This window comes from Vanacampus margaritifer, chromosome 1 (assembly GCF_051991255.1).
Source record: "Vanacampus margaritifer isolate UIUO_Vmar chromosome 1, RoL_Vmar_1.0, whole genome shotgun sequence".
In the NCBI taxonomy this organism is placed as follows: domain Eukaryota; kingdom Metazoa; phylum Chordata; class Actinopteri; order Syngnathiformes; family Syngnathidae; genus Vanacampus; species Vanacampus margaritifer.
This window is the reverse complement of record NC_135432.1, coordinates 36074602-36206098: the sequence shown is the minus strand read 5'-3', so window position 1 is coordinate 36206098 and position 131497 is coordinate 36074602. Positions and strand designations below refer to the sequence as shown.

The 131497-nt window shown below is 42.1% G+C and overlaps 2 protein-coding genes across 6 annotated transcripts in view; both read right to left on the bottom strand.

Annotated features, from left to right (window-relative positions):
* Nucleotides 1-18484: 18484 nt before the first annotated feature.
* On the bottom strand, nucleotides 18485-88025 carry nrp2a (neuropilin 2a). Of its 4 annotated transcripts, none has more exons than XM_077551537.1 (18): nucleotides 87375-88025; nucleotides 78137-78314; nucleotides 68042-68223; nucleotides 57382-57612; nucleotides 56169-56324; nucleotides 55636-55805; nucleotides 54319-54474; nucleotides 47513-47657; nucleotides 43424-43599; nucleotides 42991-43170; nucleotides 42759-42903; nucleotides 35306-35380; nucleotides 35122-35226; nucleotides 32049-32314; nucleotides 31023-31119; nucleotides 29787-29819; nucleotides 21167-21232; nucleotides 18485-21097 (listed from the first exon to the last, which is right to left on the bottom strand). In XM_077551537.1, the coding sequence occupies exons 1-18, from the start codon at nucleotides 87448-87450 to the stop codon at nucleotides 20793-20795; spliced, it is 2742 nt and encodes a 913-aa protein (XP_077407663.1). In that variant the 5' UTR covers nucleotides 87451-88025; the 3' UTR covers nucleotides 18485-20792. The 4 variants fall into 4 exon arrangements, with proteins under 4 accessions (XP_077407663.1, XP_077407669.1, XP_077407679.1 ...); XM_077551543.1 differs by having other exon boundaries at nucleotides 21167-21229; XM_077551547.1 differs by lacking the exons at nucleotides 18485-21097; nucleotides 21167-21232 and adding an exon at nucleotides 26497-27128.
* A 41986-nt stretch (nucleotides 88026-130011) lies between these two features.
* pard3ba (par-3 family cell polarity regulator beta a) overlaps nucleotides 130012-131497 on the bottom strand; it is a 68603-nt gene continuing 67117 nt past the window's right edge. For both annotated transcript variants that reach the window (XM_077551524.1, XM_077551518.1), the window contains one exon: nucleotides 130012-130871. In XM_077551524.1, the coding sequence (XP_077407650.1) occupies nucleotides 130514-130871 (358 nt within the window). In that variant the 3' untranslated portion in view covers nucleotides 130012-130513. The remainder of the gene's footprint in view (nucleotides 130872-131497) is intronic.

The window sequence follows — 131497 nt, the reverse complement described above, 5'->3', positions numbered from 1 at the left end:
ACATCAATGAAAGTCCCCCTCTCCGGTTGGAATAGCTGTAGAGTAAAAAGGAATGATCCTTGACTACAAATCTTGAAATTAATTATTTGTTCCCCATTAGTTCCTTATCGCTACTAAATCATCACAGCGTGTAATGAAATTCAAACAATATTGGCTGAAAACAAGATTTGTGAAATGAAACACAAGTAATGACTGCGATATTGCCATGTGGCCATTAGATGGAGCTAAATACAAATGTATGGTTGGTATCTAAGAATAAGTCAATCACGCGATCGCCCACACAACCGCACAGCCAGGTGCCGAAAAAAGATTTACATAAGTATAGTAGGCTATTGCTGCAACAGGATCGATGGCACATTATATAAATGCAGTTTCACACAGATAGAAACGGCATCTAGAGGGAAAAGAGGATTTGCAGTTTCCCTGTAATTTAAAACCCAAGTTTTCTGTACAAAAAAAAAAGCTGCTTGAAAAGCCAGCTGTCTTTGTCCTTTGAATGGGGATTAATGAAAGGCTCAGAAGTAAGTGAGTCTATACCTGCATATGAAAGGAAGGAAATAAAGAGGATCATCTTTTCCTGATGGGAGAGTGCAAAGGATTTGAGAAGCGCACACGCACGCACGCCCCCCACACGCACGCGCGCACGCATGCACACACACACACACACACACACAAAGTGTAAAATCTTACCATTTAGACTAAAGCCATCACAATGGCCACACAGAGCTGTTAATTTGCTACATTGCCACAGTCCTTTTGTGTGAGTGGAAATGGTCCTTATGTCCACCGTCTGCTTGTCACCCCACTCTTTTGTCCTGCTGAAGATGTGATGGCCTGCCCATCACAGCCTTCATCTTCCGCTCCTTTTGTGAGCCTTTCTGACTTCAGCACACACGCTTACTTGAATCTCACACATGAGCGAGGTGGGTTAATTCCTACTTTTTCTCTCAATCCCCCTATCGCTTCCCTTGTGGCCGAGCGGCACATATGGATTGTGACAGGCTGGGATGAGGTGAATGTGGACGGCAATCTAATCCTGTGATTTAGCCAGAAAAGAATATCAGTGGTGTTGGGAATGCTGCTTCCAATCTCATTAGCCACAAGGGAGATCAATAAAGCTTTCAGTTACGTTAGATTGTAGTACTCATGCTAGAAGCTTTGTGGAGTCAGTCCTTGTCATAAACTCAGTGGCAAGGAACTTTTGCAACTTCTAATACTCAGTCATGATCAATCTATTGTGTGGCTCAAGCTGCACAAGCATGAGAAATCGAAGGCTATGTTAGTCAGGGGAATTATATGCATGTTTTTCCCTCTGTGAGGTTAAAAGGGACACATGTAAATTTTACTTTTTGTCATGGTGTGTGCTTTTAAGTTTTCGTTTTTATTCTAGAGAGAAACACAACATTTTTGTTTTGGTCTTAGTTTGGTTTCTTATCGGGTGTTTTTTGTTTCTGTGTCTCATGTTCGTGCCCCCCCCCCCCCCCTGTTTGATTGTAATGCCCTTTTCTCCACCTGGTCATATCAGTTCTGCTTCCTTAATATCAGCCAATCAGCTCCCTCCGGCCATTTGTGTCTTGTCATGGTGTGCTTTGTTGTCTCATAAGGCTGTTCGTATTTACAGTAGGCTCCCAGTTTTCACTCACTCAGTCTCTGGTCATTGTCACCGGTCCTCTGTGGAGGTGAGTCTGTCCCAGTATTCCTGCCTTGCAAGGATGTGTGCCTTTTATGATAAATGTCATGAGAACAAATTTTTGGCTAAATAGCTACCACCATAATGGCCATCAATCCCACATGAGTAGGGACCCAAACAAAAAAAGCAGTTATTTGACCCCAATTTTTGAGTCAGTAACATTAATTAAACGCCAGAACAAACTAATGTTCTTCTTCTTGTTTTACTCGCCGTTTTCGTATGCTCAAGTGCACTACACCAGTGGTCACCAACCCTTTTTTTCTGCCGGTTCAATGTCTGCCCGATATTTTGCCGGAAAAAAACTGGAATAATACACACAAGATCCATTTCAAGGCACTATCAAGTAGAAACAGTTTAGTGTATCCATCCATTTTCCGAACCGCCTACCCTCTCGAGGGTTGCGAGCACACAGGAGCCTATCCCAGCTGTCAATAGGTGGGAGGCGGGGTACACCCTGAACTGGTCGCCAGCCAATCGCAGACAGTGTAGTGTATGGCATGAAAATGATTTGTCTTTATGAAACACACACAATCTGTTTGTGCAAGTAGAATTCACTTATGATGCCAGGGTTGCGCCTTCGTTACTTATGGTAACAAAAGCTGGACTTGCCTTTGACTAAGCAATATATTGGGACATAGTGGCCCTCAAAATAGGTTAAAGTGGGACAAAATTGTGTATTTTGACGAAAGCATGTCAAAGATATGTTAGTTAGACACCAGGTTATTGTTTTAAATTGTGACCAAAAAATGCACAATACATAATGTATATCCCTCTGTTGAAGAATGTAAGCTTTTAAAGTAAGACATACATCTCCTCTGAGTCCATCTTATAACTTATTCAAGACATCAAGGCACTGTGCTGTATTCTTGATTCAAAGAGTAAAAACCCTCTACAGATCAGCGCACGTGTAATGAATGGGTTGCTTTTATTTTCAGAGACTTGAGACCTTGGCAGCATGTGGGGTCAACCACACTCACCGTAACAGATGTTTGCACTCTACTTAGAAAAACGTTACCCTTTGCCTCCTAAGTTTGACAATGTACTGTATTTCTGAGTTTCTGGGGCTGAACTTTGCCATCTCGGCATCCCCAAGAATAGTTTACGTGTGTTTCCCCCCCCCCCCCCCCCCTTCAGTGCTGCTGCCACCACATTGGGTAAGACCTGCTCTTGAAAAACACCAAAGTCTAACCTCTGCTGTGACTGACCTGCAACCTCACCACAGGCCTCTGTGTGGACTGACAGATCCATGAAGAGGATGTGGTACCTGACAAATGACCAGTAAGTGTGTGCACAAAAGATGACATCACAGGACACGTGTAGGGAATCTGCCACAAATGCACAGTGGGAGGATGGGATATGTTTGATCCAATGCACCACACGTAAAAGGCATTGCTGTACATTACTCACCCCCCAAGTAGAATCAGAAAGAGATGGTGGCTCACAGCAGGTACAGTGCCAGGCTAAGAGGTGTCACTTTTAAAAGAGTATGTCTTTGCTTAGGTGATGGATAGTGTTTTGTTTTGCATTCCATAGCGGGTCATCCATCAAAGCCTTGCAAATGTGCGTTGTGTCTCTGTGTGTGTGTGTGAGACTACATGCACTGATTGCATTCCGGTAGTGGTGTGGCTGTAGATCAGGGGTGGGCAAACTTGGTCCTCGAGGGTCCTGCAGGTTTTGGAGGCTTTCCTCTTCCAACACAAGCTGATTCCAATCAACAGGAACATTATCAGGCTTATGCAGAGCTTGCTGATAGTGATGAGTTGCTCAGTGATCAGCTGCGTTGGAGAATGGAAACATCCGAAAAGAGCTGGTGGGGCTTTAAGTGTACGTAGCTGCATCAGGAGATGAGGAGTCTCCCTGGTGAACAATTATTTATTTGTTTGGGAGTCAAGGAATACCAGAACCATCCTCATTTCTGATGAGCTGATGTTCTCTAATGTGTTGAAAACTGTTGTGTTTTTTTTTTGTTTTAGCAACGGCCCAGTTAACATTTTCTTTAACACTTGGCCTCATCCTGGTTAGGGTCACATGTGAGTTGCGGGGTGCACCCTGGGCTGGTCAGTAGCCTTCACAATCAGATCAACACCATATATTTAGGGTTATATAGAGTACCCCAAGAAAGCCATGCTGAGAACCAAGCTTGGAGACACTAGCAGGAGAAATTTATACATAATTAGGAGAACTCAGTACACAGTAGTACAAAGGCCACATACTGTATACTGTACAGGTGCATTTCAATTAATTATAATCATGAAAAAATATCTCAGTAGTTCAATTAAAAAAGGAACAATGCATATTATTAAACTCATCAAACAGAAAAATACTTTTTCAGATTTGACTTCTGTTAATTTGGATGATTTCTTTTGTAATATTCTAATGTCTACCAATGGTCAATACAGTTTTTTTTTGTTCTATATGATCAAAACTCTGTAATCGTAAAAATCCAAAAATAAATAAATAAAAGAAAGTAATAAAATATTTCAGTGTGTGGTGAATCTTTCTAATGGGTTACACTTTTTCAGTAGAACCACTAGGGCCCTATTTATATGCCCAGCGCAAGTCTGGGCACGAGTAGAGTTTTCTTTGTTTTGGTACTTTACTAGACTAATGCATATAGAAGAGGGTATTTGTGTCATTCATCATTGTGTGAGGAAACACAACAGACTCCTAGCCAATCGAAGACTCCGGATCTCAGCTCATCTATTTCCTAGCTACATGGCGGAAGGACTCGCTGGAGTGCATGCAGCAGATCGGGGTGCACAAAGTGCGCACTTGCGGATGATGTAAAGTTGGCCGCTGTGGACGGGCTGCGTTCAGACTGCAGGCAAATCGGATTCCTCCTCAAATCAGATTTTTAGGGCTGTCCAGACTGTTTTTAGCAAGTGTCCAAATCCGATCTGGCCCTGTTCAGACTGAGCCACATTATTGACTCATCTGACGCCCAGCGCGTGTAGTGTTTGATTGGTTTGGTTAGTGCCAGTGCCAAAGCCTGAATATAAGGTCTCCTTTGCATTTGGTTGTCACCTCTCTTTATCACATTCACATTGTGAATGATCCAGGAGTTAATCACACCAGCATTGGTCATACCATCAAACACGCACAACCCAATCTCAGTTTTCCTTCCACAGCCATAGTGAGCATACATCTGGTCAGAAGTATCGACACCTCCCTTTGGATGCAAATTTCAAATGCTTGAGGCTTGCCAGTGGCTCCTATTGTTGGTTGACATGTGGCAAGATTGCCTGATTTTATATACTAATACTATCACCGGGTGAAATCCACCCGAATCGTACTTCACTCTTTTTCACTATTGCCGGGTGAAAATCACCCGAAAGCATGCCTGTATGAAAAAGTGGGCTTTGGGGTAGGGAAACACCTTCAAAGATGTCAAAAAGAAAGGTGAAGCTACCCAGGAACCCATGACACAAAAATGCAACATATTGAAAATCATGTAAATACTTTTGCTCGGGTGAAAATCACCCGGCGATAGTGCTCTAGGGTTACAAAGCAGTTTTCTTTAATTTTTCTTGATTTTCTTTATTAATTTTTTTAACGACCATATGTCTATGGCTACGACCGGGCACTATTTTGCTATTTCCGGTTGCGCATGACAGGAGCCAACGTGGCAGTGGAACCGTCAAGGTGAGTGACTGCCGAGCATGCGAGGAAACAGCTGGGCAGCGAACCGATTGGATATTGACAGCGCGGGCGCATTGGTTTTGCACGCATAGAGTGACATCAGGTCAGTCAAATCCGTTTCAAGTGTTTCGAGCTGATCAGACTGAGACGCATCCTGTCCAAATCGGATATGAAACTACCTCCCGCATGTGGTTTCAATCCGTCCCGCAAAAATCGGATTTCAAGTGCTTTGTGACTGTTCAGACTACAAAAGAGCCATCCACATTCAATCTGGATGGGCTAAAAATCGGATTTGGGCTGCCAGTCTGAACAAGGCCTTGGAGATTGCCTTCCAACACCCATATTTGTGCCCCAAGTTGTCAGATGGCTGCTATTAAAAATATTTTTAAGATGGTAATGATAATAATTAATTCAATGAATTGATTTCTAGCAATGATTCAGCGGGATTGTCCCACACTGTTGTTGTCACGTTTAGGTTCTGTGGGGTTGGGTTTTTGTTTTATTTTTAGTGTTTTGTCTGTGTTCAGTGTTTTGTTTTGTTTTCCTTGTCTTTCCCCTCCTCTCGTTATGTGTAACCACGTCCGCCTGTGTGTCTTTCCTTCCCCTGTGTGCCCTCAGCCGCTCTTGTCTTCCCCAGGTGTGTCTTGTCAAGTAATTAGCAGAGGTGTATTTAGTTTGTGGGGTTTGTCCGTCATGTGTGGAAGTTTGTGTATAAGTCTTTGTCACAGCCGAGACGTCTTCGTCATAGCCAAACCACCATTGTCACAGCCAAACTGTTGTCACCACAGCCAAGTCATAGCCACTCCACAGCAAGTCAAGTCAAGGCAAATCAGGTCCTATCACGTCACGCTTGTTCCAGTCATGGCGACCAGTCTAGTCCCGTCCCGTCCAGTCATGGCGACCAGTCCAGTCCTGTCCTGTCCAGTCATGGTGACCAGTCCAGTGAATCTTGTCCAGTCATGGTGACCAGTCCATTCGTGTCCTGTTCAGTCATGGTGACCAGTCCAGTCCCGTCTCGTCCAGTCATGGATGTCTGCTCACCCTTTTCCCTGTTGTTTCATTAAAGTACCACGCGTTGCACTTGATTCCTGCCTTATTTTCCTGCATTTGGGTTCGCCATCCCTCAACCACCCACATCCATCATGGCAGTTGTCATATGTCTTGATTAAAGAAATACAATGACATGCACCACACACGTTCACGGAGCTCATGCACATCTTTTAAAGCTGAGCACATGGGCACCTGATAAAGAAGACAGAGCCCCTGGAATTAATTTGGTTTCCCTCATGATTCAAATGTATTCAGATGCACCTGTTATTGGATAAAGTTTTACACTGCACACTAATTTTACGCCTACTTTATTTGCCGCATCATGCGTAAAGTTCGCTAGCATGCTACAGCCATGCCAATGCTTCAGGTTGTTACCATAACAACTTAAGGTGAACATGTTGCATAGGCGGGGGTGGCAGATCTCCCGCAGTTACTGCAAAACAAGTACATAAGCAGGTGCACACGTGCACGAGAGACACACACATCCTCTATAATTTACAACCACACAGCATCCATCCACCCACGCACTCATATGCCTACACTTGTTATTTTTCCTCCCCAGGTGTGTTTGGAGGTTTCGGCAGGTGGTGCACGCTCCCCTGCGTCCATCCTCCGAGAGGTTTTGCATTTACAAATAATCCCATGATGACGCCAAGTCAAAACAGTTGCAACAAAATAAAGACAGGATATTGATTTGACATTTGCCAGAGGGTGTTCACAGTATCTGTTGCCATTCTTCCTGTTTTATAACGTTGAGTGTGGCCTTGGTCATGGGAGGAAGGCCTTTTGTGTGGCTTGCTTATTCGACCATGATGTGTTTATATTGACTTTCTTCATACGCCCCAGTGGCCTGGTACTGTTATGTCTCGGGGGACGCAAACTGTATCTTGAGAAGAACTGATAAGCAAAACGAGCAAGCCCCTTCACTTCTTGTTACTAAGCAGCGGGACTGTTTCACTACCATACCATTTGTTTTCTTACTTGCATGCACCTTTTCCTCTTTGATTCACTTTGTGTGTAGTCTGAGTGCTCAAGCTTGTGTTAAGGTGGTGGTTGTTGTGAGTGGCACCCAAAAGGTATCTGCAGAGACATGAGGGATAAACGTTTAAAAATAGGAACTGCTCTTTCCCGTTTCCTGCGTAATAATATCCAGAAAGGTGCGGTGAGATGATTTTTAGCTGATGCTCAACACAGCAGCATGGGGCTTTAAATCTACTTTCTAGTTTTTTCACCATGGCACCATCACAAAAGGGCGTCACCCACCACATTACAGCAGCACACATACACAGGCATAAAATATTAGCTGTGCCATTAACAGCCACCCACTCACACCAAGAACATCAGGGATCTTATCCCACACATGCCAACACCTCATCTCCCAGCTCCCTCACTACTCATAGCTTACGAACCGTTTATGATCACACCAGGAATGAAGAGTCAATAGGAATCAGCAAACAAAAGTGACATCATTTCAGAGCAGGAAAGAATACTGGCGGTGCGAGTCCTGCGGCCGCCATCGGATCCACCTCAGGCGGTGCAATCCCTGCAGCCTGCCGCTGTCCCTTGGGGAGGGGGGACTGTAACGTTTCGGTTCTGTGGGGTTGAGTTTTTGTTTGTTTTGTTTGGGTGTTCATGTTCTTTGTTGTCTGAGGGTTCAGTGTTCTGTTTTGTTTTGTGATCCTTGTCTTTCCCCTCGCCTCATTATGTGCAACCACGTGTGCCTGTGTGTCTTCCCTTCTCCTGTGTGTCAACCTATCAGTGCCCTCAGCCGCTTGTGTCTTCCCCAGGTGTGACTTGTCAAGTAATTAGCAGAGGTGTATTTAGTTTGTGGGCTAGTTTGTTCAGTCAGTGTGGGAGCATTGGCTACGTTATGTGTGGGAGTTCATGTGCCAAGTCGTCTTCGTCACAGCCAAGTCGTCTTCGTCACAGCCAAGTCGTCTTCATCAAAGCCACAGCCACAGCCATCCATCGTCACAGCCACAGCTAAGCCATTAACCCAGCCAAGTCATAGCCACTCCACAGCATGTCAAGGCAAATCAGGTCCTGTCATGTCACGGTCATTCCAGTCATTGCGACCAGTCTAGTCACATCCTGCATCTGGGTCCGCCATCCCTCAATTACTCATGTCCCTCATGACAAATACATGCTTAAAGTGTTGCAGATGGAATGGGAGGATAAGCTTGAAACAGCCAAAAAAGCAGCAATGGAGCAGCTAAAAAAATCTAGAAGAACATGAGGACAGTAAGAAACAATTGAACAAGTACGAAACGTCAAGTATGACACCATACAGACAGAAAAGGGTCAAAGGTCCGCAATACAAGACAAGAATATTGAAGTCCAAAGCAACATGTATGGAACAGCCAAAATGTTCTGATGCCCGAGAAAAAGTAAGGGGCAAAAGTACAACAGACACACAGAGTTAAGCGACAAAAAAGGAACAGTCTTACGACGGCAAAATGATATTACGGAGTTTCTAGTAAAGCAACAGAGTCTCACCAGTTTGCCACCACAGATCATTACTGTCTTCAAAGGAGATCCAATGGAATACAATCCCTTTATGTCATAATTTCATCATGGAGTGGAGGCAAAGACAGTGGACGACAGAGATCGTGTCCTAACTTGGTCCTTGAGGGCCGGAGTCCTGCATGTTTAGGATGTTTCCCTTCTCCAACACACCTGAAGCTTATTAGCATGCTCTGCATAAGCCTGATAACAATCCTGTTCATTGGAAACAGGTTAGACCAGGGAAACATCCAAAACCTGCAGGACTCAGGCCCTCAAGGACAGAGTTCGGACACCACTGGTTTATACTATTTTAGAGCAGGGAAACATCCAAAACCTGCAGGACTCAGGCCCTCAAAGACCGAGTTTGGACACCACTGGTTTATACTATTTGGAGCCATACAACGGCGGAAAACCCAAATGGAACCAGCACAAGGATACCGTGAAGCAAGAAGCTACTGGAGGAACAGTACGGTGACCCTTACAAGGTTGCTCGAGCATAGCAAAGCTTTGAACTGGCCGTCTATGAAGATGGAAGATGGTGAAGCTCTACATGGATTTGTTCTTTCTCATCACCTGCCTCAACGCCATGAAAGACGTGAACCACCTGGAGCAGTTGAATAGTGTCAAAAACATATCAGCCATCCTCCACAAATTCCCTTACCAGCTGAGAACAGAGTGGAGAAAGATTGTCGTTTGGATCAGACAAGATGGAGGAAGTCCCACTTTCGAAGATTTGGTCAGGTACACCAACTTTGAGGCTCTGGCTGTGGTTGATCCAGAAAATGGTGATGTTAAAGAAAATCCTAAATGTCAGTCCAAGTCTTAGTTGAGCCACTCAACTGAAAAGAGACATGGCAAAGCCATTTTCACAACGAATGCTACACTAATAAACAATCACTTTACAGTTACGAAGGCGGAAATAAAGACAGTATAACAAACAGTGCTTTTGTAAAACCTTGTCTCTTCTGCCAAGGTGATCATATAATGGAACAATGCAAGAAATTGAGTAAATCCCTCCACAAAGACAAGTTAGAGTTTCTCCGGAAAAAGGGACTCTGCTTTAGTTGCCTCAAACAAGGTCACAAGAGCAAGTTCTGTCACAAAAAAAAAAAGACGTGTAGTATGTTCACAGACTCATCCAAGGGTGTTGCATGTGGAGGACAAAGACAAGCCTGTTCCAGAAGAAAAACTGCCATCTGTGCACAGCAACTACATGGAACCAGCTGATGAAAGCAGGGTTGACAACATGGCTGGCGACACCATCCTTGCCATTGTTCCTGGCCAAGTATAGGCCAAGAAAGGCAACAAAGTGATGTGTCATACACATTCCTAGACAGAGGCAGCACAGCGACCTTTTGCACAGGTAAGCTAATGGATGACCTCAGGTTACAAGGCAGACAACTAGATATCCTTCTAACAACCGGGATAAAGTACAATAGATGCTCGTAAGTCAGGACTGCACACTCCACTAACAGCACTGTATAGTTAACTATACTTTCACTATAAGGTAAGCAACAAAAAGTATTTCATTGCATAGTGTGAACTTTATTTCTGCAGTGGACATGACAATAAATTTCCTTTATTGATTCTTTAATTGATTCCTTACCTTGTCCCTTTATGATAATGTGGTCATTGCTATGCAGTTGCTATGTGCCTATATTAGTCTCTCTTTGTCTAGCCACTCTTATAGGCCTTTATTGTGCCATATAGAATTGTGCATTTTCTTAGTGAGCACTTTTGTCAGTAAAACGAGGTTTGCTAACCGAGGTTTCTCTCAGCATGTTGAGGATTTCAATGTCTACTCTTCAATGCAAATGTTTTCTTTGAGGCCATCTAAATCCAGTTTTGTTCTCTGAAGTTACTTTGTATTTTGGTATATGAAGACTCTTTGCCGTGTCTCTTCCGTGTCTTGTTGCCGTTTTTTTGATTGATTTGGTTGTCAAATCATCACTTCATCAGGAACGGGTTAGCAATTGACCTAAAACTAGTCACTAGCAACTGTGTGAATGCTACAAACCATAAAAAATGTATATATTTATTAGGGGTGTGCCAAAAAATCAATTCTCATAAGAATCGCGATTCTCATTTAGTACGATTCAGAATCGATTTTAAATGTCCCAAAATTAATTTTATTTAAATTATTTTATACTGTCTTGCCTTTGTCTTTGTGGTTCCACGCGGGCTAATATACTGTTAAGTTGTAGCGACATTAGAGAGTAGAAGAAAAAAGTCATGATCAAGTTATTCCAATAAAAGTTTTTTTTTTCTTGGAGCCGTTCTTTTGAGTGATTAAAGTGCCGCGAGTAGCGCGCTAATTAGCATTAGCGAGTCAGACTGGAGTAGATCATTACAATTCCTTGCACATCTATAGATTGAAGCAAAAATCATTGTCAATCAAATTATTTTGAAGCAAAAATCGTTCTTAATTGAAAATCAATTCTGAATCGAATTGCAGGCCCAAAAATCTGAATCGAATGGAATCGTGAGACATTCAAAGATTCCCACCCCTAATATTTATTGTAATTATTCTCCTGGTAATCGGTATGCAAAATTCAGGATGTTTTTGCCGCTGTGTGTAAATGATAGATCTTTTCGTCACAAAATGTTGTTGCAATCTACTGGCCTTCCAGGCTACTTTTCCATTTTCAGTTCTTTTCTGCATCTTGACGTCATCTGTACATGCAGAAAAAGTTTTGAATTGTTCAATTTTTGTACCTGGAGAAAAGCCACATGTGCAATGGAAGAACATACAAACTCCACACATGAGGGCCTGAGCATAGATTCAAACGTCAACTGTGAAGGAGATGTGCTAACCCCCCAATTCACCATGCTGCATGCAATGATGCATTAACGAGCATTATACTCCCCATTTTCACAAGTTATTCTGTTGCATCTCTTTGCATTCCCATTGGCAATATTTCTAATGGAATGTCACTTTTTATTTAAATAAAATATCAAGGATGTTGCACTTATGCCAGAAATGGGGTTTTAATGATGAGCACAACTATTTCTTTGCTTCTTTCACGTTATTTGCCCCAGATGTATTTTTGACAGCCCCTTTGTCAGGGTTAACTCATTACCTCTACCAACTCATTTGTTTTGGGGTGATACATACATCATAAGGAAATTAGGTAAGCAAAAAAACCTGCAAAACTGTTGCAAAAAAGCCACAACAGGAGTAGGATGTAACGTGAGAGGTGTTCCACCAACCCTGCCAGCAACTTTTCTGACACAAATCGGGCAGGATTAGTGGGCACTCTGCAAATCTGCTGTATATAATACAACTAAACAAAAGGTTTTCGTACATGGTCTCAGAAGAAGTTCATTTCCTCTGTGTTGGTTTGGCCTAGTTTAGATCTATGAGTTTAACTTCATAATTTCCTCCATGTATTTGTTTTGAGAGGGAGGATCCTCTGGTGGTGTGCTGATAATAATGGAACAGATGCAGGAAAGTGACGGTCTGTCTTGTGCTTGTACAAGACCCTGGCAACGCACACGCATGTGCATACACACAAACACACATTCTATATACACTGACCCACATACTGTAGGTGCTTTGAACCACTGGCAGACCCAACAAGATTATCTGGGCCCCCTTCCCAGCAAGACCACTGGGACGGGTGGGTGGGTGTGCTGTGATGTGTGCGCGAAACGTATTTGGTAACTGAAGTGTCAGTCTCTGCATGTGTTTATGCATTGCTGCTGCAGTTTGTGACAGCGCGTTGGATGCTGTTGAAAGACGCGGCAAGGTTTCGTCTCCAGGTGGTTCTGTTCTTCTGACTTCAGACTCTCTTTGAGGACGCATGAAGGAAAAAACCGAGGAGTTATGCTCTCTGAAATTTCTCCAGAAAGGAGGCGTTCTCTGTCATTAATATTCATAACTCTCTATGCTATTTGCTGGGGTTAAATGCAGTTGATTTGTAGCCATCTATCCATTTTCTATAGTGCTCTTCCTCTTTACACTGTAAAAAAACTGTAATATGACAGAATTTTACTTTTCATTTAAAATTTTTTTCCTGTATTTTAAAAATATGTAATTTACAAAAATAAACTCTGTTTTTAAATGTCAAATGTAAAATAACATGAAATCACTGTAACTGTAAAAACTAGAGCTGTCAAACGATTGCATTTTTAAATCATATTAATCACATCTTACAATTTTGATTAATCACGATTAATCACTTAATAAAAAAGGCTTTTTTATCAATATTTTTCCCCCCGCAAACATTTTTTGATCCACTGCACACGCTCATCCTCCTCTTTTTCTAATCAATGAATTACAGTGGAACCTCGGAGTTTGAACGTCTCGGAACTCGTACAAATCGGACTTCAACCAAAAAATTGGAGTAAAAAATGCCTCGGAGTTTGAACTCATTTTCGGAGTTCGAACACCCCAGTAAAGCAAGCTAAGCCTAACGTACCTTGAAAACCTTGGAGCCGAGAGAAGTCGAGCGAACCCGAGCAATGCCGAATGCTCACGTTGCGGTAGTTGAGAAGATGTACTGCTCATTTCCAGTCAGATTGTGAATACTTCGAGAGGTGCTCCATACTCGCGAGTGCATTTTGATTTTTCCACGACAATTTTCTTCACCATGGGCCCAAAGAAAGACAACAATGCCAGTGGCAGCAAAGAAAAACATACAGTGCTACGAACCACAGAGGAATTAGGAAGGAGATCATCGCGCACTTGTAACTACCGTGACTACTTCTGTAAATACTGGCACGAGGACCCCCCTTAGCTGTTCAACAATGTACCTGACGTTAAACAACGCACGAAAGGACCGCTTAGTAGTCTAACAATATGCTCAATGTAAAATACACAAAATCAGGGTTTAAAGCAAGCATTAACATAGCATTTATCATCCACTGATGCCATCACACCACAGCAAAAAAGGTAAGGTATCTTTTGTTGTTTAAATATTGTACATGGTGTAAATGTAAAAAACATAAATAGAAATTAAAATTTTCTGTTTTGGGAGCTTGGGAACGGATTAATTGCATTTACATTATTACCTATGGGAAAAAATGTTTCGGAGGTTGAACAATTCGGACTTTGAACACTTCGCAGGCACGAATTATGTTCAAACACCAAGTTACTACTGTACTTGCATAATTTAAAATGGGGAAAAAATGACCCCAATATTTTGACATGAACAAATATTCTGAATGTCATACACAAACATTTATTTAATGCTTTACTTTAATGCATGTAATTATGTTTATTGTTCAAACAACCTGTGCTACCTGAAACAAAGCCATCTGCTGTCACGCTAAAGGATCATCTGTGATCAGAATTATTTGTACAATTAATCTGCATTAATTCATAATTAATGCGATATTTTTTGTGATTAATTAATCAGTTAATGTTTTAACTTTGACAGCACTAGTAAAAACACAATATTTCTGTTCTTTAAAAAAACAACAACCAAAAACTCCATTAGAAATACATATATTGATTGTTAAACTACGTTCACAAATGTATTGTAATTTCACAAATATTTGTCTGTTATTTAATCGAATAAAATATAAAATTCAACTTTAAAAGCCTAAAAAATGAAAATAAAACCATTTATATTTGCTGCGAAATTAACATTAAAAACCCCCTTAATTTTACCATAATTTCTTGGTGAATTGACAAAAAAAAATTCTAAATGAAAATAACTACAACCTTTGTAATGTCCTAGATGGTAGCATTCATTCTATTAACATTTATTTTTAAAGGACATCTAATGAGATAAATGTAAAGGGGAAAGCTTAAGAGGGTGAATAATACGCAAAAGCAAACAAAAAGTGTACTTTAACTCTTTGCCAAGCGTTTTCAGAAAAGGGATGCCGTGGGTGCCAGCTGATTTAAGCATTTTGACTGATCTTTCAAGGTCCACAGAAAATTTTGTGTTTGGACTATGGAAACACACATACTACCAAATGAAAGATTGAACTCTCATCTTTCATCAGAAAAAACAGTTTGTTTCTACCTTATTCCGTTTTTCAGTAATCAACAATAGAAAATGGTTAGTTTCACCCAAATGCTCTGTTTTGAAACAAAGTACGGAGAAATCAAGCTTTTTGTGAAACGATATTATTTCATGCACTCTAGTTAATTTGACACATTTTTTTCCAATGCATGATGCCACAAACACCTAAACAGTGCTTTACTTCTGTAAAACACTACCACTAACAATGAAAAAGCAAAATACGTTTATTTACATTCAACAGTGTAACAATTTGACAAAACAATTTGGCAAACTATTTACAAATTTCTGCAACCGTGGTACTATTTACAATTGTGTGGATGTTTCAACTACAGTTTTTCTTTTTGTAACACTCCCCTGCGTGCAAGGGGACGCAGCAGGATTTGCACAACAGATTAGTTTCACTGCGATTTCCCCTTCGCGTGCAGACGCTACACTTTCTTGACGGCTTTTTTTTTCCGGGGAATAGCAAGTATATACTGCAGTGTGTGTTTGGCCATGTTGCCATCAGGTCTACTCTCAGGATCCATCTTATCCACTGCATTCATGGTGGCATCGTAGTCCAAAACCAGTGTCTTCTCCGTGATCAGACTGTACCCACTCCTCCGATGAATATGCATTGGACTCGGGGCACTCTTCGTCGTCCGATTGAACGTCCGCCTGAGCAGAAGTGCTCGGTTGTGCTCCGCGTTTTCCGGCGTTAGCATCGCTAGCCGGTGAGGCTTTATGACGTGATCATAGCCGCCGCGTCAACGCTTCCAACTTCGGCGTCAACCTCGGAGTCACCATCATCATCATCGTCGTCATCAATGTGCTCTTTAGCATTGATCGATGCTTTTCGTCTTTGAAAAAAATGCTCAAGCGTGAGCTGCTTGCAACCGGTCGCCATTTTCGCTTCCTCAGTCATTCTCACCTCAACAGTCTAGCTCCACCTCACGTCTTCTACTGACGCCTACCCAATCTTGTCCAAAGAGAGTCATCACTGCCATCTAGTGCCCAAAAATAGTCATTATACTAACTACATCTACTTGATACTTTCAGCACAGCTGGTCCACCCGTTTCCCCCCAAAAAACAAAAAAAATTTGTGAACGTCTTTTAACGTCTTTGGCAGTCCTCCGTAGGATTTTACTAAATGTTATTAAACATTTTTGGCAGCCTAAGAGTTAATTATGGAAAAAGCTGTTTTTACAAGAGTAATTTTTCGATTTTTCTTTTTTTTTACGAGAAAGTTATTTTTTGTTATTTCACAGTATTTTCCTGGCACCCCAGCTGCTGGAAGATTACAGTTTAAATTTTTTTATTTTTTATTTAATTTTATTATTATTTTATTTTTTTACAGTGTAGTAGGTTGCAGGTTAGCTGGAGCTTATGCCAGCTGACTTTGGTGAGTGGGCCACATTTTAGACTACACTGTAAAAAAATATGTAAAATCTACAGTAAAAAATTACAGCATTTTCTTGTTTTTAAATTTTACAGTATTTAACTGTATACAGCAATGCATTATAGTTAAAACAACGTGCATTATGGGGGAAAACAAAGTACAGTAATTTGCTGTATGTTTTACAGCAACTATGTTTTGGCAAGTATATACGTGGATTAAAGATAAATACTGTAAAGATTGTGGGATTTTGGCGGGTATCTCTATAGGAGAAGAAGCAAATAGAGGACCCTGTTTTGTCACCGGAGCAAGACAAGAGTAATATTCTGCATCGTCTTCACATTGCATTTCTCCGATAAACAGGCAACATTACAGCTAACATCCATTTATGCACTCGGAACGAGGATTGATTTGATTTGGATGACTGGTTAGCACGTCCGCCTCCCAGTGCTGAGGGCGTGAGATCGAGTCCGGGCTTCGGCCTTCCTGGGTGAGGTTCGCATGTTCTCCCCGTGCCTGTGTGGGTTTTCTCCAGGTGCTCCGGTCTAATCCCACATTCCAAAGCATTCAGTAAGATTACAGTGAATTGCTGTAAAAGTAAATACAGAAAGTAACTGTGATTTATATACTGTAAATACGTGTTAAAAAAATAAAAAGAGTAATGTACTGAGATTTTACAATAATTAACTTTTTTGCCAGTTATTTCCTGTCAATTCGTTACAGTGTAGTTGCTTCACACTCACATTCACACCTATGGACAATTTTGCATGCAAGCATCTTAACATGCACGTTTTTCGGAAACGGTGGTGGTGAGGGGTGGGGGCTGCAGTAAAAACACATACAAGCATGGGAAGAACAATACAATTCCACAGAGGGCCTGAGCTGCATGAGATTCAGACTTGGGACCACTACATTGTGAGACATGCATACTGTGAGTCCATCGTGCTGCCTTCTATTGTATCCATACACACTGCATACTAGTGTTTGTTGAACTGTAATGACCTGCTCCTATATCTTGATTATTTCAGATTACCTCCAAAATAATTGGCTGTGCGTTCCAGTCACTTCCTGTAGCGCAACCCTGAAATCGGTTCCCTCTGCAATCTGGCCTATCACTTTACGTGGCGCCAGGGTTTTTTCTTTTGAAGGCTTCAGAGGTGAAAAACTCTCTGATCTGGTGAAGGCAAGAAAAAGGCCCTGCAGTTTACATTTTGATAAAAAGAAAAAAAGAAAATGTGCAATTTGGCTTACACACAAACAAGAAAATAAAGTTAAGTTAGATTTGCTTGAGAAAACAAGAGGTGGTATGGAACAATGACAATCTGGCCACTCGGGTAATTTCCCGTTTGTGTGATATGGTGGCTGTTCTGCCGGGATCAATCAAACTCATGAGCAGATGGCGTTACACTCCTCCAGTGTGGACTGGTGAGGGTTTGCGTTGTATTCAGAGGCAGTAATTGGCCTGCTGTGTCGCGTCACAGACCGGAGCCCGCTAACTGCCACCACTGCTGCAAGGCGTCAACACATGCACCTTCAGCTTTCGCACACCTCTGACAGGCAACCCTGTGCTACTATTCCATACTTACTGAGTGGTTACATGTTGTCATAGTTAATAAGCTATGACGTCTGCATGTTTGACAGTGAATAAAAAACACATTTCAGGAGTGTGAAGTAGCTAAATAATGCAGAGCTAATTTGAGCCCGCTCATTTAATGGTTCGTCACAACTGCACGGGCTCCTCCCAAAAGTCTCGGGCAAATAATCTTCGGCTGCATTACAGGCATCCACAAAGAAATGGCACAGAAGCTTTGACAGTCTGCGGCTGTGTTTGCTAACAAGCTTTACTTTTAGGTGAGGAACGACTGTGTGGATAAATGGAACCGTGTGTGGGAGACTTTGCACACTGTAGAAAAGAGAACGCGAGTAATTGCAAGGTATATTTTTGTGTGTGTGTGGTTGGGGGTAGGGGCTGGTTGGGCGGCTGAGGCTGAGATGCCACGCACTTCAAAGCTTTGATGTAGGCGCTCTAAATGGGGGCCACCAGAGGTCCAGACTAATGGGAGTTCATGGGGAGATTAGAGGCCCAGTGTGGCAGGCAGTCAACACAAAATAACATCTTTGTATGTGACAGCATAAGTTTGTGAGCAATTATTGTGTTTTTTTGCAATTAAAAGTAAAAGTTTGTTTTGAAAAGTCTACAGAGAAGTCAAGTTAGATGGTGAGAAAAAATGATGCTGGCTTGTTATCTATTACGGTATAAATCTTTTATTAAATAATCATAACAATAAACAAAACAATTATAAAAAGAGCATTTCTGTACAAAGACCCCTTTAAAACAACAAGAACAACAACAAGAACAACAACAGCAGCAGCAGCAGTCCAAGCAGTGCAAGAGGACGTCTCGTTCTCAATGTTTGGCCCTCCTCAGTCAAAGGGGGTGCTGTCATGGTCACTCTCAGTGTCATGCGACTGTCTGGAACTGGATCCAAAGGCAAGCTGGATCCCCGAGGCTCCAAGGCACTTTGAAGAGAGTCAGTGGGGTCCAGAGATGTGGGCCTCAGAGGAGAGGTCTTGTTTGTGTGCGTGTGTGTATGATTGAGATGAAATATTGAGTGTGCGTAAAACATGGACTTCATGGTAGGTGTGTTTCTTCATAACGTCACCAGGCTCAAATATATACCTCAGGGATCAGGGATACCTTATTTTTTTTTGCGAGTGTTATGTTCCGAAAACTGCAGCAAAAAGTGAAAATACTAAAATACCAGACCCTATTTTTCATAAATACATGTAAGTAAAGGTAATTACCATGAGTGAATATGCAAAACTTGATGAGAAATCAACTGTGCAATACAATGAAAATAAAGATCTACGACATTGGGACGCAGCACTGATATATTACTACGACACATTTGTGGCATTAATATGAATTAGTATGCTCAATTAACACCATACTTACTGTTGATCTTTTTCAGAATTTTATAGTTATGGCCTACACGTGTTTTTCCCACACAAGCAGTTCATACTACTGCATCAGTATTACACTATGGTGTTCTAACTTACTTTACAAAATAATTACCTTGTCTGTCATAAGAATGGGGCAGCAAACCATTTTCAGCGCTTCAGAAGGATGACACTCAATAAGAACAATTTGTGGTAGGCTGTGGGTGCCGCTATATTTCAGAGGAACGTGTTGCAATTACAAATCCGTGAAGACTAAACTGCAATATAGTGGGGGATTACTGTGGCAGCCTTCGTTCTTAGTTTTGTGTGTGTGTGTGTGTCAGAGTGACCTTTGTTCTTTGCAGATGTATATGTACAAGCCAATCGTGTCGGTGTTCTGTTGTGAGATTTATAATGTAGCATCACAGCACAATCAATATTTTCTCTCCCAATCGCCATCTTGAGACTTAGTCCATTCGTGTATGGGGTGTATTCAAAACAACTGCCCAACTTGCTTTGTGACAGCTGACAATAGCTAAAAAAATGTAATAAAGTTGAATGAGGTTTGTGCAGTGAATGTTTTTGATCGCGGTGGGATAGGTCCTTCAAATCATGGCTTCTCTGGTCCAAAGCGGGATACGCTCTCACCTTGGTGTCTCCTCAGTATGCTTGCTCAACATTTCCAGTTTAAGGCTTGATGTGTGTCCATTGGCAACCTCAAGATGAGAACTTTCTGGCTGCATGTTCACTTCTTGTCTTTGGCAGTGCTCGGTCAGTGTTGCGTCACTGGCGGCCTAGCTCTGCTTCGCCTTGTTTCTCTTTCCTCCACAGTCGTCAGTTCCTGCCCTCGGCGGCAATCCATAGGTTGCACTCAGCAAAACTCCTTGACCTTTCTCCATTAAGTACAAAGAAAACATGACCTTCAGTCTGCAACGACTATAACTCTCCCTGTCATTAAAAAAACACACCACCGCACTAACCTTCACGCCCCCACTTTCAGTGCCTCGTCCCCTACTTATCAGCTAATTGGCCATGGGCCAGAACAGAAACATTAAACAGAAAGAGAGTGAGTGTAGAAATATAAAGTTGACGCACGTCAGTGACTAAAAATACCACAGCAAAGGCATGCCCAGTGAGGAGCAGAGTCCACAATGGAACAAAAAGTCAACAGGCCAGACAGAAGAGCTGAGCTGCAGGCCAACATGTTCACACGTTTGAGCCAAAAATGATGCTTGCTAAGCACGTTCCTAACCTACCACCTTTCCAACACAATATTTTGTATGTGCACTTTCAAAACTAGAACTCTTACAAATCTATGATGATCATTTAGAAACAGTTGTCTTTTGGTGGGGCGGGACTCTAAAGTTGATATGTGTAGATATTTCCATGTCCGAGGCCTTGGAATGGAGCAATCCATCGTGCACACCTCAGGGGTTTTCACATTGTAACTTTCACCACAAAATAATGGACTGTGCCATTGTTTCCAAACAGGAAAAGGAGAGCTCACTTGAACTTGCCCATGTGTCCAGGGATCTGTCTCTGACACTAAAGTGAAGCTAGGAGCAAATGAAGAAAATAGTGAGAGGTTTTCGCAAAACTGATACGCTCGTTTCCTCCTCACGCCTCGGTGCAGCAGCGCTGCTGGTTGAGTTTGACCTTGTGCTTGAGTCCGTCGTACAGTTCAAAGTTGTAGTTCTCCAGTGTGGTGGAGGAGCGTGAGGACAGGCCGCTGTAGGAGCAGGTGCAGTAAAGGAGGAGGCCCGCACACACGGCCCCCAGTAGGACCCCTAGGGAACTCATGACAATGATGGTGACCAGAATGGGGTCCAACGTGTACAGCCACGAGTTGTCCTTCTCTGAGGCTGGAATCACTGGAGGTTCCAACGACGGAGATGCTGTGTTCCATTCTGGAAACTGCAAACCTAGGACAGCACCAAAGTGTGTCAATTGGGAATTTTGTACATCTGAAGAAAAGAGACTTATTTGCTTACCTCCACCCAGTGGTGCCCTGCCTCCGTCCAACCGCACATCTCCAAACTGATTGGGTGTCTTGACTGCTAGAGAGAAGCACAAAACATGTGTTGCCTTTACACTGATCCAGACACATTTTAATACACACAAAAGTAATTAAACCCTTCGTTTCCCCTGAATCTTATTTTATTTGACCAATTTAAAGGGACAATGTGTAGAATTTAGTTCCATCTAGTGGTGAACTAACAGAATGCAACAACCTAAGTTCGAAGCGAGTGCATTTTGAAGCACGTGCACTACGATGCCACAGAGAGATCACACTTGGCAAGCCTACCACCAATTACTACATTTGCAAAGATCTTCTCCTTCGGGTGCCCGTAAGCAGAAATTATTATTTTTTTTTTTGGGGAGCTCAGTATCATTGATTCTGCAGCCTTGCTGAGTCAGCATGTCATCGTTGTGAGCAGAAAGTTGCTAGCGAAACATACCAGCTGTAAGGCGCACCGTTGTCATATAATTAGCAATGACTAGACCTAAGATTATATATATTTTTAAAAGTTATGTTAATGTGATAGAACATATTATTTTTGCATATTATTGAAATTAACTCATTTGCTCCCAAAAAAGTATAAAAACATTCTATTTTAATATTTCCATGGTCCCCAAAACGTATTTATATGTTTTTTTTAATGCTACAGCATTCAGAAGGCTTTAATGCAGCCTCTGACCTGAAGAGATCGCTTAAAGCAATGGTAGTTATTACAAAAACGGCCAGCAGGTGGCAGCAGAGTATAAGAGATCAACCAGCGCCATGTTGCAACAAGCTATTTTTCCAAATATTTTCAACAGGTTTGTGAATAATGATGAAACTTAGCTATATTCTAATGCTAATTGCTGAAAAACTGAAACAGATACAGAAACAAATATACCTTTGTTTTCCTGATGAAAGAAGAGACTCTAATCTTTCTTTTGGTAGGTTCTATGTTTTTATAGCAATAGCACACAGTATTCTGTGGGCCTTGCAAAATCAGTCAAAATCCAGTAAAACTGCCGGGAGTGAAGGGGGTTGCTTCAGTGAAAATGTCTGGGAATGAATGAATTAATAGTAGGTTTTTAAAATTAATGAACATTGAATAATTACAAAATCTACACATTGTCTCTTTAAAGACTTAAAGTGGGGTACACACGTTTCAATAATCAAGCTTTATTTGAGTATTTTCCTCTCTTCTGATCAAAGTCAGCAAACGCTTGATTGTCACATCTCTCAGGTTAATTATCCTGCAGTGTGCGGTGCTTTATTAGTGATTTTTCCGCCAACATCTGCTAGGAAAATTTGGGGCTTATAATCATAAATCTTAAACCTGTTCACCATTTATGATCGCAAATCCATGTGTCAACACCAAAGTCTGCTGAGCCCCATTGTGACATAAAATAGAACTCCAATTAAGAAGCGACTTGCTTGTGCTGAGGGTTTGTATAACGTGTCAAACAAGTCATTCAGAATAACAGAAATGTAGTTACCAGATAAATTAAGACAGTCAAGGTAACCCAAGACCTTAATAAGTTCTCTCAGAAATGGATGGATAGTTTGGTGTGGAAGAACTTGAGAGCCCTGACCTCAACCTCACCAAACAGCTTTGGAAATTGAATAAAGTAAGACAGAGATGTTGAGCCACCATCAGTGACCTCTGGCCTCGTAAATGTTCTTCTTTACAAATAAAGAAAAATCCCCACAAACAGACTCCAACATCATGTAGAATGTTTTCCCAGTAGAGTGGAAGCTGTTGTAGTTGCAAGGGAGGAACAACTGCCATTTTCTTTTCTTCAATTTTCACTTTGTGCATATGTAATGCCACGAGGACATTTGTCCACGCGGACTGTAAATATTGTTTCACAGTACAAAAAATGCAGTCGTACAATGTTTACACAAATGCAATGACAGGCAGCTCTTGAAATTGTAGAAAAATATGACTTTATTAATTAGAGAAAGATCATTATGATACATTGCTGTCAAAAACACAGTCAAGGTGTAGCATAGTGATGTTATAAGACCGTTCATTCTGCGTGAATAAAGATGCAAATTTGTCATCAGATAACAAAGCTTCCTTTGAAAACAATCAAAACGATTACGCTTAAGAGGTGCGTATAAAGTGAGTGAAGACTTTTTGTGAAAGTGTGTGTGTATTGTGTACTCTCTGCGGTTGGCAGGCGTACAGGAATGGGAGTAACTGCTTGGCAAGGCACACGTCTCGATCTGAAGGGCTGCGATGGCCAATAGCGTTATTACAAATGTTTCCAGGGCAACTGAACTTGGCAGGCTACAGAGTGGTGCAAGTAGAGGGAGGGAAAAGTGCATTGCATAGCCTTAATAAATGTTATCTGTCCATTAACTAATTACAAGTATTGGAGGCTTGAAGCGAAAAAGTGTCAAGCCAGGTGTCCAGTCCCTCCCCCTCCTGATTTAAAAGCACAGCATCAGCCAAAACCACTCTGGAGACAAAAGTGCAGTGACTAAAAGTGCATCCTGCAGAGTGGCATGTGAGCTGCAATTCCATTTTAAAAGAAACATTGCATCATTTTGTAGCCTCACTTCCAAGTAATTACAGTATATGCAAATGCTAAGAGACAAGCCTGCACACTTATACATAAAATTGTTCTTTGCATTCTTTTCTGTTTTAACCGCAGGTATTAGCTCGGTAGGTTCAAACACAGTTATTAAGAAGAAAAAGTGGTTCAGGAAAAGAGTATATTGGTTAAGTAAGTATTATTAAGTTGTTTTTTTCTGCAAGAGAATCAAAGATGAGATTGTGGGTGGAAAACAAAACAAAAAGCAAAACAGTAACGTAGGTTTATGTGATGTCATCCTCATGGTGGTCATTATAGCCACTGTAAGGCATATTTTTATGGTATTTGAGTAAAGCTTTAAAAAGAACCCCGTAGAAACAACATACGATCCGGAGAGTCACCCTCACCCACGCCGTGCTCTCGTCTGTCACCATGTATTCAAGAGTTTTGATCGTCCCAGTAGGAACGCTACAGAGGCTTAGCTTGCTTTCTTTATACGCGTTTCACATTGCTCGGCAGAGAGCAAGCTGCCATTCTACGTCACTATGCACAGAATGCGTTGCGACGTAAATAACAATGGCGGCGTACGCCCAAATAAAGTTTCTACAAAATGTATTGAACTGGAAATGATTTTTGTAAAATGAATCTCATAGTTATGTTAGTAACCACCAAATAAATAATATAGACTATAGAGCAAACTAGTCATTACAATCGGAGTTCCTTTTAATATACAGAAGTGTGGAACTGCCAATGGGGACTAAACCTTTTTGAATGGCAAACTCATTCGGCCAGATTTGAAAATACGTTCAAAGGTGATTGTAGGCTAAATAATAAAAACATAGCATGTTGTTCGATAATGCCACTGGGTATAAGAGTTGTGAATTGCCTAGTACCTGGCGATTCAATTCGTATCACGATTCATAGGTCACGATTCGATTTGATACCGATTAATCTCGATACAAATCTATAAAATGATTATTGCGATTTTTTTAAAACTCAAATTTAGAAAACACTAATCAGTAAACTTGTACATGTACACTGTAAGATTTGTATGAAAATGTTTTAATTGATCTGAAAATTCAGGCATATAACTGGTTGCAGTCTCATGTTTGAACAGTAGGACGTTTTGTTGAATATTCCCACCAAAAAATTATGTTTAAAAATCGATTCGGCCACATATCGAATCGATTCGAAAATTGCGCTCTGTAATATCGCAAAAGTATTTAGTATTTAGGGTATGATACACAGTAAATTTCAAAGAGTCAATTTTACTCTAAAAAAAGACTATATTCAGTCCCACTGTAAATAGAGTAAATTTTTACACTAGGATGAGAGTAAAATAATAAAAACAAAAAAAAGAAAGGAAAAAAGAAAAACGCTCAAGGGTTAAGGAATGAGCCCACAACCTTCAGCATGGAAGACAGCCACTGTAGCACTTGAACTATGCTAGAGTTTTTGCTAGCTAACATATTGCTGATGTGTCCCAAAGGAGACCAAAAATGAGCTACAAGGATTCCACCTGACACCTGCGATATACTGACACCAAGTAGGAGTGGCATGGGTCAGTGGTTAGGGTTGCAGGTCTCCCAGCCTGAGGTTCTGTGATTGTTCCTCAACTGTTGAGATTTTTGGTGAATATTTTACTCTCTTCCGAGTATTGAAGGGATACTTGACTCATTGGGCATTTTCAGCAGTAAAAAGTTAATATATTGTCCAGAAATAATTTGGTAACTTCATTATTTTTCATTTACAATTAATACCTTTAAATACTAATGTTTCCACTTGCTGTCAACGGAAGATGACATCACCTGTGCTGACGACCAATCATGGCTCAGTTTACTGACCAACCCAGAAAACAGGTCAGCCATGATTGATCATTACCTACTTCCTCAGCACAGGTGATGTCATCTTCAGTCGACAGCAAGTGGAAAAATGTGGCAACTTTTCATTGCTGCAAATGGCTCAACAAGTCAAGTTTGCTCTGTTTAGACTGGGACCGAATATAGTCTTTTTCAGAGTAAAATTTACTCTACAAAATTTACCGGTACTGTGTACGTTTGCACATATTTGCAATCTCGTTGGAACAAGTTGGCAGTCAAAAATGTTTACTCCACAGTTGCAGTTCTGCACTTCCGTATTAATATGCTGTAATGTAATCCTGTAATTACCATTGGGAGACAGCATATCTCAGCATTCATATATAGAAATATTCTGGGACTCATAAGTTCTACTTTCCTGTTAAACACTGCCAATAAAAAAAAAGAATATCATCAATGCTTCATGTTGCTGTTGCTTTTCATGGTGCCTTGGCTCAATCTTGAAATTAAATATGCCGCAATACACAGCAGCTGATTTGATGGCACTCTTGGATTGGTAGGCGCAAATATCAAGAGAGGGATGATGGTAGACAGCTGTGTCTATTTACAAGCCAGCACACATTCCCACTGAAAACACCCATAACTTAAATCGGCTCCTTGCGGCTTTCATCCAGGCGGCTCTAAAGATGCGGAGAGAACAACGCAAGTGGGTGGTGCGATGCGTAAAATGGGAGAGGAGAGACGTGCTTTATTATGAAAGACGAGCTTAAAAACTGAGCACTGATGATGACTGCATCCATCACTGATTGACGCCCCACCAGCAGCATTTCTTAATTGTGCACATGCTTGTTTGGAAATGATAATGGATCCCCTCCATCCCTCCCACTGCCACCACTACAACAGGCCAAAGTCCAAGCAAGAGCAGAGTTCATTTCTCCAGCCAGATTCATTCTTGTGTCTCAGATGTCTGGTTTTAGCTGGTGGTTTGGCAGCTCTGGCTGGCTAAACCCAGCCCACAAGTCTGTGTAGAAGTCAATGCTGGGGGAGTTCCAAGAGGATGGTCGGGGCTTTCTGTAGATAAATAAGTCATCCAGTCCTCCACTGCAGCCCTGCCATCAGGATCAGCGGGTCACAGTGTGACAGGTGTCAATACCAAACTCCTCAATGAGACGACGAGGGAAAAAAAGCAACCAAAGCGACATCCATTCGTGAGTACACCAATTTGTTTTTGTACACTTGCATCCTCAGCCGTGCAGCTGTCACCTGATGAGTTTGAGTGATTTGTGACACCGACGTCAAACGCTCGAGCCAATCGGCTCATTTCAGCAGAGAGTGCGGTGTCGGTCTCGGCTGTCCAACCTCACTGTCAGCACTGGCTCCACCCCTGGGGCGGCCATACTGGAGGACCAATTAGAGTACTGGAAGCACTGCGAGGAGCTGTGATAGGCCACCGACTGTTGGCTCTTCTGGGTGGCTAGGTGTCGTCTGCAGCAACAAAGAGCTCTGACCAAGATGGCCACAGCCAGGACGAGGAGGGTGGCCCCAACAGCCATAATGTAATACCAGTGGATGGGGAAGGGAGGCACGGGAATACCTCCCCCTGGTGGAGAGATACAGAATAATTGGCCGACAGGAAGAGAGAGGAGTGGCGCTACAGTTTCTGAAATTCTCAATTTTCGATCCCAAAAAGGAGGCGTGCACCTGAGCATGCACAAGCATGCCGAGTGAAAAAAAATGGCCAAAGAAATATTCAAATGCATCCATGTGCATAAATGCATCTTTGGGTTGGGGGGGGACACATTTTCACACCAAGACCATCAATTTGAAATCAGCCCAATGGAAATGCACATATTCACAATGACATGACTTGGTGTGAAAGCAAGTTGAAATAATTATTGAAAAGCACCCGCACACTTTTTCTTCTTGTTAGGCCCTTCAACTACATCACCATGCAAGACTCACAAGACACCACATGGGAATCAAGTGCTGCCAGAGTTCGCTGGATTTGTTATTAAACTGGCTTGACTTGGCAGATCGGTTTCAAGCTCATGTTATTCTGCTTTCTCACTTTGCCTTTCTTCTCATGCATCAGCCTCCAGGCCAGTCCTCTCCTCCACGAGCCAAAAGCTTTTCACAATGTTGCCCCTGGATTGAACCCCTTCTCCATTTATTGAGAAGAACTAACCTAAGCGCTTTCCAAGAAGTCTCTACTCCAAGTTTTCACCGACATCTACAATCCAGGGACTAAAGAAATTAATTTCTCAAGCATGATCCAAATCTGACTCTGAGAACTTCAAAGGGCTGCAGAGCAACAGTGAACTTGGAGGAGAGAAGCATAGCTGTTTTTTAACGACAGAAGGTGTTGCTGCATGCCGCCGATGCTGCTGCTTCAGACTGTGCACATTCATTAGGTGAGTTGCGGAGCGGAGGGACGCTCGGGCTTGCTGTGTGTATACGTGGCCATATTATTGTGTGAGATGCTGTGAAAAAAAAAAGGCGTAGGAGAGCACGGGTGGGCATACGTGATATTTGCAGTGACAGCAACCACCCAGCTCTTATCTTATTGGAGGACATTATGAGATGCCAGAGCACAAACATCAATCTCGTAGCGTCCCGCAGGATGCTCTAAATATTTTTCATGAGGCAGACAGTTATTTAAAACCCGTCAGGCTGGCTCTCTGAGCCACAAACCGAGATCATGAAAAAGATTTCCTCATATCTGACTGCCTGAGGTGTGCTTGATTTCACTTGCCTTTCACGCAACATTTGCACTTATGCAAAGAATCGTCCTGTTTCCACTGGGACACAATAAATTGGTGGGTACTTCCGCCAATCGTCGATTCCCGTCAAAGACAATGCCCGCTTTTCGGCGAGTGCACAATGACGCAAAGCCACGAAAAAAATACACTGAATGACTGAGCACCGACTGAAGCAGGTTTATGTCTGTTGATTGGGGTAAGGACCAGGGTTATTATAGTTTTGGAATTTTCATTTTCATTTTAGTTTTTATTTTGTTTTGAGTTTTGTTTTTTAAATTTAGTTAGTTTTAATTAGTTTTCAGGGTGGTTCTGTTTTAGTGTTTAATTTTAGGTTAGTTTTAGTTAGTTCCAATATTAATTTTCGTTGTATTTTGTAAAAATGTATATTACATATGTGCAATATTTAATAAACACAATGGTAAAATGAAAAGAAAATAATGCATTTCTTACCTAGTGCTGCATTTCGGCTAAATTAGATGAAAAAGTAGGCAATCCGAGCCATTGGAGTCAAAAGTCAAGCATACAAAATTGTCGCCTAGGAGTGACGTCATCTGAAGATGCTTTTCTATTGGCTGCTGCTAGATGACGTCACTTCTGTGCGACACACTTTCAAATGTCCTTAATTCCAGTTAATATCAAAATAAATATACAAAATCATCCCTAAAGGTTCATGTGTTAAATGAATTACCAAAAACTAAAATTAAGGACATTTCTCACTATAATTACAATTAATTTGCTAGTTTCAGTTAGTTTTGGTTTAAAAAAAAATCATTTTCGTTTTTATTTTATTTTGTTAACAAATTTGTTTTTTTTAATTTTAGTTTTCGTTAACTAAAATAATCTTCTCATTCTGTGTATTTTTGCGAGGCTTCGCATCATGAAGCATTCGCTGAAAATGCAGCGAAAGGTGGCAATCGTTACTGACGGGAATTGATGATTGACGATTGACGGAAGTGCCCACCTCTGATGAATTACCAAAATCTTTTTCTGTTAATCAACATATTCTGGCATTCATTAGTTGGGTGTTTAGTATTTGTTTGGTGATATCTACATGCCGCTTGCACTTTAAAAACAGTTGGGTCAAAAATAACCCAACTATGGGTAAAAAAATATATCGATCCACTACTTGGGTCAATTTGACCCAACTTTGAGTCAAGAAATGGGTCTTTTTGTGTAAAACAACTCATAAACGTTGGTCAGATGCTTTACATGGGTCAAAAAATTGGGTTATTTTGTATAAAACAACCCAGAAAGGGCCAATTTGACCCATAAAGTGCATCGGTCCATTTTCACTTCATAATTGGGTTACTTTTGACCCAACTGTCTTCAAAGTGTGTATTCATTCTGAAACCCTTGCAGTGTAGTTGGTCATGTGATAGTTTGTGCAGCTTATATTGTCATCGAGACATGTTGGTGCCGCCAAGCGAAAACCCACAGCCTGGTGCATACTAACAAGCAGAAGCAGCAAGGCCAGAAAGTAAGTGACATCATACACTCACCTGTCATATCTGGAGAGAAGGCATTGATGGGTTCTGTGAGGACAGTCCGAAAACATGGGTGACGAGGAGGGAGCGAGAGAGTGAGAAAGAGAGAGGGAGAGAACTGTTAGGTAACTTTACACATGACATGAAAAGCGCGGCAAATGTCAAATAAATGTCACAAGACTACCAAAGCCCTCCTGAGGAAATTTAAGTTAATTCCGGAGACAGCTCACATGAATTATGGCCTTTACTGGGCTCCACTGTGAGAATGCAATTTGTGTTCGCTGGCAACAGAATGCATCTCAAGATGTTTATCAGAGTCCAGTTCAACTGTTTGGGAAGCCACAGAGCAGAGCCTTCACTTTGATTGCAGGGAATGCAAACACAAAGATGTGCTGCCTGTGTATAGGGAAAGGGAAAAACGCCTTGTGGCAGAAACGCCAACAGTGTATTCTGAGAAATACCGTACTGTGTTGGATGATAAGCAGCATCCCAGCACGCTGTGGGCGTGGCCAAGGAGCCAAGCTTGGCTGTCATTTTTTGCTTTCTTGACTGCTGAGCCGTTTAGACTCTCGATAGACACACTCCATGACTGATGCAACTTCTCGCACATTTGTCCGCACTGGCTGGTCTGGCTCAAAAGCACCACGGATGTCAGGCAGAAACCGGTGGCAGGTTTCTAACGGCGCACCTCCAGCTTGGTCTGTGATCTGCTTAAGACCATCTCCAAAGCCCCGACTCAGGCCAGATTAAGGAGGCTGCCTTGGCTTTCGGCTCGCGCCAGCCGCTCCGCCGTTTACTTTGAAAACAGCCTGTCGAGTAATTCCCTTTGACGGCTCGGGAAAAGCTCTGTTTACAAATACGACCGGCTTGTGCGCATAAGAGATAGACGGAGGAGAGAAAGAGAAGAATAGAAATCTAATGAAACATAGATTAGCATCGCGGGGGCCCACAGGGCATTTATGGCCTACTTTTCCTATTCTTCTTTTTTTCTGGAGGAGTTTATACAGTGCCCCTCCTTCGCTCGCTTCGCCTCTTTCATCTATGTACTAGGTGGTGTTTTGGAATAAAACGTCTCTCTAAAGCTGGATGTGGAGGAATGTCGGGGGTGTTTATCACGTCGCATGCAATACTGATGCTTTTAAGAGGTGCAAGTGGAGAGGATGGTGACGGTGACAGAGGGCGGCTGGGTCAAATAAAGAACAAAAAAAGTACATCTCGTCCCTCTCTTGTGTGTGGGCTTGTGCCACTTACGTGTACACTCCTCCAGCGGCGTGCTGGAGCTCATGTGGATGTTGTCAATCCAGACATGTCCTCTCGTGCCGTGCGCAAAGAAGCCCTCCATCACAACCTAAGCAGCAGGAAGAAGAAAGAGGCACGGAAGGAACAGAGGAAGCATGGGAGGGGAGAACGAAGGCAACACAAGGGACAAGAAGGAGGAAGAGACGGGATGAAAACTTAATAGAGTGCTTGCGATTTCAAAGCAACAACTTCATACTTGAAATCATCTTCCCCCTCGCTTGCAAGCAATTTACTCTTTTATGAGAACATCAGTGTGATGGCTGTAAAAAATGCAACTCTAAACAATCATGCAACCCAAAGAGACAGCGTGGCTTCTTTTCGGGTGACTATTATTTATCTTGCCTGCATGTGAAGCTTCCACAGAGCCAGTGAGTTCATCACTAAGCTGGTAGGGATGTAACGATAATTGCAATATCGTGTTATGGCAATATTAAAATTGCTACAATATTGTCGGCGTCATGTCAACGATATTAAAAGCAGCACATCTGTTAAAAGGGTAAGGTTGTATTCCATTTGTGCAGTTCTAGCACCCTCTAGGGGTTAGTTTATTAGTGTAGTTTAATTTTAATTAGGTATGTTTTGGCCACTGAGGTCATACCTGCAAATATTTTTCAACATCTCCATAGAAAACAAAACAAACAAAAAACATTACTTTACTACATCAGCTGAACACAACATTGTGAACTACATAGACCATGATACTCATTGATAGGAGAACATGACAATGACATGGCCAAGCCTATTTCTCCATCACTGCTGCTATTATGTAAAAAAACACAATATTGTACTTTTTCCCCCTGCTAATAACAGCTTTTATTGTTATTATTATTATTATTATTATTATTATTATTATTTTGGCATTATCATGAGTTTTTACACGTGATAATTATCACATATCGTGATAATTATTGTATTGCAAGTTTCATACTGTCATATTTATCGTATCATGATGTTTGGATATCCTTGCATCCCTACTACCTGGAAGTTTTTAGGTGAGCGAGGCAGGATAGTGCGGCCCTCCTTCCAGACTGGGCCCTGGTCATCTTTTAGAGTCCACAGGAGGGTCTCCTCATTGTGGGTGTCTCGCAGCAAGACCCTGAGGTGCCCCTCGGCCTCCCCCCACATTTGGTAGGAAAAGAGAAGGCACACTGGCCCGGTGTCGGCCGGCACCACGGGGCTGAGGAGGCGAGCTCGCTGCTGCTCTGTCTTTGGACTGGCTTCGATATACAGATGACTGTTGAGCTCTGAAGAAGAAGCAGCACCACGAGAGATCATTTGTTATTTCCATATTAAATGTGGGTGTGTTTGTGCAAAATACATGAGCAGTGAATATCATAGTGCAGAGAATTTACTGAAAAATTACTGTAAAACAAATCATAACTGTATCAGCCAAATCTGTGTTCCCAGTAGTGCGCTAAATAAAATGTTTTTTATTTTTATTTCTATTTAACACCAAGTAATCTAAACACGATATTTGGATTAATATTGTGTTTATGGAATATAAATTAAGAAGCAAAATCCAGCCGTTTTTAATCATCTGAGCGAGGTGGCCATTTTTCCACTTGCCGCCAACTGAAAATGACATTACAGTTGCTCAGGTAACAGGTAATGTCTCAGCTTACCAATATCAAGACCAAACTCAGAAAACAGGTGAGCCGTGATTGGTTGTTACCTGAGCCCTGTGCAAAATTGACGTCATCTTCAGTTGACAGCAAGAAACAAAATGGCCGGCCTTTGAATGCCCATAAAAATGGCTGTATTTTCCTGCTTAATTTGCATTCCACAAATGTAATATTAATTTGAATACTGTGTTTAGACTAGTGAGGCTGCATAGAACATATCATTAAAAAAAAAATGTGGGAGGTTGACTTCTGTTTTGAGGTAAATGGTAAATGAATGTAGCACAAGCACACTATGTGTGTGTTCATGGCTGCAGAGACACAATTATCATCAATCATCCATGTGGAAAAAGAAAGCCCCAGTAATTCATCCTTATTCTCACAAAAAACGACACACACTTTGAACACAATCGCAGACAAGAGCAAAGTCATCCGTTACTTACAGGAACGACATCATCAGTGAACAATAGTTACTAGGGGTGTGCCCAAAAAATCGATTCTCATAAGAATCGCAATTCTCATTTAGTACGATTCAGAATCGATTTTAAATGTCCCCAAATCGATTTTATTTAAATTATTTTATACTGTCTTGCCTTTGTCTGTGTGTGCCTTCATTTGGAGCGTTGTTTATGTTGTACCCGGTTTGGCCACTGAGGGGCAGTGTGGTTCCACGCGGTCTAATACACTGTTAAGTTGTAGCCACATTAGAGAGTAGAGGGAAAAAGTCACCATCAAGTTATTCCAATAAATAAATAAAAAATCAGTGTGGAATCGTTCTTTTGAGTAATAAAAGTGCTGCGAGTAACGCGCTAATTAGCATTAGCGAGTCAAACTGGAATAGATCATTACAATTCCTTGCACATCTATAGATTGAAGCAAAAATCATTGTCAATCAAATCATTTTGAATAAAACAATTGTTCTTAATCGAAAATCGATTCTGAATGGAATCGCAGACCCAAAAATCGGAATTGAATCGAATCGTGAGACATTCAAAGATTCCCACCCTTAATACTTACTTCCCTCCAAACAAGACACAAATAAACACACAAAAAAATAGGCCCCGTGAGACCTCCCTTCTGACGACAGAGCACAAACATCCCCCCCAAAAAAACGAAAGGACAATTGCTTTTCATTTGAGCAGGTTATGATTTAAACTACGTAAAAGTCCAACAAATGTGGGGGCCCTCAATTTGCTACGTCATTGAAAGTGTTTACCTTGCAAATTGCATGCACCTTTTCATTCATTCATTCTATTCTATTCTAATGAGCTAAATAATGTTCATCATTGTGTCTTATTCAGAGCAAGTTCATATGAGGAGAAGATGTTTTGCGGATAATGAGAGAAACAACACATCAACCGTAATTCGACAGTGGTGACATAATGATCCTGTACTATCCTGGCTGGGATTTTGGACCTTTGACACCAGCGAGGAATTCAAAGGCTATGTGGTGCCTGTGGACGGCTGGAAATGATTCCTTATGCACGTAAGCCCCAACTTGAACTAATCCAAGGAGAAGCCTTGAATGCTGCGTTGAAAGACGTCACTTTGAAGCACCTTGTCAGAGACAGCACGGCGCTCGATATAGGTCACACCGGAGCAAAATGTCCTCGCTTTGCTTTGAGGTCGGACGAACATGATACAGGTACCATCCGGTGTTTGACAAATATGTTTAATTTGCACCAGATGGGAATAATGAAATATTTCACAAAGACAGTGAATTTTAAAATAAGGTTTGGCTAACCATCTCTTACACTTCATATAGAAAGCAATGAACACATAAAGAAAACAAACACATAAGCCTTCTATGACATTTAATATCATGCCAAAAGTAGCACTTTTGATCCACTGATATACAGGAAAAAACGGGATATTTTCTTTCTAGATGTCGGAAGATAGGAAGAAAAGGCTGCCTTTGAATAATAGACTGCTTCTCTTTGGAATCTCCTCTTTCCTCCAATTGCTGCTGAATCACATGCTAGTGTGTGTGTATGTTTCTGACACAAAGCAGTCTGTCTGGCACACATTTCTAAAATTAGCTGATTTCAATTGAAGGAATTATCTTGGTCACATTGAAAAATGAACTCAGGCAAGTTGAATGAGGAAGAAAAAGACTCCATTAAATTGAACATATCTTGTCTAGACTCAGTGATATGCTCAACTTTAATACATTTCTGCTTGTGCAGTTTTCTGTGACCAAATTGGAACTTTGCCTAAAGTTCACACATAAACACTGTAGTAAATAGAAACCTTGGGAGTGCTAACAGTCGCCCATTCTAATTGTGAGCTGCTAAGCCGCATCATGTTTGCTTGGTATCCTTGAGCCCAATTCCCCTGTAGACCATTTGTCCATCAAAAGCTCACTATATGGAGCAACCATCATCTCTTTGACAGCTGAGCAGGCAGAGGTGCTGACTGATGAGGGTACTCACCATGACTGTGCAAAGACCAGAGAAGGGGGGCGCTGGGGTCGTGCGTCCACCCACACAAACTGTTCTCAAAGTCACACACGCCGTCTGCCGGCGAGGGGGTGGCAGCTGTGGAGTCGAGAGGAGAACAACCGTGAGAGCCAGCAAGCAGTGTGCCCCATTTCTCTCTACCACAGTTTGCTGCTACCTGTGGTGGATGCAACGACGGTGGTGGTCTGAGCAGGGAGTGTGGGCGTGGCCGTGTCTGCTGGCGTGGTGATTTCTGCAGGAACAATAGGGTCATCAAATGTTATAGTTCACAAATCATATGAAGCGAACCAATTGAAAAAAATGCAAAGTGTGGCAGTGCCGCAGTCTAACCCTCACTCTAAATCAGCTGGGATAGACTCCAGCTTTTAGAATAATGTTACATTTTGGATAATGAAGCTATCACATTTTGGATAATTAAGGTGCTTTGCATTCTTGCCAACTAACACATGATAAGTTACCACTCTCATGCCAGCGACCAGCTAAAGTCCACCAACCGCCACGCTTGAAGCGTACTAATGCACCCCTGAGTGCTAGTTTCAACACATAAACCCAAAGTGAGAAAATGACAATTGAGAATATTACAGTGGGCTGTGTGTCAGATTATTTCTTGGCTGAGAGCAGACACTTCTCGGTGTCTGTGCTGGTTGCCTGGCAACTGGTCCTGGCAAAGCACTTGTGTGGCACAAATAGCAAATGAAAATTTTTGGCGGTGTGTGTGGGGGGGGGGGGGGGGGTCATTGCAATGTAAAGCGTACATCACCCCGCTCCCCCCAATGCTTTCTATTGAAGATCAGCTCATTTGACAGCAAGAGAAGATGCTTTAAGGCCATCAGTTAACGTTTTTGAGTTCTCATCCTACTGATCCAGGCACGGAGAATGCTATGCCATGTTGTGTCTGCGTGATTTTATAGCTGTGTGACCTTATAGCTCAATGAACAACACATAACTTATGAACTAGGGCTGGGTTTAAAAAATTTAATAATCAATATTGAATCGATTTTCCTTTTCGAACCTGGTATTGAAACGCTTATTTTAATATCTCTTTTTCTTATAAAATCCTAAGAACATTTTCTTTGTATCTTACTGTTTTTTTTTTTAATTTACTGTTCACGTGAATTTAAAAGTACTTTCTTAAATTTATGAAAGACCTGACATTATGCACTTTAAGATAATTAATAATGTCTCAATTTATATTTACAGTTATTAAATTAGAATTAGAAAAAATATTTACATCTCACCCTTGCTGAAATGATTATAACGTGTTACTTTCATTAATAAACTAAATCATTTAACCAGTTACTGCCTCTGCAAAATTTAATTTGGAATTTAATGTTTGTGGAATTTTTATCATGTTTGCTCCCAAAAGTTCTATTGCCATGGTCCCTTAAACGTTTTTTTTTGTTTAATGTTTTATGTTATTTTTTTAGCATACAGAAGGCTTTAATGCAGCCTCTGACCTTAAAGCAATGGTCGTTATTACAAAAAACGGCTAGCAGGTGGCAGCAGAGTATAAGAGATCAACAAGGGCCATGTTGCAACCAACTGTTTTACCCAGTGTTTTAAACAGATTTGTGATTAATGATGAAACTTAACTATATTCTAATGCTAATAGCTGCAAAACAGATACAAATATACTTTTTTCTCTGATGAAAGAAGAGACTCTGATCTTTCTTTTGGTAGATACCATGTTTTTATAGCATTAGAACACAATATTAAGTGGGCCTTGCAAAATCAGTCAAAATCCAGTAAAACAGCCGGGAATAAAGGGGGTTGCTTCAGTGAAAATGTCTGGGAGTGAATGAGTTGAGAAGAATTGATGTTTCATAATTAATCAATATCGGATTGAATTGAAGTGAATGGAATCGAATGGCAAAAGTCAAAATCGAATTAATCTGAACTCTTGTGAATCAAAATTGAATCGATTGAGGAAATTAGAATCAATACCCAGTTCTCATTATGGACATCATTAAGCAAATTGTTTCACATCCATTCAAACAAACATACTTTACAAATATGTCTCCAATCTACTCAGTAGAACACACCACGTGTGCAATGCACATGTGCTGAGCAAGCTGTGGGCAGAATGTGAAGTTGGGTCAAGATGGCAAGTGTATGTGGATGTTGGGGTGAGGCCAATGATTCAACGTTGTCATGTGACTTGAAGCCAGGAGCGGTTTCCAACCTCAGTTTCTTATTGTTAACAGTCAGTACGTTCATAACAATATTTCCATTTGCAGACTTACTGACCACAAAATTAGCCACAGATCCGGTACAGTTGCATACAAATGTGCCTGTAGGAAAGTATAAATTCTCACTTATCTCAGAGGTATTAATTTAACAGTAAGTTTATTATGACGATTCTCTCCAGTTGCAGCTGTACCTAATGTAGTGTTGCTTAACACCAATTAGAAGCATCCTACTGATGACGCTCCTCTTTCTGAATGACTCGTGACATCCTTTAAATGCCATGAAAGGCACTGAGGGGAGCAAACACAGTGTGACAATTGGTCTACTTAAAGGAACTTCCCGTGAAAGGAACTGTGACCAATCCCCAACTGCCGAGAAGGCTGACATAAAAGCGCTGTCGCAGCTGGCGAAAGCTCCTGACATTAATGCTGCATTTATGCCCCGTCCGTTATGCCAGTCATTAGCCACCTAATGGGATGCTTATCTGTCAGCATGCTGAGACGTTACAGCAGGACGCTTTCCAAATCAAGAATTTCCTTGCGTCTCTTGTGCTGTCGTTTGCTGTTTTGAATCAAGTCTAACTACTTGGTCTCTCAGGTTTTGGGCTAAGACCTTGGAGTGTACCAAATGCCTAATTGTAACCTTCTTCCTGGCGAGTAAACACACACACATGTGTCAAAGCGCCCAGAAGACACAGTCTTGTAGTCCATTAAAATTCTCTCCAGCTCCTGAGAGCACAGTGCTTTCAAAGGTCACAGTGTAAATGTGTTGACCTTTCCCGGGTGACAGGAGTGTCATGGGCAATGGGAATAAGACTGACTTGTGTGATTGTGTGCGTGTGGATGTTTACGTGCAAAGAACGTGCCTGACCTGCCTAGTTCACCCTGAGCTAGCTGTTCGCATACCATCTATGTGCAATGACGTGCCTGCTACAGTTGCAGGTTATGATGCAAGCCATCATCATGCATGGGATGAGATCATGAGACATTAACATTTGGATACGGATTCAAAGTGGACTTTGAATGACCAATAGAGATCCTGACGTCACGTGACTTTCTCTGAACACGGCCATCTCTCCGGCAGGAAAGTATTGCCGCAGTGTTAATGGGCTACAAGGGCGTGGAGGGCGAAAACTAGCGTTTATCCGTCAACTTTCTGCCCAAGAGCATTGACAGTCACTTTGATGAAAAGTACATGACACACATGCGCGTGGTGGACATGTTGGATTGCCGATGAAGTGTCAGGAGGGTTTTTTTTTTTTCAACTTGGGGACGCTGCTAATGTGGAATTACCTTCTCTCTTACACCGTTGAGTGCTTTCAAATCTGATCGTTCAAAGACTTTACAAGTTTGTAGTATCCGGATTTATTTCCCCTTTATGTGTGCTCAAAATGGCATCCAAGTTGGTAGTTTGACGCAAGTCTTGGCAGTGTTATTTATGTACGTTAGCAACTTAGCAGCTGCTAAATCAGCCACGGCCGCCGTCATTTATACCATAGAAAGTCTTCTTTATGGTGTTGGTCAGTTATAAAATTCAACTTTGTAATATCTATGAAACCGTAGCAGCACAAATGAATGAAACTGATTATTTCCCCCACATTTTGCATGTGGTAACAGTTAGCATCTGCTGATTTAGCCACCATGTACAAAGTTCAACATTGGCTACGCATTGGTTTCTCTTTTGGTAGCCTGGAGAATGCTCAATCCTTTTTTTGTGTGCCTGATCTCGTTGTGGCAGCTGGTCCACAACAGCTGCCAATCATTGTTAAAGTGTGGCGTTTGCCGTTGACTCAAAGTGGCAGACACGTTTTCTATCATGCCAAAATGGTTGCGCTAATAACGGCCATTTTGGGACGCATGACGTCAACGTCAGAATCTCTATTGGTGTACCTGCTCATCAGTAAACAACTGCAAGACTAAGTCTGTTCTCATGAGATCTAGAATGGTATTTTGTCCGAAAATTAATTAACTATAATTAGCATAACATAGAGGAAAAAAAGCTTCGTTTTAATCAGTGAGTGTTAAGAAAATATTTTAATACTGATGTCACTGTGGGCCATTGTGTTGCTATGGTCCTGTATTTGTTACTCGTAGGTCCTGTATTTGGGTCCTGTATTTGCCACTGTTATTTTTTTCATACAAGTCTTTATTCTGTCATATCGAATTGAGCATGGTTCCAGCTGGAGTTGACACTTTTGTTAGTACGATGAAGTTTCTCTGCATCCAGCCCACTCACGCAAGGTCATTAGACAAGGTTTCTCCATCAAGTATTTTCTTTGAGGCCATCTGAATCCAGCCCTGCTCTCTGTTGTTACTTTGTATTTATTTTTTGGGTTTATAAGTACTATAACTTGCCTTTCTGGTCTGCTTTTGGGTCCAAATTCCACACCTCACTTGGCAAATATGCCCAAATACAAACTCCACTGCTTTGAATGATAAATACAATTTTGGTGGCATAAAACTGGATTTGAAGCATATTTGTTGAGTGCTGTGCAACGACTGTTTCTTGTCACTGGAAAACATTTCCATTCAAATAAAATACAGCATTTGCTATTAAATTGTCATGGGACGATTAAAAGGAACACCTTTTTCTACCATCCCAAATTGTGTATGTTGTGATGCTGTGGCACCAGATGTGTAATTTTCAGACGAGCACGTTTGAACAATGCAATCTTCCTCTCAGACTGAAATCATCCTCATGCATTTTGCATTTTTGGAGGGAGTACATTTGCAAAAGCAGTGATGTGTGCGTGTGTGTGTGTGTGCGTGCGTGTGCACAAGAGAGATATGTAGAGGATGAGATGGGGAGGATGAGAGAAAAGACTAAAAACATTATGAACCCACGCACAGGGCCTCAAGGGGCAAAGAAGTGCAACCATATGTTGGGATGGTGAGGCGGATTTTATTCTACTCTTCTGTCACAGCTTCTACTTCAAACTGCACCAGGAATCAGGCACCAGGTTAAAAAATATGAAATGCAAAGCAGAACCTGAGAGGACATAACTGAGGGCAGAAGCGAATAATATATGCACTACATCAGTGGTCCTGCTGAGCTGGGAACAAAGTGTGACCCTCAACATTAAACACATGGTACATTCCACCTTACTTATAAATTTGGGTGATGATCTTTCTGTGCTGAACACGTCAAGCACAATAAAAAAAATAAAAAAAGTCACCCATGCAAGTTGAATGGGGCATGATGTCATGTGTGTGTTTGTGTTGATGTCTCTCAGTGGTTTGCTTGATGTGACTGTTGTACGTCTGTGACATGCTTGGCTGTGCTACACGGCATCAGTCATCCTGTTCAGGCTCAGAGGGAGTGGCAAACAGTGAAAGTCCATATGTGTCCTTGTGCAAGGAGATGTATGAGCATGTATCGGTGTGTGTGTGTGTATGTGTGTGTGCCACACACATCTGGAAAACAGACTATGCTGAAAGTTGTCTCTGGGGATGCATTCCTGTAAGACAAACCCTGTCCACTCCCTCCTGGTACTAACACATGCTTCTGGAAGCTTGCAGAGAAGTCATATTTTCCAGGTAAAATAATTTCAAAACATATCAGGCTGAAACACTTTTCTAATCTGCGATGGTTGTGTGTCTTTCTTCCTCTGACAAACTCACGCCAGCCTCACTATTCTCGGAAGCACCTTCTCGTAGGTCCATTTTTTGTTCAGATGGTCTTTGTGTATTGCATGTAGTCATTCATTTTGTTAGATAGTGTTATTTATTGAAAATTATAAATACTTTTTTTGTAAAATAAAGAATTACATCTACATTTAACATTCTAATAAAATAATTGGTTGATTCAATAAAATTTAATTATTAAAGGATAATAAAAAATTTGCATGATTTGCAAAAACTGTTTGACTTTTATTGTCATGATCTGTTTTTTTCCCTGTTTTGAATGGATTTAGTTTTGTCATGTTTTCAATGTGTCCATTTTTCCATGTCTTATCTGTCTCATTAAGGTTGTGCGTCTCATCAGCCCTTTTCCATGTGTCAACCAATTAGCTCCCTCAGCCACCTGTGTCTTGTCCAGGTGTTCCACGTTGTCGCGTTAAGTTTACTTTTATTTATTCTGCATTTGAGGAAGATGAGTAGTCGGACCTTTCTGACCTCCAACCAGGAAAAGTGCTCTGGAACGCCTCTTTGAAGAAGTCTGAAAAAAAAATACTGCGACTTCACCGACCGACTTCAATCTGACGTAACTCGGCAATGGTGACTGCCATGGAGACACAGACCGTGAATGGCAGAACATAATTTACATGATGCTTATGTCGTTATTTATTATGACATTAATTTGGTTATTCGAAGTAAGTAACTTCACATAACAAAACGTGATTTGTTCTGACTGCCTGAACCAGAACAACAAACAATTGATCGGAATCAGCCATCTTTATTGTTTACAATCACCTCGAACGCATTGAGGATAGAACTGTGACAATCCGAGTGGGGGAAAAAAATCCCCTCCTTCCTCGAATGCAGCATTAGTTCACTGTTGTTTTCAAGATGGCAAACGCCCAGTCAGATTGAATTGATTTCGAAGCTGAAGAGATATTGTACGTTTTGCTTCTACGCCGATAAAGAAGACGACTAAGGGCTGCTTTTCATGAATATCCTCCAGGAGAGCCTCTAAAATATACTCGCAGTGTGGCGCCAATATCGAGTGCGTGCGCAGTGGCGCCTGTGCCGTTCATCGCCGGAGAGAGAGGTAGTTGAAATGCGCAAATGTCGCGGTGCTGCTCGGCGGGGTTGTGGCAGAGAGGGGCACTACAGTACAATACTGTACCATAATGTATGATGTGGCATGCACTTAAATATGAACTTGCATGCAAAATACAGTTTTTATGGACATTAGTCAGCCTTTGTTTTTTATCTGCGAATGTTCATTTAACTCGGATGTTCGTAACTAGAGGACTACCTGTATAGTATTTTTGATAATTCCACGCTCCTTGCTTCCCTTTTTTTTTTTGCAATCGGAAAATAAATCATTCTTGAGATCCTCCTGACCTGCCTTCCTGCTTCCCCGCACTTGGGTCTCCACCGTGCAAAACCATGACATATTCCATCCATCCATTTTCTTGGCCGCTTTTCCTCACAAGGGTCGCGGGGGTGCTGGAGCCTATCCCAGCTGGCTTCGGGCAGTAGGTGGGGTACACCCTGAACTGGTTGCCAGCCAATCGCAGGGCACACAGAGACGAACAACCACACTCACATTCATACCTAGGGACAATTTGGAGTGTTCAATTAACCTGCCATGCATGTTTTTGGAATGTGGGAGGAAACCGGAGTACCCGGTGAAAACCCACGCAAGCACGGGGAGAACATGCAAACTCCACCCAGGAAGGCCGAAGCCCGTACTCGACCATGACATATTTCACATCCAAATTCAAATTAAAGTTATACCACCACTGAATCTCCTACCTGGAAGGTCACAGCCCAGTATTTCCACTCTCATCCCAATTCCTGCTGGAGACCACCTTTCAGGGTACAGTCGTACGTACTGGGCCACCGTCTCCTCAAAATGACGCAGCTCTGGGGTGTCATAGTGTGTGTTACCCTCAAAAATCTGAAAGAAATAACCACACACACAATCTACAAAGTGGAACCTCCAACAAACACACAACATGTACTGTATCCTGTTCTCTCTACCGACCTTAGGCTGGCTGGTCTTTCGGTCCATGATGAAATTCCATTCTTTTCCATTCAGGCTATATGCAACTTTGTACTTGCGGGCAAAAGCCCGGTTCTCTGTGGTTCCTCCACTTGCTGCATCTCCCCCCCTTGCTCCCTGGGTGATGACTCCACGCACTGTTTTGGGCACACCCAGGTCCACCTGGAACCAATCAACGATGGGGAAACAAAAATGCTTTGATGGTTCTCCAGGAGCTTGTATAATTATCTCTACCAAGGAGCTTATGTGTTTGTTTGCTAGTGAATTGCTTAACCAATACCCATGGAAACTTTTTTGGTGAGATTAATCATGGGCCGGTGAGAAATCTATTAATTTTTTTTTAGTCAGATAACGTGTCACTTTTTTTCAATTTGTTGTACAATTTGGTGCTATATGTTGCTCAATCTTATCCTACCTGAAGCCACTCCTCCCCAGCAAGGGGTTGTGAAGGTGCGGGGAACCAGCCAGAGCGGCTGGCCACTAAGCGGGCGGTGCTGGGGTTCCACATCATGTCCCTGCTGGAGGAGGCCGAGATCTGGTTGTCAGGCAGCAGGCCAGACAGCAGGCCTTGTAGTCTGGAGCACGGAGCGTCTGTGGCAATTGAGCAGAACGGGCCAACATTATTTTCATTTTCACCTCAGGAGGGTGGATGGACACGCCTGAGTCATTGACCTGACACGTACACTCATGCTGTTACGCAAATTCCCACCTGGGAGCTGTTAAGCTTCACCACATCGTAGCACTACTGGCTACTCAGCACTATGGAGTTAAAACGGGAGCAAAGTTCTAAGAGAGTCCCAAAGGAATAGAAATGCATCTACACTTAAAAAACATTTAGTGTTTATCAGTGGGATGAACATGTGTTTATGCTGCTGCATTTCTTTGCTTAGCATTCACGCAAACATCTCACTGTATTTCAAATATGTTATTTAGGATCCCATCACTCCTCTCCATTAGTGTTATTTTTTTTATCAGACATTAAGTTAGTCTCAATTTTAGTCCAGTTTCAATCACGCTTGTTAGTTTCTATCATAGTTAGTCGACCTCATCCCGTTTTTTAATTGGTCAACTTTTAGTTGACTATAAATCTAGCATTTTAGACTTTATTTTAGTCCAAGAAATCATAATGTTATTTGTCCAGTTTTGTAGTTAACAAAAATTGTCAACGTTTTAGTAGGACAATTATTTTACCCCTGTATATTTTTTTGTCATCAGATAATGCTAACTATTCCACATAACATTTTCTTTCATCTTTTTGATGAAAAACAACTTCACACACAATTACAGTATATCAATAAGTGGCTGCAATGGCTCCATGCTATGAGCTAGTAAATTAGCTAACATTAGCTAGCAGTCAGAATAACATTATTGTTGGAACGTAAATAGCCGTTGGATTAATGTTACGGTATAACTATCATTTAGTTTTTTTTGTGTTTTTTTTAAACTTTCACCTTGAATCCACCCCCTGTCTGTCCCATGTGTTTGTGCATGTTGCACTAGCTAGCTGCAGATTTGAAAGGGGGTTTGTCACTGTGTGTCACATGACAGTGTCACAGTGACAGATTAGCACAAGACAGGATTTTACAAAAGCATATCATTTCCGTCTCGTCTTTGTTCATGAACTAAAATGTCAGTGGATTTTAGTTCAGTTTTTAAGTGAAGTACATTTTTGTTAGTAGACAAAAATGCATACTGATTTAGTCCCAGTTATTGTTTATTAATGAGGGTTTTAGTCTAGTTTAGTCCAGTCTGGTTTTTGTCTGGTGAAAAATGTATGTTGATGAAAATACGTTTGTTTATTTTTTTTTTAATGAAATGAACCCATTTAATCCCAATTTTTTCTCAGACATATAAAAATCAAAATCAGGTGTCATTGATAGCTCTTTCAAGTAGTCAATACTACTACTACCACCACTACTACTAATAAAAATAATAATAAAAATAATAATATAGGCACATAGGTGAAAATGTATGTTTTTGTTGTATGCTGGGATAAGTTGAGGAAGCCATCTTCTTCTCAAGGTGCAACCAGGAAGTAAAAAGCTCTGGTCATGTGATAATTGATAATATATATTGATAATATTCCAAACATGTGCACATGCATACATTTCATACAAACCATATTCTGACAATACTGTATATACTGACTTTTTTTTTTTTTTTAAAGATTACACAGTAACCTTTTTAGAGCCCTGTAAATTAAATAATTTTTGTCTATCACAATCGTGCCCGGTGGGTTGAAATGTTAATACTCCTCTCCATTCACACACACAGAAACACATACACACATGCACTGAATAAAACCCCGTAGGAATAAAACTCATTCAGATATTGGCACTGGAAGTTGCTGCATTGGAACAAGAAATGAGGATAAAGGGGCACGGGGATGATGGCTTGGGGATTTTAGGATGACACTCCGGCAGTCACAAACGGCAGCAGAGAGAAGGCAAGAGTGAGGCGACCAACGAGGAGGGAGGAGGAAGAGGAGGAGAGACAGAAAGCGAGAAAGGGCCGGAGGAAGGGAGAAGTTAGCTGTGCTGACAGTTTAAGAGAACGCAGATCAAAGTTTCATGCTGTTATGTCACTGCAAAGGATGAAGGAATAAATCATTTAGTTAAGGCATGGGGATTTTATACGCTTGTGTGTGTACATTTCAAAGGGTGTGCCGCTACATTTAGGAACTATCAGCGTGGGGATGTACCTGGTTTGTGACATTAATAGTTACTTCGCTCACAGTGCTTAGCAGCTGAAGTGGATCACAGTGTGCCATGTACGGACGCGGAGGCAACCATGAAAGATTGATCGCTACTCATTCCCCGATCGGCTACGCTCACGAAGCAAAGAAGACACATTAAAAAAAAGTCTAAAACCATGAGAGGGAAGACGGGCGACGTCTGGAAGGGGAGCGTGAGCTCAGAGAGATTGTGGGAAAGGCAAATGACTCAAATGAAGACTCTGGAAGGAAGAATAGAGTAACACTTTCCTATCATTAGCCTGAGGCGAGCTATGTTTAAAATATAGCACAGGGAGTGTGAGACAGTCTAAATGTGTGCGAGGCTTCCTGCTTTTTCTGGTTCGGGGATCTCTTTTTTGTTTAAGTTCAGCTTATATTTAGCTACATTTTCTTTTTCAAGGTAAGACAGAACATGGAAATGGAAATAACATCATTTTGAGCATAACTTTCATACAATAATAAGAGTGATGGGCGAGTACCAAAACCAGGTATCTGAATCAGTCCCGATACCAGCCTCATTTTAAGGTATCGGCACTCGCAAAAATAGAAAAATTGCCATCAATTTCATACAATTTTAAGGGAAAATGTTATATTAGGATATGATCTGTTATTGTTTTTGAGGGGGAAATTCTAAGTACAGTACTAGCGGTATCAGTATTTGGTATTGGTATCGGTAACTACTCAATAATTGAGTATTCGTACTGGAATCGGTCTGAAAAAAGTGGTATCGAACATCCCTAAAATAAATTATTTTCTTGCTGGCAGGATACAGTGATCACCTAACTTCACCAACAGCTCTTGTTTTCTTGTGATTTATTTGTACAAAACAGGACAGAGCAATGCTCATAAAGGGGGCCCGTGGTCCAAGATAGTTGATGGTTATGATGAGGAAATACTTAATAATACCTCATTTAAATTAGTGTTAACTTATTAATTAATCACAAAAAACTATCGCATTAATCATGTATTAACACAGATTAATCACACTATTAATTTTGACCGGTTTTAAACTTTAAAAGCATTTAATAAATGTTTGCGTATGACATTCAGAATATTTGTTCATGTCAAAATATTGGGCTCAACCACCCCCCCCCCCCCATTTTGAATTATGCAAGTAATTAACGGATTAGAAAAAGAGGAGGATCAAAAAATGTTGAAAACATCCTCATAACATTAACTGTAGAAAGAATTAACACATAACAGGTGCTCTTCAAATTTGGAGGGCAAAAAATGTTGATAAAAAGTATTTTTAATTAATTGATTAATCATGATTGATGAAAATTCTAAGATGTGATTAATCTGAATAAAAAACATAATTGTTTGACAACTCTCATTTAAATATGAATGCACATCTTCACTTGACCCCCTTCCAGACACCCACCCACATGAATGAAGGTAAGGAACAGTTTGTTTGTTTTTTGGTCACTGTTTTTCCATTCAATTATTTTTTAAATCCATGTCCAGACACATCTTTACTGTAGTTTTATAATTTTACTAAGCATAGGTTACAGATAGAGACTACGGAATGTTTCGACTTATGTATGTGGCCTCCTAGTAAGTGCTGTAAAATGTCACCCTGTAGTGCTTTGCCAAAGTCAAAATGTTATTAAAAGTGAAAAATAATTACTGGAGTGTCCTACTTTAGCTAAACGATGCTAGGTTACGTCATTTTGTGTTGTGTGATAACATGTTATGTCATGTCATGCATCTTTGTTCATTGCGCTGACTCAGCAAAGACAACAATAGAACCGTATGTTGTCTTCTACACACCTGTAATCTGGCATCCATAGAGCTCAAAGCGCAGGGCGATGCCGTTACGCCACGTCTGTGGTCGGATACGCACAAACCGGGCCAAGACGGGCTGCGGTACGCGATTGAGCACCACCTCGGCTGGGTCCGTGTTGGCGTGGAAAACCTGCGTAGAAAGGCAAAGACTATCATCAGCAGGTTGCTTGCTGTCGAATGTGCTAACCCTTATGCGGGTTTGTCTTATCTGTCATTTCCTCACACTTCAACGCACACTGAACGGCTTTGCTTGGCTTCACACACACAAACATACACACACACACAGAGACAGGCCAACACAGCGGAGACAACCCAAACATGGATCCGATGTCAGCAGCCCAGCTGTCATTGTGTTTTGAGGTCAAAGGTTTGGCTCTAGGAGGCTGGGAAAGCGAGAGGATAGATGAGGGTTTATGATCTTAGGGACGCACTCTCACACACACACAAGCTCCTACACACCTCTCTGTGGTGCCTGTGAGAGAGACATGACCTGACAAGACTAAACATGATTGGCCATTAAGCACAGGAAGTGTTCCCAGGTGGGCAGGATGTGAGGATATGAGGTATCTAACCCATCCCAAAGCATCAACATTCCCTTCCTCCCATTGGGTCTTTTGTGGCAGGGCGGGCCTGCAGGGGTGACAGGGCAAACGTAGCCCGCATGCTCGGGTTACTTCCTGTTTTGGGGTAAAAAAGAGTCCTGGGATGCTCAAGGGGGCATTTCATGGTGGCTTTCATTGACAGACACCAATCTTCCTTTTAGAGGACCACTTCCTCTTTCCTATGGCACATCCTCTCGGTGCATCTGTGCATTTCTCACAACTAATTGAAAACACACACGAGGAAGTTTAGCTGAAAGACAGTTCAGTGTCATTCACTTCATTATGTTCTGGCCAAGCTTCATAATGGAGAACGATGGAAAGATGATTGCAATGATCAAAAGATTAAATGTATTCATTCAGAAAAGCACAAAATAAAACGTGTCAAAAGTAGTGCATTCATTTTGAGTGAATTTAAAGTTTCTTAAACATCACACATTCGCAGTGCAGCAGACACATCCACGTCAAAATTTTGCAGTAATAAATTTAATAATAATGCATATATTAGTGGAGACTAGGGTCGAGTTGTATTTTACAATTTTAAAAATGTACAGAATTTCACAAGTTACTTCATGTTAAAGATTACATAGCTCTTAATATGATTTAAATAAAAAAAAAAACTCACAGAGCTGTCATCAACATCTTACAAATGCAATTATGCCATCTAGTGGCACAAAAACGACCTCAACACAAATCAATATCACACTCGTTTTTTACAGTATAGTACATCTGTTTAATTTTAACAAAATTCTTGTGAAATTACTGTATCAAAGACTAAAAGATGCAGCCATATTTATATTAGTTTAACATCTTTTCCCACTTTTGTTAACAAGTTTATGATAACTTAGAAAAAAATATTTTATTGTACATTTAGAACAGATATAAAATTTGCGATTAATTGTGAGTTAACTATTGAAGTCATGCGATTAACTACAATAAAAATTTTTAATTGCCTGACACCTCTAAAAAAAGAGTTAAAGTGCCTGAAAATACTTGCAATGTTGGTGGAAAGTGACCCATTTACAATATTCTTGTCTGGCATATGCCTCACAGAGTGACATATGACAGGACTTCAAAACCTTACTCTAGGGTTTTATTTGATTTCGGGCATGGCCTGATTTAATCAAGTAGCGCTGACGATGGTTTTACAAACCAGTCAGTGTTTGAACAGAAAAGTGGGCTATCTGTGCTGTGTCTGCTGCTGGATGGATGACCGGCAACCGTCGTGTTTACCTAAGAGGCCAAACAGTGGATGTGAGCTCTTATGGGGGTTATGCAAACACCCACACACGCTTACACAAAGGCAACGTCTTTGCTGCTCCCAGATATTTGGAACAAAGCGTTGTGAGTGGAAAAGCAAGAAAAACTAAAAACAGCAACAGGGATGGGACGTGTCTGTCCTAGGGTGTGGAGTGTGTTGAGTGGCAATTGTAAATTGCATGTTCAACATTTATGATCAGAAATGCTAATATGTGAGTGGTCAACACCGAGTCGCGAGTGTAGACTGCTAATAAGGAAGCAAAGTGAAGGTATAGAGAAAGCAACAAGAAATGCTTGTAGCATATGCAGATATATGGAGTATTTAATTTGTCTCACAAGTTGCTCACGGTAGTTATGTGTGTATGTGTGCTGTGTCGATTAACTAAACACGCAGAGATTTCTCCTTGCTAAAGTTTATTTTTTTCAAACAAGATGTTAAAATGTTTTATTTGTGCGCTGCATTTATATTGATGAGACAAAAGAACACAGTAAGTGAGGAGGCATTGGAGGAGCAAGTGGGAATCAAAGCACAATAAGCAGCTTCTTCACTGGGACAGGAAATAAACTATTAGAGCATTAAATGGCAAATTAGCTAGAATTTCCATTAATATGAATCATGAGAAAGTTTCATGATTTAGAAATTAAAATGAGATAGCAGACATGTGAGTACAAAAGGATCCAAAAGGTCTCCCATAACTAAATGACCACCTGTGGGATTTTCTTGCCCTTCCATAATGGCTATGACTCAAAATATTAGCATGGGCTAGCTAAATGACCCAGTAAGACAAATGATCTCTCAAGAGGTGAGAGCAGAGATGCCAACCTCGGAAAAGAAGAGGAGACAGGGGAGACACAAAGACAATGGCGGTTCAGTTTCCTCCACTTCCTCCTGCCTTTTGTCGCAGCGCCCGACCCCATCGCTTCAAAGGTTAAAGGCCGTTGCCTCCGGGAAGCAGATGGTTGCTCATTGACTAACTTGTTGATGGCGGTTTCACTTTTAAATGAAGCTGCATCAGAGACAGAAAACTTTCATTTAAACCGCTTTGCTCTAATCTGCCTGACGACTGGGGTGCGGTTCCCGCTTCTGCCACATGCAGGAGAGGTGAGTTGAATAATTAAAGCCGCCATGTTGTGTCTCCTGGCGTAGAAGGTCATGAAAATATAACGAAGCGCCGCTCGTTGTGGAAAGCTCAGCATACGCATGCGACGGCCAGACTGGGTGTGGACCATGACTATTTAACTATTGATGACCTTTGTGGAAAACAAGGTCACGGTGGAAGGTGTGTGTGTGAGTATTATGCTACAGCCTCTGAAGATCGACTGCTTTGGGCCAGCAAACACAAAGTGCACCACAAAACAGACATCTTTTCACCGAATGTTGTCAGCGCTGTAGAAAATGCTGTGTTTCCGCACATCACAGCTCAATTCATTTACCATTCCAGCATTCCTCTCACTTGTGAGTCCGTTTGGCGTGTGCAGTCTTAGCAGTGTGGAGCTGAGTACACCGCAGAGACGTAGCGAGCTCTGCACAAGACATTATCCAACTGATATTTCATTCATTTGTGTTTTTCCGCCATCTTTCTTTGTCAATACAGTCCTCACAGGTCCCCTCACAGCTCCCTTCTGCCCCCATTTGTTTCCTCTTTCTCAGCCTGTGAAGCCATGACCTCCACTCCTCTCCCTTCCTGGTTCTTGCTATGAAGATGTTGACAGCAGGAACTGGTTCCAGCTGGCCGATTGCTGCTCTGGGCTCTGAGATGGACTGTGTGCATATTGTAACAGTATGTTAACGTATTGTATGTGTGCGAGAGAGAGCTATACGTGGGCTAACATCTCATCAAAGAATGAGATGCATGTGTGAATGGGTGTGATTTGAAATCAAGATGTCACATGGCTGTCAGTTGGACAATGTATTGCAACAAAGAACGTCATAAAACACAGGCTGATGGATGCACTTGCACACGGATAAGCACTTTTCTCCAGTCAACATCTTTAACGGTCAACCCTTTACAATAATATGTTGCAGTCCCACTAGTCAAACATTAGAGGCGTGAATTTTCTAGTACCTGGCGAGTCGATCCATATCACTATTCATACTCTCTAAAGACAGTTTAAAAAATAACCCAACTACGGGTAAAAAATGGACCGATCCTCTACTTTAAATCAAGAAATTGTCTTTTAGTGTTAAACAACTCATAAATATTGGTCCGATCCTTTACTTGGGTCAAAAAATTGGGTCATTTTGTATAAAACAATGCAGAAAGTTGGGTCACATTGACCCAGAAGATGGATCGGTCCATTTTTTGATCTATAATTGGGTTACTTTTGACCCAACTTTTTCAATACTGATTAATCCTGAAACAAATCTATAAGTCGATTACTGTGAATTGTTTTTACTCAAATTTAAAAAATACTAATAAGTAAACTTGTACATGTACACTGTAAGATTTGTATGAAAGTGTATTATTTATTTATTTGAAACGTCAAGCTTATAACTGTGAGCCACTATTGAACAAACAGGTTGCAATCAGTTTCAGGTTTGAACAGCACTGAAATGAAATATTAAGGCTTAGTTTACAAAAGTCACATGACCAAAAAGAGAAAACAGGTGAGCCGTGAACAAATGTGATGTCATTTTCCGTCAACAGGAAGTGGCAAAATGGCCGCCCCCTAGCCTGGATAATAATTATTAGATTTAGTCTAACACATAAAACACACAACATTATTGTGAAGAAATGTTTTGGGTCGACTACCGCTTTAAAAATAAAAGTCCATAAAGTTGTAGTTGAAGTTGTAGACGCACGCTCGCACAAACACACACACATTATAATAAGGCATTATACTTGTGCACACTTGTGCAAGCCTTCAAAGCCACAATATGCTCTTGAGCGCTGTGTTAAATGACAATTACAGAAGTAAAATCCTTGTCATTACAGGACCCCCTGACGGAAAATGAGCTTCAACCACTTAAGAGCTGTTTGGGGGGCTTAGAATGGCTAACCGGGAGTTTGTACTGCGTGGACGATGGATTAGCAGTCACAGTAGATTTGACTGTGGCCCACGGGGACCGCGGGTGGAGCCTGACTGGCAAAGAGAGTGAAAAGTCCTGCTTCAGTCAGATCATTGTTGTTTGCCAAATTTAGACTAAAGCCATTTGTTTCATTTGGAAAGTCGCACCTAATAAAAAATGATTAGGTCATTTTGAGATGAGGTGAGCAAAAGCTCAGATTACAAAGAGGCCGGCATCATATCTGTCTCCAGACAGGGTGACAAGCCAGAGGTTATTAAAGGCGGTGTGCGTTGAGGGCTTCTAACAAACTGCACAGATGTTGCTTCTTTTTAAGTTTCACTGGGTAATCTCCACATCCGATACCCCCCACCGGTCCCACCCAAACTAATCAGTGGCCAGCGCAGAAGGGGTCTACTTTGTTAAATGTGGAAGTGTGTGCGTGTGTCTGTGGATTAACCCTTCCACAGAGCAACCATCCCCCTCACCACTCTCCATTTTCCTACTAAAAATCCATGGTGACCTCAACCCAGATATGAGGAATTGAGACCAATGCGAATTGACAACAACATCCTGCAGTAAACATACATTCATACATAAACTTGTGTGTCTGCGAGTGTGGAAATGGTCGAAAGATTGCAGATAACACACCCAGAAGGGCACACAGAGGACTCCATTGTACTTGTTTGTCAGCTTCACCTCCTTTCTTGCTATCTACAACTCTTCCATCACCTCTTTTTTGCCACATGACCAATGTCATGATCTGAGTACAAGTTCTAGGAATGTTTCCACCAAGAATTACATTTCAGTTTAACACAGTAGGCAGTTGTTTTGCCTTTCAACTGTCAAACGGTTTGATTTGTACTTTTACTACGATACTGCGGATTGTTGATAGGTCAGCAGAGAATCATCACTTATAATTAATATCTCAATAAATTACACTATTCTAAGATAATATATTAGGGCCACGTTTAATTTTTAGGGGGGAGGGTAAAACTCGCAAATTTGCCACTTTATGAAGTCACAAATTTGCGATTTTATAAAGTGGCGAATTTGCAAGAAAAAAACTCAGGAAGTTACGACAAATACACATAGTGTAGCCATAGTTTAATGTGAGGATTCGTTGGTGGTAATGGGACACTGTTTATAAAAATGAAAAGGCAGGATGGAGACAGATTCATTCTTAATTGAATCTTTACACATCATACACAGCAGCTAGAACGACAACACTTCCTGATCCCCTAACAGCTGACTAACACTAACCAATCAGAAGTAAGCATACTTTAGTTAAATGCAAGTGAATGACAGAGACCAGCAGATTCGACACATCAACTTAGCTACTTGTACAAAAAAAAAGCATGAATATGTTAATAATATTTCTGTAAACATAAATGTACAACTAAATATGCATTTTAACAAATTAACTTAAATACTTGATCCTCAGGGTGTGGAACTTTGCAAAGTGAGGTGTCTTTGTCACTGGCAGTACCCAACGCTTCAAAGTGCGAATGCTTAACAAGATATGATTAAAGCCATTACTATCTCCTTATCTAAGAAACCCGACTGAAAGTGAAAACATCCGAGTAGTACGCTATGTGTATTTCTGCGTGTATTTCTCATAAAAGAGTTTTTTTTCTTGGAAATCTGCTACTTATATATAACGTCGCAAATTTGCCACTTTATAAAGTTGCAAATTTATGAGTTTATTTCTTTATAAAGTCACAAATTTGTGACTTTATAAAGTGGCAAATTTTCAAGTTTTTTTCTCGGAATATTGCCCCCACTCGCAAACAAAATATATTTGTACGTTGCTCTAATACATCATCGTACTATTCTGTTTCCCACAAAAACAAAGTATTTTGTAATGAACAACCAGGGAAACGAAAACACATATACACTACATAGGCCTATGAACATTCATGTACCTTGTGGTTCTTGCCATGCCGATAGATCATCCAGTCCTCCCCGTTGGTGCTGACCTCCAGCTTGAAGGTAGTGACATAGTAAGACTTTTGTGTCTCCTTGGAAATGGCCCCCTGAGTGGCAATGCCCGTCAACACCTTCAGGAAGTGGAGGTCAACCTTGAAAAAGAGGCAAAGGGAACATTAAATTTAAAATATGTGTTATGTTTTCTTAATAGAGAAATGATAGATAGGAGAGGAGCAACCACAAAGCATCGAGTGCATTTATAATGCACAGGATTGACGCAGATAACCAAGACAACCAGCCGCTGCTTCTATTTGTCATGTAGACAGCTGAGGATCGTCAGTACGCAGGAAACCGAGGTGGCGCTTGCGTCTAGGCATTGTCATGTGTAAATGAAGAAGAACGTTGGATGCTAAGATCAATGGTGTAACATGAATGGGATCCTCTGAAACACCTTCATCCATCACCGTGCTCTCGCCTGCATGTGTGCATATATATAAATATCAATATACAGTGTAGAAATAGGAGCACTAGCTTATCATCAGTTCCTTCTGTGCACATTTCTATACCGTCACTGCTGCTTAGTGCATCTTTGTCAACAAAACACAATAGTGTTTTCATTGTCTGGTTTTGTTCCTGAGCAAGCAGTATTAGCAAAACAAAAACAAGTTGTGTTTTTCAGTTAATAATGCATGAGTCTTAACTCATTTCAGTTCTAAATATTGCCGTAGTCCCAAAAACGTATTTATAAGTTTTTAATTTTATTTTTATTTTTTTTATGCCAGAGCATATAGAAGGCTTTGATGCAGCCTTTGACCTGAAGAGGTTGCTTAAAGCAATGGTAGGTATTTAAAAAAATGGCCAGCAGGTGGCAGCAGAGTATAAGAGATCAACCAGGGACATATTGCAACAAGCTCTTTTCCCCCAGAGTTTTCAACAGGTTTGTGAATAATGAGGAAACTAAGCTATATTCTAATGCTAATTACTGCAAAACGGAAACAGATACAAATATACTCTTTTCTGATGAAAGAAGAGACTGTAATCTTTTTTTTGGTAGGTTCCATGTTTTTATAGCAATAGAACATAATATTCTGTGGGTCTTAAAAAATCAGTCAAAATCCAGTAGAACAGCCAGGAGAGAAGGGGGTTGCTTCAGTGAAAATGGCTGTGAGTGAATGAATTGATAACCAAATTCTGACATTTGTAGGAGGTGCTTGTGTATGACGATGAGCAATTTGGTACGTAAGTATGCTGTGTGTCCAAACACAGTATTCTGGACAAAAGAATTGTGGACATGGAAAGGTGGCTTGTCAGACCTGGATGTACTCTTTGTTGCTGTCCTCTGAGGGCGTCCAGGCGTTGTCGTGGTTGTTGAGGCGAGCCTGGCGCGGCAACCAGCGGTTGTCGTAGAAGCTTGTGGAGGCGCTGATCTGGTCGTCACTGATCTTCCCCGACTCCATGCCGAGTGCCATGCTACAGTGAAACGCTGACAGATGGGAAAAAATAGGAATTCAGTTGTCATGGGAGTTTGAAGCGAATGGATGACAGGAAGACATAGCAGATTATAAAGACGGAAGACGTGAGTGTAAAGCCACAGAGAAAATGGGCAAATAGTCAATTGAGGTGGTGTCAATTTTAAATATTTAAATTGTCAGGAAAAAAAATCTTCTCAAACAGGTGAACTGAATTGCATTACGTGGGCAAGCTTCAAAGAGAGTGAGGTGTAAAAAGAAAAATGAGTGTGGGAAGATGGTACAGAAATAGAGATTTAATAAGAGCAGGTAAACATACCAGCCAAGCACAAAACAAACACGCCCCCCAGAGATATAGGGAGACATCCGACACTCACACTCGCTGACTTCTTTCTGTGTCATGTTGTATCGGGCAGAGAAGCCATCTTTGGCCACTGCCATGTCTGTGTGAAAGGAGAGGGACAGCAGGCCAGAGGACGACTGAATCTCTGGAGGGATCTTTGTACCGCAGTACCGCCCGATCAGTGGTGACACTGCAGATCAACAAATAAGGTTAGTCAGCAAGTTAGGACCTTTCATTGATTTTTCAAAGAACACTGGACTTTTTATTTTGTTGAAGATGTTTTTGGTGCATTGGGGATATACGGCAGAAGAAATCAACTTTTATGCTGCTAAGCGATGGCTAATTCTAGAGTTACTCCTGATTCCCTTCTTTCCCCTCTCCATGCCTCCGTCCATCTGTGCATCTTAGCCGGACCCCAGCAGGGGGACTGGAATCCCCGCCTTAATGCAAGCTGCTCTGGGATCATCCGTATGCGCGCGCACGCTGGAACAGTGAGGATTAACGTAGTCTTGAGACTTGCTCGCTTGCCAGACGCCAAATTCTTCACCCTTACCTCTTGTCTGCCAAAACCCTTTCACGCCTGAGGACGAGGCTCACTCCAAGTGGGCTACGGTTTAATTTCCTCCTAATTCTCCTTCTTTCAATGTCTGCGGCTACCAGAGCTCCCAAATTCAAGGCTATAAGCAATTGAAAAATTAAATCCATGTGGATCCTTTTTTAGAAACCAAATATGGAATTATTGGAGCAAAGCAGTCCTCTGCCCCAACTTTTCTATAAATAAAAGGGAAGAGAAATGGAGGGAGGTGAGGTGCATAAACGCCATTTAGTTACACTAATGTGGTTTTCAGCAGCAATTACTCTTTGGTGGTGACCATCAAAGTGCTTTATAACAACTGTTTTTGCTTTGCCATTTCCTGACATTCAGCACCTCACATTGGAGCCAAATAAGAATCCCAACTCACTTACATCTGGGGAGGAAGGAAACAGAAGGTGATAAGGAATAGGAAGGCGCTGATAAAGGCTGTTCATATAAGCGGGGCATGAGAAAGGGCTGCACTTTCGGGGTGTCGAAGCACTTTCGGATGCCAGTGTGAAATAATGTTTCCTATATGTAACCCAAATGAATTGAAGGCAAGGCTGCACATCAAAGTGAGCGCTTCCTGACGGAATGTCCATGTGGAAATGGCGTGAGTCATGCGTTTGCAGCGTGGAAATGAATTTGAATGTTCGCCTGTGCGTGCACTTACCTTGCGGCAAGCCGTCCCACACGTCCAACCAGTCGTATTTGCAGTCACCCTCTCCCACCAACAGCGGGTCATTCTCCAGGTCAAAGGTGAGGAAGGTGAGGCTGATTTCCATGTGGGCCGGAGCAATGATCATGTAGGAGCACTCCAGATTGTGCGGGTATTTGTCAGGGAAGCCCGGTGACTCGATCATGCCGGAGCTACTGGTGAAATTGCGGAAGCAGAATTCTGACCCTGAGATGAGACAAAGATGAGAAGAAACCGTCTGTCATAAAAGAACATACAGATCAGACACGAGCAATGGATCAAACCGGAGAAACATCTGACTTGCAGATTAAGTTCTTCACTGACATCTTACAGTGTGTCCAATGTTAGTTCTGACATGAAGACAACCCGCCACCCCAGCAAGCCTGCCAATCATGAGCGCTTTGACACAGCACCATGCTGCTTCCAGCAACTTTTGCGTCCTAAAAAACAATCTCATTGCTTCAAGATGTGTAGAAAGATCTGTTACTCATTCCAGGCCTTAAAAGCTTCCAAGCAAATGAGTTTTTTATAGGAGGTAATTTGACACGCTTCGTTTTTTGAGGACTTCAGATGTGCTTCTGACTTTTGAACTTTTGCATACATTCCAAATAAATGTTCTCAAATACTCCCTATACTCTCTCTCCCTCTCGCCGAGGCTCGCCCTTTTCTCATGAAGTCAAACATACCACAGACCTTGCGTAATGGCTCTAAGTGAGCCCTTTGCGGCAGCTCCTCATTAGCGATGCAGATTTATGCAGCCTGGGCCACTGTGTGGCTCACCTTGAGCGTCTGCAGCTGCACCAATCCTGCCATCTACCCATCGACCTCTCCACTGTGTGTAGACGTGCACCTATAATGTGTTGATTCACGAGCCTCTGCTATATTCACCTTTATTGTCATCTTTTTTCAACACAGATAATTTGGTTGCATTACATGTCTTATGCTTCTTTCTACACAATTCAGTGAATTTGACTCTACTTTTTAGAGTGGGACCAAATATACTTAGTTTTAGAGTAGGCTGAAATTTACACAAGGAAGAGAGTAAAACAAAAAACAAAAAAACAAAAATGAAAGTCACTCAAGGGTTGAGGAACAAACTCACAATCTGCAGCCTGGGAGACTGCCACATTACCACCCGAGCTATGCCCCTGTTTGTTTTGGAGTTGGGAAGTTCATGAAATCAGCTGCAGCTGACACGAACGATAAACTAACAGAACGCAGGAGCTGCGTGGCTCAGGGAGTAGATTGGCCATCTCCCAAGCTGAAGGTCATGAGTTTGTTCCTCCACCCTTGAGTCACTTTTATTTTGTATTTTTTCCCAATTCTTTATTTCTTCCAAGTGTAAATATTACTCTAAAACCGAGTCTATTTGGTCCCACTCTAAATAGAGTCAAATTTACTCTACAGAATTTACTGTGTATGCTAAAAGTGGTGAAGTTGTTTTTTTTAAATTGTATTTTAGAAAGTTCTGCATAAAAGAGGAGAGGTTCCTGACCAAAGAGTTAACAGCCACATCAAAATGTATAAAAGCAGCATCAGGAGCTCAGACATGTTAATAGCAAATTCCTGCAGCAGAATTCCAACAAGGCACCAGTCTTTAGCAGGCAGACCTATAAAAGTGGCGGTGTGGGCTGGCTGTTCCCCCTCTGCTCCCGTCTGCACTTGATAATGGCAGAGGACCCACCTTATTTAGCCCAGGGACAAGTGAGCAACTTCAGCAGACCAACACCATATTTCTGCATTTGTGTATTTTATATTAGCCTTGTGTTCCGAGTCGGGGCGGATTTCGCCCGCTCAGATGTTTTGTTCCTTTCTTATGCAGGTCACGTCCCTGTCATGGCGTTTTTTTTTTTAATTTGTTCAGTCAGCAAGCCAACTGGGTCATGTGTATGTCAATCACACAGTTGTCATAGCAATTCAGCAATTCATATGACAAACCATTTAAAAAGAGCATTTAACTTTTGAATTCCTTTACCTTTACAGTCACATTTGCACTCTCATTCCCATCCGCAGCTGAGCGCTAACAAGCGTTTTTTCATCATACCGGAACTAGGACTACTTCCTGCTTCTGTGTCTAAAGATCATGGGAAATGTAGTCCGACTAGCAACGCAAGCGGAGCCTTTCTGGTGGCATTTTCGCAATGTTACAATACGGGCTTTTCCACCGCCGGAACTTTTGGAGAACTTTTAAATTTACTTTGGTAAAATTCAGTTTGCACGTTTTTCCACCACCAACAATTTCCCGGGTTAATTAAATTCCCCAGGGGGCATCCGAGTACTATCTCAGCAGCAGGGTCTTGCTGAGCCAGGCTGGAACTTTAAGGGGCGGGCTGCACTGACCAAGACTGATTGGTTGGTCAAATTTGTGTGTGTTATTTTTACATCGGCCGGGTCTCATCAACTCATACGTCATCAAACTCATTTGAATAAATTACCAAGAACTCTAAGACGCTGATGAAGCACAATTGCAAATTCCCTGCGGAACCTTTACAACCAAGAACTCCCTTTACACCCAGAACTCAAAGATCCTGGGCTTGTTGGTGGAAAAGCAGCTATAGTGGGCTCGCTGCAAGGTAAATGGCACAGCCAGCTTCCAGTAGAAGCCGGGACAGAGCAAAAAGGTTTGATTATGGTGAGTGCATTGATTGTTTAGTGCTGTTGAACTGTCAACCAAGATAGCATTTAGCATTAGCTAGACCAATAACTCAACCACCGATCACCAGATTGTCTTGCAATTAAATTTGTTATGAATAGCCCCTGGTGAGAATTTATTGTGATTATCAGCGAAATTGTCGCGTCTCGGTTTTTAATTTGAAAAATCTGGTCATCCAGATTAAATGCCATTTTCCAAGCCGTTCCTGATGTCACGAATCATACATTGCAGTATCTAAACCCTGTAAGTCATCTACATTCAAGCCAGGCCAGAATGCCCCACCTGCCATGTTACATACATGCATACACACAGTATATTAAAAGTCCTCCATCCATCTTCTATATGGGGTCAGTTTGTTGGGGCACCAGTTGAAGCAGACAAACTCCGACTTCCCACTTCCCTTTGTTCAGCTCCTACCTCGACTCTAGCTCCTCCTGCATGACTGAGCTTCTTACCCTCTCTCAAAAAGAATGCCCAGACCCTTTTAGGTGGCTTGTATCTGTGATCTTGTATTTCGGGCACTACCCACAGTTCGTGAACATATATTGACCAGCTTCATTACGATAACTCAATGATTTTTTAATCTGAAGTTTCCTTCGCTCCAAAATCCCTGAACAGACCTTATCAGAGACACAAAAGGCATCGATACACCAATCCGACGTCGGACATCAGAAAGCATCCGGGCGTTGGCATCCGCCATCTGATTAATGTATAAATCACCGTTGTAACGTTGGATCCAGCTGGGTAGCGTCTGGGGGATGTTTTGGCAGATTCGACATGTCGAATTGCCATTATGACATTTCATCACTCTGTTTGGCAGTTAGCTAGCGAATCAGCACATCAGGCAAGAACAGGACGTGACAAAGTCTTTCTTACAATATCACCACCCTTCACATGATTTGGATGTCAAGAAGAGAAGATGAATTCATCACCTTATGATATATCAGGCACACAGTGCATTCTGAGTAAATTTGACTCTAAATTGAGTCTATTTTGTTTAAATAGAGTAATACACTCGGAAGAGAGTAAACAAAAACTCACTCAAGGGTTGCGGAACAAACCCACAACTTCAGGTTGGGAGATAGCCAATCTACTCCCTGAGTTGCGCAGCTCCTGCTGTGTGTTAGAATAGCGCTCGTGGCAGCTGCAATCTTCATAAATCCAAGTCCAAAAGGTCTCCTCTTGGATATAAGCAAACAGCAGGAGTGGCATAGCTCAGGTGGTAGTGTGGCAATCTCCCAAGCTGAAGGTCGTGCGTTCGTTCCTCAACCTTTGAGTGACTTTTATTTTATTTTTTTCAATTCTTTATTTTACTCTCTTCCAACTGTAAATTTGACTCTAAAGCTGAGTCTATTTGGTCACACTCCAAATAAAGTAAAATATACACTACAGAATTTACTGTGTAGGATTTACTTTTACAGTAATCAAAACTCTGTAGTGCCTGAGGATGTGCTTCGCGTGGGAATACATCGTGAGTATGCATTGTTTACGTTTTTATAACTTGCCCCCGGAAGAGCTTTCCGGTTGCCTTTTTCTAACAATGAGAACTAGTGACAACCAACGCCAATGGTAAGGAGGGGGATTAGTTCCCACGCATGCGCAGAATGTACTTAATAATTGCCGTTGGTGCCTGTATGTGGTGGTGTGTACTTCCATAATTTTCCCTACGTGACTTGCCGACAGCCAGGCCGACGCCACAAAGGGGGATGCCTCTGTAGTAAGAACACACCCTCATTCTTAATATGGGTGACGACCACTTGAGGGTGCCAATTTAGAGACACTGTCCTTGATGTTTATTGACAAATAGACAAACTAGCGTTCATACTTACGCTCAGAATTTAGATTCTTCAAATAACAAAGGCCTGAGCTGAGATCTGAACCCAGCACCTCAGAACTGTGCTGCAAACGTGTTCCCCATAAGTCCACCGTGCTGCCTGTATGCTGGTAATGATCAGCAAGTGGGAAGCGATACCTACAACAAGAGAAGTGCATGCACATGTTTGCAACCTTCTCATGTGTGAGTCACGTTATGTGAGTGTCTTTGCTTGTTCTTCCGTTTTATTAACATCTTTGGGTTTCTTCCTTGCCACTGGCATTTTTTTTTGTCTCTTGGCATGTGTGTTATGTGAGGTGAGTGCGTGAGACCTAGTAACACAGTAGCCTTGTTTCTTACTGGGTCACAAATCAGCAGTCTGGAGTGGCGAAAAACTTCAATATGAGCACAGCTTGACTCCATGTCTCCAAGCACAGAGCTCCACTGTGTTTGCGTTTTCCAGACGGTGTGCACCAACTGGTCACTGTGCATGCGCCACACACAGTGCAAGGGTGTCTTCTTTATTTGGCATGCTTGTGAAGCAGTAACGTATGCATGAGTGCCTCCTTTTCGTTAGTGGTCGTTAGTTCACGGTGTGTGAGCACGCCAAAAACAAGTCTCGGAAACTCCCTCCATCACCTCCTGCGCACGTGTTCCATCAATTCAAGCTCCTGCTTGGCGTGAGCTGTCATTGGTCAAAAGCGGCGCACGGGCAAAGGAGAGGGGTCACACCGTACGCCAGTATGAATTTGAAATTGGGCAAGAAGCTGAGTTGCTGGGTAAAACCCATCCAAGTTTTTCATGAGTGCCCCCTGATTCACCTCCCATCCTGTCTTGTTTTTTCACTCGTGATGTGCAGTCTGCACTCTCTCCATCTTGTCTGCTGTCTGGTGTCTCGCCGCTTTAGCGCACAGTTCCCGTAGAGGATTCACCTACGCTCTCACCTCACTGTCTTATATCTTGTGTAACTACATCCACCTGCTTGCCTGACACATGTCAACTACCGAGACACACATATCTCACCCTTCCTGAGCTACGAGAGTTCATTGAAGAAAATCTCTCCTAAGGCGTTCGTGCTTTCTAAATGTGGGCGGGGCAAGATTTGTGAATGAGTGTAAAATCCACAAATAATAAAAAAGCACAACATGAAAAAACACAAAGAAAAAAAAACATTCTTGCCATGTCAAAGGTTAACATGTTCAGGCCTATTGAGACGGTGTGCGTGCGTGCCAATCGAGTGGCAACATATTATGCAGATGCTGATCATACCTCATTATTTCAGTTTGACCAGACTTAAACAGTGTTTATTTATTTAATTGTGGGAATGCTGAAAAGCATCCACTTTTCCATCTAAATGAATAGAGGGTACTTTCAGATAACACTTTTCCATATAAATTTGCTTCAAAAATGTATGCCTCCAGGGTTCATGTGTTCTTTTTATTCATTTATCTTTCAACTCCAATTAATACTTTGTGATTTTCACATAATTTATCTTTCAATTCACTTCATAAGCATTCATATTAGCATTCATCTTTCAGCATTCCTACGCAATTTCTGCAGAAATTGCACTTAATCTAGTTTAGCTTATTGTTTCTTGGAGGGCGACTACAGATGATGATGAAGTAAAGCATTTGATTCAGTCAGGCATACATGTACTGTTGCAACACCGCACTGTTGTCAGACGGGGTCAACGTCCAATCAATGTGACGGCATCAGAAATACATACAGTGTACACACACAATGTGTGACTGGCGCCCAGGCGAATGGGGGCTTTCCAGCCTGTGGCTGCACTCCCGCCGAGACTACACATGTCACGTAGCGGTTAGCAATGATCACAGAAGGGACCTCGTGCCCTAGAGTGCTCCCCGCCTTGCCTTCAACTCAGGATTGGCTGTGACGTGGCTCCACAATACCACTCTGGTAGCGGGGCTTCGCGGAACCAGGAAAAGCGGTAAACTGGTAAGTCTGCCTCCAGTAGCCGTGGTAACAGCACCAATTGCACGTGAGGATGGATGACGAATGGATGGGGGCGTTGGGGGAGGGGTTAGTCTACGATGAAGAAAGGGTTAAGCACGCACCAGTGAGAGTAAAGTAGGCCACAACATTATGGGCATGGGGCTTGGGGTGAGGGGGCGGAGCGTGCACTTTCACTGTATAGCATTTAGGTTAAGGCATACATTGGGATTGCGAGTCTGTGTTTGGGTGGCACACTTTCAGCGATTATGGAGTATTCTGTCATGGTGGATGTGGAGTCAATCAGGGATTCCTACATGGAAATGATGAGCATGCATGCAGGCACACAAGAATATACTCACGTCCACACACACACACACACACACACATGCATGCACATGTTGACACAAACAACCCAACACTCCATGGAGTAGTTACACTCATCGCTTATGTAACAAGGTTGAATGGGCCAAACAACAACAAGTCAGTTGTCTTGCTGAACTCTCTCTCTCTCTCTCTCTCTCTCTCTCTCTCTCTCTCTCTCACACACACACACACACACACACACACACACACACACACACACACACATGCATGCACACACACACACACATGCAATCCCCCAAACAAGATGACCAGTGTCTGGCCCTTGGAAGCAATGTGTCGGGGTCAGCCTGAGCTCTGAGCTGTGCTGTCTGGATGTCAACACACGCACACAAGCACGCACGTCTCACAACACATGTAATTGTGTACTGACATCTTGATCTGTAGAAAGACACGCCCGTTAACAACACTTACACATCAAAGAGCCTGAAAAGTGTTTACAAAGGAGGAAAACATTTGGCTCAAATAGATCACTAGCTATTACGTGTTCGAAAAAGGTAGAGACCATACAGCCTTAATGTTACACTGTAATCACCTGAAGAGCGAAAGTAATTTAAATGCAATTACTTTCTCTCTGGTGAATAAACATTTGTTCATTGAATTGGGAAGTGGTGTGTATGTGTGTGTGTGTTTGTTGCCTGACAAACGCCTATGACGAAAGTGCAGCAAAACACAGGTCTTATTATTGGCATCATCACCATCATCATCACCATCATCATCACCATCATCATCACCATCATCATCATCAACATCATCATCAACATCATCATCATCACCACCACCATCATCATCATCACTATCAATATCATCATCATCATTATCATCATCATCACCATCATTATCATCATCATCATCATCTCTATCATCATCATCTCCATCAATATCATCATCATCTTCACCATCATCATCAACACTATCATCATCATCGTCACCATCATCATCATCACCACCACCATCATCATCATCATCACCATCATTATCATCATCGTCATCAACATCATCATGGTCACCACCATCATCGTCATCACCATCATCATCATCAATAACATCATTATCATCATCATCATCATTATCGTCACCATCATCATCATCACCATCATCATCATCATCATCACCACCATCATCGACACCATTATTATCATCGTCATCATCATCGTCACCACCATCATCACCACCATCATCATCATCACCATCACCATCACCACCATCAATAACATCATCATCATCATCACCATCACCACCATCAATAACATCATCATCATCATCACCACCACCACTATCATCATCATCATCATTGTCACCATCATCATCATCATCACCATCATAATTATCATCATCATTATCATTATCACGATCAATATCATTATCATCATCATCATCAATAACATCACCATCACCATTTATCGTATTGCCTGTCAGTTTGACTGCTCGTCATCTCTGTTGTCATGCATTTATCGCTTTCCGCCCACACACTGAGCCACGTATCATACTAAGTGGAAGCACCCACTTGAGCAGCAATCCGACACCTACGTGTGCTCACAGTGTCACACATCTGCTGAAGATGCCACAATCTTGTTAAAACCATGGAAATATGATGTATTTATGTGTAAAGCTGGATTTACACTGCAGGTCCAAGAGCACATTTCCACTTTAATGCCAATTTCCACTGTACATTTCAAGTCACAGATATCTCACACGGCTTGCGTTTACGCCAACGAACCACAAGAAAGTACGCGCATGTAAAGACGCCTTTGCGCATGGAAAATTCCACAAGCATACACAGAAGAAAACAACAATACACAAACATTACAAACATGAAACTTAGTGTCATGTAGTTGGTCTGGGCTGACTTGATAACATGAGGATAAATTCCATAAACAATTATTTTGCCTATTTCATTTCCAATACAGCTCTCATCAACCATATTTAGTGTAGTTTTAATTTGATATGCTTTCATGGTAGAGTTACAGCTGGTAATTTTTCATATGGATATTAGTGATTGGTGTAATCCAGTTATCGCATTAATGGTGTACACGTGATTAGTGTGTTTATGTTGTACTTGCAGTGACAGACACAGTATTGATTTATCTCCACCTTTGGAAGAGGCCTGATTCCGATCTGATTCCATGGATTTTCCCCCCCAGTTTTTTTTCTATTAACGATGCTATGACGCTTATTGCAATTGTGCCATCTGAAAGCAAAAACATCGAAATTGTTACTTGAACCATGCAGTGCAAATCCAGCCTTCGGGCCGATGCACGCTGAGCAATATGGCACAACTCCACTCTGGCAGTGTTCAGGGTTCTCAAGTCTTGGCCACTCGTTTTGCAGCGATCCAAAATTTGAATTGCAGCTGCATGATGTCGCAAATTATAGCCAATCAAAATGGATGGAAGCTTTCACACAGGCAAAACTTAATAGTTCTGTACCTCTGCCCTGAAGGTAGTGGCTAGAAATACAAGACATTGTGTTTTACAACAATACTTAACCATTTTTATGATTCCATATCACTGGCGTCAGGCTGAAACCTCATGAGTCACAATTTGGCAAATTTCTTATTTTTCAAAAATCTGCACTTTTCGTCAGTGTCATTTTTACAAATTATTGATCACTCTAAAGTGTTTAAAATGGCTTGTTTTCTTTTATGATGCAATATTAATGGTTGAAAAAAACATGGCGTTTTTGGGGTCTCCTGAAAAGTGACGATTTTGGAGGTCCAAGGTTTTGGCCCGATGCCAGCAATATCTAGGCTACCTGATAAAAAAATATATGCGAGCGACATACGTACCACCTCAGTTACATTGAAATGGATTGGAACAAGCCCCGCCTTTCAATATATACCCATTTTTTTAAATTTTGGCAGTGTATAGTATCAATAAACTCTACGTACAGTAGTATTTGCACTCAGTTACGTTACAAGACTGCCGGTGACCAAAGTAGCATTGCCAACATCAAGCTCACCGACACTCTCCTCAGAAGATTAAAACATGTAAGAGGTGACAACTAAATTCTGCATTTTGAAGTTTGTGCCAGCTGCTTTAATCCTGAGATGCTTTTAAAATTCATGCTCCCTTTCAGGGAGGAGATATTTGGCTCAAATGGAGCCACCTAAAACGTTGTAAAGTCAAATCAGCCCACTTGAACATAAATCCTTCAACTGCCTCAAGGCCACCTGACCATTTCATCTCCTCGCGTACACGCGCGCACACTTTCAAACTGCACTTCGCCTTCTGCACTTCAGCAGCCTTCACAAAATTCCATTTAGGCTCCCGCTCGTCCCCATCAATCTCCTCGCCTCAGCCTTTACCCATAAACCTTTGACCTGAGATCCGGCTCCAAGAGGCCGCCATCACTCCTCCCACTGCTGACGCCCATCTCCTCATCGCCCAAGAGGAAACAGATTTCGCTTCGATTAACCAACCATTCCTTACATAGTTTTAAGCAGCTTAAGGTCGTGAATAAAAGCTGACTTTTCACACTTGTGTTTCATTTGCTTGGCCGCTTCATTTGATTTCAATTTCTGGGAGTTCTGGGGAGCATAGTGTTGACCGAGACTTGGTTCTAGGCCATTAACCCGGAGCAAAGAACATGAGTGGACTACATAAAATCATTAAAGGAAGTTTTTGTGTCAAGACTTTCAGGCAGTGAGATAAATGAGGTACAAGTGCGCATGGTGTGTATGATTGCACTCCTTTGGTGGAGTTTAACCTGCAACATGATTTAATAAATATAAACGAATTTTATTGGTCCCACTCTAACAGGAGCCAGTATCAGTGTCACTTGAAATGGACTTTTCAAGGCATCCATTACATGAATGACAGCAGCCTCCTCACCTGTTTTAAAGATTTCGTAGCGCAGAGAGAAGCCAGCCCCTTGGTGAGCGTAGTCCGACACAAATCGTATCTGGAGGGAAGGACCCGAGGATATGATTGGCGCCGGGGCGATGTTGCTGCAGTGCCGACCCAAGACGTCTGCATTTTCCGAAGTCCCGTCTCGGATTTCAATGAAGTCGTACCTGATTTGAAAAAAAAAAGGGGTGGGGGACAGGAGCGCTTAAACTTTTTCCTGACCAGGGACAAAACAGATTATGATGATGGGAAGGAGATGAGAAAGCATTAAAGTACAGGCAAACAAACAAGCTATTGAGTTATGTAATAAACAGTGCTGAACACAAAAAAAGGCAGAGACAAAGCATTAAGGACATCCATGCCATGATACAAGTAAACATATCAGCCAAGTAGGCATCAGCTGCTTCAGATGAGCCACCTTCATTTAATCTTCAAGCCACACGAGACAAGCCTGGAAACCCCCCGACTTTGGACCATGGAGAAAAACAAGTATGATTGCATTCTGAGGACATGATTTCCTTTTCACCCACGGAACTGTTGAAGATTACATAAAATTATTTTTGGAACACTTTGATCGCACCTTTGTTTATTGTATGCTTAAGTATGTCTGGCTGGGATAGTCAGAAACTTCACGTAACTATTGTCTTAAATTAAACCTGCAGCTTTTGTTATTGGTACATTTTCACCACCTGTTGCTTTGGCATGCGGCTAAAAGTCTTCAAAGTTGTTTTAATGGTGAGAGTTTATTTTACCCAGGAGAGAGGGGGGGGGGGGGGTATTTTACTAAATGCCAGTTTACTGCCTGAGGGAAGTGATGCATGTTGCGTAATTCATTAAATGGGTGGTGGTTGGGGGTGCTTTGGAGAGAAAATAGCATTATCGGCACACGGGATTAAGCAAAGAGAAAATTAGGATAAACAAGTGTAAAGACGCTTCACATGCTTGGGTTCACAGTTCACCGTGATCCTTGACCCGCCAGCTGACCCACAATATAATATAAGCAAATTCTTTGAGGTCAAAACTGAGCCCACCTGGTCCTTCCCAAATTAGTTAGCTCTTTTGGCCTGTGTCTATCATTGCATAAACACAATTAGACACACACACACACAAAGATGTTACCCCCTTTTGGACACCCAGATGCGGTCACATGAGTTCATGTTTGACTTTGCTAATATCACACAGGCCAGTCAGAGGCATGTTGATGAGTCAGGGTTCCACATTTTCTTTTGTTTGAACATTCAAATGGAGAACAAAGACAGCAGAGGAACAAACATGAAAAAGAAAGTGTGGTCGTATTGCAAAAGCATCAAGATAAATAACAAATACATTTACAAATGCAACATCCATGCAATCCATCCATCCACCCATCTATCTATCTATCTATCTATCTATCTATCTATCTATCTATCTATCTATCTATCTATCTATCTATCTATCTATCTATCTATCTATCTATCTATATATATATCTATCTATCAATCTATCATCATTCATCCATCCATCATCCACCCATCCATTCACCCATCCATCCACCCAACTACCCATCAACCTTCCATCCATCCATCCATCCATCATCCACCCATCTATCTATCATCCATCTACCCACCCCTCCATCCATCCATCTACCCATCATCCATACATCCATCCACCCACCTATCCATCCATCCATCCATCCACCCATCCATCATCCATTCATCCATCCATCGTCCACCCATCCATCCATCCACCCATCATCCATACACCCACCCACCCATCTGTCTACCCATCATCCATCCATTCATCCATCCATCCATCATCCATCTACCCATCATCCATCATCCACCCATCATCCATCCATCCATCTACCCATCATCCATCCACCCATCCTCCATCCATCAATACATTTACAAATGCAGCATCCATGCAATCCATCCATCCACCCATCTATCTATCTATCTATCTATCTATCTATCTATCTATCTATGTATGTATGTATCTATCTATCTATCTATCTATCTATCTATCTATCTATATATCTATCTATCTATCTATCTATCTATCTATCTATCTATCTATCTATCTATCTATCTATCTATCATTCATCCATCCATCATCCACCCATCCATTCACCCATCCATCCACCCAACTACCCATCAACCTTCCATCCATCCATCCATCATCCACCCATCTATCTATGATCCATCTACCCACCCCTCCATCCATCCATCTACCCATCATCCATACATCCATCCACCCACCTATCCATCCATCCATCCACCCATCCATCATCCATTCATCCATTCATCCATCCATCATCCACCCATCCATCCATCCACCCATCATCCATACACCCACCCACCCATATGTCTACCCATCATCCATCCATTCATCCATCCATCCATCTACCCATCATCCATCATCCACCCATCATCCATCCATCCATCTACCCATCATCCATCCACACATCCTCCATGCATCCACCCATCATCCATCCTTCCATCCACCCATCATCCATCCTTCCATCCATCCATTCATCCATCCATCCATCCAGCCACCCACTTGCTTTAATTTTGTAAACCTTGCCAGATTAAAAAAAAAAAAGCAAGCCGACAAAGGAAAATCCTCACAACTGCTGAGGTGGTGTAAGTATGAGTAATAACCTTGTATTTCTGCTTCCGCACTCAATACCACATTTATCTCAATGGGCTCACTTGATGATGCCGCCAAATACAACCGGAGTGCTGTTTTTTCACTGATCACAGGTGTAAATTCTGCTCTTTTCATATTAATTTTGTGTACAGTATGGCAGACAGCTCCAGTCCATCAAGGTTACGTCTTAATTTTGTGATTAAAGTCACATTTCAATGAAAAGAGAACTGAGCCTGAAATTTTGGCTACGTATCATTGATGGAAAACCTGAAATTAGAGAGGAGACGCATATAATCTGGTAACACCGAGAATGAATGGTTGCAGTCGTACTGTATGTTAGTGCAAAACACACTCTTGGGGAAAACACACATGCACATACAAAGGCATGAGAGTGCTCATGTTCACAGCAGCATTTTGCCAACAGTGAGGATAAAAGGCCTGTGAAGAATCTGAGGGCCTAATTAGGTTTTAATTGATTTTGGAGTGGGTCTCTATGTTTGTTTCGCACTTCCCCTCCCTCTGTCTCACGCTCTCCTGTCGTGGATTAGCGTCAGTGAGTGAGTGTTCCTCAGATGTGATTATTGACCGGTGCGCTCAGCCTCTGATGAATACATGCATGAGCTTCTGACACGTCTACGGCGCACACTTGAACGCATTCCAGGGCCCATAATGCATTCCTCTTAAGAACCAAGCACGGGTCCAAAAGCACCGCCTCTGTCTCGCTCAGTCAACTCCCCAGTCTTTTGTCTTTCAGGCAGAATACACAGAAAATCGGGCAGTGTTAAATTTCCAGTGTTCGATCAAATATGCAGTAAGCAGTGTCATTTAACATTGGTAGGATAACAAGTTACCCTGTCAGAGTAAATTTTCCCTAGTCTTGGGGTAGATGTTGGGTGTAACCTGAATAGCACTACCTTGAGTGTTAAATTGACCACACCCTCATTTCTTCCAGCGTGCTGTAGACATTTCAATGTCGATATTCAGTTGTTGCTGTCAGGGTGGCATGGCTCAGTGGTAGAGTGGGCATCTTGCAACCCTGAGAGTTCAATCCCATACCAGTGTGACTATGTAAAAACGCCCTTGAGCAAGGTACTGAACCACCAATTAATAGTCAAAAGGAAAAGCGCTTTGAGCGCCTTTTGATGGGGAAACATGCTATATTTGAAGTATCACTCACTAGATTTAAGTGTAATTTGAGTTATATTTTTAACACTGATACTAGTGTAGAGTATTTTCAACACTACTCCGTGTTTAGCAGTGTAGATTTTTAACACTATACAGAGCTGGAGTAACACTGGTTAAGTGTAAAAAAAACAACAAAAGTATAAGATTTACACTCATTGGTTTGGACACATCTAAACAATTTTGTAGTGTTAGATTTAACACTCTCAGTGTCAATCTAACACTGATGATTTTGCTGTGTATGCGTGAGCCTGCTCAGAACGCAATGATTGTGTGGGGTGCAGCTAAAAGCCCATTGAAGATGAGCAGATACTGGGTGGCTTTTCCTCTCATAGCTATAACTCCACCTTGCCCCCATAACAACTAATTGCCTTTCACACCTTGGGCTGTTTGTTGGTGTCCAGAGACTTCTCCTGCAGTATGCACCTCACATCATAGACGGTGGTGGCTTCAAGGGCACAAGTGCAGGAAATGTTCATTTTCTTCCTCTATGGATTGAAAATGGCTGGCCATGTTGTTTTTGATCACATTTCATCCTGAAGACATCATTTGTTGCAGTTGCTCGTGTTTATTCAGTTCAGCTTGAGCTGCTCGTGAGTGTCAGTAAATACAACTTTGCAGACACTTGAGTTGCCTCCACTTCATTGTGTACCTTCCCTTGTTCTCCCAAACCGAACAAATGGGAACACAATCTGCTAACAATCAGGGAGCTGTCATCTTTTTTTTTTCTTTTTTTGCTTCTGCCTTCAACAAGAAGGAATTAAATAGTGGGAGGGGGAGTGTGTACAGTACAAAGACACATACACACACACTCCTCCCCGCCCCTCTAATAAACCATAAGTGCCTCTGAAATATTAACAAGATGCTGGGAGCGAAATCCCAACAGAACCCGGGGGCCTGCCATCTTCAATACAGCCCAAAACCAAACAGCTCTCTTCCTCCTCATGTCCTCACGTCTCAGCTCACCATCACCTCGGCCATTACGGATGGAGACATCACAACTTAGGTCAGGAAGTTTTGACTCTAAACTTAGAGTGGGAAAATGAAGCTATGGTGTGGACTATCAGCAAATCTGCTGCAATTAATTGATTATATCTTTGATTGTCTCAGTCAGGAAACGTCAACATCGTAGACAACAGGTACCGTAACCCTGTCTTTAACACCAGTCTGATATTGATATTCCACAACAAGTCTCTTTGGTGACTCATGTGTCTCTCCTGTGTGTGTCAAGACACTTGTCCCCCTCATTGTATTTTTCCTGGCGTTGTTACATCCATCCGTTAGCTATCATCTATTGACTGCCCATTACAAGCAGAATACAGACATTGATCCACCGGGAAGGTGAAATCATGCGTGCACACGCACGCACGCACGCACGCACGCACACACACACACGGTTAACATCCATCATCAACTGTTTACACCTCAGGCTAAATGTAGCAGCAAATTGGCCAATTTAATTCCACAAAAGGCGGAAGAAAGGGAATAAATACAGTTTTGTGTGTGTGTGTTGTGATTCCGGAAGCTCCCATGTTTTATTCAGGTGAGAAAAAATAACCCCACCCCCACCCCCCTCTGGCGGGGGAGAAAGAGGAGGCAGCAATGCGAGGAGAGGCAGCTCAAGAAAAGGAACAAGTGGGAGGCGGAGCCTGCAAGAAGCAGCCCTCGGCTGCTCCTGGTGCATCTTGGGGCGCGACGATGGCAGATTGCATTAGAGGTATGGGCCTGATATTTCATCTAGCCTTTATTACATTTAGTTCACATCAATCGGCTGGCAGCTAGGAGGAAAGAGCTTTTTGGCATGCGGCCGGACTCCCTGTGAGATGAAATCCTGAATTAAAGTGCCACCTCAGACAGGGAACGCTTCGATACGGCTGCAGATTTGATTGCTGCAGCATTGTGGCAGCTCGGGTGCGCTCGGTAGGCCGAGTGCCGACAGTTTGAACCCGCTGAGGGAAACTCGCCAGCGGGGATGTTAGCTGGAGAGATTCTTGCCAGCTGACCAAGCACTTTTGCGGTGTTTGCAGTTTGCAGTGCGTGCATGAAAAGTGAGACCAGATTTTCAAAATTAAAAACCGGAACACTACAATTTGACTGAAAATCAAGTATAGAATAAATTATCACTAGGAACTACTTAAAACAAATTAAATTGTTAGTCAATCTGGTGGTGGTTGTGTTATTAAATGCTACCTTGGTTGACAGTTCAACAGCGCTAAACAAGACAAAGCACTTTTTTGCTCGGTCTCAGCAGATTTTGGAAGCTGGCTGTGTCGTTTAACTCCCGTCCCCACATTGTAACATTGGAAATGCGCCAACAGAAAGGCTCAGCTCTCATTCGTAAGTAAGTTCGTAAATAGTTGGGTTTCCATCCAATTGTTTAGAATTTTTTAAGTTAATTTAATAAAAATGTGCAAAACAAACATGCAACATGCGCCCGTTTCCATCTCTTCTTCTTTTGCGAATATTTGAGGAGACTCTGCAGCAGTAGGTGGCGGTATACACTATAGAGATGTGATACACAAGTACTTTGAAAGAAGAAGAACAGGATGCGACTGCGCTGTGCGATGACATTGTATGAGTTTTTTTTTGTAATTCTTAAACAAAAACGTAGCGTCTCTTTGCTGTTTTCCATCTAAAATTGCATTAATATATGACTTTTTGGCGAATTTTGGGCCCTTTTTCGAATTTTTAGCATTTCCATTCAGTTTTAATTTCGCATTTCTTGACAATTTGAATAAAAAAACCACTAATAAGTATCTGCAGCATCAGGCTAGTAGCACTACATTTTAGGGGTGAACCGATCTCAATTTTCCAGCTGATCACCGATCCCCGATCTTTTAAAAAGTCTGACCTACCGATCCCAATTTTTGCTGATCCCAATTTTTTTCACAACAAGCAGCATACACTTTCGGTGTTCCAATCTAGTTTTATTGGAAAACATTGAAAAATATCTGTGAAATAATACAAAAGGGTTGTTTTAACTGCACATGAAGTAGTTCTCTCAAATAAAAATGAAAAACCTGTTAGTCATTTCACCAGAAGAGGACAGTGGCTGACTTTTGCAGACCTTTAAGGAGGGAGTTGGGATCGGTGGAAAAGATCGGTTTATTTGTATGAGATCGGCCAATCATCAATCCCCCACATTTAAGGAAATCAGGCCCGATAAATCGGCCGGTCGACGAGACGGTACACTCCTACTACATTTCCCATGATTCTTAGACACGAAAGCAGGAAGAGGTTCTAGTTCCAGTATGACAAAAACATGAGATGCCACATGTGGATAAGAATGAGAACGCAAGTGTGAATGTGAATGTGAATAGGAAGAAATTCAACAGTTCAATTTGTTTGAATTGATTTCTTGTATGAATCACTATGACAACTGTGTGACTGAAACAAACAAACAAAAAAACGTGACGCCAAGATGGGACCTGTGTAAAAGCCCGACAAAACAATGGGGTTTGCGCAATCCACCGGGACTTTAGGACACAAGGCTCAAAATGGAGACAGTGCTGCTTAAATCGGGCCATCTAGTTACCCTATGCATGCATTCGGAAGTACATTCACTGCGAGCAAATTCAAGTGTAGCTTGCATAGCTGTGCGCGTTTTAGGTAAATGACAGCTTCGGTGCTATCTGTAATCCCAGCTGTCACACAGATTTCTTGGGGCCCCAATGAGACAGGGGAGCCTTTAGCTTCTGCACCCCTCCAGCGGCTGCCCACCCCCTTAACCTCAAAGAAGAGCATAAAAATATGCACAAATCTACTCCTCTGCTCACTGGCACTGCTGTGCCTAATCACGCCGGTAAAGAGAGGAAGCTACCCATGACGGTGCTTGCGGGGGCGTACATACACCAAAAGGGTAGAGAGCATAAGAAGAGATTTTTATTGTTCATAAAAATAGATGCTGGTATAATATGTTAACTCTAACGACGGATGGAGGGAGCAGCAACTCTGACTAAAATCACATGCTTGCAGACTTACTCACAGGCTCGCACCGTTCGCCACCCACGCTCGCATGCAAACACGTCCAGAGAGAAGGGAGACTGAGTGGGTGTGTGTCAGAGGGGAGGCCAAGGCCTCCGTCCCTTCAGGCAAGCGTACAGGATAGAACCTTCACCACCACCACCCCCACCATAAAATTTTGTGGTGAAGATGCAACATTTTATGTTTCTCATCGTCCTCTTTGCCTTCTCTCACACTCAAATCTAACTGAGTTGCTCAACAATAGTTTCGCTAATGTGCCGGGCTGTGGTCGGGAAATCCATTGTGCTACTTTTTCCCCTGGGTTCACAACATGAGGCTAAAAAAAATCTGACATCATAAAACTGTATGACATGGCTGCTTGTGGATGTTTATTAGCTACAGTTTGCAGAGAAATGCGGAATGAGTGGAAAAGGACATTCAATTGTGTCTGTTTATGATATTGAGGCGCAGGGTGAACGATATGTCTATACACAACTGTAACTGGTAAAAAAAAAAAATCATATAGAGGGAGAGGAAAACCTGACATTACCATCCGTGATGCTGAAAAGTCTTTAATTAACTACAATGTTTTATTTGATCAAAATATTGGGTGATCACAATCTAAATTTCAAGGAGCCTTGTGGAGTTTGTCACTTTTTTTTTTCTTTTTTCTTTTTACTTGTTTTATTTGATCAAAATATTGGGTGATCACAATCTAAATTTAAAGGAGCCTTGTGGAGTTTGTCACTTTTTTTTTTCTTTTTTCTTTTTACTTGTGACTGCCACCTTTGGCCTAAACCGTAACTGCAGCCTCCGTGTCGTATTTTCGCCCCTAAAACTCCAAGATAAGATAATAGGCGCAGTCGGAGTAAAAAAGTCAGGACTCTTTGTACTCATTTAGGCATTGGTGGAGCATGCATGATGTAGAAAAATCTTTAATATTACCTTTTTGAACTGCACAATGCAGCTTTAAAATGTTTTTTATTTGCAATTAAATTTTTCAAGGAAAGAAAATTTGAGATGGCACACACTTAACTTTCAATTTACATTAATGTGCAGCAGCATATTTTTCAAATAGGCAAAAAAAAAAAGAAGTTTGCATTTGCTTCTGTGGTTTAACAAAATAAAAGGTTCCAAAAACTGCTAACTTGCTACATCTTGTGTATTGTTTTGACTGAAAAGTAGAGCTGTCAAACGATAAATTTTCTTTATCAGATTAATCACATTTTAGAATTTTGATTAATCCAGATTATTCGCTTAATAAAAAAGGCTTTTTTATCAACATTTTCCCCACGCCAAATTTGAAGAGCACCACATAGCTATGTGTTCATTCTTTTGACATTTAATGTTATGAGGACATCTTCAAAAAAAATTGATTCACTGCATACGCTCATCCTCCTCTTTTTCTAATCAGTTAACGACTTGCATAATTTAAAATGGAAAAAAATGACCCCAATATTTTGACATGAACAAATATTCTAAATGTGATACGCAAACATTTATTAAATGCTTTACTTTAATGCACGTAAATTTTGTTTATTGCTAAAACACAAACGTAGCCATCCACGGTCACGCTAATGGATAATCTATGGTCAAAATTAATAGTGCGATTAATTGATTAATGCGATAATTTTTTGATTAATTAATCAATTAACGCTTTAACTTTGACAGCACTACTTAAAAGTGACTTTGCAATATTGAAGTTTTGAAAGCAGATTAAACTGAGGAGAAGTGTTTTTGCTCTCATCCAGGAACAAACAGATGATTTGTATTATTTGACTGAATCCCATCCAAACAGCTGGACTTTATTCTCTGCTTCTTGTCCTTCCCTCCCCTGCTTGCCTTCTCTCTGACACCCCCCAGTAAACTTTAATCATTTCTTCCATCGGTTTTGTCTAGATTTAAAATAATTCCTTCCATTCAGCCTTTACTATTGTGACCCGCATTCCTCATCTGTTCCAACCACTGAACTAAGGCGGTTATGAACAGCTGATGTGCCCCCGAGCAAAGAACTCTAGCCGGTAATTGCCCCCGGAGAAACGCTGAAGAGGCCAAGATGTTTGCGGTTGAGCTTGGGCCGCATCCACCCCCTTAAAGGCGCGCAATGCTGTTTGTGCGCAATTCTCTCAATAACAAAACCACAGTCCACTTAATGGCCTGCATCTTACACAGAGCTTGTAAGTACAATTAAAGTTGCCTTTGCTACTGACCAGAATGTTGGGATCAAACCATCCAGACCCGCTGACAGCAAATTACAATATGTGAAAAAATAAAGTGTAAACATGCTCGCCAGCCTCCCTGTCTTACTTGCAATCCAGCCTCTCGATCTCAAAGTGCGGGTTGAAGTTGAGGACAATGCGCTGCGAAGGCTCCGGCGCCGTGATGACCCACTGGCAGCTCTGGTGAGGCGGGTACTCCAGGGGGTATCCGGGGGAAGTGATGTAACCGGCCTCGCTGGCATCAAAGATACCCCGACACTCGCTCGCTGCCAAAAGAAGACACAGTGGCAACATTGAAAAACGGATTCCAAACAATCGTAACTTGTATAACGTGCGGTGGCTGATCAACCATGGACCGAGCAGCTGGATAGCAAAAATTAAGGAACTGGAAGTCCACTATGGAGGACCAAAACTGCCAAAATTCAGAATAAATAAATGATTATAAGTGAAAAGAAAAACGGATAAAAAATATATATATAATTTGAAAATTAAATCCAAAAAATAAATATAAATGGAAATAAAAACAACAAATGTGAGGACAAGCGGTTAAGAAAATGGATAGATGGATGGACGTAAAGTGAAAATTGAAATGGATATAAAAAAAATATAACTCGAAAATTAAATCCCCAAAAATAAATCTAAAAAGAAATAAAAACAACTATATATATATATATATATATATATATATATATATATATATATATATATATATATATATATACATTTGTATTTAATTTTTGAATGATATTTTTTATATAAGTTTTTATTGTCATTTTTAGTCATTTATTTATTTATTCAATATTATATATAATATAATTTATTTATTTTCAGGACAAAATGTTATTCAAATGGGGGGGCAGTCCTAAGCATGTCTTGGGCTGGACTCTGCTGTTGCAAACTACCTTTCATTGGTGAGCAGCTCGGCGAACAAGGAAGTCTCGCTGGCTTGCATTGGAGAGCTCCAGCAATAGACGACTATCTTTTCCACTGTCACCTCGACTTGTCGAGCAACTCAAGTGGCATGTTGAAAGGCAGTTTGCAACGGCGGAGTCCAACCCAAGACACACTTAGGAATGCCCCCTCATTTTAACAACATTTCGTCCTGGCAGTATGGACTAAAAGGGCCAAAATTCTAAATAAATAAATGAATAAATAAATTACTAAAAGTTAAAATAAAAATGACTATAAAAAATATAATAAAAAAATTAAATACAAATGTATTTATTTATGTATGTATGTATGTATATATATATATATATATTAGGGGTGTTAAAAAAATGGATTCGGCAATATATTGCAATATTACAGCGCGCAATTCTCAAATAGATTCCATATGCTGCCGAATCGATTTTTAAACATCAATTTTTTATGGGAATATTCAACAAAACGTCTTACTTAGGGTTAGGATTCACACATTAAGCATGGAAGAATATTATATTAATGGAACATTAAGCCTTAATATTTTATTTCAGTGCTGTTCAGAGATGAAACAGACTGCAACCTGTTTGTTAAATGCAGTGGATCATTTATAAGCCTGCATTTGCAGATAAATAAATACATTTTCATACAAATCTTACAGTGTATATGTACAAGTTTACTGATTAGTATTTTCTAAATTTGAGTTAAAAAAAATCGCAATCGATTTATAGATTCCTATCGGGATTAATCGTTAACGAATCGAATCGTGACCTATGAATCGTGATACGAATCGAATCGCCAGGTATATATGTATTTTTTGGGATTTAATTTTCGCGCTGTAGCCTATCCCAGCTGGCTTCGGGCAGTAGGCGGAGTACACCCTGAATTGGTTGTTCACTTTATTTATTTATTTAGTCATTTATGTATTTTTAATTTTGGCAGTTTTGGTCCTCCATAGGTCCAGGTACAGGCCTACTTCATTAAAAATGGCGCTACAACGCGTCATGATGAGCGTACATGTCCACGTCGTCAAATACATTGATGGCCAAAACGAAAAAATGCTGCATTGGCACCACAAAAACAAGGAGGCGCCACCCTGTGGCGCGGTGACACACTATGGATTATTACAAACCGTTGATTAGGAAGATACTATTACAGTATAGGAGAGCAATTTCTCTGTGTCCTTTGCGTGAAGGGATTATAAACGCTATACTCATCATCTTGTTTCTTCTCTATAAAGATGTAGTGCAACAGATGAACAGTAAAACAAAGAAAGCAATTTAGGCCGTCAGTTTGGAGGAAATTGGAAAAACTTCACCACTGTGGATCCTCTAATAAAACAATACGACATCATCACACACATTTGCTGTTCTCTCTCTCACACACATACACACACTCACTCAGCCCTTTCCACACCCAGGCTCTTATCGCCCCGTTCCCCCTTGGGGAGCGTTCTCCAACTCTAATTGTTGCGCCAGCAAGCCAATCTGCAAACATTAGAACACATTCTCCGATCCTATCACGCTCTCCCAGGAACAATAGCCTGCCAATGGCATCACTCGGTAGGCTTAGGCAGGAAGTGACACGCAGACGGCCTGTCTAGCGGGGCTCTTGGGTGGGTGGTCACCCCAACTCTGTAATGAGAAACTAACAACAAAGCTGGCTTTTCTCTTCTCAGCCACACGCAGGACGCAGCTCTTTTGCTGTCTTATCTCCCCAAAACACATCAACACACATACAGTACAAAAGAAACATGTATAGAGTTATTCCACGTGTGCGCACAGCCCAAGGAATCTTGTGTACAATGCATCTTTTATTACTTTTGCCTTGCCATAGATTTGCAGACTTTATTAGTTTTGAATGGAGCCAGGCTGAGCTAGGCCTTCTCCATGACAACATGGCTGTAGGTCTGGCTTACTGTATACCTTTGTATAGCTTCTAAGGTTCTAAACATTTGATATGCAAATGGTGTGGTCTCGAATGTAAAACAATACTTTGACTGGCATGTATTGGCTAAACAAGAGAAACTAATCTCTATATTCTTTGTTGACAATTAGCGAACTGTGGCTCTTCTTGACATAAATGGGTTGATATTCTTGCATGTTTCTTTTTTAAATGGTGAAAACAACAATAAAGGAAGTGAAAAAAGGTGCGCCACAGGCTTGAAGTGTAATAGACCCTTCAAGCTTTGACATTTCCACCTCCTATTGTGCTTAAAAGGCACACTTAAGATTCTTTGACATTTGAAAGCGCTGCAATGACTTCCTTTGAGGAGAGACGCCCACGTGTACTATTGTGCACGTCTTCCTGGCACAGAAGCCTTTTGGGAAAGCTGCCCAGCAAGTAGCTCTCAGTCGCCGATGATTGGAAGGTTGAAAGATGAACACAGAAATGCACGTACCCATGTGCAAACACTCATTTAAACTAGGGCTGGGTATCGAGTCTAATTTCATCAATCGATTCGATTTTGATTTACAAGAGTTCAGTTCGATTTGATTACGATTTTTTCCCGATTCGATTCACTTCAATTCAATCCGCTTCACAAAACAGGTGAGATGTGATTGGTTGTTGCCTGAGCCCTGAGCAACTGTGATGTCATCTTCAGTCGACAGCAAGTGGCAAAATGACCACCCCCTGAGATTGATTAAAAAAAAGTCTGGATTTTGCTTCATGACTCATATTCCAAAAATGTAATATCAATCGGAATGCCATGTTTAGACTAGTGAGGTCACATATAACATATAATTGTCAAGAAATGTTTAAGGTCGACTTCCACTTTAAAATATCAAGGACATGGTGAAAACTCCACAAACATTAAATCCAAAATTGAATTTTGCGGAAGCAGTAACTGGTCAAATGATTTAGTTTACTAATGAAAGTAACACGTGTTATGACCAACATTGGCATAAGCAAGGAAGATATGAAAATATTTTCATCATTCTAAATCAATAATTGTAAATATAAATTAAAAAGATTCTGAACTGTCTTAATGTGCAATAAGTCAGATCTTTCATAAATGTAAGAAAATACTTTTAAATTTATGTGAACAGTAAATTTCATGAAAAAAAGTAAGATTTTTTTTTAATGGCTATATTTTCTTATGAATTTATGGGAAAAAAGAGATATTAAAGTAATCGATTCAAGTTTTATGAATTGATATCAGGCTCAAAAAGGGAAATCGATTCGATATCGATTTTTTTTTAAAACCCAGCCCTAATTTAAAGATGTGCAGGAGCTCTCCATAGATTACGGCGGGCTACACAATTGCTGATTTTTAACATATTAAATTATGTTTAAAATGTGAGAGACCCCAAATGTGGTGAGGAAAATATCGACATGCTTGGCATGTGCTGTACAGCGTAGTGCCACAGGGCATCCAGACAGTCGAAAAATAGAAAAAAGAAGAAAAAGTAGGAGAATAATCTGCACCTGTTAGCTTTTCTTGTAACTACCTTGTGGTTGCAAGATCTTCTCCTTGTTATTTACATTGTGATGAATGAATGATGAGACACGTTATACAAACACTCAACACAACAAGTTGCTCCTCTAAAAGTGTCAGGTTGCAAACGCGGAGTCTGTGGCTTGGTGTTACCAACACACATCAGGATTTGTGAACAGAAATAACGAACAGCTTGATCAAAATATCACTCTTAGCACACCTCACACCTCAGGACAATCACTCAGCATCGTTTTTAGACACATCTGTCACATCTGTCAGGCCTTTACTGACTTTGATAGCACAGGACGCAAAATGCTCCAATTGCGGCCCGATTTTCAGTATGTGTGTGTTAAGCCATGCCGGGAGCCTTTTGCAACATTGACACTTTCTTCCTTGGCTGCCTATTTAAGCCACAGGGAAGGAGGCAGGAAGGGAGACTGCACTACAGATAAAAGATGGATTGAGGCAAAAAAACGCAGGGAGATTGATCAGAAGGTAGGGAGAAGATGAAAGGAAGCAATTTAGGATTATAAAAGAGAAAAAACAATGAGAAGAGTGAAGAAATGCTGCCAACCAAGTCACACGCGAGAAGTCATCGTGTGTTTGTGTGCAAATCATCTTCATTAGTTACTAAATTACATTTCTGTTTAGTTATGTCACTTGTGGGCATTACAAAGACTCTCAGTCATTTCCTGGACTTGTCTCATAATACCATGAACGTGATTTGGCAAATGTTGAGCACGGGTCTGTCCTCAATTAAGTGGCCTTCCCTGTTTACAGTGCACAAGGGTGGCTGTGTCTCATTTGCATGAATTCATATGCACCAAACTTTCTACACGCATACATTTAATTTAGGGATGGGCGAGTACCGATACCAGGTATCGGTATCAGGCCAATACCAGGCACATTTCATAGTATCGGTACTCGTGGCGGATATCGATACTGGTATCGGCCCACCGCGCTTGTGGACATTTTCCGGCCAGGAACTGTCAGAAAGACTGGGGGGAACATACGTTTTGTTCAGTCTCGTTCGTTTCCTGTGTGCCACCTTATGAGGTAACACTTGTTCATTTAATTTCTTCCGGCATTTCGGTGTGTGTAACTGAAAATAAGTAAGTATTCTTGTTGTGAGCAATATCACCTATATCTGGGGTTCATATATGTTTGTAGCTTACATAACTTCATCGTGTTTAATTGCCTCTTTTACGTTTGCCAAGGGCTTAATTGCCTCGTTAACATCTTCAAGCTGCGGTGTTAAAAATAGAATGGTGCCTTTATGGGCCTGCAGGCGCTAATTATAGCTCTTATATACACTACATTATATTTATAATGTGGCTTTTTTGTTTCCCTTTGGGTTTTAAGAGGAATTCTTAACATGGTAGATATTACTTAATTACTTGAAGCCCTATTGTATTGAATTGAATTTGTTGCACTTCACTCTATTCCTTAAAAAGTTGTACAAACACATATTTTGATTAGGACTTTTTTTCTTGGCCACTAGATTCTATGTTTCATGTTATTTATGGATTATTTTTTTTGCATTAATTTTATTGTGTGCTCTATGCAAATTGAATTTTATGAGCAAATTGAAACAAATATAATTAGCATTAATTTCATTCAATTTTAAGGAAATTTGCTATAGTTGGGAGATTTATGTCTTTTTTTTCATTATCTGTCATTGTTTTTGGGGAAATGTTATGTATCATATGAAGCCTACTAATGGTATCGGCACTTGGCATCAGTATCGCTGATTACTGAAGTTCGAGTATTATATCTGTTTAAAAAAAAGTGGTATTGAACATTTATGAAGTGTTCTGTGTGTGTGTTTGTGTGTGTGTGCGCCCACATCCAGACAGATCCAGACATCTCTACACAAAGGAGCCACCACCTTATCTTCATTATCGGAGAAAATGTGCATGTCTGCATATAGCGCTCATTTCTATTAGCTGCCTTATCTGGAAAGGGTGGTGTAACGCTCTGGGATAAGCAGCGAATGTGAAGGGAGGCTGATAAATCCCTCCATCATTCACAGTAACCCCCCCCCCCCCCCCCCACACACACACACACACCACCACCACCTAATTAAAAAGTGCTATCACCCAGAGTGAGGGAATGAGCGGGCCGAATGAGCTGCGCTCATCCACTCAGTCCAGAGCTGAGCTTTAATCTCAGCATTCTGGACTGGGAGAGGATGAGGAGGAGTGACGAAGAAGAGAGGTCCACTCGCCGTTGCACTGAACTGGATTCAGTCATGAGTTTACACATCATCGACACTTTAGTGCTGCTGGTCATCCAACAGAATTGATTGTCGAATAGCTTTTTGTTCCTCAGTTTGAAATCTTTAACTGGATTTTGTTCGCTTAACAAAAGCCACATTAGGAAGAGATAATAACAACCCCCCACTCTCTTTTTTTTTTTTTTTACTTCCATTCTTCTTCCTCTCTGCTCTTCCCTCCCTAACAGGATAAGTGCCCCATGCTAATCAGCTAAATGCACAGTGCTGCCCATTGTGATCGATGGTTCAATGGATCAATCGGGTAAACAGATGGTTGGGGGACGGGGGGGGGGGGTTAATTGCGGGGACCTAATCCTAAACACTACCTGACTGCAGTATCATGTCTCTTTGACTCCCTGCCGCTCTCTTTCCTAATGGTGTCCAAATGACAACAGTGAGGCACTTCCCCAGAGATGCACTTCGGCGAGTCAACATCAGCAGGGGAGAAGCATGAAGAATTCATATTTTGCTGCGTGACTCTAGTGATTTGTTGCCACCCCAGTTTTGAATGCTTTATCTTTTCACAGGCTCCCACACTCGCAACGTTAACGCTTTAACCCCACTTTTGAGTAACGATAAATCCTATACGCTCGGCCAAACTTGGTGCTCTCATCTACTAAGCCTGTCCCCCCCCCAGGCCATTAAAATAAAGCCATGTGAAAGGCCCAGCTCCGGTCTATTTATGGAGGCTGTTTGCATGCATGCATACCTGACTCAAATTGAACGGGCCGTTTGGCCAAGTAACGCGGAGACGTGACCTTGTTTTCACAGCTGATACCTCTGAGACCGAAGCAGATTTAGAGATTCGAAGGGCGGCTCGGGGGAAGACAAACAACAAACAGCCAAACACAAGGAGGGAAAAATGAGAAGCAGCCTGAAGCCAGCATTTGAAAAACAAATGATTAAACGAGCAGAGCCAACTCTGGGAGAAAACGATACCATAGGTGGAGGCGCTGCACAACCGCCCACTCAATAAACATGCAAATGAGCGTCTTAATGCAGGGAATATTAATCCTGGTGGTTCTGGTAATTAATGTACATGTCAGCGAGTCAAGCATTGTGATTACAGCACAAGTGAGGAATGGAAGTTTCTCTGCATCCCGAGTGCTTGAAAATGGAAGTGGCACATCCAAGCACTTTTCTGCTTTGCAAGGGTCATCAGTCATGGTCACGACAGTCCGTCAGTTGCGGGAAGTCAAGCTCTGGCTTGTTGCTGGATGTTTTTGCTCATATTAAGGGAGGCCACTTGCTAAAATGTCTCTTTAAAGAGGCCCTGAAGCGCATCAAATCACAAGGGAGCCACTGTCTGTGAATCTACTCTCACTTCTTGAACCTTGATCTGCTCTGTCTCCGTCCATTTTAACTCGGCGACCCAGCAGCTTTGATGTTGCCCTCTGGCATGAACAGACCCTCCCCCCCCCCTGAGCCTCGCCTCCCTCCTTCACATGATGCTTCGGTGAATGAATGGCGCACATCTCCACACACAACTCTTGTCTCTATTACTGCTGCATGCTCCTCTCAACTGGCTCCCCGAGGCTGCCTGCTCGGCCTTCGGGCTGCTCCCTTCCTGCCTTCTCTGCCGCCGACTGTAATGTGGCTCTTGAGGCAGCCTCTTGGCAGGGAGACACAAGAAGGAGGAGATGGAGCTTCTTGGGCCGTGGCTGCCAAGAGGTCCACATCTGTCTAGCATCAGCGGTGCATAAGCAGCCAGTGAAACACACACAAGCACACGCACGCGCGCACACCTACATACCAACATGTCCAGTCTCCTACAAACAGCCACGGAGACACATGATGGAACAAGTAGCCAAAAAGAGGAAGAGGTCATAAAGGCAACCGTCACCATCAGTGAGATCATACAGTATACTTCCCACATCTCCCGGTGATTAACCGCAATAAAACTTTGATAAAATTATGAATGTGTGTATATAAAATGACACAACTAGAAATACACTTTACAAAAACAGTACACACTTCCTTTCGCTACTTCATTAGAAAAATCCACTGTTTAGGCCTTTATGGGAGTACATTTCGGTAATGATTAAGTTATCATTTATAAGAAAATGTACATTTAAATGCTGCACACATTTCCAGAATGATTAAATAGTCATTTATCATGGAAAATCTCCAAAGTTTACAAGCTGCACACATTTTGATGATATCATTAATTAAATTAGGATACCATAAATTTTTGACTACCCGAGATCTGAAAGTACTCGCTAATAATACACTCCAAAGGGGGTTAAAATAACAATGTCTAGTACTTAACATGTATCTTTTTGTAAATAAAAAAGGGAACTTATAATATTTGATGATAGTAAATGTTCCGCTGTTTGTTTTCATCCTGCCTTTAGGTGCGTTTATGGTTGCCGGGCGTCGCGTGCATGGAGCTGCCGGCTGGCCGACATGTGAGCCAGCCGAAACAGGAGGCGATAATGAAGGACACAGACTTTTACTTCCAGATGAAGATTATAGTGGTGCCGATTAGGCTCCAGTTAGCATTCCTATAAACAACTACTAGATCAAATGTTACTCACGCTTTTTAGACACCAGTGAGCGGTTACTAATTCGGAGTTTCTTAAAGTTAAATAAAATAGTGGGAACTTTGGATAAAGGAACTTTTGGAATATATAACAAGACAGGCCTATATGTTACACACAGACTAGTGTTAAGTGCTAAATAAGTAAAACTCACCTTCTTCTCCTCTGACCTGCAGCACCACATGACACAGTGCCAATAACCATCCAAACATCGAGCACACAAAATCCATCTTGGAAGATGCAATAACCTGGTTTCAATTTTTCAATCTTTTCACTCGTAGAAGCTAAAATGTGCTCCACATCCCTTCGTGATTAAACAGGAATGAGTTCAATAATCCCAGGGCGCGCTTTCAGTCACCGTCGATGGGGCAACGTGACAACTACATGTCACACAACAAATAAAAACGTCTTTAATTTGCCTCATGCCATGTACGGACAGCACATCCACATTCAAAGTGAATTTAAAGTCATCCCCCCAAAAAGGAGGGGGGTGCTGACTCCCGGCGTCGAGGAGTCAGAGAGAGGATCCGCGAAGTGCAGTCCGTGTCCGGGGTGCGTCTCTCTGGTCCACGCGTGACTTTACGCACACGGGGGTCGCCTCCCGTGAAGTGGGCACGTCCGCGCGGCAGTGTCACACTTGAGTGAAGCGCGAGGAGCAGAATGTGAGCGTTACGGAGCAGAATGCGTGAGCGTCTCTACGAGCAGCAGAGTCTGAGATCTGCTCGGTCCCCAGCGTGCGCCCAGTGTGCGTAACAGTTGTGTGAGTGAATGTGGGAGAGAGAGAGAGAGTCGCATCGCTTTTGAGCCGAGCTGCTATCGCATTTGAGCCCAGCTGCTATCGCATTACAGTCACTGCGCCTTGGCCCCGCCCCCTCCAAGCGATTGCTGAATTTAGGGGAGAGAAAGAGAGAGGAAGGGGCGGGCTACTGGGGGCAGGGGTTGCACGCGCACGCGCCCACAATCCCGTCACACAAACATACGTGAGACGATCAGAGCAGAGATAGGGAGCCCTTCACACGGATAAAGCCTTGATAAGACACACCGTCCCATAAAGAAAACACCTCCTAGGTCTGTTTGCAAAGAGCTGGAGGAGGAGACAGAAAAATCATCCCAGAAAGAGGCAGGAAAGAGGCAGGGTTGGGGTACGGTCTGGGCAAAAGGGAGGGGTGCAAAACAAATGGCACATGGGTGGCCTTTCACCACAGAACACATCAAACAGCCTCACCATTATTGTCATAAGACCTTGACTTTATTGGTGCAGCAGAGCCCACCTCAGCCCAGCCCAGTCTTTGCCCTGCAATCAGCGGGACTAAATTCAGAGCAGCGGCGGTCTAATGACACACTAGCGAGCCCAAAATAATCTGCTGAGAAAGTCCTACCCATGTGCCCTGCCTATGGCTTGAGTTACTATGTAATAGAAGGGCTCCATGTAATGAGGCCTCATTGGCATCTTTATTTGAGTTGGCTTGGTGCATTCTTAAAAGGTGCGGACCAACGGGAGGCGGTGAAAAAACGTGGATGCTGAATGCTCCAAGGCCCAGCCCAACACCACTGACGTCGGTTGATATATATGGAACCAAAACATTCTGGGAAAATAGGCTTTTTCCCACAAAACATCATTCCCAACTGTTGTCATGCATGATGTCACACAAAATGTTGTAATTTACAAGACCTCAATTCAGCCAGCATAGAAAGATGAACTTGATGTGTGCAGTGCTTTTTTATTTCTGTGGGTAGACTACTGTATTTTGCTTCACACAGAACTACCACTATAATGATGATAAAAAGAAAATAAAAGAGTGGGGAAGATTATACATTCTCTGAAGAGAGCAGAATTGCATACAAAATAGTACGTGTCACTTGCTATGAAAAGCTAAGATGACATCATTATTATTATTATTTTTAAATGTTTTCAGATTTTACAGCGACTTCTCTTTCACGTATGACAACTATACACATCTACAACACCCTGGCAAAAAAAAGAAAAGAAACCAGATTGGACAAAAACCTTCAGATGCACTTTCAAACAATAATTTAGTTGAGTCAGATAGAAAAAAAAATCCTTACATCGTAATCCGAATCAAATTAATAACATAGCATTCACAATTCCACAATTAAAAATGTAAACTACAATACAAACTCGACTGTGAGTAATGTGGTAGTTAAAAATATTATGATCACAAACTCTTTCTACCCAATTTAACACCTGATAATTAGTCATCAATCACTGTTGCATACATGGCTAGCGTTCCATCAATGACGCATAGGAGAGGCAATCATTCCAAAAGTCCCAAAGCTGTTCCATGGACATGTAAAAAATAACAGAATTCATAGGTAATAACCTAAACATTAAGCGCATGCCTGTCAAAAACAAAAAACATTTCACATATAAGCAGTATGGCTCCAACTAACATTCTAACCAGTCAGTAGTCCACCGTGCTGTGTTTTTTTTAAAATGTGACTTCACAATTAGAGGTAAACCAGTTCCCGAGATATGATTGTGTTTGAACCAGAAAAAGAAAGAAAAAAAAGAAAAGAAAAAGAACCATTAAAGTTCTATTCAACGTATTTGAAGAAAACATACTTTTATAAAACTTAAGAACTTCCCTACAGGAATAAAAAGAATCCAGTGCCCTTGAGTGAAGGTTGCATGACAAGTGTGCTTGCACGTGTATCTGTGTGTGTGTGTGTGTGTGTGTGTGTAGTCTTGTTTTTGTTACATAGTGGGGCCAACATTTCGGGATTTCACAGAGTTGTGGGGCCCACCCGTCCATATGGGGCCATTTTGCTGGGCCCCACAAGTTTAGACCTCTTTTTGAGGGTCAAGACTTGGTTTTAGAGTTTAGGTTTGAATTAGGTTATGGTTGAGGTTAGGGTAAGGAACCAGGGGTAGGCAATCTTTTTTGATGGTTGGGGTTAGGGGATGGGGCTAGGAAATGCATTATGTCAATGAGATGGCCCCACAAAGATAGTAAAACTAACGTGTGTGTGTGTGTGCATTAACACCCCCCCCCCCTCACTCAACTTTATGGTTGACTAGATGCCATCAACTTGCAGCCTTCTTGCAGCATGCCACTCACTTTTAAGACCATCTCGGGCCCAGGGGAGCTGTCAAATGTCACTCTGATTGGCTAATTCTGAGCCTTCTGCTGGTGTATGTAAGGCATAAAGCAATTAATCAATCTTAAGCTTTATGCATGCAAACTAAAATGCGGTTGACGGTGGGTAAGAGAGGAACCCCCTTCATTTAACCTCAGCACTGACCCCCTCTCACTGATAAAGAGATAAAGACTCAGACAGTGTACAACCTCCATGCAACTCTGTTCTACCACAACTACCCCCACTCTCATTCCTCAGGGGTCATGTGATACCCCTCTCTCACATTTGTCAACATCTTTGCCCCCCCCCCCCCCCCCGCGCTCTCACCTAACATTAGGTTAATGCTTGGCTAATGGAGGCCAACAGTCCACTGGAGGATTTGAAAAGAATTGTTGGAGGAAAAGAGATTGTGTGAATTCCAACATGGAGTACTGATGCTCCACATTTTTTTGAAGTCCTGAGTGATTTCATCAGGGGAACTCATTATTGGTAAAGGCTGAGCTATTGAACGTAGACAAAAGTATTGGGACAAGCAGAACTCAGCTGAATGTCACTTCAGCACACATGCTAGAGGAGAATGCAAGATGGCGTGTTGCCACTCTTATAGCAAAGTTGGCCTGGAGACTGACAGCATGACTGATAACACCCCCACCTCTACATTTCATTATCTCAGCTTCTCGCCGCCCACCCAACACAACAATCGTCAGACCATTGTGCCAATCAACATTCTTGAGGTTCGAGTGTTTTTGAGTGATTCTTAACTGCTGCTCATCAGATTCAATAGAGATTCACCATTTGATCCAATAGTGGTGATTTGATTGACTCTGTCAGCTTTTAAGTGTGTATGTCTGAGAGGGAGGGAGAGAGATCTATCTATCTATCTATCTATCTATCTATCTATCTATCTATCTATCTATCTATCTATCTATCTATCTATCTATCTATCTATCTATCTATCTATCTATCTATCTATCTATCTATCTATCTATCTATCTATCTTTCTATCTATCTGATTTGGTTGTGATTCCTTTGCAGTGCCCAAGTGTGCCTAATGGGGGCAGGCAACTGCACGTGGATGCAGCACGGAGGCAGTCAGGCTCCATCGGTGTGAATCTAGAGTAAATATGTTGTTTAATTCGGCATTTTGGCAAAATATACAAACTAAATTAAAAGAAAACATAAAAAAGAAGAATGTGCGTCTTATTAGCAGAACTGCGATAAAAAAATTTTTGTGTGTTGTTAAAATTTGCAGAAACTTTTTGTCATTTTGTCACAAGTATGATCAGCATATATTCAACTTTGTTGATTTTGCTTGAGTCTGGCACTTGAGGCGGTGTTTTTTTCAGCTGTCAGAGAATGTTGTTTTACTCGCTTTAATTTCAAAGTGCCTGTTTTATTCCCCAGCCGCTTCTGGTTTATGATGCAGCATCATTATCCACAGTGTGCTGTGGGAGAGATGAGAGGACGCAACTCCACTTCCTCACCTTCTCCACCAGGATCCATTTTACGTCTGCTCGACCTCTTTTCATCTCCTTCCACTGGCCCGCTGTGTGTCTTTATTGGCACATCAAAGTGACCTTTAACACCCCGTTTCCCTCCGAAACGCACCACTCCTCACCGCATCCATTGCTTCACTTTAGCGAGCGGGAAGACTCAAGGGAGGGGGCTTACGACACACACTTTCCAGATGGCAATCCAATACCTGACAGGAGTGGTTTTCAAATTACATCTCCACAAAAAAAAGATGTTTGTGCAGAAGTTGGAAAGAATCGGCTTGTGTTAGCAACATTTTGAAGTTTCCCTCAGGCCTGCTCAAATGATGTCATTAGGGTGAGCTGTGCATAACAAAGAGAAAAGATGCCATTCTCCACGCCTTGTTTACTGTGAGGGGCTTTTATCGCGCTACAAGCTCAAGCACGGAGCAGAGCACTTGAGAACAAGTGTATGCACATGAGAAAGAGAGAGTATATTGTTTTATCGTGGGGGAGGGGCGATGCAAGGAGGGCTGCTAAAAGAGTTAAAAGGTAAGTCCAGGCCTGTCAAACTATTATGGGCCATATTGATGTTGTTATGGTTTCTCTCATGGAGGCCGGTTGCAAATAAAGGTCAAGTCAAGTTATATATATATATATATTAGAGGTGTCAGTCGTTTCAAATTTTAATCGTAGTTAATCGCATGACTTCAATAATTAACTCACAATTAATCGCACATTTTATATCAAAATTTATGATAAAGTGTACAATATTTTGTAATTCTTCATACTCTTGTTAACATAAAAGTGGGAAGAAATGTTGACCTAATAGAAATATGGTTGCAGTTTTTAGTCATTGAATCAGTAATTTCATAACAATTCATAAAAAAAATTCAATTAAAAATAGGTACTGTACTATAAAAAAAACAAGTGTGACATTGATTTGTGTTGGTCATTTTTCTGTTACTACATGGCATAATTGCGTTTCTAAGACAATGGTGACAGCTCAGTGCATTTTTCTTTTCATATGAAGAAAGAGCTGACAAATTTTTAACATGAAGTAACTTGTGAAATTCAAATTCAATTGGAGGGGGTGGGGTTTTCCAGCAAATTCGACATGTTGAATCGGCGTCGGGGGCATTTGATCACTGTGATTGGCTCTTTACTAGCGAATCAGCGCACGGGGTGTTAGACATTATTAACATTTTTAATTCTTTATTTCATATATTAACCATGTTGAAATACTTTATAGATGTGAGGTAGGTAAAATAGTCTTGAACTCAGTATAATTTGACCTTAACCTAAGCTGGTACACCTTGTTTGGTCTAAAATTCCCTCTCAGTGTTTACGCACACACATTCTCTTCGTGGGAGAGTACTCTGCTTCGGGGGAGCGCACACACCCATACACACACCACTGACTCTGTTCGCATCATCACTCACGGCCACTCTAGATTTTGTTTTGGGAAAAAGTACCCTGAGAGTATATTTTGTCTAAAAATGAAAACAGGTGCAGTCTGTGTACGAAAATAATATTATGTAACATATTGTGTGAGAACCAATCTGTTCTACTCATTCTTAGTAGGAGGAGAGAGGCGTTTTACTTTACTATAAGAAGCCATCTTCCCCGAGGGAGGGGGCACATGGGCACAAAATTCCACCTCATACGTGATGTTCAGTGTTGTTGCCGTGACCGGAGAATTCTCTGTTTAATAAATCATCCTTGCAAGGTGTTTTTTCTTACAAGAAATCTGTCTTCAAATTTTTGGAACACGCAAAAGAGGACAATTAATTAGCCTCTTTCAGGGGCAAGAAGAGCAAGTGACAACGCGGGTAAACAGTACTCAACTCAACTTTATTGTTTTTCAGGACAGCACACGTAAATATTACATCCCCCATGAAGAGGATATGATCATATTTCAGCATGTTTTCGGCAAAAAAATTTGCAAAGTCATTTAAAAAGTCCTTATTGTATTTTGGAGTTCCGTAAATGACACAGCACATCACAGTGATAGTTTGGCCGACTTAAAAAAAGATGGCTTCAAAGTTGTGATTGATGTGGTAAATAGACATTGTTTCCATTTATTTATTTAAATAACGTATTTTCACGACCATAAGGCGCACCGTATTATAAGGCGCAGTCACAGTTACTAGTGCTATTTCTGTGTTTAACACACACATAAGGCGCAACGCACGATTGGGTGCATGCACTGTTACTGTTGACATTATTAACATTTTAATTCTTTATTTCATATATTAACCATGTTGAAATGTTTTATAGATGGTTAGAGTAGGTGAAATAGTGTTGAACTCAGTATAATTTGACCTTAACCTAAACTGGTACCTTGTTTTGTATAAAATTCCTTCTCAGTGTTTTGCGCACACACATTCTGTTCGTGAGAACAGATTTTGCCACACACACATACCCTGAGAGCACCATCACTCACGGCCACTCTAAATCCAGTTCAATTTGTTTGTGAGATATTGTTTTGGGAAAAAAGTACGAAAAGTACCCTGAGAGTATATTTTGTCTAAAAAGATGAACACAGCTGCGGACTGTGTACGAAAATAATATTATGTAACATATTGTGTGAGAACCAATCTGTTTTACTTATTCATGATGGGAGGAGAAATAGGTGTTCTCTTACTGATTTGGATTCTTTAAAAGCTGTATTCCGCAAAAGAGGGGGCACACGCGCACCCTGGAATTCCACCTTTTACGTGATGTTCAGTGTTGTGTGACCGGAGATTCTCTGTAATAAATCATCCTTGCAAGGAATTTTTCTCACAAGAAGTCTATCTTCAATTTTTTGGAACACGCAAAAGAGGACAAAAAATTAGCCTCTAACATTACACAAGCTCAAAACATATGGTCGCATGCTATTATGTTAAAACAATGCTAGTGCTAGCGCATGTTTTTAAAAAGGCAGCGAATGGAATAAAACTGAGTTTGATTGAAGTAACAATGTAAACAATGAGTTCAGTTGTATATAACAATGTACTCACATTGCTTTTGATCAATTCTAATCCACAAATCAGTCATAGTCCTCATGATCTTCTGTATCAGAAACAAACAACTGGACAAGTTCTCCATCAAACACGCTGTGTTCGTCAGCCTCCCGGAATGATAGCAAGCTCTGCGATCAGTTGGTAAACTCATTTTTCACAGCGGCTGAGAGATGGGCGCACATTTCAGTCATCGAGATAAGGAAGAAAAAGTGACGCGTGGGAAAAAACAATCTGGTGTCTTTAGTATGTGGCGTGATCTTTTAGCTACACAGCTTTGAACCTCTACTTCAAAGGGACTTTTGCGATGTCTGTTGCTGTAAGTGAACATTATGTTTAATAAAGCATTTTTTTTTAAAAAGAAAGGAAATATGGAAACGATACACTACTGTATGTAGTTGTTTAGCCCGACCACCTCTTTGCATTTGGTATGTTCCATCTCCCTCACTCACTGTGCAGCAGACCGTTCACTTTTGGAGGGAGCTGGGAATTTTTTGGGGGTGTATTTAGTATGTGGTGTGATCTGGTTAGCTACACTGTGTAGACTTGCACTACTTCAAAGTGACTTTTGCAATGTCTGTTGCTGTAAGTGAACATTGTTCAATAAAGCATTTAACTCTTTCACTGCCAGACGTTTTCAGAAACGGGATGTCGCCAGTGCCAGCCGATTTAAGCATTTTGACTGATCTTTCAAGCTCCACAGAAAATGTTGTGTTTCTACCTTATTCCGTTCTTCAGTAATCAACAATAGAAAATGGTTAGTTGCACGTGCAGACGTTACACTTTCTTGACGGCCTTTTTTTCCGGGGAATAGCAAGTAGCAGACTGTACCCACTACTCCGATGAATATGCATTGGACTCGGGGCACTCTTCGTCGTCCGATTGAACGTCCGCCTGAGCGTGCTCGGTTGTGCTCCGCGTTTTCCGGTGTTAGCATCGCTAGCCCGTAAACCTTTATGACGTCGTCATAGCCGCCGCGTCAGCGCTTCCAACTTCGGCGTCAACCTCGGAGTCACCATCATCATCATCGATGATGATCATCGTCGTCATCAATGTGCTCTTTAGCGTTTTACGATGCCTTTCGTCTTTGAAAAAAATTCCCAAGTGTGAGCTGCTTGCAACCGGTCGCCATTGTTCGCTTCTTCAGCCATCTAGCTCCGCCTCACGTCTTCTACTGCCGCGTCAATGCTTCCAACCTCGGAGTCACCATCATCATCATCGATGATGATCATCGTCGTCATCAATGTGCTCTTTAGCGTTGGTCGATGCTTTTCGTCTTTGAAAAAAACTGCTCGAGCGTGAGCTGCTTGCAACCGGTCGCCATGTTCACTTCCCTTCCCCAGCCTTTGTCCCCTCTAGCTCCGCCTCACGTCTTCTACTGACGCCTACCCAATCTTGTCAAAAGAGAGTCATTGCTGCCATCTAGGGGCCAAAAATAGTCATTAGGCTAACTAGATCTGCTTGAAACTTTCACCACAGCTGGCCAAGGCTTTCCTCCAACCGTTTCCAAAAAAATAAAAATAAAATTGGATGACGTCTTTTAACGTCATTGGCGGCCCTCCGTAGGTTTTTACTTGACGTCTTTTAACGTCCATGGCAGTGAAAGACAGGAAAAAAAGGAAACGCTACACTACTCTATGGAGTAGTTTAGCCCGACCACCCATCTCTCTCACTTCCTGCGCAAGCAGACCGCTCTGTTTAAGAGGAAGCTGTCAATCAAATAATTTACTTGTAAGTGTCTCGTTAAGAACTGAAACAAGCAAAAAAGAAAAAAAACTGAACATGCATGCTTTAGCGCCATGGCATAAGTTTGAACACATCAAATCACGATTGGCAGAGCGAACACGTGGGGGTGGGGGTGTGTGATAGGAGTAAAGGGAGAGGAGGGGCTGGAAAACTTGCCACCAAGTTGACTCTTCCATACTCTGATGTCTGTCCTCAGTCAGGTCTGCCTTTCTTGTATATATGCAATGTGTGCGGGAAGTCCTCTCACACAGTCAGTCAGATTTTGGACCTTGGTCCACACACAAGGCCCACCTCACTATTAGGCGCACCGTCGATTTTTGAGAAAATTCAAGACTTTAAAGTGCGCCTTATAGTCGTGCAAATACGATAGTTGCCGTTTCTCCACCTCGGCCCGACTTCCTCGGAGCGTATAAGTAAGCACAGCCAGCCAGGCGTTAGTAATTCAATCATATCGGTGGACTTACCAGCGACAGTCCAGGTCTTCATCAGGCAGAGGAAATCCAAGTTGTTGAGCCAGGATGACCAGGCTGCAATGATGCTGAGTGGTCAACATTGATTACAAGATAGATAAAGAGCATGAGTGAATTCCGGTTTCTGAAACAATGGAGTAACCCAGGGGTGTTATTCAGGTTTTTAAAAACTCGAATAAGAGCATATTTGGGTTATTGCGTGTGTTTACATGGCCCAAAACCTGAATATTGCCAATATTTGGGTTTTAAAAGGGTTATTGCCTGCATGTAAACGTAGTCAGTAACCATTAAATGAAATGAGACGCCACCAGTAGACAACCGCAGGAAAGTAATTAGCTATTAACTGTGGAAGAATACTTGAGCCCGAATAGTGAATTCTCTTCAACCAATTGATTTATTTTTAGCTTTTGAAGTCACACAAAAAAACAGCAAGTTGTGAACATAAGGCTCAGTATGGAGCATAAAGTACACCTGAGTCAGCAAGATAACAAAGCCATGTCATATCATATGAGTAGGTAGCCAAACCTTGTAATCACATCTCAGCTGGAGCCAAAGCAAGAGGGCCAGCATCGGGGTAATCAAACTTCTAGGCTCGAGCTGCAGCAAGACTCCTAATTTGATTTTAATATTAGACAAGGGAAGACTAGAAAGCAACATCTTACAATAGTTACGGCGAGATTAACAAATGCATAAACTACTGTCTCTGAGTCAATTATTCCGTTGAGACTAAGAATATAACATTATTTTTTTTAAAGAATGGTTTTAAATAATGAGATAAGATAAGATGAATACAAAAGGACAATTTGGGGACATGAGTACAACAACAAAAAATAAACTTTTTCTTTATTTTCTTTTTTAAAGGACTGTTTCAAGTTTGGTAGACATAATAGTCTAATGAAAATATGTTAGTGCAAAATGTATAGGCTACAGTGTGCAAACAGGCAGGCATTTGACTATTCAAGGATTGAAGAAGTATTGCACAGCATAAACGTTTAATTCTGCCAGGTCACGGAGTGTAGTTGACAGATTGTGATGTCATTTGTTTGGTAGTCTGATGGCGTGTGGGTAGAAGCTTTTTTGTGTGTTTTTGTTCCGGCCGTGACGCTCCTATAGCGTCTGCCAGACGGGAGACATTTGAAAAGTGTATGTTGTGGACGTGTGCTATCTCTGACAATGTTGTGTGCCCTCGATGTGGCACGGCTGTCATATACACTATGTGGAGTAGGTGATGTGGTTTACTGTGTGGCTATTTTCCTCAAGAATTTATTTAATTTTTTTTAATTAAAGGCACAAGCAATTTAAGTGAGTGTAGAATCTTATGAATTCTCCAACCAACATGGCAAAAATGCTTATGGTTAAAACGCGTTAAAACTATTTGATTGAGTATCTTATAAAGATTTGAAGTAAAATGAATGCACATTAGAGCAGAAGAAAAATATCATGAAGAGAAACTAAAGACAAAGTAAAATGTGGAAAGTGCAGGATTTCCGACAAAGGGAATTATTCCACTAAAGTCAGCCAATTAAAAGGAGAGCGATAAGGACGATGTGAAGATAAAAAAGCGGAGGAGATTTGCTGTGGAAGAAGATGAGGGCGAGGCGAAGGGCATACAAGAAGAAAAGTCCTATTAAACGAGATGCCAAAAAGCAGCCCCAGCGCCAGAGGACGCCACTTAGGACGACAATTACATAAAAAAAAAAGGAAGAATCTTGGAGAAAGAAGGTTTTCTTAATGTGGTTTAACCCAGCTGTGTTCGCATTACCATAGTAATCTTATCAATATGAGATGGCTAAGCGCTCAGCTCCATTAGCCGAACCAAATCCACTTGCAGCCTTTTGACCACAAAGGTAACATCTGTGTCACCCAACTAAGTGAGTAGCTGTGCGCCGCCACCGCATGCACACACGCATCCACACACGCATCCACACACGCATCCACACACACTCATTGTGTGCCTTCTTTGCCTCTGATTGACCTTGATATGCACCACTGGATGGAAAATGGAGCGCATCTTTGTCTCCTTGAGGCAAAATGGGGAGACAAAGATGCTGTCTAGCCTACATGGTGGCACAAACGAGCATCTAGGCACAAGACTGTGAGGTCACCAAGGTTGTAGCGCACACAAGATGCGTGACTAAGAGGAGGCAGGTGAACAAAACCAGCCACATATCCATCATTATTTAGCCATGGATATCAAATCGTATCCAGGCGCCTAATATATTCTGACTAGAGAGCAAGAGAGATGTAAGACACAGGGAATCTGATGGAGAATGACACTCCAACTTGCTCAACTGTAATCCAATAAAGTCTCCGCACTTCCTTATGGTTAATCAATGGCGACGGAAAAACAAATACCGTAACAGTCAATAAACGTCCGTCTGGGTAAACTGTCATGTTTTCCACGAGTGTACGCTCCCACCAACGGCGGGGCAAAGAATGACTTGCTATCTTAAGTATGCATATGAGGTTGACTTGGAATGGGATAACGAGATATGTGTAAGGGCTGTTATCAAACCTGCTGTGACCTCAGGTGAAGCCGAGCGTAACCAAAGTGAAGATGGATGAAGATCAATGGGTGACAGGGCAAACACAACAAACAAGTTTATCAGAAAAGAGCAGTTGAGGTCATCTCACACCTTCATGGGACTTTGTTGTGCAACTATCCACACCCGTTACAGTCTTACTATTGTTGACACACCACTCACGCCATGCCAAGGTTTTTTTAGTTAACGAAAAATAACGAAAAACTAAAAGTAAGATTCAAAAAACTATTTCATTAACGAAATAAAATAAAAGTAGCTGAAATTACATTTTATGTTTACAAAACTAACTATAGCGAAAATGTCCTTCGTTTTAGTCTTTGGTAATTAATTTAATACATGAGCCTTTGGGGATGATTTTAAATGTGATTTTAAGTATATTTTCCTCAATATTAACCGGAATAAGGACGTTTGAAAGTGTCAAACAGAAGTGACATCATCTAGCAGCAGCCAATAGAAAAGCACCTTCAGATGACCTCGCTCCTAGGTGGCAATTTTGTCTGCTTGACTTTTGGCTCCAATGGCTCGGCTCACCTGCTTTTTCATTTAACTCAGCTGATATGCAGCGCTTGGTAAGAAATGTGATATTTTTTTCATTTTACCAGCGTGTTTATCAAATATTGTGCACAAGTAATACACTTAAAAACAGAGGTGCCACAGTCTGGCTTTAGCCCCTGATGCTAGTTAGCTAGCTCCCGAAAAGGTAAACAAGCACTATGGGCGCTAGCTAAAGGGTAAACAAGCACCATGGGCTCCAGGTGGTGGAGTGGAACCGTCACTTGACTACGATGCAGGTTGCCGTGGGTTCGCTTCCCCGCCTGGGAGACCATGTTTGTACGTGTGTGTGTGTTTGTGTGAGTGAGTGCAAAAAAAAAAAGGAAACAAGCACCATGGGAGCTAGCTAGGGAGCTACCTAGCTAGCCAGCACCTGGGGCTAAAGCCAAACTGTGACTTTCTAGACCTGGATTTGCCACCAAACAAACAAAACCCAAAACAAAATAAAAACTAACTAAAATGAAAATTCCAGAACTATAATAATTCTGCTCCATGCAGCCATGATTTGACACTGTGGCATATCTTCCTTGCCACAGGCTTCATATTCAAACTGCATTCATTAGTAAACAATAGGGCAGCTAGGAAACAAATAGTTAGCTTCACTCACTCACATTAGTGGTTGCATGCAGGTCCACATCTTGTTAATAAAGTAGCAGAGCCAATGCGAAACTAATTAACTGCTTAATTAAAATCACTTCAAACACACCTGCACAACCCGACCTAATGAGCTGCAGCCCATTGGAGCAGAAAGGTGTGTGTGTGTGTGGTCTTGTTTTTGTTACATAGTGAGGTCAACATTTCCTGAGTTGTGGGGCCCACCCGTCCATATGGGGCCATTTTGCTGGACCCCACAAGTTTAGACATCTTTTTGGGGGTCAAGACTTGGTTTTAGAGTTCAGGTTTGAATTGGGTTAGGGTAAGGAACGGGGATAGGCAATCATTTTTTATGGTTGGGGTTAGAGGAAGGGGCTAGGAAATGCATTATATAAATGAGATGGCCCCACAAAGATAGCAAAACAAACATAAGTGTGTGTGTACACTTCCCTAATAGGGCTAAATACTTTTTTGTTACATTATTGTCAACATTAGATTATAGGATAACCATAAATCCTGTTTTCCCACACATCTCAAACTATCAAGATTGACCTTCCATGCAGAGACTGGCCAGTCTATATATCAATAATTAGCGGTGACTGGTCACAATGTCAAAAAACACAGATACACCAACTAAGCCAAAATATCCAGTGTTTAGAAAAGTCAAATACGGTCACCCCTAGATTAGAACCCTTTCCTCATTTCAAATGAACGATCTGTTGTTCTTCTGAGCCGCATGGCCAGTGTTCAGTCATCAAATGTGCACCCATAGTTCTGCTTTCTCTCCTTTTCCTTTTGTGTCCTCAACATTATGGTTTTGGTGTTTTCTATCTCGATCCTTGTGTATGTTTCAAGACAATATGAGTGTCCTGGGATTACAAATATCAGATAAAAGCCAGCAAAGTGTCCTGTGTCTTGTAAAAGTAAATATTGCTTCTGAAGTTATTGAGGACATTAATTTATTTTGTTCCAAATGAGCACAATGTGTCTTTTTTAACTCTTTCACTGCCAGACGTTTTCAGAAACGGGTTGTCGCCAGTGCCAGCCGATTTAAGCATTTTGAGTGATCTTTCAAGGTCCACAGAAAATGTTGTGTTTGGACTATGGAAACACACATACTACCAAATGAAAGATTGGACTCTCATCTTTTTTTTTCTTTTTTTTGTTTCTACCTTATTCCGTTCTTCAGTAATCAACAATAGAAAATGGTTACTTTCACAGAAATTCTCTGTTTTGAAACAAAAAGCGGAGAAAAACGGCTTTTTGTGAAACGATATTATTTCATGCACTCTAGTGAATTGTACACTTCTTTTTGTCCATGAATGATGCCACAAACACCTAAATAGTGCTTTACTTCTGTAAAACGCTTTCACCAACAATGAAAAAGTGTTTTTTGATTGCAAAATACGTTTATTTCCATTCAACAGTGTAACAATTTGACAAAACAATTTCGCAAACTATTTACAAATGTGTGCAACTGTGGTACTATTTACAATTATGTGGATGTTTCAAATACAGTTTTTCTTTTTGTAACGCTCTCCTGCGTGCAAGGAGACGCCAGGACTCGCACAACAGTTTACTTTCACTTTCGCATTGGTCCGTTTCGCGTGCAAACGTTACACTTTCTTGACGGCCTTTTTTTCCGGGGAATAAAAAGCAAGTAGGAGACTGTACACACTCCTCCGATGAATATGCATTGGACTCGGGGCACTCTCCGTCGTCCGATCGAACGTCCGCCTGTGCGTTCTCGGTTGTGCTCCGCGTTACGACACCGTCATAGCCGCCGCGTCAGCGGTTCCAATTTCGCGTCAAACTCGGATTCACCTTCATCATCATCGATGATGATCATCGTCGTCATCAATGTACTCTTTTAGCGTTGGTCGATGCCTTTTGTTTTATAAGTGTAGAGCTGCTTGCAAACGCTCGCCATTGCCCGTTCCCTCCTCCATCTAGCTCCATCTAATGTCTTCTACTGCCGCGTCAATGCTTCCCAACCTCGGAGTCACCATCTTCATCATCGATGATGATCATCGTCGTCAACAATGTGCTCTTTTAGCGTTGGTCGATGCTTTTGGTCTTTGAAAAAAACGGCTCGGGCGTGAGCTCCTCGCGACCGGCCGCCATTTTTCCTTTGTTTTCCATTCTGATCTCCTGCTCGACGCTCTAGCTCCGCCTCTACTGACGCCCACCCGATCTTGTCAAAAGAGAGTCATCGCTGCCCTCTAGGGGCCAAAAATAGTCATTGGACACAACAGACCGGCTGGAAACTTTCACCACAGCTCCGGAAGCCTTGCCCGCACCCGTTTCAAAAAAAAAAAAAATAATAATTGGATGACGTCTTTAGACGTCATTGGCAGCGCTCCGTAGGTTTTTACTTGACGTCTTTAAACGTCAGTGGCAGTAAAAGCTATACCCTGAACTTGAAGAATTTTTTTTTTTTTCATGTATAAGCCATCATCAGAAAGAATTCAGGAACTATATTTGATTATTATTTGAACATACATTTTTCTTCCACTATTCATCTCCCACCAGCAAAGTTACAGTAAATGAGGTTACAGATAAATCTGATTACACCAAAATTCCACTCCTGTGGCGCTGAATCGAAATAATGGGATTGTACCCTTAGGTCAAAAGTCTAGACAAATAATTGTATACTTTTTTCTTTTTTTAGTGAATTATCAATTAATTAGCAAATTATTGCTTCTCCCCAGGCATTGGTTGGCTGACCTAATAATCAGACAGTGATAGTACCAGAATGAGAAATTTTGTTCCCCACTGCTTGCGAGTTTGGCTCCTAAAATCATTTCTGGAACAATTGCATTAAAAATGGAACTGGTACATTTTGATACAGATATTGCTTGCAGAGTTGCTTAGTGGCACAAGCCTGACACACACTCAACGCAATACTTCCACACAGTCAGGCATTCACACAGTTGCCCATTAACACAACCGTAGTGAAAAGCCGCTAATTATGCAGTGCAACTCTTCTTTGCAGGCATGTGAGATGAAATCTCCTCAACGTGCTTCTGTGTGTGGAGTGATGAGCACAATCTGATGTAGTGTGTGTGAGAAAAAGAAAGTGACTGACTAATAGAACTTTATCTTCTTCTCTCAGTCACCACCCCTCATCTTTGTCTCTTTTCAACGGAAACAACAATGGCGGTCCGAGGGGGTTCTTTGATGTGTATGGATCTTAAATTGTCCTTAACAAAATTAGCCACAGAAGTCTGGGGGAGGGGAAGCATTCACACCCTTCACCAACAAAGGTCTGTCGAACGAAGATAATGCAGTACACTTGTGTACATAGTTGATGGTGCCCCTCTGTTAAAAATGGCAAAAGACATAATGATACTACTAACAGCAAAAATACATAAACATGTAGAGAAAATTAACCAATGTTGATCAAATATTACTTTTGAATCAATCCTGGGGCAACAAAGTACTACAAATACAAAGAAACTCATGAATTAGGCCTGGACAAAAATGATGGTATTATATTTTGGTTCACAGACTTTTGAAGCAATTACTGCAAACGAACGATTTCTGTGTTCTGCAACCCAGAACACACAGGAGAGGCAATTCTAAAGCTCATCATCAACGTGGCGACCGGCCAGATTGGGATCATCTTGGAACTGCCCGGACTAAAGACTTAACATGCATGCTCATATCTTTTGTGTTCACAGACTTTTTCGTGATTATATGGTAAATGGCATGAAACAAAAGGAAAGAAAAAGAAGAAACTTTAAGACACATTGTCATATGTTTTTGTTCTAAGGCTCTAAAATGCAATTGCCATTTAAATCAGGGGACACGACAGTTGATGTGTAAATGGAACATCGGTCTGTAAGGAACAGATGGAATGGGCGTGCAACCAAGTGCGATAAAAATAGAATAGGAAATCAAGGACAAACAGTAGAACTGGCCCAAGACAAATCCAGGCCAACGTTTGGCCTCAAATATGGACTTAATCTTTATTTTGAAGCAGCTGTGCGAGGGCGATTGAGTGAAGCTTGATCACAACCAACAGGAACAACATCAAGCATTCCTGGCAATGACATACACAGCTGTGAAACAAAAAGAGGTGGCTCAAGACGATAAGTAACGTGAAGGAAGGGATGACAGCCAACCCAACAACATGAACTGTTGTATCATTACTGTTTTGGGATGACTGATTGCAGTTGCCATGGCGATGGCTGGCACACAGTGCATGATTTGTCTGCATACTGTAATTGTGCCTCTGAGTTGTTATTTGGATATGTGTTGTTGCGGAATTTAAAACAAAAAGTGATGGTTATGCGGAACATGCAAATCAATATGGTAACAATACAGCAACAATAATAATAGACAAACGGACATGAATGAACACAATTCCATTCTGCGTAAATCTTTTTTACGCACCTGACTTGCGCACCTTTAACCTATGTGCAATCTCCCATCTAGCCTTCTGATCCAGAAAAGGGGCATGACTCACTGAAATCTGAGGCTTACTGTAAATCATGGAGCATGGAGTGTTCCTGAGCATTGAGAATTTCATTCAAAACCCTTACAAAAATATAGCACACTTAAATATGAAAATACATTTCCTAGCGGATGTGTCGTTGTGGGACGTGCACACATGCTTAACTTCTCCTAAAACCAGAGGTGTCCAAACTTTTTTGTTTGAGGGCCATTTACAGAAAATCAGAAGGAAGCAAGGGCCATGTAATGTTATGAAGAGAAAATGTGTTTAGTCCTAAACCTATTGGTACCTATTTTTTTTTTACACCATCCCTTCTCTTTTTGACCATCTCTAAACATTTATTTATTTATTTATTTTAACTGTGTCAAATGCTATTTTTAGAACATGTCGTGGGCCACTGAAAAATGGATGGGAGGCCACAAATGGCCCCAGGGTCATTGTTTGGACACCTTTGCATAAAACAGTTAAGCATTTTTAATGTTTCTTAGAATGCTTGTTGCACAAACTAAAGCATTCTAAACTTTGTGAAGGCAGATGTAGCGTTTTGTGTTGAATTGCACCCGGATCGTGTACTACGTGTTGTGGCTGGATCCGTACTCATTATTTCCAATCCCCAGTTGACGGAGCAACAACCATCCAAAGGTCACGGTGATACCTTCTAATTGTTTGGAGGGGTGGGTCACAAGCTTGTTTTGCGAAACAAGATGTTCGCATGGCATGCTCATTATCAATAATGGCCACATGGTTAGAAACGGCGGTGCCGGCCTGAGCGGGTTAACCATCAGATGTTATTGAAGTCACGCTGTCACAACCTGCGCATAACCACAACTTGTGTGCCCAAAGTCAACTCGAAGTTGTTGCTGCTGTTTTCAACCAGAGTTCTCCAAGTGGCTGGTCTCATCTGTATGACGGCGTATTAGGGCCACGTATATCTATATAATTTTTTTCCTGCCTGAGTTGGGGGGTAATATTTTGAGAAAAAAACTCCCAATTCTGAGAAAAAATTCCCAAATTTCCCACTTAAAGTCTCAAATTTGCGACCTTATAATGTAGCAAATTTGCTACTTTATAGAGTGGCAAATTTGCTACTTTATAGAGTGGCAAATTTGCTACTTTATAAAGTGACAAATTTGAGAGAGAAAAACTCACGAGAAATAAACGTTGAGTAGATATAGTCTAATGTGCGTATTCGTTGTTGGTTAATAGGACACTGTTTATAAAATGAAAAGGCAGGATGGAGACGGATTCATTCTTAATTTAAACTTTACTCGTCATACACGGCAGCTAGAGCGACAACACTTTCTGATCCCCTATAAGCTGACTAACACTAACCAATCAGAAGCTAGCATACTTTAGGTCAATGCAAGTGAATGACGGAGAGCAGCAGATTTGACACATCAACTTAGCTACTTGTACAAAAAATATACCAAAATGTATGAATGTGTAAATAATAATTCTAGAAACATAAATGTATAAATAAATATACATTTTAACAAAAGAACAGGTGTGTACCTTTGCAAAGCGAGGTGTCTTTGTCGCTGGCCATACCCAACACAAGAGTGAATGCTTAACATCAAATGGTTAATCTCTGCTAAAGCAATTACTCCCTCCTTATTTAACCAAAAAGTATTGACACAAATATCTGAGTAGTACACTATGTGTATTATTCATAAGTTACAGAGGTTTTTTTCCCCGCAAATCTGCCACTTTATAAAGTTGCAAATTTGCCACTTTATAGTCGCAAATTTGAGAGTTTTTTTCTCGGAATATTGCCCCCACACTAAATAATATATATTTATACGTGGCCCTAATACGCCGTCGTAGATTTGTGACAGACAGGGTGCATATCAAAATTGATAAAGGACACGCACGTGCACGTGCACACCACCACTCCCACAAAGTTCTTTTTATAGCACTTGAATGAACAAATATAGCTGGAGTCCAGTTGGTCATGCAGTGTTGTAATGTCAACAATGAGGTTACATTGCTGACTCGTGACAACAACTTTCCAGTCATCACACTTACAAGTGTCACACATACACATGCTTTCTGTGAATGCAGCAATCTGACAGCGTTTGTTGTCATTTCACCTCAAATCCTTATGTACGTCAGCCATACATAAATCTTTTTCTTCCTTTCTTGATGTCGAGCGGAAAACTTCATTCAATCAATTAAATTTTTCCATTATATTAGTTATTTTGCTGATAGCGAGAAGGCCAAACACACCGCTATCCCATTGATTTGGGTCTTTGCCGCAGAGACAGAAGCGTTTACGACACAATCTGCAGGTCTTGGAGCACACTCGCTTCTTGCTGCCACAATCGGCTTTTTAGGGAAGCTTTAGTGCCATGACAATTAAGAATGTTGGATAAGGCGGCTAGAACTGGGATTGCCATTTTCTGCTGCGTGCTCGTGAGCTGATCCACAGTGTGCACACACCATGCATACACAATCAACTGACAGCTGCTGTAACCGATAGCTGGGTCATCCTCGTCAGCAGGCTGCTTTTCTGTCCAAGCTTACAAAATGAGAATATTTGCATCACTGGAAATGTCTTGAACACAAAATCCACGAGGCAAGCTCCTCGCAGACAAAAGCAGACAAGCGTCATGCACAAAAATAAAGTTGCGAGGTTGAAAGCGTTAACTGTTTCATCTCACCTTGACAGCAGGGTTATTATAGTTTCGGAAATTTCATTTTAGTTAGTGTTTATTTAGTTTTGAGTTTAGTTTTTTTTAATTTAGTTAGTTTGAATAGTTTTCAGGGTGGCTCTGTTGGTTTTACTTCTGCGTCAGGCTACGGCGGAGACGTTACAGCGGAGCCACTCTCGTGCGTTTGCCTTCATACTTGTGCGCAATACACGTCACAATACACATCAGGTTCTGCTGCAGTTTCACTCCAATCGGGGTGTCGCTACGGCTGCTATTGGCTAGGACGCCACAGAGTGGAGAGGCCTCTGCATTTTATGACCAATTCAGGAAGTCGTTTTATGTTTCAGGAACAAGAAACAAAGTTGGGGGAGTTGGCTCATCACCATGGCAATTATTTAGTACCAATTGGCAACGGTGTCGGACGTAAACTCGCCAAAACACAACAGCGAACACGTTTTTTTTTGTTTCTTTCCCCTCTCGTCACACATACATATCCACACGTACAATCATACAGTTGCCTTCACGGAAACTATCCGGGGGGTGGGGAGAGAGAAAAAAAAGAAGAAGCTGAGTACGTCATCGAAACGGACCAATCACAAGCAATGTTACGACCCGCCATCTACGACGTTCAAGATTTGAAGACGTGTGGGCCGCACCCGGCCACGAGAGACGCAGTACTTGACTTTAATGACTGGTGTCGATCACGTGATGTACGCCGGTCATTAACCAGGCTTTAGTTATTTCAAAATGCTTAGTTATGGTTTACAGTGTTTCCTTGCTATAACGCGGTTCACTTTTTGCGGCCTCGCTGTTTCGTGTATTTTTTGTGTGCAATTTTGCATGCATTTTTTTTTTTACAGTAATGTAATATTTTATTACAATTTATGAAGGTTTGAACAGTGAGTATGTTTAAACAAGAGACAAATTTGAGAAAATGTAAACGCCTCGATGAGAAAAGTGTATAAACTACATGGTGAGGGGTTTTAGAGCTGTAAAACCTTTGTAGTAAATTTAAAACATAAAACTTACTACTTCATTTATTGCAGGTATTTTTGGGAACCTAACCCCAGCGGAAAACAAAGGAACACTGTAGTTAGTTTTTGTTTTTAGTAAAAGTGTATTTAAAAATGTGTATTACTTGTGTGCAAGATTTAATAAACAACCACGGTAAAATGAAAAAAGTTACGCACTTCTTACCTCGTGTTGTGCTTTTCTATTAGATTATAGATTAGGTTTCTTCCATGCGACACACTTTCAAACGTCCTTATTCCGGTTAATATAAAAACCCCACATACTTAAATCACATTCAATTAAAATCAACCCCAAAGGCTCACGTATTAAATTAATTACCAAAGACAAAAACGAAGGACATAATTTTGTAAATGTAAAATGCAGTTTCAGTTAGTTTTAGCTTTAAAAAAATATTTTTTTATTTTATTTTATTTTGTTAACAAAAATTTTTCTGAATTTTGTTATTTTGTTAGTTTTAGTTAAAGTAACACTAAAGAACTTTTCAACTGTAATAAAATATTTTCCTAACTCTTCTGATAAAACATCGACTTAAAACTAGTTGTAAAGTGTGTTTAGACTTGTGGGGCTGCATAGAACATACTGCAAAGAACATTTTGGGGTTGAATTCCTTTTTAACAAAGACTAAATGCAAATAAAGTTTTTGTTTATTATTATTATTGTCATCTTATTTGGCTTTGCTGTCGAGAATTAAAAGCATGAACCACTTTTGCACTTTGCCAAATGTTATATTTTCTTAATCTTAACTAGAAATAACTGCTTGACTGACAGGTGATTGAAGAAGTCTCAAAACTTTACTTTGCTGCGCTCCACATTTCCTTCTTTTCATGACCTGCATCCAGCCACATAACTTGACAGCAGAGCACACCAGTTGCTGTCATGCTATGTGGCACGCTAAAAATAGAGATGCTATTAATGTGCCAGCCCCATGCTATTATCTTTGCAACACCATCTTGACATGGACATTTTGGAGGCAAGATCATACTGTATGTGTGTGTGTGTGTGTGTGTGTGTGTGCGTGCGTGTAGCTGTCAAAGAGCAATTAGTGTGACATGTCAGTGCGGTTTATAGCCAGCTCATTTTCATATCAGAGGTGATGCTATGATGCCATGATTGATTAATGTGTATTCAAGAAGGTGTTTTTCAAAGACCTGCACGTGACACGAAATAGCACAAGCACACTCAGATGAGTTGAACACCAGGCTGTAAACGGCTCTTAATTGAAGCGCCGCATCCTTTGATTCATTATTTACAGGCCCGCCTCATTATTCCCATTCCGCAGCGCTGCTTCCATCATAGGAACAAATACAAAACAGGATCCCAGAATAGCAAATGACCCAACATCATTATACCAAAGTGGTACAGGTGTGACAACATCAGACATTGAGGAGACAATAAATCAATGCCAAGCTTGCATACTTGCTTCATATTTACACATAAAAAGCATGAAAGCAGAACATGAGAGTGGAGCAAAGCCTCTAGCCGTTACTGCACACTTTGAAACAAAAGTGTTTCAAATGTCTCTAATGACAAATATAGGGATGTCAGGCGATTACATTTTATAATCGTAATTAATTGCATATTTTATATTTGTTCTAAATGTATAATAAAATCTACAACAAAATATTTTTTCTAAGTTGATATACTCTTCTTAACTCTTTCACTGCCAGACGTTTTCAGAAACGGGTTGTCCCCACTGCCAGCCGATTTAAGCATTTTGAGTGATCTTTCAAGGTCCACAGAAAATGTTGTGTTTGGACTATGGAAACACACATACTACCAAATGAAAGATTGGACTCTCAGCTTTCATCAGAAAAAAGTTTGTTTCTACCTTATTCCGTTCTTCAGTAATCAACAATAGAAAATGGTTACTTTCACCGAAATTCTCTCTTTTGAAACAAAAAACGGAGAAAAAGAGCTTTTTGTGAAACGATGTTATTTCATGCACTCTAGTGAATTGTACACTTCTTTTTGTCCATGAATGATGCCACAAACACCTAAATAGTGCTTTACTTCTGTAAAACGCTTTCACCAACAATGAAATAGTGTTTTTTGATTGCAAAATACGTTTATTTCCATTCAACAGTGTAACAATTTGACAAAACAATTTCGCAAACTATTTACAAATGTGTGCAACTGTGGTACTACTTACAATTATGTGGATGTTTCAAATACAGTTTTTCCTTTTGTAACGCTCTCCTGCATGCAAGGAGACGCCAGGACTCGCACAACAGTTTACTTTCATTTTCACATTGGTCCGTTTTGCGTGCAAACGTTACACTTTCTTTACGGCCTTTTTTTCCGGTTAATAAAAAGCAAGTAGCAGACTGTACACACTTCCTCCGATGAATATGCATTCATCGGAGCACTCTCCGTCGTCCGATCGAACGTCCGCCTGTGCGTGCTCGGTTGTGTTCCGCGTTACGACACCGTCATAGCCGCCGCGTCAGCGGTTCCAATTTCGCCGTCAAGCTCGGATTCACCTTCATCATCATCGAAGATGATCATCGTCGTCATCAATGTACTATTTTAGCGTTGGTCGATGCCTTTCGTCTTGTAAGTGTAGAGCTGCTTGCAAACGCTCGCCATTGCCCGTTCCCTCCTCCATCTAACTCCATCTAACGTCTTCTACTGCCGCGTCAATGCTTCTCAACCACGGAGTCACCACCCTCATCTTCATCATCGATGATGATCATCGTCGTCAACAATGTGCTCTTTCAGCGATGCTTTTGGTGTTTGAAAAAAACGTCTCGGGCGCCATTTTTCCTTTGTCTTCCATTCTCATCTCCTGCTCGACGCTCTAGCTCCGCCTCTACTGACGCCCACCCGATCTTGTCAAAAGAGAGTCATCGCTGCCCTCTAGGGGCCAAAAATAGTCATTAGGCACAACAGACAGACTGGAAACTTTCACCAGACATGCGGAAGGGTTTCCTCTACCCGTTTCAAAAAAATAATAAAAAAATCATTGGATGACGTCTTTTGACGTCATTGGCAGTGAACCGTAGGTTTTTACTTGACGTCTTTAAACGTCAGTGGCAGTGAAAGAGTTAACATAAACGTGGAATTTTTTTTAATAGAAATATGGCTGCATCTTTTAGTCATTGTTACAATAACTTCACAATAATTCGCAAAATTGAGTTAAAATTAAAGAGATGTAATCTACTGTAAAAATGACAGTGATATTGATTTGTGTTGAGGTCATTTTTCTGCCACTAGATGGCATAATTGCATTTGTAAGACGTTGGTGACAGCTCAGTGCATTTTTCTTTTCATATTAAGAGCCATCGAATCTTTAACATGAAGTAACTTTGTTTGTAAAATACAACTTAAGTCCAGTCTCCACAAATATATGCATTATTAATAAATTTATTACTGCTAAATTTTGACATGGACGTGCCTGCTGTGTTGCGACTGGAATTCCCCCAGTACAGGTTTTCCAAGTAGGGGGAGGTTATTCATTGCACGATAAAAAAATTTGCACCATTAAAGGAACTTTATACATTCCTGACAGGAGTCAACTTAAATGAGCAGGCATCAGCTTTTCCAGCTAAAGTAGACGGCGCCTTTGAACAGACGTGTAACTTGTAAAGGCTGATGAAAATGTAATTTTTGATTGTTGTTGTGAGCATGTGATGTGGACGCCGTTGAATCGGGCTGCAGGCTCCAGACTGGCTATGAAGAGGCCAAATCTCTATCTGCCTTAGATAATGCTTCTATAAGCTACAAGAGTCCAATCACTACACGGGCTGGAAAACATGAATGTGTGTGTGTGTGCGTGTGTGTGCGTGTAGGTTCAGGGTCTGAAAGTGAGCCAACGGCAGAACGGCATGCCTGCAGCATGAGCAGAAAACTTTCCGGAGAAACTGAGAACTCCAGCTGCCTTCCACAGAGTTGTGTAGCGCTTATGCTGCTAACGTGAAGTGACATTCCAAAATAGAGCAGAGGAAGGCCCGGGTCGCATCTGAGGATGATGAAACCAGAGAACACATGAATACAGCAGCAATTAAACTTTTATTAAAGCCAGAAAAAGACCCCACCCTTCCATCAAGTTACCGTCCGATTTCACTAATTAACACTGATATCAAAATTATTACTAAGGCTTTCACATCTAGATTAGAAACAGTAATCTCGACAATTATTCATAGCGACCAAACAGGCTTTATTAAAGATCGCCACTCTACTAATAATATTAGGAGGCTCTTTAACCTTATTAGCATGTCACAGCGGCATGATAAGAAGGCAGTTATTATATCGTTGGATGCAGAAAAAGCTTTTGACAAAGTTAACTGGTCCTTCCTCTTTGCTGTTTTAAATAAATTTGGCTTTGGGAAATCATTTATCCACTGGGTGTCAGTATTATATGATTCTCCCAAAGCTACAGTTACTACTAACGGGATTATATCTAAGCGCTTTATTTTACAGAGAGGCACAAGACAGGGATGCCCACTATCCCCTTTATTATTTGCAATATTTATCGAGCCACTTGCAATAGCCATACGCCAGGAAAGAAGGATTCAAGGAATTCACTCTGGGGTAACAGAACATAAAATTAATCTATATGCCGATGATATTTTACTTTATCTAGAAAACCCGGCGATTTCGTTAGGGGAAGTATTTAACTTAATAACTAAATTCTCACAGTTGTCAGATTATTCTATTAACTGGACAAAATCAACACTTCTACCTATTACAGAAAATTCATGGAACCCTGCAAGCCAGGACCCACATTACTCATTTCCTATAGGTAATTTAAAATACTTAGGCATAAAAATCTCACCTAAATTAACTGATTTAATTCATTTAAATTTTTCTCCACTTCTGGATAACATTCATAGTGACTTGGAACGCTGGAATAATCTTCCTATTTCTTTAATAGGACGAATAGCCACCGTTAAAATGAAAGTTTTACCTAAAATAAACTATTTTTTCTCAATGATTCCATTTAAACCTACGGCTAAATGGTTCCAGTTGTTGGACTCAGCCGTTACAAAATTTTACTGGAAAAAAAAAAAAGCAAAGATTAGTCTATCTACTCTTCAGAAAAGTAAATCCAAAGGTGGCCTAGAGGCACCAAATTTTATGTACTACTATATAGCTAACCAGCTACAATATATCGTTCTATGGGCACAACCCAACAGAGATACTAACTGTTGGCTGGAACTAGAACAGAAGGATTGTAATAACCTCAGACTTCTAGATTTACTCTTTATTACAACATCGATTAAGCGACATAATTGTTTTAAAAACCCAATGATCTCCACCACCCTGACTGCTTGGTGGAAGGCATTAGAAATTACAAAAGCCCAAGTGGAGCCCTGTGGGCTTTCTCCCCTATGGCATAACCCTGACTTTCGAATTAACAACCAAACGTTTTATTTAGGTGTGTGGGAGCAGAAAGGAATCACACATCTTCACCATCTCTTCTCAGATAATATGTTTATATCATATACATCTTTGCTCCAAAAATACAAAATAACAAACGGAAATTTTTTACATTATCTGCAAGTTAAAAATATGATAAAGAAACAAATTCCAACACTTCAGGGTACGCTCCAACCGCCTGGCTTAGCTAAAGATATTACCAAGCTCTCTCCGACAACAACAAAAAAACTTTCAAAAATATATAAGTTACTTTCATATACGGATAAAATGTCTTTACCCATCTTAAAATGGGAGACAGACTTGTCTATAGCTCCGGAATCTGACTTTTGGATTCAAGTTTGTGAAAATGCATTTAAAATGACAAAACACACAAATTTACAACTTATCCAATACAAAATAATCCATAGAACATACATTACTCAATATATGATGAAGAAAATGGGCCTCTCCGACTCCGACATTTGTCTCCAGTGTTTACAAAACACTACAGACACTTATTTTCATGCTTTATGGTTATGCACCCCGGTTATGTATTTCTGGACTAAAGTCTTAGAAAAACTTTCCGCTATCTTGGACTATAGGATACCTTTATCTCCAAACTTGTGTTTGCTAGGTGACCTAACAACAACTGACCTACCACATAAACAATTTCAATCTACACTTGTAGCCCTTACTATCGCTAAAAAAACAATTCTTGTTAACTGGAAAAATAAACAAACTCTGAATATCGACCAATGGTCTAACCTCCTTATAAATCACATTTTAATGGAAAAAATATCGGCCTCAAATAAAAAACAAATATCAAAATTCATAGAAATATGGTCTACGTATATAGAATATTTTAACCTAATTCTGGTTATTTAATTCTGCCTGTTAGCGAGAGCCACCACATTGTGATAACTTACATTGATGTCTCTGCATTTGGCAGTTTGTTACTAATGGTTGTGTTTTTATAGTCAGGAACCCAGTTGCTGCCAACAGGATCGAACAGATTCACCTCCAATGGGCACTAAAGGCTAATATTCGGATTCACTGCATGCCAGGGGACTAACGCTACAGGTGCTGTCCCCCCTGGCTGGGCGTGGGCGGGTCTGCCCCTCTGTTGGCTGCTGGGTGGCGGCTGCGTCTTGGTCGTTCCCTGGGTCTCGTGGTGGGTGCTGTGTTGCGGGGCTCTCCCTGGTGTCCGGGGCGGCGCCGCCCCGGCGCGGTCCGTCGCTCTGGGTCCGGCGACGCGGGTCGGGGCCTGTGGGCCGCCGGGGTGCCCCGTGGTTCCCTCTCCCCTCCCCCTTCCTCCCCCTTGCTTCCTCTCCCTCTTCACCTCTCCCCGCCCGTCCTCCGCCTCCCTGTCCCTTCTCCCTCGTCGCCCTTCCTCCTCCTCTCCCCCTCTCTCTGCGGCCCTGCTGCTGCCTCCTGCCCTTCCTGTCGTCTCCTTCCCCCGTCCCCTCCCCCTCCCCTGTCCGCCCTCCTCCCCCTCCCCGGGGCCGGGGGTTCCGTCCGTGGCCCGGGTCTCGGCGCTCCGGGGGCCGGGGGGGTGGGCGGGATTGGTGTTGTGCCCGCCCCGCTCCGGTGGGCCTCCGGGCACTTCGGGCGGGCCCCGGTATCCGGGGGGCAATCCCCGCCGGGGTCCCGGTGGGGTGGGTGGGGGTTTTGGTGGGCGGGTGCGCCTCCCCCCCCCCGCCCGGTTGGGGGGGGCCCAGCTGGTCGCTCCTCTTAACTCACTGCACTAGTTTTGCACAATACATTTTAGGGCACATAACACACTTTGGGGGGGGGTGGGGTGGAGACACCGTCTCCGCCCTGCAGCTCCCCTCCAAATTTTAATGCACCACACAACTGGGGGGGGGGGGGGGGGCATCGGTTGGGGCGGCCGCGATATGAAGCAGTGCTGCGGTCGCCTGTCCGTGTGCACCCCCCCCCCCCCCATTAATTTATTTTAATGCACCACATACGCTCATTGACATGCCTGGGGGGCGGATGGATCGGAGCAGGGGGGGATATCATTTCCCTCTGCTCCGGTTCACCTGCCCCCAATTTTAATGCACCACACACACACACTTATGTATATACACTGGGTGGGGTCACACACACGGTTTAGGGGTAGAGTTCGCCAGTCGGCGAGCTGGCGAACTTAGTAACAGGGTTAGTTTTTCACTTTGATCGTTGGGGTGACGACCGGGGCCTCTCCCCGCTGGGCCTGGGGTTCGGGGATGCCGCCCGTCCTCCGGTGCCCCCATCTCCCCTTCTGCCCCTGGTGTTCCGTCCCTCCGCGTGGTGGGGTGGGCGCGGGTGCCCTCTCCGCTCCGCTGCCCGGCCCCCTCTTCGGCGCGGATGCCTGGGTGCGGTGTGTCCCCGGGGTCTGGGGTCGGGGGCTGGGGGGCTGTCGGTTGGTGGGGGTGGGGGCGGGGGGCGGGGGCGGCTTGGTTGGTGGGGGGGTGGTGGTGGGGGTGCCGGGGTGGGGGGTGCTGGGGTGGGGAGGGTGTCTGGGGATTTGGGGACCTGGGGGCGGTTGGGGCTGGGTTGGGGTGGGTGGCGGGGGTGGGGGGCGGGGGGGGTCGCGGGGGGAGCGGGGGTTGTGGGCCGGTGGGGTGCCTGGTGGGCCTGCAGTGCCCCGTCCTGCTGCGTTGGGTTGGGGGCGCGGGCCGCGTTGGGGTGGGGGGCGCTCCTGCTCCGGGGTTTGCTCTCCGGCCGGTGGCCCCTGCGGGGCCCGGGGGTCGTCCTTTGGTGCGGCCGCGGCCTGGGGGGCCCTGAGGTGTTGCGCTTGCTCTGTCCTGGCGGAGGTCGACGGCTCCCCTCTTTGGTGGAGATTTTCATGCATGCTAGATCCACCACACCAGCATCTATCGAGACTCAGACACAATTTGTTTCTCCCTCAGGTCATTGATTCGGTGGAGGCTGGTGTCTGTGGATCTCACTCTGCTTCGTCTGTCCTTTCTACCTTTCCTCAGTTTCTCCTTTGGGCCCTTGAGGTTTCCCTGATTTGTTGGAGTTGGGATGTCTTTGGGGTTGGTGAAGGTTAGTGGCCCGGTGGGTGGTGTCTGGTCGGTGCTGGGCTTCGCTTTTCTTTCTTTTCTTTGGTCCCCCTTTGGGTCTCCTGGCGGCCCCACGACTCTGGCTGGATTTTGAAGTGTTCGGTTTAGGTGAACGGTATGGGAATTCTTATTTATTTTTATTTTTTTTCGCACGCACGCACACACACACGCACGCACACACGCACAAACACACATACAAAAAAAAAAAAAAAAAAAAAGGGAGAACAATGATGATGACATTTCAAATGATCAATACTGAGATCTCCCAAAGAAAAAAAAAAAAAAAAAAAAAAAAAAAAAAAAAAAAAAAAAAAAAAAAGAAACCAGAGAAAATGATGGAGAGTTTTAGCTCAGAGGAAGAAAAATGTACAAATACCAGATGTGTAAAAAAGAGAAGAAGAAATGCCAGCCCAAACTCTGGAGCTGGGCTAAAAGAGCAACTTGTCAGTCAGGAGCCCAGCGGATGCGTGAGGAGCAGGTGAACTGAGGTTTAACTGATACTCACGCTGACGAGTCAATTACGGCCCGGCCAGGCGGAATGTCACGGCCGCCTGGACACTAAACCGACGGCTTAACCTTCACGCGCCACATCAATATGCCGCCGCCTCTGGAGAGGAAAAGAGATGGTGTGGAGGCGGGACTGCTGGGGGATGAGAGCACATACATGATGGCCAGTTTCAAGCATCACACACATTAAAATTCATGCGGGTAGATGGGCCATTACACAAGTTAATTTCACGATGGAGGTTACATTTTGATCACTCTTGGTTAACAGAATTATATCAAAAATACAAAATCATTTTCCAATAAACTTGACCAATACAGTCGGTGAGTAATGTAACACAAATTCTGCTTATGTTTGTTTTTTCCTCTTCTTTTTTTTTTTTTTATTACCGACATTTTCCTTAATTTCTTCTTTGACTCATTCAAACCCAAAAACGTGTGAAAACATTTTTTAAATACTTTTTCCGTCACTCCTAAAAACGTATTTACACGTAAAAAAAAAAAGAAGAAAGTTTTATTTTAATGCAAGAGCATACAGAATGCTTTGATGCAGCTTTTGACCTGAAGAGGTCCCTTAAAGCAATGGTAGTTATTACAAAAAACAGCAGCAGAGTTTAAGAGATCAGCCAGGGCCATGTTGCAACAAGCTCTTTTTGCCAGTGTTTTCACCAGGAATGTGAATAACGATTAAACTTAGCCGCATTCTAATGCCAATTGCTGCAAAACGGAAACAGATACAAATATACTTTTTTTCCTGATGAAAGAAGACTCTAATCTTTCTTTTAGGTTGATGTTTTTATAGCAATAGAACACAATATTCATTCGGCTTTGCAAAATCAGTCAAAATCCAGTAAAATACCCGGGAGCAAAGGGCGTTGCTTCAGTGAAAATGGCTGGGAGTCAATGAATTAAATGACAGCACAGTGGCTAACATGTCTGTCTCAAGAGTTTTGAGGTTCTAAAAATAGAACTAATTATGCAGGTAATGAATCAACTAAATCTTGCATAGTAACATAGACCAACAGTATATGTATATTGCTTTCACTCATCATGAGAGATGCACAGTCATTTGTTTCTAGGCAGGATTTATGGGCAATAATATAGTACTGTATATGCCACTGAGCAGATCTTTGGTGCTGATGAAAATGAAGATGAAAGGCTCCATTTAAAAAAAAAAACGATATTGAATGCAAGCCTCCTTGTTTAAGTATTTGGCAAAACATGCTGCGCCATGTTAGGCATTCCCACGGAACAAGGCCGTTTTCTTTTACACGCCCCTGGCACACCTGACAATTTGGTGACAGAAAGTATAGACTTATCTTTAGACCAGCTGAAAACAGGTCCAAGTTGTGGCGCAGGTCGTGTACTGCAATTTTGGTGGATTTGATCCACGTGAGCAGGCAGGCAGACGGACTCTGAGCTCCATGGACGTCATCTTCTTTCATTCATGATGACAACACACATGGACCCGTGATCAGTGATGAAAGTGGTCCTCAAGTGTACATCATCCACAAGTGGATATGTTGCAGTTCCTTAGAAACATACTTTGCATCAATTGCCTGCATGGACTCCAGTGAGTCCATTTATGCTTCCGCCATGTTTTGTAGACATACTTTTCATGGCTAAATTTAAAGGGAATGAGAGGAGACACTTCCACGGTACAGGAATCAAGTCAGCTGTGTTCACTCCCACAATGGCGCACATTTTGACAGCACTTTTTTGCTCATTCCCGTTGCAAGTTTTACTATTTTTTTGCATGGATACAATTCTTGTTCTTCAGCCTGTGGACTTTCATGCACTACTTGATTCTACAATGGCAGCAATATTCTGTGATCATACATGCAAGCCGGTGCATGTGTGTGTGTGTGTGTGTGTGTATGCCTGACAGGCTTGGCGCAGGGAATCTCCTGCCGGGCTCTGCAGACTGAAGTGGGACAGTTCCACAAACACATGGGCTCAGCGGGAGGTCGGGTGAGCAGGTCATCAGTGCTGCTGTTTTACAGGGGAAATCCACAGTGTGAGTGGGCACGAGGACAGCGCTGGCCTGTGTGTGTGCGCGGGAGAGAGAGACGACTCATCATTCTTATCTGCGGGGAAAGACTGCGCGACTCCCAAGGTGACTGCACACTGCGACTGCCAGGGAATGTGAATTTTAATAAAGGCAAGAGGTCAGCTGGGTGACAAAGAGTCAGGAATATTTGCAGCTTGCACATTTCAACATAAATATATTACATTCCTTATGACTGGTGTGTGTGTGGATGTGTGTGAGAGTGTGTGTGTAGGTCATTTCCTTCCTATCAGTGCTCATCTGTGCACTGCTGAATTGAGTGAATTGAGAGCGTGAATGTGAATGAAGTGATGGAAAAAGGTGGCAGAGGGTAACGGATGGAGGTGGCACCAATGGGGAAAGATGTGAGGAGCCACACACACACACACGCACATAGTTTGTTTTACCATCTTTGTGGGGCCATCTCATTGACATAATGCATTTCCTAGCCCCATCCCCTAACCCCAACCATAAAAAATGATTGCATACCCCAATTCCTTACCCTAACCTCAAACATAACCCAATTCAAACCTAAACTCTAAAACCAAGTCTTGACCCTCAAAAGGAGGTCTAAACTTGTGGGGCCATTTTGCTGGACGGGTGGGCCCCACAACTCTGTGAAATCCCAGAATGTTGGCCCCACTATGTAACAAGAACAAGAGCACACACACACACAAACACACTCCTGAAATGTATTTATTTATTCCTTCCATCTATCCATTTTCTTAATTGCTTATTTTTTACAAGGATCACGGGGGTGCTGGAGCCTATCGCAGCTGGCTTCGGGCAGTAGGCGGGCCTGAACTGGTTGCCAGCCAATCACAGGGCACACAGAGACGAACAACCATCCACACTCACAATCTCAACTAGGGACAATTTAGTGTTCAATTAACCTGACATGCATATCTTTGGAATATGCAAGGAAATTGGAACACCCGGAGAAAACACACACAAGCACGGGGAGAACATGCAAACTCCACCCACAAAGGCCAAAGCCCGACTCGATCTCACGTCCTCTGCACTGGGAGGTAGGCACGCTAACCAGTGAGCCACCGTGCCGCTTTATTTATTTATATCTTAATGTTTTATATCACCTTACAAGGGGTCCAAGGTGTAATAAGAGCATTATGTATATAAAAGTATGTGTGCAGCATCAGCACACTGTAAAAAGAGAATTGCTGAACCAATTTAAGATTAAACAGAGAATTGTTGACAAAGTTAATAAAATTGCTTCAAGTGGTCACACACTATTGTATTAAGTTAATCTAAAGTGAATATATTAAGTTTAATGAACTTAATATAACCACTTTGGATTAATTTAATTAACTTAATATATCATTTTGGATTCATTTAATTCAATTGTGTGTTACCATTTGAAGCAATTTTATTACGTTTATCAACAATTCTCTGTTTCATCTTAAATTGGTTCATCAGTGTGAGCTTTTGTCTTGTTTAAACAATAGAACCACCTCGGTAATGACCACACACACAAAGATTTTGCCATAGTATAATAATATTAATAATAAAATAAAATAAACAATAGTAATAGTAATGTTGAGCAGTTTTAACATTTATGATTGTCAGACCCGACCACTTTCTGAGCAGTTAGGGAAGGATAAAAAAATAAATACAATAACAATAAAAAGTACTGGATAATCTATCAGAGACATCCCATAATTGGGCCTATATTGACTTTGATCAGAAGGGAGGAAAATAAACCCTCTAATTTGCCCAATTATTGATATGTATGTACAACCGCTTAAATCATTTTTGACATCATCCGGCTAACAAGAAAAGTGCAACGACACGCCTTAATAGCGGTGCCGTGCGCACGGAATACAGATGCATGGTTGTGGAGGCGGTGTTGCTGCAGTGAGCTTCTCATATTGCAAACAGGACATTTTGCACTAATGAATTTGGCAGCTGTGTGTGTGTTTTGAGAGATAGAACGCGACGATCTAATGGGCGCTGGGCTCATATTCAGCAGGCTGTTTGGCATAGCCTGGAAGGAATGCGTGGATGGATTACACTGCTAGCTGCCACGTTGACTTTCCAATGAGGCTCCACTTTGTCTTCAACCATATCTATCCATCTTGGCAAAATGACCATGAGAGTCTATGATTATTTTGCATGGATTTTAGCTCCTATATTCTGTTCCTTCCACAAAGAACAGGGTGAAATATACATACTGTTGTGCTTGAAAGCTTACATTAGGAAGGGTTATGTAAACTTATGAGCACACTGTATGGCGAGAAAAGGCTTAATGCCCATGAAATCCAAAATACTGTGGCAATTGTTTTTGCGCTTAAAGTTGACATAAGTAGAGACTTGCATGTGAATTTTGGTGACAATTCATAGCATTTTCATGTCGTTAAGCAACGTTTAGCTCATAAGCACAACTGTATATGAATAAGTGATAAATAACATGACAAACCAAACTGTAAAGTTAGTTGGAGGAGTTCTAGTTGAAAGTTTGCGGGTCAAAGCTAAGCAAAATGTGGAAGCGTGTGATGTTTTTGTGTGGTGTCAATAACACAAAGTCAGTTGGGCTGTTCTCCAGCACTCCATATTTGTGGGCCAATGGGGACAGACACATTACACCCATAGCAACCCAACACTTGTGACATCCACTCCACCCCCGACCGCCAAGTAAACACCTGACATCTGTATGAGAAGGGCACCCATTTCACAGATATCACACACATGTACGCGCACGCACGCAGGCGCACGCGCGCGTGCACACACACAGACACACACACACAAACACAAACACCCTGAAGGTTCTATAGTCACATGCCCGTAAGGGGCGAAACAAGCCCTTGAGTAATTCAAGTACCTTGGTTCAAAAAAATGCTTGAGGCATTTTTTTAGACGCCATCCTGAAATCAAGTTAAATCGCTAATTAAGTACACTCAAGCCATCTACTTGATTACGATGACATTGTATTATACAGTGCCTGTTGCTAGCGTTTAGCAGCGGCTCCAGCATTAGCGGCTAGCTGCATTAACGGCTAATACATGAGCTGTCGGATTACTTTTCAAAGGCGAAAAATGATTTATGCGCACCTTGGTGCTGACAGCCTGACAAAGTTGCTGTTCCTACTGATTACTTTTTAAGAAAGCAGGCTTACTCAAATGTACTGTGTTAGCTAGCAAAGCAACTACTGTTGTTCTGATGTCATTTTGTCTCATAGACCAAAATCTATGAGGAAAGATTTGTCTAAAATCCCACCTATTAAATTTCTTAAAAAAGGAAAATAATGTGCTGCTACAGTGTGTATTATTTAGTGCCATCTAGTGGTGAACTAATAGAATGAAATGATTTTGAGGCACGCACACTACGGTGCCTCAAAGAGACCACACTTCGCAAAGCTACCACCAAATACTACCAAATTGGTATTTGGAGTGAGCGAGTGAACAGGAGCAGTGTGAGCAGCGAGTAAGAGCAGTTAGGTGGAGCGGCTATCAAGAGCGGCTAGCGGGAGAAGCTACCAAGAGCAAAGCAGACGGAAAGAAGCGACCAGCCGAAATCCGAGACTCAGCGACAAATACCCGCAGGCCCCAGCAGTGGAAAGTAAGCGCCAGTTGAACCATTGGGTCCAATACTAGCTACAAGCACCAGCAGAAGCTAACGACATTTGCAAAGTTCTTCTCCTTCGAGTATCCATAGCAGAGAGATGGCGGCGAAATACGTCAGTGATTTATGTAATAGCGATCACCAGGTGTACAATTATACAAAAAATTATATAAAAAAATATACGTTTATGTGATAGAACATATTTTTTTAGCATATTATCGAAAATTATGTATTTTTTTGTTTTTTTACACTGAATGAATTTAGTTCACTAGTAGATGGCTCTCATTAAGTAAAATGGCCTGTGGGCCGCCGGGGTGCCCCGTGGTTCCCTCTCCCCTCCCCCTTCCTCCCCCTTGCTTCCTCTCCCTCTTCACCTCTCCCCGCCCGTCCTCCGCCTCCCTGTCCCTTCTCCCTCGTCGCCCTTCCTCCTCCTCTCCCCCTCTCTCTGCGGCCCTGCTGCTGCCTCCTGCCCTTCCTGTCGTCTCCTTCCCCCGTCCCCTCCCCCTCCCCTGTCCGCCCTCCTCCCCCTCCCCTAGGCTGGGGGTTCCGTCCGTGGCCCGGGTCTCGGCGCTCCGGGGGCCGGGGGAGTGGGCGGGATTGGTGTTGTGCCCGCCCCGCTCCGGTGGGCCTCCGGGCACTTCGGGCGGGCCCCGGTATTCGGGGGGCAAGCCCCGCCGGGGTCCCGGTGGGGTGGGTGGGGGTTTTGGTGGGCGAGTGCGCCTCCCCCCCCCCCGCCCGGTTGGGGGGGGCCCAGCTGGTCGCTCCTCTTAACTCACTGCACTAGTTTTGCACAATACATTTTAGGGCACATAACACACTTTGGGGGGGAGTGGGGTGGGGTGGAGACACCGTCTCCGCCCTGCAGCTCCCCTCCAAATTTTAATGCACCACACAACTGGGGGGGGGGGGGGGGGCATCGGTTGGGGCGGCCGCGGTATGAAGCAGTGCTGCGGTCGCCTGTCCGTGTGCACCCCCCCCCCCCCATTAATTTATTTTAATGCACCACATACGCTCATTGACATGCCTGGGGGGCGGATGGATCGGAGCAGGGGGGGATATCATTTCCCTCTGCTCCGGTTCACCTGCCCCCAATTTTAATGCACCACACACACACACTTATGTATATACACTGGGTGGGGTCACACACACGGTTTAGGGGTAGAGTTCGCCAGTCGGCGAGCTGGCGAACTTAGTAACAGGGTTAGTTTTTCACTTAGATCGTTGGGGTGACGACCGGGGCCTCTCCCCGCTGGGCCTGGGGTTCGGGGATGCCGCCCGTCCTCCGGTGCCCCCATCTCCCCTTCTGCCCCTGGTGTTCCGTCCCTCCGCGTGGTGGGGTGGGCGCGGGTGCCCTCTCCGCTCCGCTGCCCGGCCCCCTCTTCGGCGCGGATGCCTGGGTGCGGTGTGTCCCCGGGGTCTGGGGTCGGGGGCTGTCGGTTGGTGGGGGTGGGGGCGGGGGGCGGTGGCGGCTTGGTTGGTGGGGGGGTGGTGGTGGGGGTGCCGGGGTGGGGGGTGCTGGGGTGGGGAGGGTGTCTGGGGATTTGGGGACCTGGGGGCGGTTGGGGCTGGGTTGGGGTGGGTGGCGGGGGTGGGGGGGGGCGGGGGGGTCGCGGGGGGAGCGGGGGTTGTGGGCCGGTGGGGTGCCTGGTGGGCCTGCAGTGCCCCGTCCTGCTGCGTTGGGTTGGGGGCGCGGGCCGCGTTGGGGTGGGGGGCGCTCCTGCTCCGGGGTTTGCTCTCCGGCCGGTGGCCCCTGCGGGGCCCGGGGGTCGTCCTTTGGCGCGGCCGCGGCCTGGGGGGCCCTGAGGTGTTGCGCTTGCTCTGTCCTGGCGGGGGTCGACGGCTCCCCTCTTTGGTGGAGATTTTCATGCATGCTAGATCCACCACACCAGCATCTATCGAGACTCAGACACAACTTGTTTCTCCCTCAGGTCATTGATTCGGTGGAGGCTGGTGTCTGTGGATCTCACTCTGCTTCGTCTGTCCTTTCTACCTTTCCTCAGTTTCTCCTTTGGGCCCTTGAGGTTTCCCTGATTTGTTGGAGTTTGGATGTCTTTGGGGTTGGTGAAGGTTAGTGGCCCGGTGGGTGGTGTCTGGTCGGTGCTGGGCTTCGCTTTTCTTTCTTTTCTTTGGTCCCCCTTTGGGTCTCCTGGCGGCCCCACGACTCTGGCTGGATTTTGAAGTGTTCGGTTTAGGTGAACGGTATGGGAATTCTTATTTATTTTTATTTTTTTTCGCACGCACGCACGCACGCACGCACGCACACACACACGCACGCACACACGCACACACGCACAAACACACATACAAAAAAAAAAAAAAGGGAGAACAATGATGATGACATTTCAAATGATCAATACTGAGATCTCCCCAAAAAAAAAAAAAAAAAAAGAAAAAAAAAGGAAAAAAAAAAAAAAAAAGTAAAAAAGAAAAGAAAAATAAGTTGATTCATTCTAACCTCTGAATGGCACCACATGCTAGAGAAAGGATGCCAAATGTCAACAATGGACAATCAGACAGGTTTCACAAATAAACGTCTGCTCCCAGCAAGCTTTTCTGCACAAAGCACAAATCAACGTTTTTGTGTTGCCACGACGATGTCATCAGCTCAAAAAGGGGCTGCTGTGCAGGAGAGATGGCCCACGTTTCCATGGTGACAGTTGGAGTAAAAGATGATGTGTGGGCGACCCAGAGTCAGCTGGCAACACTGCTTTTAGGGGTAAATCTACAAAATCAAGCCCCCCACCCGGAAAAACAGGCAAGATATAAAAATAGAAGCTTAAAACAAAGCAAGAATATTGCACAGGATATGAAATCATTTCTAATATCAGGCCAAGTGTGGAAATCCAATTTCACAGCTGGTGAACAATATCAAACAAACACGGTGGCTGAAGGAGCGTCCTCCAAGTTGAGTGATGCCGTGTGTGGCGGGCGGGCGGCACCGCGGCAGACATGAAAGTGGGTGAGGTGGGTTAAGGGCAGGCGAACTGTCAAGCGTCATCCAGAACGGCGCCAATCTCCATATTTGGCCCATTTAAAAAGCACATCAGCCGCCAGATATTCCCATGGCCTCATGTAGACCTGAAGGTGGGGAGGAGGGGACTTTTTAATGAATGGCATAATTAAACGAGAAGGCCCGCTCGGCCTGTTTCGGCCACGGCGGGTTTGTGACGTTTTGACGAGGGCTGAATTGAAATCAGCGGCAGCGGGATGGCGGACCAACGTGGGCGGAACGCACCTTTAATGAAGAAGATGAACGAGGGCGATAGCAAGGGGGTCGAGGTCACTGAGTGTGCTTACCTGGAACTTCATTGTGGATTTTGAGGGTGAGTCACCCCAACGTGCACTCTACAGACAACCTCACCCCCGCCTGCCTGCCGTTTTGGGAACTGTGTGAGGGGGAGATAAGTGGTTGAGCCCTCCACTCTGCCCTCTCTGGAGCATGCTGTGTGATTGACACATGCTAACAAGGGAAGGTGTTGGACAGAATTGGCCCGTGCACAACTCACAGCAAAGCGACCGGGGGAACGGCTTCTTGTTCTTTCGTTTTACAGCAGTGTGCTACTTAACCATGCAGCTAACACCGCAACACCACAAGGAAGCACAAATATTCATATTACAGGATGAATTTCAATTCTGTCTGAATTCTTTCATTAACCTTCATGCAATATTCATCATGGAAAAAGAAAAAAAAATGGTATAAAAAAACAAACCTCGGATGTGCTTCAGCATTTAGCAGGTTTTTCATTGCCTGCCCTTACACAAGGTTTCAGAGGAAAATAGTTCTCCAATCCAATCCAACTTTATTTACAGTATAAAACACTTTTTAGCAATGACTTAACTCATTCACTCCCAGCCATTTTCACTGAAGCAACCCCCTTCGCTCCCGGCTGTTTTACTGGATTTCGACTGATTTTGCAAGGCCCACAGAATATTATGTTCTACTGCTATAAAAACATGGAACCTACCATAAGAATGATTAGAGACTCTTCTTTTATCAGGATTTTTTTTGTATCTGTTTTTGTTTTGCAGCAATTAGCATTAGGATATAGCTAATTTTCACCATTAATCACAAAACTGTTTAAAACACTAAAGAAAACAGCTTGTTGCAACATGGCTCTTGTTGATCTCTTATACTCTGCTGCCACCTGCTGAAAATAAGAATTTTTAAATCGATACAAACGTGCACAGGGAGTGAAGAGAATGTAGGATTGGAGTAATGTGGTCCAATTTAAACAATTCAAGTTCAAAGGCGAGCAATGTAAAATTTTGGATGGACCCTCGTAGTAAAAGAAAAAAATAAGTAAAAGAAAAAGTCAAGGGCCAAGAATCAACCCTTGTGGTACGCCACAAGAAAGGGACCCCGAGGAGAACATCGCTTCGCCAACCTGCACTGAAAAACTTCAATTGGTTTAGTAGGATTTGGACCAGGAAAGGGCAGGACCCCTCATGCCTTCGGAAATCTCCAAATGGGACAATAAATTCTAATGATCAACAATATAGAATGTGGCTGTGAGATACAACAACGGTTTGACCAGTTGACTCTTTTGAGGCTTCAAACTTCTGCTTATGGACCGATCCACTAACATGTGTTGAACAATCATATATTTCATCATGCTTTAACCTAAAGGCAGATTTGCAAATACGTTTTAAAAACATGATATTCCAAAATGCTGGATTTCACCAACACTGGATAAGTCTAAGAATAATCCAAGTATGCCTATGATACCCGATTTTGTGCGTCGGTGTCACTCTCTGCATTTTTTCTCTTCCATTTTGACGTCATGACGTTATTTGCCATATGCAACGCTGCACTTCTATTCTTCAACTTCTTCATTTTTTCTCCGTCTTCATTTTCTAGTTTATGTGCACACACAGTGCATGCGTGAGTACTTGCACAAATCAACCTACTAATTTTGGCTTGTTTTCAACGTGTTTCAGCAATTTGACTCATGATTATTATTTTTATAAATATACACAAGCTTCAATTGATTTCTTTTAGAAATGATGTATGTTTCCTAAAATCTGGCAGTTCTGTAAACCCAGTTCGTCAGTGTAGGTAAAGATATGCGAAGGATTGTCTGTTGGTTGTACTGGACTGAGCTGCAGCAGAATCACATCTCAAAAATCAGAACCAAAACAAGCGCAATCTGAACTAAGATGACCTTGACACGGAGCAGTGTCAAGTGGATCAAACAGTCATGATTTGAACTCATTTGATGCTGTAACCACAATAATTTTTTTTCATCTTCAGGATGGTGTGAATAGAAATGGTGTTCATATTTTTTTTGTATTATAATTATTATTATTATCCTCACCATCATAACAAACTAAGCAAAAGGGGACCAACATGTGTCATATATATGCTGGGAAATAACAAAACTGACGGGCGCCGCCAATGGCCTCCGGGCTACAGTATGATATATGCAGTGGTGACCAGTCAGGGACAGCAAGTCCTTCCGTGCTGTCCCAAACACCATCATAAACATTGACCTATATTTTCCCAAATTGTAATATTTGTTCCATGGTATTGTATTGTCTTTTCCGATGTAGATTAGACCCCTGAGATAACACAGCAGGAAGTGAGGCTCCAGTGATGTGTTGGGAGTTTTTATTTATTTATTTGAGACCACCTTTTGCAATGCTTTTCCGGTGTTCGGACAGTTGCTGTCACAACTATCAGGGAAAGTTCATTTTCTATGCGAACTACTTCAAAGGTCAGCGCACTAATTTTAAAATGAACTACTTCAGTTCATATATATTTTTTAAACTAAGTTCATCGGTCCAAAAATTAACTCATAGTTCATAATTTTTTACCCCCACTCCCAATATGTTGCTGCGAGCTGTTGCTCTCTGGTAGGGTTGGTTGATTATGGAAAAAAGACACACATACATTATGAAGGGGTTGGTAGTACAGATGAATACATTAAGGCTTTCTAATGACTGTAATTACAAAATTTTAAGTGTTTATGTACTAGTTTATGACTTACTAATTGTAAATGATCTGATATTTCACATCCTAATTACTAAAATTGCTGCTTGCGACAAAGTGGTTGAACAAACAAATACGGCATTGCTGTCCCCCCCATACACTTTTAAGAGTTTAACTTTACCCGAGTTCTGCACTATTTAAAGCGGTTTACAAATTGTGTCAGAGTGCAATTACTATCCAACAGAAGCCACAGCTCGGGTTGATTTTGGTCAAATGAATCTGAACACGGTGACTGTTTGATGATGCCGGTTTCAAATGTGCAGACAGGAGTGTCGTGGCTGACTGGCAGAGGCCTGCCCTCTGTTGGCTTTGACGCTAATTAAGGGCTGATAAAAAAAAAAAACGGCCTCTCTCCACAGTAATTATCCCCCTTTCAGGACTAATTTTGCCAATCAGTGCCATCTTTATTTCGGAGAGTAAATTGGGCCATAATCATCATCCTGGAGGAGATCTAATTGCTGTTGCTGATTTGGTCCTTATCAGAACACTGGCTACTTCTATCAGTCATCTCACAGAGCTCATTTATCGCAGATGATGTGCAGGAAAATTAGGCTGAATATTATAAAGTGATGACTAATGATGTTGTATTAGTTAGACTACATATTTGAAATATGCATGCATGTGAATAAATGAAATATGGCAAAATAATTTCCACATTTATTAATGAAAAATGTTTGTATAAAAATGAATGATTTAAATTAAATGATAAAGGCACTGTGCATAAAGTCATTTATAGTCTGCACTTGATCAAACATTTTACACTTTATTAGCAACACCACAAATTATAGCTATAAAAAGTCATTTCATTTGCAAAACCCCCCCAAAAAAGTACATTTGCAAAATACCTCATTTCCTTTTCCTGTATTGTGATTCTGACATCCACCAGTGAGTCAAGGTGTCCTCACTATATATCCTGCCCAGTAAAACCCAGTATATTGGGAAATAACCGTTGATTCTACGAAAAAAAAAAAAGTAGTACAAAGTTTGTTCCATATGTCATTTAAATTCCCTCGATCTTACAGTTTTACACAATTTTAAATACATCCACATGCTTGCACGTATACAGCACAGTCTCCTTTTTGGCCATCTTTGCTTTAGAAAATCATCTCAGGATAATATTTCACACACACTTGCAAATAGTTTCAACTAAACAGCACCTATCATGGGGTTCTTGCGTCTTTGATCTGGCTGCCTGTCGTCTCTGTAGCCATAGCGGTCCGGGCTGGCGTAACGGCCCGGGCTAGCCTGCCGGTAGCCGTCCCGCTCGTTTCGTACAGCCTCATAGTGGTGGCGTCCTTTGCGGCCAGTAGTAGGGGAGGGAAGAACGTCCTGAGGCATGGCCGCACGGTGCTGCTGTCCAACACGGGAAGATGAGGTGTGGTGACGTTGGTTGTAGGACGCTGGCTGCTGGGCTGATTGATTTTTGTCCCGGTAGTGGTCTTGGGAGTGAGCAGGCTCTCTGTGTGCAGATCTAGAGTGGGTTGGGTAATCATATGGGTCCCTCCTGAAAGACAGACATTCAAAAGTGCTGAGGTGGCTATATAGGACTGTACTGGTTTAACTGGTGCAGTCAGCTGCAAGTGTCTGCATCATACTTTGCTGTAAAAGATTAGGATTACTTTAGATAAAATAAGATTACATTCAATCCTTAATGTCGCCACAAGAGCGCAAGCTGCTCACTGTTGACATAATTGAAAATACTGCATGTGACAAGGCTTGCTGGAGTTTGGCTAACGCTAACTCGCTAACTCTCTTGTTGTGTCATCATACCAAAGCGTCTCCGCTGTCCAGTCCCAAGTCTGGCTCAGCACCTGTTGACTGGCCAATTAGAATGCCTCACTCAGCACAGATTAGGCTTCAGCCTTCCCATCAGGATATTCCGGGACTGGAGCTGGAGTGCTATACAAGAATGTGTGCGTGTGTTTTGACCACCCAAACAGAGCGGTGCACACAGGTGGTCCCAAGAATGAACAGTGTTGCCTTGTCTGTCAGCAGAGGTGGAGTCACGCACAACACATGCGTTGCTGCGGCTCAGTTGTTAAACTCCGTTTCCACAAGGATGGACCGTTTGGATTCAGTATGCTACACAAATGAGATTGGGTCAATTGACAGAAGCTGCCAAGTGAAGAC

What these genes read in the sequence shown, in the direction of transcription:
- nrp2a (XM_077551537.1), bottom strand. Translation starts at nt 87,450, where the DNA reads ATGGATTTTGTGTGCTCGATGTTTGGATGGTTATTGGCACTGTGTCAT. An exon ending in ACAGAAAGAAGTCAGCGAGT is followed by an intron (nt 55,806 to 56,168) that starts GTGAGTGTCGGA and finishes CCCATCTGTCAG; the next exon opens with CGTTTCACTGTAGCATGGCA. An exon ending in CAGGGCACCACTGGGTGGAG is followed by an intron (nt 21,098 to 21,166) that starts GTAAGCAAATAA and finishes GTGCTGTCCTAG; the next exon opens with GTTTGCAGTTTCCAGAATGG.